Consider the following 144179-nt stretch of genomic DNA (forward strand, 5'->3'; position numbering starts at 1 on the left):
TTTGCATCTATTTTCATAAAGACTATTGGTCTGTAACTTTCTTTTCTTGTAATATCTTTATCTGGCTTTGGTGTTAGGGGGATGATGTTGGCCTCTATAATGAGTTAAGAAGTGTTCACTCACCTCTTCAATTTTATGGAAGAGTTTGAGCAAGATTGGTGTTAATTCTTCTTGGAATTTTTGGTAAAATTCACTAGTGAAGGCATCTGGTTCTGGATATTTCTTTGTTGGGGGGATTTTGATGACTGCTTAAATTTCTTTACTTGTAATTGGTCTGTTGAGATGTTCTATTTCTTCCAAATTCATCATAAGTTATTTGTGTGTTTCTAAGAATTTGTCCATTTCATCCAGGTTGTCTAACTTGTTGGTATACAGTTATTCACAGTATCCTCTTATGCTACTTTTAGTTTTGTGGGGTCAGTAGTAATCTCTCTCCTTTGGGGTTTTAATTATTGTATCTTCTCTTTCTTTGTCAGGTCAATTTTATTGACATTTTCAAAGACCAAACTTTTAATTTTGTTAATTCTATCTATTGTTTTTATTCTCTTTTGCATTTATTTCTGCTCTAATTATTATTTCCTTCCTTCTGCTCTTTGTGGGTTTGATTTGTTCTTCTTTTTCTAGTTCCTCCAGGTGTGCAGTTAGGTCTCTGACTGAAAACCTTTTTTAAAAATTCTTACTCACCAGTTCTTTTATAGCAGAGCGTTGGAGAAGGTAGGATATATTAGTAGTTTACAATTAGTTTTTGAGACTAATGGCAAAATCAGTAATTTACTAGAAGGAGAGTAGGGAAGAACTGAGGGAGGTAAGAATAAAAGGAAAGCAGCAGGGCCACATAATTTCAAGTGTATATAAATTTATCTTTCTGATGGCAATTGACAATGAGCAGGATTCATGCCAGCAAAAGAATATTGTAAATGATTGAAAGTTAAGATGGAGCTTATCAAGGTATAACAGGTTGGAGGTAACGAGGCATTTACTCAGGCCTTGTGTTTAGAAGAATCAATGTATGACATTTTCACCTAAGTGATAATTTGTTGAACAATTAAAATAAACCATAATATCTTTTATTCTCTTTTGTCAAAATTTTCTTCATTTTTAATATATCAAGACCTCTGGGAGGTTCTGTTTAGGCCACTAAACTGGAAGAAGGGGCAGATACAATGGCATGAAAATGTATAATCACTGAGGCTCCAGACAGGACATAGGAAGCAGTTCCTGACCACAGGAGGAAAAATGGCTCCCAGGAAAGACTAATGGCCCCACATTTTATCCCTTTCTTGCCATAATTTAAAGTCTGAAAGTCTTACTTCTCTCCTTTAATGAGTTTTATAGATTATGAATCTGCCTATGATTTCATTTGAAAAAATTCAACTGCTTAAAAAGAAAGGTTTAAAAATACAACAGAATAATCCTCCTTCTAAGGACAATGTAAAAACTAGATAGAATATTAATACAAATGTTCTATTAAAAGTAACAAAGAACAAACAAGATTGTAAGGCATTTTGGGACAGCATTTAGGAAAGCACAAGGACCAGAGAGATGAACCAAACGTTCAAAGTTGCTTTGCTCTGAGAGTATTTACCAATGTAAAGAAAAAGCTGTAAATCTAAACTGCAGTTGTGGTAGACTTGTGGGTAAGGCAGATAAAAATCAAAGTGCAGAGCCTAACCCAAGGTGGGTTTTCTGATAAACCACCACTTCCTTATTTGGGACCCTGAAGGTCAACCAGCCTTCCTACACATTTATAGCCTGGGTTTATGTCCCTTGGGTGGCCCAGAGAATATCAAATTTGAACATGGATATGTGTTGTCCTGCATTGCTCTTCAGCCAAATATTTGAGGAAACAATACCTCCTCTGAAGGAAGATTCCCTTATCCTACTGTCAATCTTAACCTTCTTGCTATGAGTTATTTCTACTATGCAGTGAACAAGACTAACTCATGGTGACAAAGGTCAGAATAGTGGGTAGCTTGTGGGGAGAGTGGAAATGAATGAGAAGGGGCACAAGGAAGCCTTTAGGGAATTCAGAATGTTCCATGTCTTACCCTAAGTGGTGGTTACAGGAATAAGCATTGAGCTGTGCTTTTAAGACTTGTATAATTTTATGTATATATATTATGCCTCAGATTTTTAAAAGTGTTTTTAAAGTATAATGGCCAGCATATAAGCATAGTCAAGCACATAAGAAAACAAAACTCCATGAGAGAGAGAACCATAAAAAAAATAGCAAAAAATGGAAACAAACCAGAAAGAATTCACATATTGGAACTGTCAAAAATAGACTATAAAACATCTGCTTGTTATGTATATTATATTTAATAAAATACAAACTTTAAAAATGCAGAGAATAGTAAACTATAATAAATGACATAGCAGCTTTGAAAAAAATTTAAGACCAGAAATATAATCAAAATTAAATTTAGGACAACCAACAAGATAGTGGCAGAGTAAGGCACTCCAAGAGTCAGCTCATGCTACAGGGCAGTTAGCAATCACCCAGAGTTATCTAAAGCACCTGTTTGGGGGCTCCAGGAGACCAGAAGATCCTTGAAAGAATGGAAGAAGGAGACTGCCCATTTGCAGAGAAGATTCGTAAGTAGAGAACTCCATACTGCAGAAGTCGGTGCCCATCCTCCATTGGCAGCACAAGTCACCTCTGGAGCTATTCCTTGGCTGGAATGAGACACTCCATTCCCTGAAAATGGGGAAGGAAGAGGAGATCGGGCACCAACTTCAACCGCTGAATAGCAAATTCAGTGGGCTAAAGTATAACCCTAAGAACAGCTAAAGTTTGAAACTGCCCAGATCAGGAAGAGACCGTTAGCCACCATCTTAACTCTGCCACTGGCAAGAGGGGAAGCAGTATAGACTGAAAATCACAGTGCTGGTATGGACCGGCTTCTTTCCATCCAGATCAGACTGCAACTTTAGCCTAACCCCAGCCCCACCTTCAGCAGGGAGGAAACTGGCAGGACCTACACCAGCCTTTCTGGGAAAATATAGGCCACACTACAGAGGCTAGTAATCATCCTACTCTGGTGGCACAAGCCACCTCAGGAGCTATTCTGTGGCAGGAGTTGGAAGCACCATTTTCCAAAAAGAGGGGAAGAAGAGATGGTTGGCCACCAACTTCAGCTACTGATTAGTAAATTCGGCTGGCTAAAGAAAAACTCTAAAAACTCTAAAGTTTGAACCTGTCCAAGTCAGAAACACACCAGTAGCTACCATTCTGACTCTGCCCCCAGCATGAAGGAAAGCAGGACTGATTGAAAACCACAGTGACCATAAGGACCAGCTTCTTTCCACCCAGATGAGACTGCAGCCCTAGCCTAGGCTTCAGCCCTACCTCTGACAGTGAGGAGGCTGGCAGGATCTGCACCAGCATCTCCAGGTAACTGCAGGTATATTCATCTGTTACAGACTAAATATCTGAAGTCTACAGGGGCAAATGTGGTCATTTTGGACCCACACAGCACAGATTGCTGCCCACACATGCAGTTCCATCCCTGCCCCAAGCACTGTAGTAAGGGGCATGAAGCTGCATCAGTTTCTTGGGGCAATTACAGGCAGTCTTGGCCTGCACAATTTGGATTATTACACATGGCTGTGACTCTATCCCTACCCCTGGCAAAGGAGAAAGGTAAGAGAAGCTTCATCAGTTCCTGGGACAATGCAGGCAGCTTAGCCTCCACAGCTTATAGCACCAACTACATTCTCAGCTCCTACTACACAAACAGCAAGGAAGAAAGAGCAAGAAAGAAAGCCCTAAACTGAAGAGAAAACCTGCACCCAGAATAAATACATCTAGTAAGCCAGATGCCAAGACACCAACAAAAAATTATAATCCATGCCAAGAAACAGGAAGATATGGCCCGGTTAAAGTAAAAAGATAAGCCTCCAGATGACATAAGGGAGTTGAGACAACTAATCATAGATGTTCAAACAAATCTCCTTAATAAATTCAGTGAGATGGCTAAAGAGATTAAGGATATTACGAAGACACTGGATGAGCACAAAGAAGAATTTGAAAGCATACATAGAAAAATAGCAGATCTTATGGGAATGAAAGGGGCAATAAATGAAATTAAAAACACACTGGAATCATTTAACAGCAGGTTTGAGGAGAAAGAAGAAATTATTGGTGAGCTTGAAGAAATGGCCTCTGAAAGTGAACATACAAAAGAACAGATAAAGAAAAGAATGGAAAAATTTGAACAAGTTCTCAGGGAACTAAATGACAGCAAGAGATGTGCAAACATACATGTCAAGGGTGTCCCAGAAAGAGAAGAGAAGGGAAAAGGGGCAGAAGGAAAATAATGGTAGAAAATTTCCCAACCCTGTTGAAAGACAGAGATATCTGTGTCCAGGAAGTACAATGCACTCCCATCTATATAAATCTGAATAGATCTTCTCCAATTCACATATTAATCAGAATGTCAACTGACAAAGACAAAGAGAGAATTCTGAGAGCAGCAAGAAAAAAGCAATGCATAACATATAAGGAATACCCCATTAAGTGCTGATTTCTCATCAGAAACCATGGAGGCAGGAAGATAGTGGTATGATATATTTGAGATACTGCAAGAGAAAAACTTTCAGCCAATAATCTTATATCCAGCAAGATTGTCTTTCAAAAATGAGGGTGAGTTTAGAATATTTACAGATAAACAGAAACTGAGAGTTTGTAACCAAGAGACCAATTTTGCAGGAAATATTAAAGGGTATGCTACAGTCTGAAAAGAAAAGACAGGAGAGGCTTGGAAAGGAGTCTAGAAGTGAAGATTATTTCAGTAAAAGTAACTAAAATTATAAAAGAGTGGTGAAAATAAAATATGCCAGAAAAAATCCAAAGGTCAAATGGGTGAACTTAGAACTGCCTTTATAGTAGTAACATTGAATATTAATGGATTAAACTCCCCAGTCAAAAGACACAGACTGGCAGAATGCATTCAAAAATATAAGCCACCTATATGCTGTCTGCAAGAGACACACCTTAGACCCAAGGATACCAACAGATTGAAAGTGAAAGGCTGGAAAAAGATATTCCACACATGCAGTAACAAACAAACAATCAAACACAAAAATAAAAGCCGTAGTAGTTATATTTATATCAGATGAAACAGACTTTAAAATACACTAGTAATGTGCAATCTGAGGAAGAAGTTGGGGGGAGGGAATTCCATTTACAATAGTGACTAAAAGAATCACATATTTAGGAATAAACTTAACCAACAATGTAGAGCACTTGTATTCAGAAAACTATAATGCATTGTTAAAAGAAATAAAAAAAGAAAGAAATAATTGGAAGAACATTCCATGCTCATGTATTGGAAGACTAAACAACAGTAAGATGTCAATTCTACCCAAATTGATATGCAGATTCAATACAATCCTGATAAAAATTTCACCAGCATTTTTTAAATAAATGGAAAACATGATTATCAAATTTATTTGAAAGGTAAGGGGTCCTGAATAGCCAGAAATATCTTAAAAAGGAAAAGCAGGATTGGTGGGCTCTCACTTCTAGACTTTAAATCATATTACATAGCTATAGTGCTAAAAAAAAAAAAAAAGCATGGTACTGGCATAAAGACAAACACATGGACCAAAGGAACTGAACTAATGGTTCAGAAACAGTCCCTTACATCTATGGTCAAGTGAATTTTGACAAGCCTGTCAAACCCACTCACAAAACTTATACCAAAATTAACTCAAAAGTGATCAAAAACCTAAATATAAATGTAAGAACCAAAAAAAACTCTAGAAGAAAATGTTGGAAAACATCTTCATGACCTATTAGTAGGTGGTGGATTCTTAAAGGAGATAAGGCAAAGACTGAGAGGGACTACTTATGCTTAATGTACGTAGAAGTTTTAATTAACTTTGCTATAAAAGTGTGGAAATATATAGAGTTGATGGTAACATATTATAGTTAAGTAAAAACTGGTTTATAAATGGGAATTTGGCTGGAACGGGTAGTCTAGGGATGTAAATGTCAATTGATGGAAAGCTAGAGAATAATCTATGGACTGAATAACACAGTAAACCCAGAGGTGGATGAGAACGGTGGTTGATGATATAGATGCAAGAGTATCCTTTATGAGTTGGAGTGGATTACGTCGTTATTGCAGGGTAGTGGGAATGTGGAGAAGTATGGGAAAATACAACTGGAGTGATCTGTGGAGTGTGGTTAAGGGCAATATGGTAATATTCTTGTATCTATGCCAAAGAAGTATTGTGTGTTGATAATGGGAGATTATGGAAATAGTGTGTCAATGTATGCTATGGAACATGGTTAGTGGTAATAGTCTGATGATATTATCTCATAATCTTAACATATATTCCACCACAGTGTAGTGTGTTGATAAAAGAGTGTTGTATGAGAATGCTGCACATGTGCATGATTGTTTTGTAAGTTCAAAATTTCTGTAATAAAAATATATTTTTAAGAACATTAACAGGGTGGATTGGGAAAAAATACACCAAATTTAAGATATAGACTACAGCTAATAGTAAGAGTGTGATGACATCCTTTCACAATTTGTGATAAATGTCTCACAACAATGCAAGGTGTTGGTGGTGAGTTGATATATGGGACCCCTCTATGATGTTATGCTTGTTTGCTTTGTAAAATCATTTCTACTCTACACTTATTGTTTATGTATGTTCATGTATAAATGAATATTTCATCATTAGCTAAAAATGTTTCATAACAGTGCAAGGTATTGGCGGTTGGGTGAGGTGTGGGAGCCCTATGTGGTTTTTGTTTTGTTTTGTTTTTTATGTTGCATTTGTTTTTTGTTTGTTTGGGGGTGTTTTTTTGCTTTAAACATTCATATATATTTATGAGATTTGAGAGAAAAGGATGATCTTTTACATTTTTCCCCACATTTACCAGTTCCAATATTTTCTTTCCTTCCTGAGGATCCATGTTCCATTTGGTATCATTTTATTTCAGCCTGAAGAACTTTCTTTAGCAATTCTTGTAGCGTAGGACTGATACTGATAAAATCTATCTTATTTTGTTTCACCTTTTTTTTTTCACTTTTTAAATTGAAATATATCACTAATACATAAACATATATAAACAGTAAATGTATAATAGTTGTGAACTTACAAAACAAACATATATAACATCAAACAAACGTATATAACATCTCACCCTACCACCAATAACTTGGATTGTTTTTAAAACCTTTTTAACTAATGATTAAAGAGCATTGTCAAAATATTACTATTAAACAAAGTATTTTTCCCCTAAACAATCTGATTATTATTGTCTTTATATCATTTATATATGAACATACATAAACAAGTGTATAGTAAAAGTTGTAAACTTACAAAGCAAACATGCATAACATTATACAGGTGTCCCATACATCAACCCTCCACCAACACCTTGCATTGTCATGAGACTTTTGTTGCAAACTATGAAAGAACACTGTCAAAATCTTACTACTAATCATAGTTCTTATCTTACATTTGGTGTGTTTTTCCCCCAACCTACCCTATTATTATTTTTAAATATATATTTTTTATGGCAGAAGTTGTAAACTTATAAAACAATTATGTACTTGTGCAGAATTCCCAGACAACACCCCTCCATCAACACACCACAATGTGGTGTGTCATTTGCTACAGACAAAATAATATCATCTGATTATTGCCATGTCCATAGCATACATTTGGTTCACTCTTTCCATACTGCCTCAGTATCAACATAGTACATCTTTTGCATAGATGCAAAAATATTATATTACTACTAACCACAGTCCATAGGTCATTCTAGCTGTATTTTTCCCATGCTTCTCCACATTCCCAACACCCTGCAGTAGTGATACACATTTGTTGTAGCTCACAGAGGACACTCCTGAATGTGTCACTCACTTTTGGTTTACTGTGCTATCCAGTTCCTAGATTATTCTCTAGCATTCTGGCAATTGGCATTTATATAACTAGACTACCATTTTCAGTCACATCCCCATTTATAAACTAGCTGTTATTCACTGTGTGTTACCATCCACTCTATACATTTCCACAATTTTACATAAAGCTAATTAAAGCTTCTACATACATTAAACATCAGTAGTTCACTCAGTCCTTCTCTTATCTCCTTTAAGAATCCACCACTTACCACCAGGTCTTGAAGATATTTTCCAATGATTTCTTCTAGAAGTTTTATGGTTCTTGCTTTCATTTTTAGTTTTTTGATCCATTTTGAGTTAATTTTTGGATAAGGTGTGAGATAGGGGTCCTCTTTTCTTCTTTCAGCTGTGGATGTCCAATTCTTTCAGCACCATTTATTTAATGGATTGTTCTGCCCGAGCTGTGTGAGTTTGACAGGTTAGTCAAAAATCACTTGACCATACCTGTGAGGGTCTGTTTCTGAACCATAAAGTTGGTTCCATTGGTCTATTGTGTCTGTCTTTAGGCCAGTACCATGCTGTTTTTACCACTGTAGGAAGCTATTATGATTTAAAGTCTGGAGATGAGGGTTTACTTTTCCTTTTTATGATGTTTCTGGCTATTCAGGACTCCTTACCCTTCCAAATAAATTTAGTGGTCATGTTTTCAATTTTTTCTTTAGTGCTGGTGGAATTTTTTATCAGGATTGCATTAAATCTGTATATCAATTTGAGTAGAACTGATATCATAATGATATTTAGTCTTCCAATCCATGAGCATGGAATGTTCTCCCAGTTATTTAGGGCTTTTTTGATTTGTTCTAACATTGGTTGCAGTTTTCTGAATACAAGTGCTTTACATCATTGGTTAAGTTGCCCTACGTGTTTTGTATGTTACTTTTATAATATATACAATAAATACAATTATTGTTTAGGTATGTTTATGTATGAGCGATATACTCCAAAAAAATTTTAAATAAAAAAATTAAAACATTTAATAGCACATTATATGCAGGTGAATAGAGAATTAGTAAAGTGGAAGAAGAAATTATCCAGAATATAGCACAAAGAAAGAAAAAGATTGAAAATACGGATGAAAGAGTAAGAGACATAGAAGATAAATTAGATTGTCTTACAAATGTAATTGAAGTAATGCTAAAAGAGAAGGGAAAAGGGACAATATTTAAAGAGAAATCCAATGGTCTCCAAGAAGTATTTATGAACACATCATAGTGAAATGTTAAAAAAATATAAAAGGAAATATTGTTAAAAACCAGAGGGAAAAAAAGGTAAATACACTTAAAAGAATAACTAATAGCTAATTGCTCAATAGCAACAAAGGAAGCTAAAAGAAAGTGGAATGCTTTCTTCAATATGCTAAAGAAAATAACTGCCAATTTGTATTTCTATCCCCAGCAAAAACGTAATTCAAAAACAAAACTGAAATAAAGACATTTTCAGATAAACAAAAATTTTAGGAGTTCATCATCCAACAACTCACACTAAAAGAAATTCTAAAAGTTAGGCTTTAGGCAGAGGAAATTTACCCTAGTTAGGTTTTCAAAGCCATAAGAAGGACCATGGAACAAGCAAAATATGTGGGGAAATGTAATGAAATGTATTAATTGACATTAAAGCTTTAAGAAGGTAATGTGCTTAATAGTAAACCTATTCTTAAAGTACAGAAACCAGTGTAGGAAAAAAATGAAATGTTTAAAAATAATTCATCCAAAAGAAGGAATAAGAGAGAGAAAAGGAAACAGAATACTCAGGCTAGAAAGTTCAAAACAAGATCACAGGTTTAAATCCAAATATATCAATAATTGCATTAGATGTATATGAACAAAACGTTCCTGTTGAAAATTAAAGATCTTTAAGACTGTCAAATATAAAAATAAAAACCCAACACATTTAAAAAGTAAAAATACAAAAAGATTAAAAGTAAATGGATAAAAAAATATACACACAATGCAACTACTAATCAAAATAAAGCTGATGGAGGGAAACGGACTAAATAAATAAATCTTTAAAAAAAAATAAAGCTGATGGAGTTTTGTCAAACAAAATGTACTTTGAGGAAAAAATTATTTCAAGAAAATCAATTCTCTAATAATGAAAAAGATTCAATTCACGAGGGCGATACAATAATTCTAAATTTGCATATACCTAATAATATAGTCTCAATACTTATAAAGACTAAACTGAAAACAAAACTACATGTTGAAATAGATGACTACACAATTACAATGTAAGATTTTAAATATCTTTCTCAGCAATCAATAGACTAAGCAGACAAAATATTAGTAAGAATATAGAAGATTTGAGCATAAAGGTGAACTTGACATAATGACCATAGAACCCTGAATTCCAAATTTATAAATTATGGCATTCTTTGAAGTTCACATGCAACTTTTTAAAAAGTTGGCCATATCTTGAGCTAAATGTGAGTCCTAACACATTTTGCCAAATACAAATATATGTTCTTTGACCATGTAGCAATTAGGCAAGAAATGAGTTTGGAAAGGTGAGAAAATTCCCTGTTTGGAAGCTTAAAAATACTCTTGTAAACATCCCATAGGTCAAAACAGTCATCACAATCAAATAAGACAGAAACAATACCTATGGGATTCCTGCATAAATGTGATTGTGTGATGCTTACAGTTGTAGCAGCTATCTTGCAACCATGAGGCAATAATCTTGAGGAAGAAAAAAACAATACATTGAGAATGGCAGGGCAGACAGAAAGAACCTGGGGGGAAGCGGATTTGGCCCAATGGATAGGGACTCTGCCTACCACATGGGAGGTCCAAGGTTCAAACCCAGGGCCTCCTGACCCATGTGATGAGCCGGCCCACGCACAGTGCTGATGCACACAAGGAATGCTCTGCCACACAGGGGTGTCCCTCATGTAGGGGAGCCCCACACACAAGGAGTGCACCCTGTAAGGAGAGCCACCCAGCATGAAAAAGTGCAGCCTACCCAGGAATGGCACCGAACACATGGAGAGCTGATGCAGCAAGATGATGCAACAAAAGCAAACAAATAAAATGCAACAAAAGCAAACAAATAAAACATGCATTTGGGATAAAGCTGAAGCACTACTTGGAAGGAGATTTATAGTATCAAATGCATATATTTCCTTTCATTGAATCTTAGATATCTATTGTATCACACCAATATTTTATGTAGCACTAAGAGGAAAAAATGTTTCCGATTGAACTATAACATGTCATCAGTTTTAAGATGCACCCCAGCTTAAAAAGTGTTAAATATTGGGACAACTAGATTTCATCCTCCCAAAAAGATGCAGTAAGAAGTGTATTAGGGAAGCAGACACTGCTTAACTGATAGAGCATCCATCTACCATATGGAGGGTCCAGGGTTCAATCCCCAGGGCTTCCTGACCCATGTGGTAAGCTGGCCCATGCGCAGTGCTGCCATGCGCAAGGAGTGCTGTGCCACACAGGAGCGTCCCTGTGTAGGGGTGTCCCACACGCAAGGTGTGTGCCCTGCAAGGAGAGCCATCCCACATGAAGAAAGCGCACCTGCCCAGGAGTGGTGCTGCACACACAGAGAGCTGACACAGCAAGATGACGCAACAAAAAAGAGATGCGATTTCCCAGTGTCACCTGACAATGCAAGCGGACGCAGAAGAACACACAGCAAATGGACACAGAGAGCAGACATTGGGGAAGGAGGGGAGGGGAAAGAAATAAATAAAATAAATCTTTTAAAAAAAAGAAGTGTATTACACCATCTATTAAGTTTTCTTACCAATAAATATGAACTTGATTCAAGTCTAATCAAACCATCAGTTAAACAGTATGGGGGATGGAAGAGGCAATCATCCAAATTTCAGAATATAGTATATTCTATAGGACAAATGACCCTATTTCTTTAACAAAGGGATGGCATAGAAGGAGTAAAGGGTGTTATACATTAAAAGAAACTTAAGAGACATTCCAACCAAATGAAACAGGTAGCCCTTGCTTGGATCCTGGTATGAATAAACCTAATGTTTAAAAGACATCTCTGAGACAACTGGATGAAATTTAACATGAATTGAGTCTTAGAGGACATTAAAGAGTTCATGTTATTGGGTGTTAATGAGGTGGATATAATTTTAATAAAAAGTTCAAAACAAATGAAAACAATGTCTAAATGTGGAAAATATGCATCTTATAAAACATTAAATATGATATTTTTTAAGTAGAAAGGCTTGAGATCAATGAACTAAACAATTCTCTCAAGAAGTTGAAAAAGAAACACCAGAAGAAACACAAAAATAAAATAAGGAAATTGTAAATATGAAAGCAAAAATCAATTAACTATAAAACCAATTGTTAGGGTAATGAGAAGATGGCACAGTAAGGAACAGCAAACTGTACTCTTCCTCTAGAAACCGTGAGAAGGCTATAGAACAAGTGATAAAGAGGACTCCTCACACTAGACCAAGCAAAAATAAAACCCTAAACTAGAAAGAGAAACTAACTAACCAAATAATCTCATCAAGATAAACAGATGCCTAGACATCAGCAAAGAATTACAAGCCATACTAAGAAATAGGAAGTCATGTCCCAGTATAATGAACAAACTAAAAAGCAGGAAGAGATGTGCAATATGTAACAACTAATCAAGGATGTCCAAACAAATATCCATAATCAATTCAATGAAATGAAGGAAGAGATAAAGGATATCAAGAAGACACTGGAGGAACATACAGAATAAATTGTAAATATACATAAAAAGATAACAGATTTTACAGTAATGAAAGAAAAAATGCAAGAAATTAAAAATACACTAGAAGCACAACAGATTTGGACAGAGGACAGAATTAGCAATGTAAAAGATTGGACATCCAAACCTGTAGAGATAGACCAATGAAAAAATGGGCAGAAGCAGATGTGGCTCAAGTAGTTGAGCACCTGCTTCCCACACGGGAGGCCCCAGGTTTGGTTCCCAGTGCCTCCTGAAAAAATAAACAACAAGCAAAACAAATGAAAAAACCAATTCAGGGAAGCTGATGTGGCTCAGTGGTTGAGCACCAGCTTCCCACATATGAGGTCCTGCATCAATCTCTAGCCCTGGCACCTCAAGAAAAGGTGGGGAGGGAATCAGAAGGGACTCATGTTGAATGACAACATGAAATGCAAAAACATGTATTATGAGCATCCCACAGGGAGAAGAGGAGGGAAAGGGGACAGTAAGACTGTTTGAGGAAATAATGGCCAAAAACTTCCCAATTCTAATGAGGGAAATGGATATATATGTCCAGGAATTGCAGTGTACTCCAAACATAATAAATCCTAGAAGACCTACCCTGAGACATATAGTTATCAGATTGTCAAAAGATCAAGACAAAGAAAGAATACTGAAAGCAGCAAGAGAAAAGAAATCCAGCACATATAAGGGAAGTGCAATAAGATTAAATGCTGATTTCTCTTCCAAAACAATGGAGGTGAGAAGACTATAGTATGACAGAGTTAAGGTGCTGAAAGAAAAAATTGCCAGCCAAGAAGTCTGTATCCAGCAAAGTTGTCATTCAAAAATGAGAGAGAGTTCAAAATATCCACAGATACACAGAAATTGGGAGGATTTGCAACAAGAGTCCTGCTGTTCAAGAAATCTAAAGGGAGTTCTGCAGGTTGAGAGAAAAAAAAAAAACAGGAGAGAGAGGGTTGGAGGAGAGAATAGAAAGGAAAATTATTGGTAAGAGTAACTAAAAGGATAAAAAAGAAATAAAAATAAAATATGGCATATATAAGCCTACAGAAAAAATAAACTAAGTACTGGGTTTAAAGGAATACCTTTGAATGTTAATGGATTAAACTCTCCAATCAAAAGACACAGATTTGCAAAATGGATAAGGAAATATGGCCCATCTATATGCAATATACAAAAAACCCACCTTAGGCCTAGGGACACAAACAGTTTGCAAGTGATAGGTTGGAAAACAATTTTACATGCAAACAATAACCAAAAATAGGCAGCAGTAGATATAGTAATATTGAACAAAATAGACTTTAAATGCAAAAGTCTTGTAAGAGACAAAGAAGGACACTATATATTAATAAAAGGGGTCCTTAACCAAGAAGGAAGAACAATCAAATATTTAAGCATCTAACCAGGGAGCCCCAAAATACTTGAGGCAAATCCTGGCAAAACTAAGAGGAGAAATAGATGCCTCTGCAATCATAGTTGGGAACATCAATACCCGTTATCCCCATTAGACAAAATATCTCAACAGAGGCTCAATAAAGTAACAAAGACCTTGAATAATATGTTAGAGAAGTTAGACTTAATGAATTTATACAGAACATGACACACAAAAACAGCAGGATATACATGCTTCTTGAGTGCTCATGGACAATTCTCCAATATAGACCACATGCTAGGTCATAGAACAAGTCTCAGTGAATTTAGAAAGATTGAAATTATACAAAGTACTTTCTCTGACCACAACAGAACAAAGCTAGACATCAATAAAGAACAGAGAACTAGAATAGGCACAAATAGGTGCAAGTTAAACAACACACCCTTAAACAATCCGGGCCAAGGAGGAAATTGCAAAAGAAAATAGTAACTACCTCAAAATGAATGAAAATGAAAATGCAACATATCAAAACTTATGGGACACAGCAATAGCAGTGCTGAGAGGGAAATACATAGCCATAAATGCCTACACTAAAAAAGAAGAAAGAGCTAAAATCAAAGATCTAATTGCACACTTGGAAAAACTAGAAAAAGAAAAACAAACCAATTCCAAAGCAAACTAACAAAGAAAAAAAAAAACTGGGGAAGGTGCATATAAATAAAATCAGAAATGAGAGCAATGATATCAATACTGACCTCACAGAAATAGAGGGTATCATAAAAGGATACTTTGAAAAATTGTATGCCAGTAAGATGGACAATTTAGATGAAATGGATGAATTTTTAGAAATACACTAGCAACCTACAGTGCTGAAAGAAGAAATAGAACTTGACAGACCAACCACAAGTATTGAGATTGAACTCATCAAAACTCTCACAACCAAGAAAAGCCCAGGACCTGATGGCTTCAAAGGCGAATTCTACCAATCATTCTGGAAATACCTGATACCAATTCTGTTCAAACTCTTCCAAAATATTGAAGAGGAGGGTACATTATTTAACTCATTCTATGGTGCTGTGATGGTAAGACTATTGTGTCAACTCTGCCAGGTATTTGTGCCCAGTTGTTTGTCCAAACAAGCACTGGGCTAACTAATACAAGGGCATTTATGAATTTCAGTCATCACCGACTTTACTGCAATGGTAAATCATAAATAGCTGGTTATAATTACATCAATTAGGGAAGTTGCCATCAGCAATGAGTGACACTTAACCCAATCAGTTGAGTGCATTACAAGGGGAAGTGATTCCAGCATTGATATATTTCCCAGCTCATATTTGGACAGCCAGCATTTCCCAGAACTCATCAAGAACCTTGACTGGACTTCCATTGCAGCCCTTGGTTGCAGCCTGACTGCAGAACCTGTACTTGTTCATCCCCATGGCAGCATGAGAGACTCCTATAGAATCAGATACTATTGACAGATATTTGTCGATTCTATTTCCCTAGAGAACCCTGACTAATACAGGTGCCAACATCACCTAATACCAAAGCCACATAAGATGCTATGAGAAAAAGAAAACCACAGACCAAACTCTAATGAACTTGGATGCTAAAATCCTTAACAAAATACTTGCTAATTAAATCCAACAACATAAATCAAATTATATACCATGATCAAGTGAGTTTTTTCTCAGGTATGCAAGGATGGTTCAACATAATAAAATCAATTAAGGTAATAGACCACATTAACAGATTGAAGGGGGGAAAATCACATGATCATCTCTATCAATACAGAAAAGACACTCAGCAATATACAGCATCCTCTTTTGATAAAGACTTCAAAAGATAGGATTAGAAGGAGGCTTCCTCAACATAATAAAGGACATATATGAAAAACCCAAAGCCAACATCATACTCAATGGTGAAAGGCTAAAGGCTTTCCCTCCAAAATCTGGAAAAAGACAAGAATGCCCACTGTCACCACTCTTATTTAACATTGTATTAGATGTGCTTGCTCAAACACTTAGGCAAGAAAAAGAAACCAAAGATATTTAAATTGGAAAGGAAGAAGTAAAACTCTCACTATTTGTGGATGACATGATCCTATAGGTAGAAAGTCCTGGAAAAATCTACAACAAAGCTTCTAGAGCTGATAAACAAGTTCAGTTAAGTGGAAGGATTTAAGATCAACATGCAAAAATCAGTATCACTTCTGTACACTAATAATGAGCAATCTGAGGAGTAAATCAAGAAAAAAATTCCATTTATGATAGCAACTAAAAGAATCAAATATCTAAAAATAAATGTATCTAAGAATGTAAAGGACTTGCACAGAGAAAACTACAGAACATTGCTAAAGGAAATTGAAGACCTAAATAAAGGGAAGAATATTCCATGTTCATGGGTTGAAGACTAAACATCATTAAGATGTCTACCTTACCTAAATTGGTATACAGATTCAACAAAATCCCAATAAAAGTTCTAACAGCAATTTTTACTGACTGGAAAAGCCAATTATCAAAAATTTTTGGAAGGGTAAGTGATCCTGAATAGCCAAAAACATCTTGGAAAGGCAAAACAAAATTAGAGGAATCACACTATCTGACTACATACTACATACTACAAAACTACTGTCATCAAAATTACATGGCATTGACACAAGGATTGGCATACTGACCAATGAAATAGAACTGAGAATTCAGGTATAGACCAGCACTTACTCAGCCAACTAATATTCAACAAGGCCATCAATACCACTCAACTAGGACAGAATAGTCTCTTCAACAAATGGTGCTTGGAAAACTGGATATCAATATCCAAATGAATGAAAGAGAATCACTATCTCATGCCCTACTAAAAATTAACTCAAGATGGATCAAAGACCTAAATATAGACGCCAAGACCATAAAGCTCCTAGAAGATAATGTAGGGAAGTAATTTTTGAGATTTGGTAGTACAAAAAGATTTCACAAACTTTACACCCAAAGCATGAGAAACAAAAGGAAAAATAGATAAATGGGATCTCCTCAAAATTAACAACTTTTGTGCATCAAAGGAGTTTGTCAAGAAGGTGAAAAGGTCGCCTACTCAATGGTAGAAAATATTTCGGACACACCTATCTGATAAGGGATAATATCCAGCATATATAAAGAAATCTTACATCTCAAAAATGAAAAGAAATACAGCCCATTTAAATTTGGATAGAAACTTCTCCAAGGAGGAAATACAAACGGCTAAAAAGAGCATGAAAAGATGCTCAACATCACTACCTGTTAGGGAAATGCAAATCAAAACTACAATGAGAGGGAGGGATGTAGCTCAAGTGGTTGAGTGCCTGCTCCCCCTGTATGAGGTCCCAGGTTTGATCCCCAATACCTCCTAAAAGCAATACAAACTACAAAAAAAAAAAAAAAAAAAAACTACAATGAGATATCATCTTACACCTGCTAGAATGGCTGCTACTAAAAAAAATTTTAAAAAAACAAACAGAAAACTACAAGTGTTGGAGAGGATGTGGAGGAACAGAAATACTCATCTATTACTGGTGGGATTGTAGAATAGCTCAGTCACTGTGGAGGATGAGTTGGAGGTTCCCCAGGAAACTAAGTAAGCAAGGGTTCAGGCTTCCTGGGTTCCTCTCTTTCAGGGTCTTGCTTCTCTCTGGGTTCAGGGTTCCTCTCTTCCCAGGGCTTGCTTCATAACTTAATCATGCCCAGGTACAGGCCAGATTACAAACATAATCCAATACCTGTTTTTGGAATTCATAACCATATCAAATTGCTACACAATATGATCCAGAAATTCACTACTTGAAATCGAAAGCAGAAAGTGAACAGATATATGCACAGATATATGCACACCAATGTTCACTGTGGCATTACTCACAATTTCCAAAAGTTGGAAGCAATCCATGTGTCTACCAATGGATGAATGGATAAACAAAATATGGTATGGGAAGCAGACTTGGCCCAGTGGTTTGGGCATCCGTCTACCACATGGGAGGTCCATGGTTCAAACCCTGGGCCTCCTTGACCTGTGTGGAGCTGGCCCATGTGCAGTGCTGGTGAGCACAAGGAGTGCCCTATAATGCAGGGGTGTCCCTGTATAGGGGAACCCCATGCACAAGGAGTGCACCACATAAGGAGAGCCACCCAGCATGAAAGAAAGTGCAGCCTGCCCAGGAATGGCACCGCACACATGGAGAGCTGACTCAACAAGATGATGTAACAAAAAGAAACACAGATTTCCATGCCACTGACAACAACAGAAGTGAACAAAGAAGACACGCAGCAAATAGACACCGAGAACAGACAACTGGGGAGAGAAGGGGAGAGAAATAAAAATAATAATAAAAAAAATTAAAATATGGTATATACATACAATGGAATATTACTCAGCTGTAAGAAAGAATGAAGTATTAATACATGCAACAACATGGATAAACCTCAAAGACCTTATGTTAAGTGAAGCAAGTCAGTCATTAAAGGACAAATATTGCACCTTACTGATATGAACTAAGGATATGAACAGATTCACAGAGGGGAATCTGGAAGATAGGCTACCAAGAGATAGAAAGAGAGTAGAGACTGGTGAGCCAATGATCAATCTGGATGGAATCTATGATAATGTGTGTCAGGGAAGTTTGGCAATGGATGGGGGTATGGTGGTGCAGCTATGTGAATGGAGTTGACAATGCTGGAGTGTGAGTATGAGTGGGGTTGGGGGTTGGAGTAGGGTTGGAGGTAGGGTTCAGTGGGTTGGGCTATCCACAGAGCTGAGGGGAGTGCTAAAAGAAGTGAACTCTGGGGAGATAGAGGACTGTGATTGATAATACAATTATGGGAGTGTTCTTTTGGCAACTATAGTAGGGTAGGGTCACTGGTGCAGGGTGTCAGTAGTTGGGGGATGTTTTGGGAAGGGTGCACCTGGGGCTTGCCTCTATGGAATAAGAATGTGTTCATGTGATCATAGGGTGTATCTCGGTGGGTAGAGACTCATATAACAACCAACAAGTGGGAAATGTTAAATTCCCATCCTGGGGAGTCATGCTACCTTCTCTAATATAATGGCAAGAATATCTAGACTACATAGCCAGTGCCTAATTTTAAAAAAACAAAAAAACAAAACCAATACACCAAGCCCTTGATGTTAATGCTTGCACTTACAGGAGTTACCTCCTGTAAACCTCCATGTTACTCAAATGTGGCCTTTATCTAAGCTAAACTCAGCAAATAAACTCACTACCTTCCCCCTGGTGTGGACATGACTCCCAGGGATAAGCCTCCCTGGCACTGGGGGACTAACACCAAGCGCCAACCAGTGATACATTTGGAAAAAGACCTTGACCTAAATGGGGAAACATTAAATACAAAAGAGTTTTTACACCTAAGAGATTTCAAAGTGAGTCAGGAGGTCATTGCAGAGATTATATTTATGCACATCTCAGGCAGATCTCACCAACTGCCACAGTAAACAAAGTCTCAAGCAGGGGCACTCCTGAGGACTCTAGAGACATCTGGACACTATAGGCAAGGCACTTAGCCCCATGAAATCAGAACCCCTCAGTGGGTCTGTATAGTCAGCCAAAAGGGTACTGATGCAAAATACCAGAAATCTGCTGGGCATTATAAAGAGTATTTATTTAGGGTAGGAGCTTATAGTTACAAGGCCACAAAGCACAAGTTACTTCCCTCACCAAAGTTTATTTCCATGTGTTGGAGCAAGATGCCTGCTGACATCTGTGAGGGTTCAGGCTTTCTTGGTTCCTCTGGGCTCAATCCCTCTATTTCCTCCACAAGGTCTCTAGGCTTTGCCTCACTCCACAAGGTCAGCTGTAGACTATCAGGCAAATGGGACTGTCTCTTTCTCTGGGGCTCCAGCTTAAGACTTCAGCATTAAACTCCAACATCAAAACTCCAACATCAGAAACCCTCAACTTTGTTCTTTGGCATGCCTTTTATCTGTGACTCCCCGCCCACCAAGGGATGGGGACTCAATGCCCTAATCATAACTCAGTCATGCCCAGGTACAGATCAGATTACAAACATAATCCAATATCTATTTTTGGAATTCATAACCATATCAAACTACTATAGGGCCCTAACATGGAATATATGATAACTTATTTCCCTAATGTAACAGAGTTAGATTCATTTATAATTTTCCTACACATGATTCTTCTACCCCTTTTATTTGAACCTATAGTTAGCAGTATAACCTTTAAATATGTGCCCCAGAGACTTAAATCTTCAGTCTGTTTATATGCCAGTTGAGCCCTGAATCTCAGTGGAGTTATGGCCAACAACTACTCTCTAGTTCAGTGGACTCATCCAGAACAATTAACAAAATGATGATGATGGGCAACCCCCGAACCAAAAGCAAAGAGTACCTACAACTGCAAGCAAAACATTTCTTTCCAACTGCTCCATAAAATCTAAGCCACATCTCAATCTGAAGCAGAGCAGACATCATTCCAAAATCCTCAAGATTAAGGAATGAACAAACATAAGGGGGAAATGCAACCATGGACCAAAGTAGACTTATTATTACTATAGTAATGAAGACCTTGTAACATTGATATAAAGATAGTGGTTACCGAAGTTCTGAGGAGAAAGGGAGGGAAGAACAGGTGGAGCATATAGCCATTTTAGGGCATTGGAATTGTTCTGCAAGAATTTGCCATGAAGGAAATAGGCCATTATACATTTTGTCAAAACTTACAAAATTGTATGGTCCAGAGTATAAACCATAATGTAAACTATAGACCATAGTTAATAGCAATGCTTAAATATATTGTTATCAATTGTAATGAATGTTCCACACTAATGTAAGATGTTATTAATAGGGGAAAATTTGAGAAGGGGAGGGGGTGGAAATATATAGGAATCCTCTATATTTTTTAGGTAACTTTTCTGTAATCTAAATTCTTTTAAAATAAAGTTTAAAAAAATAAAGTTAAACTTGAAAAAGAAAAAACTAATAGTCAACAGAATATCAATGAAACTAAAGCTTGGTTCTTTGAAAATTTAATAAAATGGATATGCCTCTAAAGAAATTGACAGCTAGAAAAGAGAGAAGATACAACTACATTAAGAATGGAAAAAATAGAACCTCAGTACAAATTCTACAGATAAAAAAAGATGGTAAGTTAATATAAAAAATAATTTAATGTTAATTAAAAATGTTTGCTGTATTATGAAAATTTCTTGAAAAATATAACTTACCAAAACTGACATAAAAGTAATTACACAATCTGAATATCCCATAAGCATTGAAATTGATTTGGTATTCAAAACTTCTCTCTCTCTCACACACACACATATACACACACAGCTTTGCATAAAATCTTCTAGGAAATGAGGGGAAGAAAAGATACTCTTGAACTCATTTGATGAAGCCCATGAAACAATTTAGTAAAAAAAAGGAAAATTATAGGCCAACTTCACACGTGAACACAGAAGCAAAGATCTCAAGCAGAATTCAAGCTTTGATTAAAGAAAAAATCACACGGTTATCTCATAGACAAAAACAGCACTATTCAACAAAATTTAATATCCCTTTATGATAAAAAAAAAATTTGTTTTAGCAAACTAGGTATAAAGGGAATGCCCTTAATATGAGAAAAAAAGATTTTAAAAAAACCTACATCAAAAAGTTATGCTTAATGATGAAATGTTAAAATCTTTCCTTTTGGGATTAGGAAAAACGCTATGATACTTGCTTCCACTCCTATGGATCATTGCACTGGAGGTCCTGACTAGCACAATAATGGAAAAAGAAGAATAAATAAGAGCTATAAGGTTTGGAAAGAGAAACAAAGCTGTCATTTTTGTTGAAGATATTTTAAACATAGACAATTCAAAAGAAATGACAGGTAAGTTATTAATATTAATAACAGTTTGACATGGTTGATGGATACAAAACCAATACACAAAAATCAATTGTATTATTATATTCCATCAATGAGAAGGTAGAAAATAAAATTTATGAAAAGATGCCATTTATAACAGCATCAAAAACATCAAGATCCTAAGAATAAATCTAGCAAAAGATACATGAGACTATGGGGAAAATTACAAATCTTTACTGACAGTCATTAAAGAAAGGAGAGATATCCTATGTTCATAGATGGGAAGATTTAGTATTGCAAAAATGTGAGTTCCCACATGGTTGTGATTTCAATCTAAATATAAAGAGGTTTTTTTTGTGGAGTATGACAAATCAATTTTAAAATTTATGTGGAAATACAAAGGGAAAAGAAGAACCAAGACATTCTTGAAGAAAAACAAGGGGGAGGAATTAGCCTTACTTTACATGTAGTAACTAAGACATTGTGGAAATGGCCCAAGGATAGACAAACAAAACAATAAAGCAGTAGAGGAATTAAGAAACAAATACCTGCATATAAGAGTTTGATGTTTGAGAGGTGGCAATGCAGAGTAGTGGGGAAAGGATGGCATTCAAAAGATGGCAATGGGACAATTGGATATCTAAGGAGAAGAAATGATAATGAATCCCCAACTCACACCATAAATCAAAAGCAACTCCAGGTGGATTATAGAGCTAAATGTGATTAGACAAAGCTACACAGCTTTCAGCAGAAAATCTAGGAGAAGATTTTCATGACTTTCGGCTAGTGAGTGGTTTCCTGTACAAGATGAAAAAAGTAAATCTCATATTGGAAAAGACTGCTACATTTGACTGCACTAAAATTAAGAACTTCAGTTTTTCACAAAATACCATATTGAGAATGAAAAGACAAGTCGCAGCATGGTAAAAATACCATTATAGGCGAAGCACCTATAACTCCAATATGTAAAGAACATCTACATATCCAGTTTAAAAGGACAGAAAAACAAATACAAAATGGGCAAAAAATATTTCAAAAATGAAGAAGCAGACATTTCACAAAGAATAAATCCAAATGGCCAATAAGCATGTGGGAAAGTGCTCGATATCCTTACTAATCAAGAAAATGAAAATTAAAAATCACAGTAGATATCACTGCATAAAAATCACAGTAGATACCACAGTAGATATCACAGTAGATAATCACAGTAGATGAAAGAGTAAAAGGGCTGTTAAAATCAAATGTTTGGGGACAACCACCAAGATGGTGGCAGAGTAAGGAGCTCCTTTAGTCAGCTAATGCTGCAGGGCAGTTAGTAATCACCCAGAGCTTTCTAAAGCACCTGTATGGGACTACAGGAGACCAGAAGAGCATCCTGCAACATCCTTGAAAGAATGGAAGGAAGAGACTGCCCAACTGTAGAGAAGATTCGTGAGTAGAGCACTCCACACCCCAGAGACCAGTGCTCATCCTCCACTGGTGTAAGAAGCCACCTTGGGAGTTACTCCAGGACTGGCATTGGAAGCTCTATTTCCTAAAAATGGAGAGGAAGAGACAGTTGGGCACCAACTTCAGTTACTGATTAGTAAATTCAGTGGACTAAAGTATAATCCTAAGAACAGCTAAAGTTTGAAGCTGTCCAAGTCAGAAAGAGGCCAGTAGCTGCCGTTTTAACTCTGCCCCCTGCACAAGAAGTGGGATGGACTGAAAATCACAGTGCTGGTAGGAACCAGTGTCTTTCCATCCAGATCAGATTGCAACTTTAGCATAAGCTCCAGCCCCACCTCCAGCAGGGAGGAAGCTGGGGGACCTGCACCAACCTCTCTGGGAAAATACAGGCCACGCTGTGGAGGCTAGTGATCATCCTACTCTGACAGCACAAGCCTCCTCAGGAGCTATTCTGTGGCTGGAATTGGAGGCTCCATTTCCCAAAGACAGGGGTGTAAGAGATGGTTGGCCACCGATTTCAGCTACTGATTAGTAAATTTGGCTGGCTAAAGTATTACCCTCAGAACAGCTAAAGTTTGAAACTGTCCAAGTAAGAAAGAGGTTAGTAGCTGCCATTTTAACTCTGCCTTCAGCATGAGGGTAAATAGGTTGATGGAAAATCACCAAAAATATCTACATGACTGTATGGATCAACTTCTTTCACCCAGATTGGCCTGCAGCATTAGCCTAGGCTTCAGCCCCACCTCTGGCAGGGAGAAATCTGGTGGGCCCTGCACCAGCCTATCCAGGTAACTGCAAATACATTTGGCTGGGCAGAGTTGGAAGTCTACTAGGGCAACTGCAGTCATTTTGGACCCACACCAAGAAAGAAAGAGACATGAAAACTTCATCAGTCTCTCTGGGAAACTATTGTATGACTAGTCTAGGCCTGCATGACTTGGATTATTATACAAGGCTGTGGCTCTGTCCCTACCCTGGCAAAGGAGAAAGGTGGGAGAAGTTTCATCAGTCCTTGGGTCAATGATAGCAGCTTGAGTCTCCACAGCTTACAGTACCAACTACACCCTTGGCTCCTACTATGCAAACAGCAAGGGAGAAAGCAAGAAAGCTGTAAACTACAGAGAGAAACTGCACCCAGAATAAATACATCTAGTAAGCCAGATGCCAAGGCACCAACAAAAAACTACAATCCACGCCAAAAAACAGGAAGATATGGCCCAGTTAAAGTAAAAAGATAAGCCTCCAGATGACATAAAGGAGTTGAGACAACTAATCATAGATGTTCAAACAAATCTCCTTAATAAATTCAATGAGATGGCTAAAGAGATTAAGGATATTAAGAAGACACTGGATGAGCACAAAGAAGAATTTGAAAGCATACATAGAAAAATAGCAGATCTTGTGGGAATGAAAGATGTAATAAATGAAATAAAAAATCCACTGTAATCTAGGAAGTAGATATGGTTCAAGCAATTGGGCTCCCGTCTACCATATAGAAGGCCCTGGGTTTGATTCCCAGGGTGTTCTTGTGAAGGCAAACTGGCCCATGCCCATGGAGAGCTGATGGCCTGCACCCATGGAGAGCTGGCATAGTAAGATGATGCAACAAAATGGAGACAAGCAGACACAGAAGAACACAAAGCAAACAGACACAGAGATCAGACAGCAAGCACGTGGCAAGGGGGGGGGGGATAAATAAATAAAAATAAACAAAAAAATACACTGGAATCATATAATAGCAAATTTGAGGAGGCAGAAGAAAGGATTTGTGAGCTTGAAGAAATGACCTGTGAAAGTGAACATACAAAAGAACAGATGAAGAAAAGAATGGAAAAAATGGAACAAGATCTCAGGGAACTAAATGACAGCAAGAGACATGCTAATACACATGGCATGGGTGTCCCAGAAGGAGAAGAGAAGGGAAAAGGGACAGAAGGAATATTTGAAGAAATAATGGTAGAAAAGTTCCCAATCCTATTGAAGGACATAGATAAATGTGTTCAGGAACACAATGTACTCCCATCTGAATAAATCCAAATAGACCAACTCTGAGACACATATAAATCAGAATATCAAATGCCAAAGACAAAGAGAGTATTCTGAGAGCAGCAAGAGAAAAGCAATGCATAACATATAAGGCATATCCAATAAGATTAAGTGCTGATTTCTCATCAGAAGCCATGGAGGCAAGAAAACAGTGATATGATTTTTTAAGATACTGCAAGAGAAACAATTCCAGTCAAGAATCTTATATCTGGCAAGATTGTCTTTTTAAAATAAGAGTGAGTTTATAATATTCACAGATAAACAGAAACTGAGAGTGTTTGTAACCAAGAGGCCAGTTTTCCAGGAAATACTGAAGGATATGCTACCATCTGAAAAGAAAAAAACAGGAGAGAGAGGCTTGGAAGAGAGTATAGAAATGAAGGTTACATTATTAAAAGTAACTGAAAGTGTCAAAAGAGTGGTGAAAATAAAATATGACAGTTAAAACCCAAATATTTAGGAATAAATTTAACCAATGAGGTAAAGCACTTGTATTTAGAAAAGTACAACTCGTTATTAAAAGAAATCAAAAAAGACCTAAATAATTGAAAGAACATTTCATGCTCATGGATTGGAAGACTAAATATCATTAAGATGTCAATTCTTAAGAATAAAAATTTTAAAATTTAAAAAAAGATGTTCTACTCAAATTTGATATACAGATTCAATGCAATCCTGATAAAAATTCCACCAGCATTTTTTAAATAAATGGAAAACATAACCCCCATACATGCCAAGAAATTATACAAGTAAATTAAAGATGATAAAGGACTCAGTAAACCTGGAAATCTCCACCATCAGCAAGCAGATCATCACTAAGAGAAGGCTTTAATCTTAATATTATTGTTGTTGTTCCATATCTGTTTCCCTTTATAGACTCTAAGCAACTTGCAGATCGGCATGTAGCTTGCTATTCATCTTTCATATATTCCAGGACTGAACCGCATGCTTAGGTTGTTGAATAAATTAATGAATGAGTTATGCCAGTGTCTCAATAAATTAATAAATAAAAAGAAAAGGCTTTAACATGTTAGGAGTTAAGACTGACTGATCTGATGCTTGAATCAATCCTACTAAGTACTGTCTCTCCATGCCTAAGTGAGAATCATAATATCAATCTGCTCTAACATGACAGGTGACCCCTGCAACTGTCAGTCCTGGGAGAAAGACTCACTATCCCACTGGCAGAGACAGTTTGGCTCACAGATGGTGAGAACTATATCTGATCATATACTCAGTAGTTAGGCAGGCTCTGGACACAGATCTGTAGCCTTTTGAGAGAGAGCCAAGAGAGGCAGCAGAAGTGAAGAATTTTCCATGGACTGTCACATTAAGATTTTCTTTCTCAGTAAACTGGCATATTACCTCCAAGACTTCAAATATTTAGGATTTGGGACCAGAGAACATCTTCCCTTCAGTTATGAGCAAGTATCAGATTGCCTAAGGATTGGCAATATTTAGGTTTTCAAAATACACTCATTCTGTATTATATGGAAGTTTTAAGTATTCAAGGAGTGCCATGTATGCAAACTACTCTCAAAAAAAAAAAAGATTAGATAGACAGGCAGACAGAAAGATATAACATGACAAAATGTTAAAAGCTGTAAATCTGTGTATCTGAGTAGGGGTAGATTGGAGTTTTCTGTAGTGGTTTTGTATTGTTTTGCAACTGCCCTGTAAAGTTTTAAATTATTTCAAAATTAAAAGTAAAAAAAATAAAAATAAATAAATAATAAAACATAAAATTTATTTGGAAGGGTAAGGGATCTTGAACAGCCAGAAACATCTTAAAAATGAAAAGCAAAGTTGGAGGACTCTCACTTCCAGACTTGAAATCATATTACCTAGCTACAGTGGTAAAAGCAGCATGGTACTTGCATAAATTCAGACAAATAGACCAATGGAACAGAACCGATAGTTCAAAAACAGACCCTAACATCTATGGTCCAGTGATTTTTGACTAGGCTGTCCAACCAACCTAGCTCAGGCAGAACAGTTCATTCAACAAATGGTGCTAAGAGAACTGGATATCCATAACCAAAAGAAAGAAAGAGGACCCCTAACTCATACCTTACACAAAAATTAACTCAAAATAGATCAAAAACCTAAATATAAAAACAGGAATCATAAAGAAGGAAATGTAGGAAAATATCTTCAAACCTGGTGGTAGGTGGTGGATTCTTAAAGGAGATAAGAGGAGGCCTGAGATGGACTACTGAAGTTTAAGGTATGTAGAAGTTTTAATCAACTTGACTGTAAAAGTGTGGAAATGTGTAGAGTTGAGAGTAACACATTATAGTGAGTAACAGCTGATTTATAAGTGGGAATGTGGCTGAAAAGAGTAGTCTAGGGGTGTAAATGCCAATTAACAGAAAGGTGTAGAGTAATCTAGGGACTGAATACCACAGTAAACCCAGAGGTGGATGAGAATTGTGGTTGATGGTACAGGTGCAAGAGTGTCCTTTGTGAGCTAGAGCAGATGTACATCACTATTGCCTGGGAAAAAGAGACTGGAATGACCTGTGGACTGTGGTTAACAGTAACAATGTAATAGCCATGCATCTATGCCAAAGATGTACTGTGTTGATAATGGAGGAGTATGAAATAAGTGTGCCAGATATATTCTATGGACCTGGTAATAATCTGATATTATCTCATAATCTGTAACAAATGTTCCCCCACAGTGTGGTGTGTTGATGGAGGGGTGTTGTATGGGAATTCTGCATATGTGCATGACTGTTTTGTAAGTTTACAACTTCCGTCACAAAAATATATAGGGTAGGTTAGGGGAAAATACACCAAATAAGGTCTATAGTTAGTAGTAAAATTTTGACAATATTCTTTCATAATTTGTAACAAATGTCTCATAGCAACGCAAGGTGTTTCTGGTGGGTTGATGTATGGGATTCCTGTATAATGTTATGCATGTTTGTTTTGTAAGTTCACAACTTCTACTATACACTTATTGTTTATATATGCTCATGTATGCATGATATAAAATAAATAAATAATAATAATAATAGGGTGGGTTGTGGTGAAATACACCAAGTGTAAAATACTTTGGTTAGCAGTAATATTTTGAGGATGCTCTTTAATCATTTAGTTAAAAATTTTTCACAAGCAACGCAGGGTATTAGTGGTAGGGTGAAGTATGAGAGCCCTGTAAGATGATATGTATGTTTGTTTTGTAAGTTCACAATTATTACTATATACTTATTATATGTTTATTTATAGGATATACATCAATAAATTTTTTTATTAAAAAAGAATAAAATGTTGGCCATAATATGATGGGAGTGAAAAGTGGTGCAATCACTTTGGAATATAGTTTGGCACTAAATACATATTCCCTATGATCTAGAAATTTAACTGCTGGGTTCACTAGACAAAAGAAACCCATGCACATTTACAGCAAGATGTATGTAAAAGAATGTTATGCATCATGGTTTTAATAATCAAAAAAAGGTAATCCAATTGTGCACCAACATTATAGTAGATTCATAAATGTGGTATATTACAATATTGAAAAACAAAAGAGGAATGGACATAAACACACATTATTAAAAGCTATACATAACAAAATGAATGAATCCTACAAACAAGTGGACACAAAATTTTATATATATTTACATATGCTATTTGTATAAAGAAAATGCTAGAGATGTCCACTTGGTGTAAAATTTCATAGCAGATCAAGAAGATGATTTCTTGAAAGTGAGGATAATTGTCTCTCCAGGAGGGAGGAAGGGAGTTGTGACACAGAAAGAAACAAAGGAAGCTGAATGCTGCCAATGTTCTATTTCTTGACCTGGGTGGTGAAAACTGGGTGTTTGCTTTATAATTTTCATCATATTATACATCTATTTTATATACTTTTTTATTAAAGAAAACTATTTATTTTTTATTTTTTTTATTTGTTTTCTCCCCACCCCTCTCCACCCCACTCCAGTCGTCTGTTCTCTGTGTCTATTTGCTGCGTCTTCTTTGTCCGCTTCTGTTGTCAATGGCACGGGAATCTCTGTCTCTTTTTGTTGCGTCATCTTGTGTCAGCTCTCCGTGTGTGCGGCGCCATTCCTAGGCAGGCTGCACTTTCTTTCGCGCTGGGCAGCTCTCCTTATGGGGCGCACTTCCTTGCACATGGGGTTCTCCTACGCGGGGGACACCCCTGTGTGGCACGGCACTCCTTGCGCGCATCAGCACTGCACATGGGCCAGCTCCACATGGGTCAAGGAGGCCCGGGATTTGAACTGCAGACCTCCCATGTGGTAGACAGACACCCTAACCACTGGGCCAAGTCCGCTTCCCTCTATTTTATATACTTTTATGTGTGTATTATTTCGCAATTTTATATAGATTAAAGAGGAAAAGAGAAGAAAATCACAAGAACCAATGCTCTCCAAGATCCCTTCCATCACCGAGACTTTGTTTTGTTTTGTTTACTTTTGGACTCCAAACCAAAAAGAGGTCACCAGGGTCTCCTCAGGGTCCTTTCTAATGTCCCACTGAGAGAAAACCACCTTAGCTCAGCCAGATGCCAGAGGTTCAAATGCCTTCTGCACTGCCGACCTGGTTGCTGAAGTCAACACTGAACATAGGCAGAACATCACAGAGGCCAGTGAAGTCAGCAGGCAATACCTGGTCAACTGGTTGTCACAGATGGAGGTACACCAGGGCACCTCACCAGTTCCAAGAGAAGGAGGATGATCTGCTCTCAAAACCAAGACTGGTGTGAACACAGGTAGGGAATCAACTTTTTCCACAACCTTATCTTTCTGGCCTTCATCCAGCGGACGTAAACAGTTGCTCTGCAAGACACCACCTCATGATTTCCCTGCAGTAGATTCCCATGTGTATGTTCATAGGAGGGCAGCACTCCCTCTCCATTCTGTGTCAAACAGCTTTGTGCCCAGTAAGTATGGGAAAAGGGAGTTCATGTCTGTCAGAAGAACAGGCTTTCTAGAGTCAACAGGTAAAGACACCTACCAAACACTCCCAACAAAAAGACACCATTGTAAGTCCCAAATCCCCAAGAAAAGCTGATAATTCCTGAGAAACACCTCATGACTTAATGCCCCTTCAGCTCTGGAGGGAGAAGATAAGGAATTCAGTCTTTAGGCACAAGGGTGTGTGAATCCTTTCTGGGAGTTCTATAGACCAGAGACCAGAAGCTCTTACCAGACACTAATATTAGATCAATACCTTTTATGAAAGAAAAAAAAAAAAAGTAACTTCTCAGTAACCAGAGACTTGTGCTTCCCATACTCCAGAGACTGAGTACATAGAAATTAATGTAGAGAGACCCTTCAGAAATAAACCAAGCTGGTCAAAGCAGGAGGTATAAAACCTTCAACTCCTCCAAGGGCAGATAGATACTACCTTTTTTAACTAGAGTTTAGCAAAATGCAAATGAGGTGTTTGCCAAAAACTTGGGCCCTGGCTGCAGTCCTCCCATCCTTCAGAAAGTAGAATTCCCTAGTGACATTGACTATTGATTCAATCAACAATTATTGGGAAAATGATATGAGTTAGGTACTTGGTTAAGAATTGGTGTAACAGGGAAGCAGACTTGGCCCAATGGATAGGGCATCCACCTACCACATGGGAGGTCCAAGGTTCAAACCCCAGGCCTCCTTGACCTGTGTGGAGCTGGCCCATGTGTAGTGCTGATGTACGCAAGGATTGCCATGCCATGCAGGGGTGTTCCCCGCGTAAGGGGAGCCCCAAGTGCAAGGAGTGCGCCATGTAAGGAGAGCTGCCCAGCGCAAAAGAAAGTGCAGCCTGCCCAAGAATGGCACCACACACAGAGAGCTGACACAACAAGATGACACAACAAAAATGCTGCTGATAAGGATAGAAGCAGTCACAGAAGAACACACAGCAAATGGACACAGAGAGCAGACTGTTGGGGGGGGAAGGGGAAAGAAATAAAAAAATAAATAAATCTTTAAAAAAAAAAGAAAAGAGAATTGGGTAACAGTCTTGAATAGATCCATGGATGACCCTTGAGAGGACAGCCTGCACAAATACCAGTTATTAAAATAGTAAGAGGGAAGTAGATGTGACTCAAGTGATTGAGCTCCTGCCTACCACATGGGAGGTCCTGGATTCATTTTCCAGAGCTTCCTAAAGAAGACGAGCAAGATAGCAAGTTGGTGCTCATGCAGCAACTTGAGACAACAAGTTAATGCTATTGAGGCATCAAGGAGGATTCTAAAATCCCAGTATTGAAAGCTAGGACTCAAGACCTTCATGGAAAGGAAGTTTATTACAGCCAACTGGGCCCAGCGGACTTGAGGCCAAAAACCAGTCCTGAGCCCTGAACCAGTCTTTTAGGTTGCTTTTATACAGAGAACATGGGAGGGATGGGGTTAAGAAATATTTGGCGTGAAAAGTTTAAGTTTTGGTTTCTAGGGGCTTGGGAGCTGTAGCAGTTTGACATAGTTATGAATTCCAAAAATATATATTGGATTGTTTGTAAACTGATCTGTACCTGGGCACGTTTAAGTTATGATGAGGACTTGGATTGGGCCCAAGGGGTGGGGACTCACAGATAAAAGGCATGGCAAAGGACAGAGTTGAGGGTTTTTGATGTTGGAGTTTGATGCTGAAGCCTTAAGCTGGACCCCAGGAAATAAGCCCACAGAGGAAAGACAAGCAAGACCCTGGAAGAAAGGAACCCAGGAACCCTGAACCCTCGCAGATGTCGGCAGCCATCTTGCTCCAACACATGAAAATAGATTTTGGTGAGGGAAGTAACTTATGCTTTATGTCCTGGTATCTGTAAGCTCCTACCCCAAATAAATACACTTTATAAAAACCAACCAATTTCTGGTATTTTGCATCAGCACCCCTTTGGCTGACTAATACAGAATTTGGTACGAGGAGTGGGGAAGTGCTTTTGCAATTGCTGAAATGCTGGAATGGTTTTATAAAGGGATAAATGGTATTTTTTGGAGGAATTGTGAGATGCTTGATGGAAAAGGTCTAGATCACTTTGAAGAGACTGTTGATAGCAATATGGATCCTAAAGAGATTTTTTATGATGCCTTAGAAGTAAATGATGAAACTATTATTGGAAACTAAAGGAATGGCAATCCATGTTTTAAAGTTGCAGACAACTTATCAAAATTAACTCCTGGTGTTTTATGCGAGGCAGAATTTGAAAATGGTGAGCCTGGGCATTTGACTGAAGAATTTTCCAAAGTAAACTCAGAGAATGCAGACTGGCTTCTGCTTGCCACTTATTACAAAATGCTAGATGAGTGAGATAAGCTGAGAACTGAATTGTTGGGCACAAAGAAAACAGAAACTGATTCTGAAAATTCAGGGCCTCTGGAAATCAGGCTCCCAGATGAAAGTGTCCCACTGAAGGACTTAACTAAACTTGGAATTTGTAAATCAGGATTGAAGATGCAGTTATCTCAGAAAGACTTGTGGATAGTCTTACTGTCTGAAGGCTTAGATCCTTGATAATTGCTTGCTAAACCAACAAGGTTTTTGAGAGAACTATATGAACAAAACCACTGCCAGCTTAGACTAAAAGGGACATGGAAAAGAGAGATTGAAGGAGAAACAGCTTTAAGAGGAAAACCATGAAAACAGTGATCTGGAATTAAGACATCACCTTCAGCCAAGAGAGAAACCCCACCCAGGTATACAGAGAGGGTGAGTTTGCACCAGCAGTTGAAGAAGGTGGATGTTCCCACTCAATGTTCTGGGAAAGTTTTGCCACCCCAGGGTACAGAGAGGGTGGAGCAAATTCCCCAAGGATTATAGCGATTAAGGTCAGCACCCCACAGGTCTGAGAGGTGTAGACTGTCCTCCCTTGATTAAGGAAGGCTAGGTGGTCAATTCATTGCTCTGAGTGGGTTGAGCCTGTTTGCCAAAGGTTAGGGGGAATGTTGTCTTCACATCACTGTACTAGGGGTGTTAAGACTCTAACCCAAAGATTGGGTAAGATGTGGCAATCACCCCAATGCTCTTGGAGGGTGAGGTCTGGAGCTTGGTTGACTCTCAGATGCTTGATGAGGGTAGATCCAAGAAAATAGTCATTGGGCAAGCATGTGGAAAGGGTGAGTTCCCATAAGGCACCAAAGAGAAGAAACCATCATCTTAAGAATGACTCTCAGACTGAAATCAAATGGAGGATGCCCTGCAGGTTTACTGAACTGTAGAGGACCCATGACTCATGTTTGCCTCCCAATTTCTCCTTATTGTAATGAAAATGCTTATCCTTTGTCTCACCATTTGTGTATTGGAAACAGAAAAATTGTAAGTTTCAGAGTTCTATAGCAGACAGGACCTTGCCCCAAGATGAACTGTATTTCTTTAAATTGATTGTGATATGATTTAGTACTTGCACTGTTACTGATTTACGTGTGTGTGGGTTTTTTTTAATATTGTAATGTCTTTTTGGAATTCAGAGGGTGAAGTGTAGCAGTTTGACATAGTTATGAACTCCAAAAATAGATATTGGATTATGTTTGTAAACTGATCTGAACCTGGGCATAATTAAGATATGATGAGAACTTTGATTAGGCCATGTCTTTAGGACCCCACCACCAAGGGGTGGGGACTCACAGATAAAAGGTATGGCAAAGGACAGAGTTGAGGGTTTTTGATATTGGAGTTTTGATGTTGGAGTTTGATGCTGAAGCCTTAAGCTGGAGCCCCAGGAAGTCAGCACACAGGAGAAAGAGAAGCAATACCCTGGAAGGGAGGAACCCATGAAGCCTGAACCCTTGCAGATGTTGGCAGCCATTTTGCTCCAACACATGAAAATAGACTTTGGTGAGGGAAGTAACTTATGCTTTATGGCCTGGTATCTGTAAGCTCCTACCCCAAATAAATACCCTTTATAAAAACCAACCAATTTCTGGTATTTTGCATCAGCACCCCTTTGGCTGAATAATACAGGGGCTTTCCAGGAACTAGGCAAGCTTGAAAACACACACAGCCCATATCATTCTTGAATACACATGCAGTCCATATCATTCCCACTTGATGCCTGTTTAGATTAGTTAAGCTTTGGCATCACTCTTGTTGGAGTCATGAGGTGGGCAGCTGTCTGTGTACTTAGTGCATTACTTATCAATGTGTGTACCCTAGCTATTAAGGGGAGGAAGCAGGGAAGTATGATGAGAGCATGGGCAGAGTTCTAGCTGCTCACTGCTTTGACTATTTATTTTTTTCATCAATTTCCCAGGAAGGCCCAATGATAAAGTCCTTGGGGAATATCCAGGGCTTCTCCTGGCTTCTAGAAGAAGTCTTTTACTGAGTGGCAGAATTTTGGGGACAGTCTTCCAGTAGCCATCTTGGGGGTTATTGATGTCTGCATGGATTTCTTGCAAGTTTCCTGATCTGTCTGTTGATTCCCTATCTTACTAGCCTGTTTCATTCCCCCCTCAGAGAGTTTACACCTTTAATCTTAAAGGGGTGCTGAAGGGAGATGATCTTTTTTTTTTCTTTAGCTACTTCCTACTGGTTAGGGTCAGGAGGCCCTACCTGACAAGGTGTAAAACTCTTTTGCTATTCTATCTTGGTTGGAGGAAGATGGATCTGGCATCCTGGGTGAAGTTGGATACAGTTCCCATATGGCTAACAAGACGTTGATTCTGGAAGAAGTAAACTTAATAAGAATTTTGAGAATAGATGGTTTCACTAAGCATACTGGACCACAGAATTAGAAAAGGTCAGGTGCTTGCAAAGCCTGCATTTTCCCAAAGGTGATGGGAAACAGTATTTTTCCTTGAGTTATTTTATGCTGTTGTTTAACTTTAGAAATTTTAATTGACAACAGAGTTAGGTATAAATTGCCAAGCATTTCCCTTTTCAGTTAAGTTATAGATGAAAACAGATAAGGTTTATTTTTAATGGGATGTTTGGTTCGTACTCCCCCTAGCAATAGGCGTTTGGGATAGGGTTAGAGAAACAGCTGACTTTGACATAGGCACTATTGAGCTTTGCCTCTTGAAGAGGTTATTTCAAGCTGTCCAATGACGGGTATTCATGCATTCCATCAGGTGCTTCTTTTGGTGAACTTATACTCTCTTGGGCAGCTGGCTTCAATCAGGATTAGTGCACCTAGCTGGACATTCCTTTAACTTAATAGCTGTGGGAGTGATCAGAACTACAGAGTAAAGTTCTTTACATTTTTGGCTTTAATTGAGTAACTCCTGGTAATTTTTTTGACTGTTTTTACCAGGCTTTGTCTTTTGAAAACTCATTTGGCTAAGTTGGTTAAGAGTCTCAAGGCAGGAGTGGAAGGGACCTCTCAGGATCTGACTTTGGGCCTTCTAACAGTAGTAGGGTGGCTTGGATGAGTTTGACACACCCTTACTTGCACCTCTGGGGTCTCTAGTAATTGAGCCTGGTATTTAATTAACCAGCTACCTGTAAGCCACTGATGGCCCCTGGCCTCAAGCATGTTCTTCACTTGGCATGGGGTGAAGACTGTGAGATATTGCTCCCAAGTTAATTTGGTGACTTTTTCTATTAAAAGGACTGTTGGCCCCACAACTTTCAGGCAAGGTGGCCATTTCTTATCTTATAGACATGTTCATTAACTACTCAGAAGATGAAGTTTACCAGGACTTTTAATATGTTCAGTGTCCTTCTGCATATGATCTAATAGGAATATCACCATAATTACTAGAAGATTGATAGAATAGGATACAGGTACAGAACTTAATAGTAATTAACGTACTTCTCAATGCGTAAGTTTCTTTTTGGGCGTCTATTAATAGATTTACATTTCAGATTTGCAATACCTTACATGTTATCTCTTCATGGAAGCAGGTTATAAAGCCAATTGTGTTTAAGTTCTACTCACAGCACTCTGGTATTCATTACTCCACTTGGTATGTTTTTCACAGAAGCTGCAGCCCCATTGACCCTACAGGGAAGCTAGGAAAGTAGTTTTCAGTATTCCACTGGCACAGCATCCTTTGGCACTATGAAACAGTGTCAGTTTGGAGGCAATATCCATTTAGCTGTATTGAACCATCATTGGATGCTGCAGGAGTTTGAATCTGCAACATAGTCTCTATCAGCTTCAGGAGCACAACCAGAGATGTAGTAGGTACTTTTATTGTTTTAGGGGTCAGTGACCAACCTAACCAATAACTTAAATGGAGAGGCAATCTGCAGTGTATTGAAGACCTGATTTAAATGCACGAGAGTTTGACAATGCCGAAGTTTATATCTTGATTTTTATATATACCTTTTAAACACTTTCAATGCAATGCACAACATATTAAATGAACATTTTAGTATTTTGCTTCTTATTTTAGCAGTAAAGGAAAAACTTTTTTTTAATGAAAACTAGAAAATTTCAACGGAACTAAGGTGATTTTTTCATTACCACCACTTGAATATGCACATTGAGGAGACTTTTAGACAGGTTTTATTGCTATGAATTTATTTTTTGCTGTTAACATTAATTTAGGTTTCTGGTTAATAATGGCTTCTTAGAACTAGCCATTTAAATGCTTTAGTTTAGAAGATGGTTTTACAAACTCTATAATTGACACAACCACATAGACTGGCTAATTTACCTTAGATTACAATTAGCAACCAAAGGAATTTACTTTATGCATTTAAGAGAGGGAAGATTTACATTTTCCTTTTTAGCTTAATTTCATTAAACATGAACTTACAAGGACAAATTGATTTTTAATTATTTCTGCTTAGAAGAGATTTAATCTGTTACACCTGGCCTCTCCCTCAGAGGTCTTGCAAAGAGAGGGCCCTGGGGGCTGGGTAGGTCAAAAAGCTCAGGAAAATCCTTTTCGTTTCCTCAATATTTGCTATATTTTTTAGATTTCTGTATGAACAATTTGAAAAATGCTCTTTACTAATTATTTGTCAATTTGATATTATCATCCCGATGTATGAAGATATATACTAAGCAAATAATTTGACATGGAAATACAACTTAAAGTTACTTAAAACTTTCATTTTTTACAAAACAAGTTTAACAGTAAAACAACATTTGAAAGAGCTCCTTGAAGGCTTTCCTTTGCAGGCTTCCCCAGACTAGGGGTTCTAGGTTTCCCCTTTGTGGTTTCATATAAAGGGAGGTAAAACGGTTTGCTGAGGTCCAGGAGCCCAAGGCTTGGTGTTTCCATGAGGGCTCACTTGAGAGTGTTGAAGGCTTTCCTTTAATCTGCACTGTGGCCATGCAGCTTTGCACAAGAATTTTGCTTCTTAATTAATGGCTTATAATCAAATTGTGCCCCAATGCTTTCATGCAGTTTTCTTTTGCTTTAGAACCTTATAGTTTACTTTGATTTTAGCAGACTTTTGGATGAGCAAAACTAATTATATGTATACTCACTGAGGTATTAAAGCCTCAGGGACTAGTAGGACAGGAGACAGGGATGTCTTAAGCTTGTTTTCTCTTGAGCCATAGGGGCAGAGGCTGTTAGGCTAAATTTACCCAAAATAATTTTAGTTATTCTTCTTCTGCTGTTTCATAATATAAAGGCATCTATAAATGATCTTAACTCTGAAATAACCATAAGCAAAGGCAAGGGGTGAGGTCAGATTTGAAATGACCTTAAATGAAGGTAAGGTCAGTTTAGAATTTAGTTACAGTTTCTACTAAGTTTTTACTTTAAGGTGAATTGGGTAATTTTATTAAGTAAGCCACAAGAATTTTATCAATAACAACTTTGTGAAGTTTCTCTGCTTTTTCAGCAATTAAATAAATTCTACTTGTGATTTAAGCATTAAATCTACTAGCAAGACAATATTGACATTTAAAGATTCATTTTTAAATTACCTTTCACCATTATCCAATTTCTAACAGGTGAACCCCAAATCTGATTTCCTAGGCATAAACAAACTGACAAAGTTAAATGCAGATTTCAACATTGAACACAGTGTTAAGCACAGATTAAAACAGAAGAGAGAATTGTATACCTTTAGCAATTTTAGAAACTCTTTCATTTTAATTGATGGCATATGAGCTTTCTTTATCTTGACACTATTCACACCTTTTATAGGCACAACTGAATTTAAACTGAAAAGTTTGAGGTATATTTCCTTATTTTTTAAAGGAGACAAAACATGAGGTTTCTGGGCCTCAGATTTATCTGTCCACTTTTCTTATACTGGTTTAACTGGAATTCAGTGTTTTATATAGAGGCTGTTTTTGGCTATACTGTGGCCACATGGACCAGCAGTAGGCAGAATTTCCTGATTCCTGAAAAGAGATTCCTATGGGGAGTTTGCTGGTATGCTAGAGGCTGTGCCCATTACTTTAGGAAGAATGAAGAAACACTTTTTAAGTCAACTGATCTGGCATTCCAGAGTCCTAGTCTGACTAAAGTTCACCACTCTACAAAATTTAATATTACAATCTAGGGGTATGAAAATATACACTGAACAAACAGACAAACACAAAAGAGTTAAAATCCAACAACAGAAACATAAAGTTTGCTAATTTGATTCATAATTTTTATTCTTTGGTATGGTTGTTTCTGAGGTTTCCATAATTTCACATTTTTTATTTTTATTGCTTTTAAGATCTTTGACCAGGGCTAAAGGGGACTCACACAGCATTAACTCACAACTTCTTGGTTTCTTTATTTTTCTATAATTCAAAGAAGATTTGAACATATGGGACCTTTTGTCTATTTTTTTTTTATTTTTTTATTTTTTGCTATTTACAAAACATGTTTAATTGCAATATAGTATTAAAATTCAAAAACCTATTTCTGGCCCAATTTTTCTGTCATCTAATCTATATCTAGACCAAGCTTCATTACAAAAATTAATTAATTTATTCTTCTATAACAAAGATGCCCCAAATTTAGACCAATTTTTCAGGATGCACCCTAGTGGGGAGTATTGGGGCACCAATGCCTCATTCTCCATGGCAGTGGTGAGAGAGAGAGAGAACAGCCAAAACAAAGGCACAAAAAGGCAATAGGCTTCCCCTTAAAGGGAGCGAGGGAGTGGGACTCTAACCCACAAAACCTTTCCCACTGCTGCCACACTTTCACTACCTTAGTGAAGGTAAACCCAATAGTAACTCATGGTGTTACTATTTTTATTAAATGTTTTTAAAACATTCCAAAGCATTCTTACACAAACCTGTAAAGAGAAATTCAGTGGCAAGAAGTAGGAAGGTGAAAACATGGGTAAAGCTTTTCAGTATGCAACCTAGCAGGGTCCTACTTTGTGTTGCCCATGTTCCTGTCCTGTGCCAGTCCTGTGCAACACACATTCAGCCTTTCCCTTTGTCCATCTCTGGCCACTCCTACATGGGGACCTAGAGTGCCTCTTAGCATGGCAGGACGGTATAAACCCCCCTCTCAGATGAAGGGCCCTTAACAGAGCTCCTCCACTGCCTTTCATCATATAAGGTCACCACGGAACCACGGATTAGGACTCCTCTCTCACCCCGCAAGGGTTCTTTGCATCTCACACATTCTCACTTCCCAGTCACATGCACACAACCACCCTCCTGCCCTTTCTTTCTCAGACCTGGAGAAGATGGTTTCCTCTCCTCTTGGGAGTACTCGGGTCTTCCTGGGAGGTGATCAGGCTCCCCTTCTGACTTTCAGTGTCAGGCTTTCCCTATACCCCTGGGAGAATTACCCGTCTGACACGCAGAGTTCCTTTACTTCATTCCCAGGGTTTCCTCCAGATCTTTCAGTTCCCCTGGTTCCCCAGGAGGGCCTCAGTGGATCCCACTACCTTATACTGGACTAAGAGAGTCCAGGGGCACCTTGGGCAGGGGGTTTTCTGGGCCCTCCCAGTCTCCACAGGAGATTGAGAGGGGCAAATAATGTTACCATCTCTGACTTTCTCAGTGATCCCAGATGAGCCCCCAGAAATGTTGTGACATCAAGAAGGATTCTATGATTGCAGTATTGAAAGCCAGGACTCAAGACCTTCATGGGAAGGAAGTTTATTACAGCTCGCTGGGCCCAGCAGACTTGAGTCCAAAAACCAAGCTCTGAGCCCAAGCCAGTCTTATAGGTTGCTTTTACACAGAGATCATGGGAGGGGTGGGGTTAAGAAATATTTGGCACAAAAAGTTTAAGTTTCTCAGGGCTTGGCGGCTTTCTGGGAACTAGGTAAGTTTGAATACACACACAGCCCATATCAATGCAACAAAGACACAAGGAGGAAAACACAAATGAGAGACACAACAAAGCAGGGAGCAGAGGTGGCTCAAGCGATTGGGTGCCTCCCTCCCACATGGGAAGTCCCAAGTTTGGTTCCAATGCCTCCAAAAAGAAGATGAGCATATAACAAACTGACATAGCAAGTGCAAAGAACGGGGGGGGGGGGGGGGGGGGGGGGATATATAAATAAATCTTTTTAAAAAAATACAGTAAGAAAAATCACATCTACAGGTTTTAGTGTAAAGTACAGGGGCACTACTATAGAAGGAGCAATTAAGTCAAAGAAAATGTCACTAAAGAAGTAACAAATATTGGATGATCCAGTAATGTTTGAGGATGGTATACAGGCCAGTTAATTCGATGGAAAGTTATAAACTTTTAGGAATCTGAACCTAACACCTTTAAATTCTCTGCCAAGTGCTATCAAAATTCCTATGGAGTACAAACAAAAGGGAAAAAAATTCCTATGGGCAGACTTCTCCCTCACAATGTCTATAAAAACACCAAAACCCAAAAACAATCCAACTGTTCTCAGTAGCAATGTTTGCTATTCCTGTTGTTGCTATTTTATTGAATTGACAAATAAATGAATTTGACAAGTGTATTTAAATAACAGTGGAGGCACATCTTTTCAAATGGTTAGGTTTTAAAGACTGTACATAAAGAGGAAATTTTCATATAGTCAAAAATATCCCTCAAAAATCCCTTTATCATCCATACATTATAGCATACATCATTTTTGAGTATATACAAATTTATACAATAATTCTTAGGCATAGTAAAGTATAAGAACCACTGAGCTAGACTAAAGAAGGAAAAAAAGGATGGGCACTCAAATAATTCCGACTATTATAATTATCAAATTCCTAACAGTGAATGGGAAATGACTAGAGAATTCTATAGTATTCCAGCTTGTCTGAATGGTTCATTCCTTTTGGTTTTAACCTTAGCTTTCCTAACCTTCTTTAACCTTACCATCTCTCCTTAATTATTTGTTATTGAGAGAATTAATACTTTGAGAATTTTATATTCCAAAGTTAGCATTAAGTTAAATAGTATATATGTCTCTGCTGAATATTTTCTTTATAAGTTCATGGTAAACAAGATAACAGAATCATCTCAACAATTTTTTTCATACTACATCCACTGAGATAAAGGTAGCATGGTGCTATGAGAGTACCATATCTGAAAAGACACTCCCATCCCCTGAAAGAAAAAAGTTAAAATAGTGGGGGAATTTAATATGACACCTAAATTTCCCCATTTGCTTGACTCACAGAATTATATCAACTTAGGAACTGAGGAGCATAGAAATCACCTAGTTTAACTCTCAGAGGGAGTAAAGAGGGTGGCATAGTGAAAGAGAAGTTGACAAGGAATATATACAATATTCTAGTCTGAGCTCTGCTATTGAGAAAGTCACTTTACTCTCTTATGGCCCAAATTTACCTACTTGTAAGTGGAGGCTTGAACTCTTTTTTAAAAAAATATGGTCCTATCTAACTTGGGCTTGAATGACCTTGGGCAAGTCATTCAATCTTTCTGTGCCTCAATTTTCTTATTTGTAAAATTATGATAATCGTTCCTACCTAAAGGATGTGGTAAAGGTTAAATGAGTGTGTGGATGTGTGTGTGTGTGTATTACTAGAACAATGTGTAGCACTTGGTAAGTACTCAGTAAAATTAGTGGCCATAATAATTATTATTGATGTTATTAGGCTGTGATTGATTCTTTCCTCCAATGATGAGATCCATCTCAAGAAAGCATGTCAGAAACCACATCATGGTAACTACAGATATTTCCAATTAATTCAACACCTGATGAGCTTCTGATGATCATGAATATCTGGCTAAGCCAGACCCCACTCCACACATACACACCACAATGCACCATTTTCCAAAATGGCAGGTACTCGTTTTGCCCACAGCTCAACCATTTCAACAGTCACATCTCAATGGCAGATAGGCAAACAAATAATTATGTTCAAACAACTTTCCCAATAACAGTGTATCTTATTCTAATGATACAAGAGTGCTCTGGGAAGCAACCTAATCAATAACAATTAAAATTCTACAGAGGAACAAAGAATTTTCAGCATTACCCCCAAATCTCATTATAATGAACATGGATGGAGACATAGCTGTAGCCTGGTCTATACAATGCCTTCCAAATATCTCTACGAGGGCACCAGACTAACGACCCCCAACATCCTTTCCAATCCTGGGACACTAACATCTCATTGGATAATAATATGGTCAAATGTAGGAAAGCCAAACAGAAAATAATCAACAAAGGCCCATCAGGGTGTTTACTCAAGATTGTAGTGAGGGTCAGGCCGGAGCTATGTATTTCATGAGTCATTTTATTTGCCCTGATTTGACTGCTTTCATCTAGTCTTCTTTTTAATCCTGGCTTGGACGCATTTTCCTGGGATGGTTTATTTTCCCCATTCTTAATTTACAACTTGCTCTAATGAGCCATTTTCTTGCCTCTCCAAACTAGTCTGACCAAATCTGTGTCCCCTCTTTCAGCAGAAATTACACTGTGGTTTAGCTTTGCAGAATCCCCAGCTTCCCCAGATTACAATGGCCATGTACCCGGAAACTTCTCAGTTTTAATTTCAACCTCCACTTTTAAAAGGAAAAAAAAAAGGATGATATTTAATACTTCCAATTAACATTTTGCAAGAGCAATCACTTCATGTCTCCAGTCAGTGCCAGGCTACAGGAATAATAAAGGACCACATTGCATCATGCAGTGGCTAAAAAGAAACACTTTGAACCATGCCACTGGGGACAGTCCCTGTAAAACCAGAATGTCTAGTCACTTCGACCTACAGTGAAAAGGATCAAATAACTAGGACAAGCACTAGTGCAAACAACTGATCAAGTAGTTAAACCCTAACGCAGCCTCTGGGTAAGCAGGGCCACATTGGATTTGCCAATTAAAGAAGAAGTCTGGGAAAAGAGAACAGGTCGGTGTTTCCCACCCACCCTGCCCCCTTTTCCCTCATTCTCTCTCCCTCAAAAGGACCCAAGAACGTGGATGATGAGGTGAAAAGGACTCTTGCCTTTCTGTGATCAGCAGAATTCCCTACTTACAAAATCAGAAGAATATTTTCTAAGATAGGTGAAGGCCAAGTAGCAGGCAAGGTCCTATTTTCTGCCAATGTGTTTTTGGTCTGTGAGGGAGAAAAGGATAGTATTTTTTTCAAAAGGAAAAAATTCCTAGGCAGCCATCTAACCGTCTATCAGAGCAGTTGTACTGAAGAGTAGTTGACAACTTGAGCCTCCCCCAGGTGTTCTGAGTAGATTAGATTATCCGGTGGCTGGAGGCAATGATTAAGAGTAATAATATAAGAGTTTACATCTCTGCTGCTCTGACTTTGTGGCAGTTCCTGTGCTAAGAACATGAATTTTAATAGTTTAGTAATCCTGGGAAGAGCTTCTATTAGTGTACCCATCTTTCAGACAAAGAAACTGAGGCTCAGATGGGTTAGGTAATTAGCCCAAGGTCACAGAACAAGAAAGCAGCAGTGTCTGATTAACAACACTCCTGCCCCAGTCTCCTCTTCTGCCAGATTCTAATTCCTTTATCTCCTTTCAAAACAACTGCAAAAAAAATGACTCAATGCAGGAAAGTCAAGACTCAATAATAATAGCCTACATTTATTTGAATAAAGGAATATAATTTTCAAAACATCTCATTTGACCCCTGCAACACCCTATAGGGTGGGTAAGACAGGGTTATTTATTTTGTTTTTAAATCCCTTAGAAATCATATTAGGTGACTAAGTCTTACCAACGATTAAACTTTTAGAAGTTCCCTTGCAAAACAATAATTATCAACATAGAGTAAGTTGAAAACTTTACCCATTAAGGGAAGGAAAGCAGGCAGGCCATTATGTTTGCAGCTGAGTCTGAATGTGGGCTTGGGAGCGGGAAAACCACCTTTTAGGCTGTAGCAGTTTGATATGGTTCATAAATGCCAAAAATAGATATTGGATTATGTTTGTAAACAGATCCGTACCTGGGCATGATTAAATTATGATTAGGGTTTTGATAGGACCACATCAGTAGGGTGTTGAGCCCCTGCACCTTGTTGGAGTTTTGATACTGGAGTCTTGAGCTGGAGCCCTGGGAAGTAAGCACACAGATGAGCTTGGTTGTGAGGAAAGAGAAGCAAGTCCCAGGAAGAAAGGAACACAGGAAGCCTGAACCCTGGCAGATGTCAGAAGCCAGCTTGCTCTAACATATGGCAAAAGACTTTGGTGAGGAAAGATAACTTATGCTTTATGGCCTGCTAACTGTAAGCTTCTATCCCAAATAAATACCCTTTATAAAAACCAACCAATTTCTGGTATTTTGCATCAACACTCTTTCGGCTGACTAATACACAGGCCACGATCAAATAGCCTAGGAAATACCACCAGATACAGCCTAGAGTGCAGCATTTCCCCCTAGTTAGAGTGTGCTTCCTCTCTCTGAGGGTTACAAATTCAAATGCCTCCAAGGGCTAGGTAGGAAGTGTAAGTGATACAGTATACAACAACAGGACATGGTGAGGACTAGAGCAAACTAAAGAGCACATACCCCTTCTCTTCCAAAGATAGCAGCTACTACTAAGCTCCAGCTGATCAGTGCCATGAGGCCATGCAGACCCAGAATTGTCAGATTTTCCAATTTTCAAATAAAGCTGGAAATCCAAAATTTTATATGAAATCTGTGTAAGACAAACAAAACATATCTACAGGCCTGATTTGCCTGCGGGCCATCAAATTGCAACTTCTAATTCAAACCAAGGAACTTCCCCTTCCCCTCTTCCTCTTGGACTCCAAGACTTGAAAGCCTCACTCTGAATACTGATTTTACTGCCTGTTTGCTCTATTTTCATCCATATTCTGTTTTCTATTTTTCCTAACTTTGTCAGGGAACTCCAGCCCATGCTACAAAGCTAGCTTTCTGTCAAGTCTTGATTTGGCCTTATTGGTAGTGACTAACCATGCATGATTCTTCCCAGTGGAAACAGTTCCTACCCAACCTCTTGCCCAGATTCAAGCAATGATCATCTATTATTTTCTGAAGATGTCAGCTGAATTGCCCCCTTTCAGTAAAATTACTTCCCCAAAGTAATTGCATTCATTTGCCTATCTCCCACTGCCCTCAAAAAGCTGTTGACTTTCAAATCTATAGATCCTACTTAGAGCTCTCACCTGAACTCCATATCCATAGATCCAATGAACCATTTGACATCTCCATCTGGATGTCTCACAGACACCTAAAACTCAGTAGGTCTTAAGTTTTACTCATCTTTCCACTTAAGCTGGATCTTCTTATCTCTATCTCTGTGAAAGCTACTGCCCTCTACCTCCCAATTACCCACTATGCCAGGACACTGGAGTCCTTCTGGATATGCCTTTGTCCTCTTTCACATCAAACAATTCATGGTTCAGTCCCTCAGGTTTGGCTCATTGATATCTACCACATCCATCTCCATCCCCTGTCCAGGTCTTCATCATGTCTTGTCAGGAATATCACAACAGTTTTCAAAATGAATTTTCTGTATCTGATATCTCCATTTTTTAAATTTGTTTTTTATTTTTGTAGGCTTTATATTCTCTTCTTCTTTTTTACTTTTTTTATTCTTATTTTTTTTCTTTATTTTATGTTTTAATCCTTGTTTGATTTTCTTCCATTATACTAATTGCTTCAAACCCTTGTGGCAAGGCTGACTTTCAATAGATTGTAGCAAGGGAGCTGCTCTGCTACAGACAAAACCCCACCCAGAAGCAGGTTGTCTATAAATGGTTTAGCACCAGGTTCCCCACGAACATGCGGTACACAATAAGCGAGGGTGTGGCCCCCTTTCCAGCTGCACCCCATTTTACAGGACAAGGTGTTGTCTGCACTGGACCCCATTCCAAAATGCGGCCTACCGGCGGGGATGGCAAGAAACCAGCTATCCAAAGCCAACTGAGGCTCAACAGCGCTGCCAAATCATTCTGCCTGCGGGAGCGAATCTGACTTAGAGGTGTTCAGCCATAATCCCACAGATGGTAGCTTCACGCCATTGGCTCCTCAGCCAAGCCCATACACCAAATGTCTGAACCTGCGTCTAATATCTCTAAAGACAAATCTGATCTTGTTACTCCCTCCTAAGAGTCTTCAGTGACTCCACAGTCACTGACTTCCACAGACTCCGCAGAATAAACTGCGAACTCCTTAGCATGTATATAAAGCCCCCCGTGATGTGGCCCCTGGTGAAAGTTTCTGTTTGTTCCCCTCAGACCTTCATACCAAACTATACATTTCTCTAAACATATATGCTTAGAATCACTTTACATAAATTAACTTGTTTAAGGAAGTTAAACAAATTAACTTGTTTAAGGAAGTTCCCATGAAGCAGGGAATATTATATTGCCTTCCTACTTAACAAGGAACTGGGGTAGTTTGGGTAACTAACCTGTCCAGGTCACACAGCTCAGGGGAAGCACAGCCAGAAGTGGAACCAGCTCTCAACCACAATACTAGACATCTTTGCTGCACGCTCTCTGCCCACGGTGCTGACTCGTTGGCAGATACCTACTCCCATGCCCATACTCAACTCAAGAAACACCTCTTCTATGAAACCTCTCCCAGCCTCCATCACAGAGCTGACTAATCCCAATCCCATGTCCCCTCTGTTTCTCACATGTCTGTCTAGTCTAGTACCTGTAATTCCTTACTGTATTTTAGTTTGAATGTCTCTCTCCCCTACTAGGCTGTAAACATCTTGAGGGAGGGGGGTTATGTATTATTCTCTGTATCACCAGGGCCTAGTGCAGCACCAGGCACATGATGGATATTTAGTAAGTATTTGGGGAATAAATAATTGACTGTGTTAATTACATGCCAGTAGAACAATAGGCAATATAAGAAGGGCACTACAGTGCAAGATCCTTGTTTCTACACTTTAAAAAATATATACAACTGGGAAAGATCCAATATTCTGAATTTGGAGGGTGGCGGAAAGAAAGAGGATGGTAGCATATGCATAGACTGAGGCTTCAATCCTGGGCTTATGGAGGACATGGAAAAGGTCAACAAGGATTCATACACAAAATAACAGAACAGTCAAACTCAGAACTACAACCTTGAGCTTAAAAGTTCTGCTAGGACAATAAAGTCAAGTACTGCTGTCATCAATATAGACTGTATGGATCCAAGAGCTAATTCAGGCTGTGGTAAAAACAGGCTTTCTGAAGGTATAAAATAATTCACTGACAATTGATCCAAATCCCATTTGTTTTCATAAATTCAATAAATAAGGATGGTATACTTACTAGGAGGTTCAGGACTAGAAAACAAACAAGAAAAAAATATAGCTCCTGCCCTGAAGAAGCTTATAGTTTCATGGGGAGACAGATATAAGCAATCATTTTTATAGTGCTTCTCAAACTATCTATGATAAGGAATAGCTTTTATAAATTATTATTTCCAATCTTTCACAGCCTGATGTTTTTATAAAGTATGAAACAAACTCAGAAAAATAAAATAAGATATACAAGATACAAAGTCCAAATTTTAAAATTAAAATCAACAAACAAAAATTACTTTAAAAAATTGCTATATGGGAAACGGACTTTGGCCCAGTGGTTAGGGCGTCTGTCTACCACATGGGAGGTCCGCAGTTCAAGCCCCGGGCCTCCTTGACCCGTGTGGAGCTGGCCCGTGCGCAGTGCTGATGCGCGCAAGGAGTGCCGTGCCACGCAGAGGTGTCCCCCGCGTGGGGGAGCCCCACGCGCAAGGAGTGCACCCGTAAGGAGAGCCGCCTAGCGAGAAGGAGAGAAGGAGAGAGCAGCCTGCCAAGGAATGGCGTCACCCACACTTCCCGTGCCACTGAGGACAGCAGAAGCGGACAAAGAAACAAGACGCAGCAAAAAGACACAGAAAACAGACAACCGGGGGAGGGGAGGGGAATTAAATAAATAATTTTTTTTAAAAAATTGCTATAAATGATTCTATATACCATCAATTTCTGCACTTACCTTATCATGGGTCAGTAACAAACAATTTGCAAATCGGCCATGGTCCACAGACTGTATTTTGAACAGTATTAATATGTAATATATTTTTACTTGCTTTAACAGATACAGGTGTACAATGTAGGGAGCGCACAGGATAAGAAGTTTTTAAGGAAAATCAAATTATTTGAGAACCAATCCTATCAGTTGATAAAGTTTACTCAAACCTTAAATCTCAGTAGAATAAAGGTCTATGCTTCTTTTCTTCTCCATGGTCTTTCTCAAAAATGCCACTCAGAGTGGTAACTGGCCTCTATCACCATGTTATAACAATTTCATAGCCTAGAATAGAAATGAATTGCTGTACTTTTTCATACTTTTGTTGTAATATTTACAATATGCAATATGGGATAGCTATTCATCTCTCATTTCCCATTCGATTTTTAGCTCCTGAAGGGCAAGAACCTTGTTGTATTTATTTTAACATCCTCAACAGCACATAGTAAAAATTTTAAACTGGAAAGTACTCAATAATTTTGTGTTAAATGAGTGAGAGAGAATTAATGAATGGGCAAGTGAACAAACTACCACTCAGAGTCTCCAAAGACAGATTATTGAGATGTACTACATTTTAATTTATTTGATACCAAAGTTAATGCTTCACTTTAGATTTAACCTGCTGGAATCACTTAATTGTTCTATACTGGGTCCACATGTGCAATTCCAACCAACATCAAATGGAAGTTTGATTAAACAGACCAGAAACACCATATGTGATAGATGTGGATTCCCCCCAAGGCAGGATGTGGGTCTGGGAACCAGAAGACTCGATGCTACTGAGCCAAAAGTTCTCAAAAAGAGCCCATGTCCTATGTCCAGTGAATAATGATTTGTGTTGCAGAGACCCTGAGGTATCTGGATCGAATCATAAGATCTTGAGTCTTTCTTTCCCCTGTACTTCCCACTCTTCTTCTAATGACTGTATTCACTCCTTATAATTAAAAAAAAAGAAAAAGGAGAATTCAGTGGTATTGTAAAAATATTTCTAACCTAAGGAGGCAAAAGGACAAAGCAGTTTCTGGTTCCAAGATTATTCTAGCTTCTCAGAAGCTCTTGTTGCCCTTGAAGCTGGTTTCCTGGAGCAGCTAAGATTCCTGGGATTCTGCAAGCAGCAAGAGTCATCTGGTGAATGATCAGAAGGCTCCTGGGAGGAGGCCCAGCTGGGAATCCTTCCAAACCGTGTCTGCACCACCTGTAACTCTTCACTACACATGCTTGCCGGAAGATGGTCTCAGGCCTGGAGGGGGATGTGGAGAACTGCCTTTCCAGAAAGAACCACCAGCCAACTTTGGCAGCAGAAGGGCGTCTTTGTGCACTGGGAAGGAATCAGGGCTTCCAACAAGGGCACCTCGCCAGCCCTGGTATGCAGATACTGGGATCTGCGCCCACTGAGCCTGCCACGACTTGCTCAGGAGACAGGCCAACGAAAGATGGGAAAGGTGTTCATTCCCCACCTCCTTCCAGTTCTAGCCAGTTCCAAGCTCATTTGAAGTCCTGGGTCAGGGGGCATGGTCAGTGCTGACACTGGATTTTTTCAGTGAGCCTCTGGGGTTCAGGTGCTCATTCTCTCTCTCTCTCTCTCTCTCTCTCTCTCTCTCTCTCTCTCTCTCTCTCTCTCTGAAAGGCAGACCAATGTAAATCAAAAAGCACAGGCTTTGGAGGCAGACACCCTTGATTCAAATCCTGGCTGAGCCATGTGCTAGGTTTATAAACCCGGGGAATTTATTCAACTTCTCTGAACCTTGCAGTTATTATTTGTGAAACAGTATTAATCTACCCAGAGTTTCTCAACTTTGGCACTATTAACATTTTGGACTGGATAATTTGTTGTAGTGGCTGTCCACTGCATTATAGAATATTTTGCAGTATCCCTGGCCTCGACCCACTAGATGCCAGTAGCATTCCCTCTTCCCAGCTGTGACAACCAAACACGTCTCTGGACATCGGCAAATGCCCCTAGAGAACTAAATTGCCACCATCACCACCCCAGTTGAGAATCACTGACCTAAAGTAATTGTTAGGATTGTTGTTTGATACATATTACTGCAGATATAGAGTGTCCAATTCCTACTAAGCACCCAAGAAGTATTACCGCGGTGGCAGATGCCATCACTGCCTCACCCACGTCTTCTTAGCATTCACCTCAACACACTGAAGGTTGCTTACCATGAATACTTGTGACTCTCTGGCCTTAGGAGTACATTTAGTCTGTGTACAGGGTAAATTAGAAGTTAATGCCCTGGGAAACAGGCTTAATCACTGATGGTCAAGGAGTTGGTGGATAAATACTCCAGCTTTCTAGCTCCTTAGTTAAGATGATTCTGAGATGTACTCTACACTGTCTCCCAGAAATACCCAGTGAGATGGGACCCCATTCAGAGTGGTAACTGACTGTATAACATATCCCTTCCCTATCTTGCCTTCCTACTCCCCTACAGGTATTTCCTAGGATCATTTCTCAAGCTATTTATCTTTATCTTTTATGCATTTCTATCTTTTAGAAACCTGATATATTAAAAATTGTGCCTTTTTTTTAAAAGATTTATTTATTTTTCCCCACCCCCTTGTTGTTTTTCACTTGCTATGTCTGTCTTCCTTGTTTCTTTAGGAAGCACCAGGAGCAGAACCTGGGACCTTTGATGTGGGAGGGAGGCACCCCAAGCACTTAAGCCACCTGTGCTCCCTTGTGCCTTTTCTAATATATGAAATTTAAGTATAAAAATGTCCTATCTTGCTGATTCATCAGGTTTCTCATTAGTATTAACTCAGTTCATAGTGCTTCAGAATTTTTTTAGGTACTGCAAATAAGTTACTGCTCTGTTGTGGACTGCTGAAAATAATGATTGACACATCCCAGATAGTCTTGACACAGAAAATAAAAGTCAGATTCTCACTTCTCACTAGGCCCTAAGCCCAATATATCCTCCACGTTGCTGCCACACAGTTCCTTTAAAAACGTATGTCAGATCATGCCTGACGTGAAGCCAGCCTTGCTATTGCCGTAAACCTCAGTACCTAAAACTGTGCCTGGCACATAGTAGGTGCCCACTAATATTTGTTCAATTAGTGAGTGAATGGCACTCTCCTGCTTAAAGTACTTGTATGCTTCCCCATATTATCAGTAAAGGAGAAAGATCAAACTCCTTTAAAGGTGCACAAGGCAGAAGCTTCAGGATCTGGTCTCTAATTCTCTCTCCAACTTTGTCTCTGCCCACTTATCCATTCCACCCTACCCTGCAAAACACACAAGCAACCAGTTCTTTAGCAGTTCATACTGCTTGCAGTTCCCAGAAAGGCATGTTCTTTTGCCCATGCAATTTTTATGTCTAGACTGTTCTTTTGCCCATGTTGCCCCCTCAGCTCTCGGGAGGGCTTTTCCTGGTCCTTTCCCTATTGATGCCTACAGGTTATTCAAGAGTCTGCTCAGCTCTTAATCTCCTCTGGGTGATCTTCCTTGTTCCCTGTGAGTACAGGGGCTCTCCTCTGCTGCCATTCTACTTTTATATTTTGGGGTTTGCTCATTAATCTCCCCTATAAGACAGAGAGTTCCTTGTGGCAAGGGGCCATTTCTTTGATTATAGGAATCCCAATGTCTGGTACACTTTAGGTGCTCAGAAAATAAATGCTTGTGTATTGATGAAAGGCCTTGCTTGTTGCCTTTTGTAATACTTTGAATAGGCTCAAGTATGCAATCCCCATTCCCCTATGTCAGCAACTGTCTTCTGCATAGAGAAAAAAATTTGGTAAATCCTTGACTACCAACCATTTTCAGGAATTCACTGAAGACAAACTACAGGTACATGACCCCCATTATCTCAGCTTCCTACTGCCATGGTTTGGTTGTATAAATAATGGGTTGAATCTAGGGCCTTGACCAGGGAATAATGTGGCCTCCCATTTTGCATAAACCAGGCAGGTGGCTGCCATGAGAACCCAGAAAAGCTATTTGTAGGTTGTCTCTTCATTGAGCTAAGCTCTTTCAGGCTGTAAGAACAGCTTCAAGATGGAATAGTTTCAAATTCAACACTAATTTTTTAGTCTTGGAGGTTATGCCTAGTAATTAGTAAGCTGATTTCATGGAAACAGAGGGTAATAAACTTGGGAAAAGAAGATGTACTGGTTCTACCCTACTACCCTTCCACTTTCACTCGCCCCAAACAAAGCCAATTTAGAGCCTCAGACATTTGCTTTCCAAATATCCCTGAGACTTGACTAGCACCTAATAACATGAAAAAATTTTTCAATGAACTACATAATAAGTAGATAGTTTTCATTATATTGATTTAATCATGGAACAAGCAAGCACTGACCATCTATCATATGACCAGCTCAGCACGAGGAGACAGTTATTTACTTCTGAAAAATGACAATATTTATAAGACACACATGCCCACCAAGACAAAGAACAGAAGTCAAATTGTAGACATGACATCTGAAAAGTAATAGATGTTCACATGACAGTAAATCTGAATCTCATAGCAAGGACACACTAAAGTCTCTCTTGTGAAGTCTCTTTTGCTGAGCTGAGAATCAACCAATATCCATTTTCAACAAAGTAAAGCACATATGTCTTCTACAGGATCACTTGAAACTCTTCCCCAACTTCTTCATCTTTGGGTACACTACTGATTACCTGTTTAATGCAAAAAGAGTCATTCTACCATTATATAATTATCAGCAGCTCACCAGCCTCTTCATTTGTTGCACTTTCTGTATCCCCATATGGAAACCTGAATGAAATATGAGTGATCTTTTTCCCAATCTGTTTCTAAAAATAATTTCCACTTGAAAATACATGATTACCACATGCCCTCACAACCACACTACAAGAATGTGACCTAAACAGCACAGGGGAATTCCTCAACTCAATAGGCAGTTGTTTGGGATGAGATTCTAGGAGTTGGCCCATTGAAGGCCATGAAAGTTCCATGTGAAAATAAATGTAGAGCCTGAAGCTTCCTCAGAAAGAAATCACAGAACTACCAAAAGCCCAAGGCAGGAAGAATTCCCAGAGCCCTCAAAACTGTCTTCTCACTCCACAGCTGGGGATACTTCACTGAAAGCCGGAGAAGAGATGTGAAATGCTCAAGTTCCAATAACAAGGAAGATGAGCCTTGCCAGGACTCAAGTCTTCTGTCGCCCACACCGTGCTCTTTCCACTGCACCCTATCTCTCCTTGAGCTTTCCATTACTGAATCCCTCAGTCCCCTGAACAAGCTCACCCAGAATTGGCAGCCCAAGACATTAGCAACATGTTTTATTTAATAGTTAGATAACCTAGAGGAAGAATTTAACATCATTTTCCATGCAAGTACTAAAAATCCCTTGTACTTCACTATCAGCAAACCCAGGTAGATTTAATAATGAGACACAAAAGAGGAACTTACCCAGGTCTTATAGATAATGAATGAAGTAATTAAGGACTGAGTAGAAACCAGACTCCAGTTTTCCCAACACCTGAACAGAATTATTTTCTACTCCTTTGAATTCTCCCTTGCTCCAGTGTGCTTATAGAGGGATCTTAAAAATGAAATGAAGGATTTCAACATTCATGCCTTAGACCAGTTGTTTTGAAGCCAACATGCCATATAATATCCCACCCTACATGTCTAACTAACATTAGCCAAGACAACCCTTTTAGCTGGAACCTTCCTGGTACCAACTTTTCCTGCTCAAGACAAACACAAGTGCAGCTCAAATAACTGCTACTGCTACTACAAAAATACAACATAACTCATAGGCCTCCATATAATGAAAGGTAATTCTCTTTTTTATGTGCTGTAGCAAAAAGGATGTTTAAATATCATTTTTATTTTGACAGTATTTCAGTGGAGGGCATTAATGCTGCATTCTATTTAGATATCTTTAATATACTGAAGACCAGTGGTTTTCTGTGTTTATTCTCTTGATGGAAGTAAGGCTCCAAAATGGCAGTATATAAATATATATAATCAACTATAGTTGTATCAGGGGTATAAGGGAGTATATATATTTATATGTATATGTAATCAGCTATGGTTGTATAGGGGAGTATGGGGAAGGGTAGCTTGGCAAAATTGCATCAACACTAGTGATTTAAGCTTGGTTTTACTATAACTCACAGTTCTGACTCCTTCCTTTTCCAAAAACTCAGTCCCTGACTAATAGTCTCAAATTCTATGTGTTTTTCTTGCTTTTGATATGTTATACCTAAAATATGGTGAATAGCTCAGCATTTATAAGTTTTGCAGGTGAACTTAGACAAATAGTTTGCACAGAAAGTGCCCCCTTTATCAAAAGAAAAAAAGGAAAAGATAAAATGAAGAAATGCTTCTAGATATCTTGCGCTGGTAAAGAGAGTATCAGTTAGCATAGCTTACTTAGAAAGGAAGGCAGTGAAATCAAATCAGACCAAAAGATTTTAAATCTTTTTAGTCATTCCTGGAAATAACTCTAAGAAATGTCCATTGCAATGGTAACTGAAATGTGGGACAGGCGGTTATACCCATAAGGAAATGAGGATGTCTGTTTCCATGTTAAGTAAAATAGAAAGGTTGTGGGACAGAAACTGGAAACAGCCTCAAACTTGAACAACAGAAATATAATATACTAAAACATAGTGTTACAATTTGATTAAATGTGCAGCCATTATAAAGAATTATTATGAAACATTTAGAAATACAGAAAAATACTTTGAATGAAATATTAGGGAACATAAAGTATGTTTCCATTATAATTCTTTGAAAATATGACATTCCCTGCTTTAAAACCTTCACTATCTCCCCATTGCCATCACTGAGCCCAGTTTCCTTAATATGGCTCATTATGCCCATCTTTGTCGGATCTCTACCTATCCCTCCAACCTTAACTTGTCCCACTTCCTAACCACCCTTGAGTTTCTATGTTTAGGGACCTTAGAAATTGCCCATAGAAAAAGCAGTCAGCTGAGGCATCACTGCTTTGAGAGGGCTTCCATGACCTTCCCCACTGCATGGTTCCCTATCTCAGCATGGTCACACTGCAGTGCAATTGCCCGTGCACTTGTCCGTGGCCACATGTAGACTGTGAGCTCCTTGAGAACCAAGATCTTGTCTACCCTACCTGCTGCTGTATCTAGAATCTAGCGCAGTGCCTGGCATATGGAGGAGCTCAGTGGAGGTGCCTTGGATGGATAAATAAAAGAATGATCAATAAATGAATCCGTGAATGAATCAATTAGCAAAAATCATTGCTACTAGCCTCCCTGCTCTCCTATTTGAATGAATAACTGAATGCATACATGTATGTCTACCCAATCAGTGAATGGAGATAAGGGAAGATGAAACATGAAAGATTGTTGTATGAAGGTAATGGGACGAGCTCTTCCCTTTATTCAAAATTGTCTTTAATATTGTTTTTTTTACTGGTAATAGCTCTATTGAGATTGAATGCATATATCATATAATTGACCCATTTAAGTGTACAGTTCAATGTTGTTAGAATATTCAGAGTTATGCAACCATCACCACAATTAATTTTAGAACATCTTCATCATCCCAAAAAGAAACACTGTACCTTTTCATAATCACCACCAATACCCCCCTGCCCCACCCCCGCATACACAAGTCCCTAGCAATCACCAATCTACTTTCCATTTCTGGAGATGTACCTATTCTAGACATTTCATATAAATGGAATCATATTATATGGGGTCTTCTGAGTCTGGCTTCTTTTACTTAGCATAATGCTTTCAAGGTTCATCCATGTTGTAGCATGGATCAGTACTTCATTCTTTTTTATTACCAAAAAATATTCTATTTTACGGTATACCACATGTTGTTTATCTATTCATCAATTGATGAGCATTTGGGTTGTTTCTACCTTTTGGCTATTATGAATAATGCTGCTATGAACATGAACATACAACTTTTTGTATGGACATATATTTTCATTTCTCTTGGGTATATGCCTAGGTTTGGAATTGCTGGGTCATATGGTAACTCTTTATTTAACCAGCCAGAAGACCTGCCAGAATGTTTTCCAAAGTGGCTACAACATTTTACATTCCCACCAGCAGTGCATGAGGGTTCCAGTTTCTCCATATCCTCATCAACACTTGTTAGTATATGACTTCTTTATTCTAGCCATCTAGTGGGTATAAAGTTTTATCTTATTGTGGTTTTGATTTGCAGTTTCCTGATGACTAATAAGGTGAGCTTCTTTTCATGTGCTTATTAGCCATTTGTATATTTAATATTATTTTTAAATCTTTTTTTCAATTTAGAAAAAAGTGTATAGAATAAGAAAGAGAAATAGCTTCTTTCTAATAAATATAAAGTACATGGGCGGTCACTTGGAGATAGTGATAGTCACAAAAGGAGAAAAGTGGAACAAATAAGATGCCTTAATGACCCATAGGAAGGAAAAAAAAAAAAAAGAGTTGTTGAGATAGCCAGTGGAGATGAGTGAGGATTTCCACTCAAGTCAGGTGGCCAGGTTTCAATTCTGACTGGGGAAGTTACTCAGACGCTCTGAGCTGCATTCCACAACTCTGAAGTGGAATACACACAGTGCTGGTGGGATAATTAAATAAAATGTTCATATAAAGCACCTAGCATAGTCTCTGGCACGCAGTGAACACTCAATATATGCTTGGTGCTACCATTAAGAGGAAACTAGCTTGATTAAAATCCATCAGTCATGTGTGTGTGTGTATGCTTTAACTCTAGGACTTCTAGGAGACTTTATTATGCAAAAAGCATTGTGGCACTTAAAGAGAGAATTTGTTTCCCAAATTTAATTGACCATGGAATCGTTTATTCAAAGGGCATCTGGACAGATAAGTGATCCAGGAACATACTTTGGGAAAGGCTCATCTACTCTATTCCCCATGTACAGATTGGGAGCCTGAGGCCATGAAAGAAATTTTCCAGGACATTCAGCCACTTGGTAACAAATCCAAACAGAGAGCCCAGGTTTTCCCCCACACCCCATTCTTTAGTGAGGTTCTTTCCATTAACACATCACCTTGGGAGAAGGGAAGGTGGGCGAAGTCCTCTCAGGGTGTCCTTACACTCCACCTATTCAGTCAATCAGATTCAAACACTGCCCTTCCAGGCCCAATCTTACATTTTCATGGGCTGGGACAAAAGCACAAATGGAGCCCCACATACCGTATGTCTAAATTCATAACGAACTGTTAAAAAAAAAATGCATTCCTCCTGCCTTGACAAATAAACCTTCATATGAGTCTGGAAGGCCAAGTTCAAATTTAGAACTCCTCAGCGTTTCTCAGTGTCACGTGTGGAGAAGCAGGCCCCCTGCCCAAAGTTGCAAACCATCACTTCCCACCCCTGGCTCTGTCCCGCCCTGTGGGGGACCTTGCTCATATGCATGTATACCCTTAGCCACATGGCTAAGCCTCAACCCAAGCCCCTGAAACAGCCGCCTCTGATGCCCCCGCAGGACTGGCAGAGTGATGGACTCTCAGGAAGTCACACCCAGGAGAGAGGTAGCGTATGGAGGCGGGTTCAACTGGAGATCCCAGATGCCTCGAATATGGAGAAGTGTGTGCTCTGAATGGACTCAGTCCCTTGGCCCTGCAGATCCTCACTCTGTAGGGAAAGGGGTGATGGGAGGAGACTCAGAGCAGAAATCTCTGAAGGCGGGCCCAGATTTAAGGTCTATCTTTTTCGAAAGCCACCAAGGATTGTTTCATGGAAGATGCCTGAAAAGAAACATCTGAGGAAATGAGATTGCATCTGCCCTCCCTGCACCATGGGTTTTTTAACCGAAACAGCCCTTCTGCCCCACTGGGGTTGATTATTCTGGAGATTCATGAGCAGCTGCACCAGGAAATCTTCACGTGACACCTCTAAGCATCAAGAAGGGCACACCAAGGTGACCTGTAGAACATCAACTCCCTCCAATTTGGTAAATTAGGAAAGATCAGTAAAAACTGGAAAGAGACTCAAGGCTCACATTATCTCTGCTTGGTTTGCTACATGTAAATAATAGGAACTTTTTTTTTGCAAACAGATTGTACATTATCATTAGTATGATTTCAGCCTGCTTTATGGCTCCTCAGCTAGCTGGAAACATATTTTTTAGTTCTAATATCAAAACCTGTCAGAATTTGTTTTACTAAAACTAACAGAATGATACAGGTCAGATCAATTATTATGAAAAACTCAATTAAGCAAGTGCCATATGTGGCACTACTAAAAAAAAAGTGTAATGGCACATATGGCTTGAAAGAAATGACGGCACTTTGTCCCCTGCACACACATGACACCAGCACGCCCTTCAGTCCTTCTCACTGTTGCCATGTTGGGAAGGGAAATCCCTTCCTCCTTCTCCATTCCAATATCATGCTCCCCTCTGTCCCCTAAAACCTCCTGCTCTCCTCTGCCTCAAGAACCCTGGAAGCCTGGCAACTGATTTCTTTGCATTTATCTGCAAAGGGCTTGGTTAACAGGACTTTGGCACCCCCAGGAAGTTGAATTTTTTAAACAGGAGACAAAGAGTCTGGATAGACAGTTAAAAAACAGTGTGATGAAGGGGTCCAGGTTTGATAGGATGTCCTACCTCTGGTCTGTCAGGTGAGCAGTCAGAGGTTAGGAACACCATCAGCTCTGGGATCAGATTAGCTGGGTGTAACTCTAATCTACTACTGACTCTTCCTATGAACTTGAGCAATTTAGTTCTCATATGTAAAATGGAGGGGAGGGGATAGTATTAACTCTTTCTTGTGCCTGTCAGGAGAACTAATGAGATAATGCTTGTTAAAGCACTCAGCATGGTGCCTGGTGAACAGTAAGCACTCGATGAAAAGTTGTTATGATCTTTATGTTTTTTACAGGAAACAAGGTTTGGTGGAAAAGCATAGAAATTTAAGTCAGGAAATCTGGATCTGCCACTAGCTCAAAGACTTTGGGCAAGTCAGTTCACCTTTCTGGACCTCTGTTTCCTCATCAACTAATTGGGGACAATCATGCCATTTGGAGCATTGTTTGAAGGCATGACTGAGCTTCTGCATGGGAAAAGTACTTTCAAATGATGACGTGACATGCAGGCATTATTGAATGTAATCATTTCCAAGGTAGTCCCAAGCCTCTGGAAAGTCTGGCAGATACCATCCCCATGAGTTGGTTTGAAATATGGACTGTCCAGTTGAGTAATATCCGAAAACATCAGAAGAGTATAATGACAGAAAACAAAAGTGAATCACAGAAATCTAGAAGCTCAAACTCAGAAGGGTCTGTACAGCAGAGCAGTCTTCAGAAAGAAATTGCCTGGTTGGTTGTACTCAATAGCTCAGCATCTTCCAAATAGGCTGATTATATTTTAAAATAATCATAATAAACCCAAAAGTTGATGTACAATAATGCAGCGTCCTTTCAGTCCTAGAGTCTGTCATGATTTTTGTCCCTTAAAACCATAACCCAAGAGATAAGGCACTCCCAGGGATGAGCCTCCCTGATAATGAGGGATTATTACCAAGTACCAACTAGTGATATATTTGGGAAAAGACCTTGACCCATAGAGAGAAATATTAAATACAAATGAGTGTTTATGGCTAAGAAATTTCAGAGTGAGTTAGGAGGTCATTACAGAGGTTATGCTTATGCACGTCTCATTCACTCTCACTGACTGCCACAGTAAACAGTGCCTCAAGGAGGGGTGCTCCTGAGGGTTCTAGAGACATCTGGACACTACAGGCAGAGCAGATGACCCCAGGAATTTTCACCCCCTCAGTGGGCTTCACCTTGGAGTATATGAAAACTTATCCCCCCAATGTATCAGATTTAGACTCACGTATAATTTTCCTACACATGGTTTGTATGCCCCTTTTATTTCACTGTACACTTAGCAATATACCCATTAAATATGTGTCCCAGACACTTAAATTTTCTGGCAGTTCATATGCCAGTTGAAGCCTGAATCTCAGCAGAGTAGCAGCCAACACCTATTCTCCAGTTCATTAGACTCACCCAGGACAACTAACAAAAGTATGATAGACAATGCCCATCCCAAAGAATACAGTATCTGCAACAGCAAGCAAGACAGTTCTCTCCATCTGCCCCACGGGATCTAAGACCCCTCTCAATCAGAAACAGAGTGGGCATCACCATCCCAAAATCCTCAAAATTGAGGAATGAGCAAACATAAGGAAGGAATGCAACTATGGACCAAAGTAGACCTATTATTCCAGTAATGGAAGAACTTTAGCACTAATATAAAGGTAGTGGTCACCAGAGGTTCTGAGGGGAGAGAGAGGGAAGAATAGTTGTTATCATGGGGCATTTTGGGGACTTTGGAATTGCTCTGTCTGATATTGCAATGATGGATACAGGCCATTGTACATTTTGTCAAGACCTATAAAACAGTGCAGTGCAAAGTGTAAACCATAATGTAAACTATAGACCATGGTTATTAAAAGAGCGAGAGAGAGAGATAAGGCAGTATGAGGTTGCCAAGATGCACCACAATAGCAGCCATTCTCAGGCTAGACCAACCTTCTGACCAGGCCTTGCCTTAGAGTTTGACTGATTGTGGCAGGCAGTGATCCGACCACTTGGCTGAGATCATGGAATTTTTCAAGTTTCTCATCCCCAGCTCTTGGTTAACAAATGTGCACTCCACAGGCCCTTCCAGCCTGGTCATTCTCCAAGTCAAAGTGAATCAATTATTTATACACAACTCTTCTTTCTTGGATTCTGAGACCTGGGGTGTGTTAAGCATTTTTATCCTGAATCTCTTACTTTATGAGAGCCTCTGGGTTGTTTAAAACAGGAAAATGGAAAGAGGGAATAAGTTTTGAAGAAAAATGAAGGAAGGGGGGGGGCGGACAAATGTTCTCATCTGACCCTGCTTTGCCTCTTCAGGTGAAAGAACAGGAAGGGTGGCTCATGGTTGCACCAGAGTAGTTCTGAGGAGGAAACAGTTTGGGGAAGCTGCTGCTTGCAAAGCTCAAGGGAGCTGCCCACTCCTAGCCAAGGTGGTTCCTACTGGGGGAGACTCGGTCTCAGCTGGTGGCAGGGAGATGTCTCCTGCTCCTTTGGTATTGGAGTAGGAGATACCACCCCAGGCAAGATGGACGAAGGAGGGCTGGTGTGGAGATTATGGACCCCATCCTCATCACTGAGCTCTTGTTTACCCTGGTTGCCTCTAGCTTTGGTTGAAGGAAAAAATCATGATTAAAACAAAAAACCCTCACGTGTAATTTCAATCTTTTTATTTGATAAGGGAGTGACTATAGCTTAGTAGGTGCATCCCCATTGCCTCTTTCTGTTCTCAATTTATCTCTCTCCTCAAGCTCTCCTTTCTTCCCACCTGCCCCCCTGCACACTATTTCCTTCCTTTCTTTTTTCCTTCTTCCATCCTTTTCCTGTTCCCTTTACTTCCTCCTCTTGCACCCCTTCATTCAAAATTCCTCCTTCTCTACCCCCCTCCTTTTCTGCTCCTGCCTACTTCGCTGCTTCCCCCCTTCCCCCACTCCTTCTCTCCTCCCCTCTTCTTCAGTTCCCACCTTCTCCCTTCTGCTCTCCTGGTGTACCTCTTCAAGATGCCCTGATGGTGAATTTCTGATTTCTCTGCTTCTGTCTTCTAGAACTTTAAAGGTAGTGCAAAATCTTATGAGTAGGGGAGAATAAGGGAGGGGGAATGGTAGTTCATTCAAGTCTAAACAAACAAAATAAGTCATAATAAAACAATTTTATTGTAAATTCCGTAAGACTGTAGATCACTACGCATATACTTTTGTAGAGCCTAGCACTGTGCCTAACACTTGGGAAAAAATCGGTAAAATATCAATTGACTACATGAATAAATAAAGATCAAAAACAATGTGGATTATTGATTTCATTTAAGCACACATAGCCATGCTGCCAACCGAGCCAGGGAGCAGGGATCCAAGTCCTTAGAGATTCTTGGAAATCCTCTAGTGAAGGTATATAATCATTTGTAATTTGCATAAGTATTAATAAAATGTAAATGCTGCTGCTAAGGTTTGCTCTCTTTGGTGAGCTAACATTTCCCTTGTTTATATTACTAATTTTCTTGGCAATCCCTTTTTTATAAATACAGGTAAAGTCCCAGTCCACAAGATCTTAACACAGCGCCAGCTGTCTCTGCAGACACTGAATTGCTTTACCCATCCCCTCTACATCCAAATGGTCCATCTGCTAGAATGATCTGGTTCATTTTTTCAACAATATTTAATGCTTTCTTTGTGCCAATCTTTACTTTACACATATTATGTCATTTAGTCCTCACAACACTCTGAGGAAGGTACTATTATTACCAGAACTTTTCATGTGAGGAAACTGAAGCTAAGGTTGGTCAAGTAAGGGCACCAAGGGTCGCAGTTTGCCCAGGAGTAAGGGAGTTCCCAAAGACACAGGACTTCCTACTTCCAAACTGGGACTGTTCCAAGAAGCTGACCTGGTTTGTCTGGGATGCAGGGGTTTCCTGGGAAAGTCCCAGGCAAACTGGATGAGTTGGTCACCCTATTCAGGTCACATGCCTGAGATGACAGCGCTGGTGCACAAGAGGGTTGGGATTCAAAACCACCCTGTTTTATGCCAGCGCCACACTTTTAACTATCTAGTCTTTCCCAGCCAACCTCTCTAATCCTACATTTCCAGCTGCTTCTGAGGCATCCTATTGTCATGTCACACCCCAAATACTGTTCCCCTAAAACCTTTTTTCCCCTAAAGCTAACTGTGCTAACTCCAACTCCATTGAGTGAATCATGAAAACACCCTAAGTGTCTCCAATCCCTTACTTCCTTACTGTTCCTTTTACCACCACCCTAGGATAGGTTTTCAGTCCCTGAATTCCCAGAACCAAGAAGCTCTTTTACCTCCAAGCTTCCTCCCTGTACACCACCCTCAAATTCACTCACAGTGAAGTGCTAACCTGAAAGAGAATTCACAGTATAACCTCACATTTAACATGTTCAAAAGCTAAGGTAAAGTATCCAATGGCTCAGTCAAGGTCATACCAGGGCATTCACATCTTCCTGACCTACAGACTAGTGTGTTTTCCAAAACACCTTCACTTGCCTCTCCTGGGCTTCCCCTTTGCCTTACAGAAAGTCAACACTCTGCATCTGGAGATATCAAACTCTCACTCTGCTAGGATGGTCTGGTCCATATAGCTCCAAAACCCCAGTTCATCTCCTCATCTATTCCTCTAGTCCTGCCAGCCATCCCCTTCCACTGTCACCAAAGAGGCTTTCATTGAGCACCTGCTATAGGCAAAGCCCCACTGCAGGCAATACAAATAAGAGGAAGACACAGTTCCCCAAACAATAGGCTTTCACTCTAGCTCAGTTTCCATCTCCTCATGACCACTTTTCCTCATAACTTTCCAGAATACACATTGTCTTTATCATGCCCTTTGACATTAAGCTATCCAGTCTCATTTTCTGTTTGCTCTACATAGGGCCTCAATTTCTTAATATGATTGTCAGGTCCTGAGAGTAGTAACACAGGGAAGCCTTTCTGTGTGCACCCTGCAACATATCTGTCTTGGTGCTGGACATATGAGGTACTTGAGATTTACTTGTCCAACTGAATTAAATTGGTTATAACAGATTCTCTGTCACAAACAATCCGAAGCAACATTTTTCCCCTCTGATTCCAGTTTACATAACAGTCATTCTGCCAAAGAAACACGAGAGGACACACTATTTGCATTGTCTTCTAGGAGAGAAAGAGCTGACATCAAATTGACCCATTTGCATTTCTTTGTTCCACCCTAAGGAGGAACTCACCTCCTTCCCATGCTCTTCTTCCTCCCCCAGATGTCTACATCTCAAGTAACCTAATCACCATCTTCTGAATTCTTCCTGTCACTTCCCACCCCCTCACCCAACACACACACCACCTCAAATACTGAACCACAATTCAGATTTTCAAAGCTCAAGAGCTAAAAAGAAGGAGAAATTGACTCATTTTTCCTTGATCTAAAAGGCTCACCTTTCAGTGGGTTCTGAAGCAGACTGTGGGTTCTTCCCAGCAGCCCCAAGACCCCCTTATGGGGGCCTGTTCCAGGAGCCCAGAGAGAACAAGGATATTCCTACTTCCCTAACCAAGTGAACAATGGACCATAAAATCACACTGCCTTGCAGTATAACCTTGAGCAAGTAAGTCCCTTCACTGCTCTGGTTTTAGGATTCCTCAGCTGTAGAATGAGGTGCTTCTCTACAGCATCCCCAAGAATTCTTCAGCTCACATGTTCTAGGACTCTGATTTCTTTCTTCCTCAGGGATCCCTCTACATCACAATGTACTCCAAAAACAACTCCAGCCCCAAGAAATCCACCATCTCCAACACAGTTCTTCTATTGCCAATATAGAAGGTAGAAAAATACTTCTTTTAAACTAAATTCCATACTGAGAAAACTTCATGAAAAATGCCAGTTCACCCACAAAGGAAAAATGTCCCCAGTAAAGGACAAGCAGGTCTCAGAGGCACTAAGCCACCCTATGGAGATAAAGTTATCCCAAAATCTTTGGCAGTTTGATTGCAGCAGCTCAAACTGAAGCCCAAGCATTTACTGTCTCCGAATAGAAGAGGAAGTAGATAATGAGGGGGCCTCTGAAAAGTCAACCCCAGCATTGGTATTTTGTGAGTTCCTTCTGTAGATGACACATAGGACCTCAGGTTCCTATTGGCCTATCTTTGGAGAATTCACGTGCAAAGGAGGGGGAAAGGCTGTTTAAACCACAATTGTCTCATTAATTACTCTTACTAATTATTACATGGGAAACTCATTTGATCTCCTGAGTACCTTGATGGTTTTGGATACCCAAAATGGGCCCAGAGCCAAGTTGGGAAGAGAGGCTTGGGAGAGTTGAATTGTTCTAAGAAGGAAAAATTGAAATTTTTGAAGAAAAGAGGAATGATGAAGAGAGCAATTAGGTGAGACTTGGACTCTATGTGCGGAGGAGTGGACAGTAAAAACATCCTAAGGATGGGAGTCCTGAACTTGGATATCTACTTTCAATATGAAAGTATGTACCATTGCAACAAAAATTCCTCCACATTCCTCAAATTTGCTGTAAAAACTTTTTTACCAATGTCCATGAATGAGTTGTTTGTTTGGTTGTTTCAGTAGAATGCAGGGTCGCACCTCAATTTCAGGTACAAGTCGAGGAAGAATAGAACAACAAAAAGGAGAGCTGTAACATAAGAGAGCAGGAATTAGAAGGCAGGATCAAGAAAAATATCACAGGAAAATAACCCTACAGGAATTTGGAGAAATCACTGGACATTCACAGTATTGAACCTGTGAGTTCAACCTCTGTTTTTTTCATGAAGAATGGGAAGGAAGACTCCATACACGTGTGTGTCCACTCTCATAAAGCACACGTACACATGTACACACACCCCTATGGATTAAAAAAAAAATCTGCAGAAAAGCCTGGGGAAGAACAGTTGGCTAGGGCTGGGCCTAGATATGGAGGAAACTTGGCTAACGATGAGCTGCTGCCCCCTTGAAGAAGCCGCGCAGGTGAAGTCAGCCTGCTGGGCCAGACATGAACAGCAATCATCAAGAGAGAAGGCAGCAAGGAAGGTGGATGAGTACTCCAAGTACTCTCCACACTGAAGGAAGCTGACCAGGGAAACTGGATCAGCTGGGATATGAATTTCTCTTAATGGTTCAGTGCTTTTAGATAGAATATTTGAAAATATCTAAAAACCACTGTACCTCAAAGAGGGACATTGTCTTTCCCCTATAAATACAATCCCAGAACATGTTAAAGCTATTTAAGCATGTATGAATATACATCAGGAAAAGCTGAACCAAAGAAGGGAGAGAGCATGGTTGGATGGTAGGAAAGGACCAAATTCCTGGCAACCTGAACATAATCCCAGAGAAAAACTGATGCTAGCCATGGAAACAGAATCTTTTGTAGATTGTTATCTAAAGTTTTGGTACAGAGGGAAGGAGGAGGAGTCCAACACAATCGCAGACAAACCCATCTGGGCCCTAAAACTTCTACCCTTTCATATTTTATGTCTTCAGCTTCATTCATTCATTTTACATATATTTATTGAGGACCGAATGTAAGCCAGACATTTTTCTCGATGCTAGAGATACAGAAATGAAACAAACAGGTAAGACCCTGTTCTCCTGGGCTGAACATTGACAATAAACAAGTACAAAAGTACATGAGGGAATAAGATCATTTAGCTACTATTAAGTATCTTATAAGAATAAAGCAAAGGACTGTGATGGAGAACAACTTGGGGACGGGACTGTTTAGAGAATGTGGTCAAGGAAGGCCTCTCTGAGGAAGATTCATTTGAGCTGAAATACGAGCAACAAGAAAGAGCCAGCTTTGAGAAGATACTGGAGAAAGGCATCTGGAGCAGAAGGGACCACAAATCCCAAGGCCCCGGATTGGGGCAGAAGGGGCAGTGGGACTGGAGCAATGGAGAAGCATGGCTGGAGGTGAGGGGGACAGGAGGACTTGGGGGCAGGTCCTGCAGGCCTGTGAAATCCACAGGGAAGAAAATCAAAGCAGACAGCTTGCTGGTACAATGTTGTGAGAGGAGTTCCTTTCCTGAAGTGGGGGCCGGCAGGGAGGCCATTTTTCCTTAGAAGAGAAACATCCAGTGAGCTAAACCCTCACAGAGTGGCTCCGGCAGTTGTGCTTACGGCAAACCACCACCAGGTGGCTCTGTGAGAAGACTGCCCAGTTCGCTTTCTTCTACCGTTGCTGACGCCTTTCCTTTTCTAAGGTAGAAACACACTTCTCCCCACAAAATAAAATCTTCTTTAGCAAACAGCTACTTTACTTTTTTTTTTTTTTTTTTTTTTACAAAAAGGAACAATAGTAATGAGTACAATAAGGCAGGCCAGGGGACTTACATCTTTACCACGCATACACACACAAAAGAGACAACTTCTATTAGCCAGGGGGGTCAAGGCTGCATTCCCAAGTTCCTACTTTTGCAAAGCACAGGGCTCAACCCAGTTGGCTTGGTCACCCTCCTTTCCAGATAGACAAAGTGGGGGAAAAAGGAGTTCCAGCAGCTGAGGCCTCAGGCCAAACTCCAACTCTCCAAGGATCAGACTCGCCCAGGAAGTGAGGTCTTTTGGGCTGTTCCCTCTGCACTTAAAACAACTCAGGGTGATGGCATGCGTGAGAATACAGGACTGGGGGAGCGAAAGGAGCAGAATGAAAAAAGCCTGCAGGATGTTTGCTAATTTCACCAAAATTTCCTTGCAATGGTATGCGTTTTTAAATAAAGACAAGACTTGCTCCAGACCTCATAACAAGCACTGGCCTGAGAAACAGATGTGTTTGGTGTGGAAAGAAGGGGTTTTGGTGACCAGCATGCGGCTGGCACCGTGAACAAAGGGTCTGCAGGAACTGCCAGTGAGTCAGCTGAATTCGTCCAGGAGCCACAGGGTGCAGGGCCTCCCAGGGATGCTCTTAGGAGTCCAGAGGGAAGCAGCAGTCAGCCCCTGCCTCTAGGCAGCTTGCAGTCTAAAGTTGACCTTGGAGTTTCTTTCCCTTGTGTCCCATCTGCTAGAATTAGCCTCTCCCTCGCTGAGCTCCGCACTGCTTGTACATGTTATAGCTGTGTCTGCATCTGTGCTCCTCACTAGATGGGAGCTCCCTGAGACTGGGCCCATGACCTCCCAGCACCTCCCAGAGAGCCTGGCACCTGGCCCGCCCTTCGTAAAGGCTCACTGAACTCAATTATGTCATGGAAACAGGAAGCAGGGACACAGAACCCAGGGGAGAGTCTGTGAAGCAAGGCTAGGAGTTAACTGGGTCTGCTGAGAACTCTTCCTAGTACAGTCAAGGCCTCACACAACCAGCCCTCAGGCAGCAAGGGTGTTCTTGTTCCTCTATTTTCCTCCTAGGGGGTAGAATTTGAGAAACTTAAAAAACATTTTTAAAAGGTCCCTTTACCCTGGATTCCCTCTTCTTACACTGCTATTGAGCCTGCAATCTCTAAATGACTCAAAACTAGTAGGATAGGGTGACAAAGGGTCTGTCTCAAATGTGGGTCTGGGAGGGCAACACGCTCAGCTATTAGGGTCCCCTTTGTTAAAATGAGGAAAGCAAGGCTCAAAGAAGCTATTTGCCTAATGTCACATAGCTAGTGAGTGGCTAAGCCAGGATTTAAACCTACATCCAACTCCTAAATTGCCACCACATGGGGCATGCCTTGCCTGGTGACATGGAAAAAGAGCTGATATCTATATCAGAGTCAGCCATTGTCTTCAAAATGCAGATCCTGGGTTCAGCCCAGACCCACTTAAATCAGAATCTTTGGGACTGGGGCTTGTATTTCAATAAGCTCCCCAGGTATATTTTTATATCCAGGTTTGAGAACCACTGATCTTGGGGCAAGAACTGAAAAATCTTTGGCTCTGGAAGCAGGTGGTGTGGACTCGAGGTGGACCCTGTACCATGAGTCCAAAGGATATGTTTCAGGAAGCTGTGTTCTGGTCTGAATGGCCAACATTCCCTCGACCTTTGGACATCAAGCCTGAGACCTGGCTGCCTTTGTGCCAGCCTTTACATCAAGGGTAATGTGCTTTGGGCAGTCAGTAAAACGTGCTTCAAAATTGCTGTTTTGAAATTTGTCAGCATCTGCACTAGTCACTGTTGTAGCTAAAAATGAGGGACCTGCCTCTGGGCAAGGGCAAGGATAAACAAATTAAACCACATCTACATTGCTCAACATTATCGTTCCGTACTCTGTTCTCCACCTTTCCCTGACACACGGGGACCCCCACACACTAAAGGGTACGTATGTCATGATTTGGCGATCCATTTTGACAAGTGCCCATCGGGGCAAATTAAAGGTGAAGAAGTAACCCTAGAACATGAAGCTGTATAAAGACTTCTATCTACCTGACAAAAAAAAACAGCAGCAGTGAGGAAGGGCTCACATTTAATTCCTCTCAGCAAAGAGGAGGAAGAGAGGCCCGCTATGCCAGTCCATCATCTTTTCTTAAAAGGTCACGGTGTCATATCTCCGGCCTCTGCATGCATGAAGCACGGCTGGGAGCCCCTGGAAGTACTGCCCATGACGGGATGTTCATCTTGCCCCTGTGTTGCTAGCAGTGCACAGAGTTTGGGCAAGATTGGCAGCTCAAAGAGTCATTTAAGGTGAGTTTAAGAACCACCACCAGCTAAATCTTCCTAAAGCATTTCCCAGACAAAATTTCTTTAAATGGCTCCCTATTATCTACACATTCAGTCCAAATGCATGGGCCTAGAAATCAAACTCTTTTCAGCTTGAACCTCTTCCTCTCTAACTTTCTTGGGTTCCCTCCAACCACACTGTATCCTTCATCACATGCTGAACTCACAGTCCTTTGCCCTGATCATTGTTTAACTGAATTTAAATTCAATATTGTTTAGTATCACCAGAGCTAGACTGCTGAGCCTGTGTGGGTTGAGACCCGTTCTTTTTATTCAGTTACCGGAGCAGTGGCTGGCATCAAGTAAGTACTCAGAAATATTTGTGACTCACTTAGTGAGTGACTCAGTGAGTGAACCAGCGAGTAAGCAAATGAGTGAGCGAATGAGTGAGCAATTTATTGGCCGGCTGGCTGACTGACCGACCTGATGTTCCTGTTCTAACCTACTTTTTTTTACTTCATCTCCTGATTTTCCCACACACACAGACTGAGTTCCATCGGCATTCAGTGGTTCACCATGCATTGACATTGTCTTTACTTTTATACTTCTGTGACTTTGCCCATGCTATTCCTTCCTGGATAATGAAAACTATTTCCATCCCATTTAAAGGCAATCAGAAACAGAGAAAACAGAAGGAACATTTTTTATTGAGATATAATTCATATAATATGATCTTCAGTGATTTTTAATATATTCACAAGGTTTTGAAACCATCACCACTATCTAATTCCAGAAACTTTCATGACCTCAAAAAGAAACCCAGCCCCACTAGCAACCACTCCCTTTTCCTCCCTTCCCTCAGTCCCTGGCAACCACAAATCTACTTTTTCTCCTGTGGATTTGCCTATTCTGGACATTTCCTATAAATGGTTACTTATATTGCAGCATATATCAGAACTTCATTCCTTTTTATTGCTGAATAATATTTCATTGAATGGATATACCACCTTTGATTTATCCACTCATCTATTGATAGACATTGGGTGGCTTCCAGCTTTGAACTACTATGAAAAATGCTGCTATGAATATTCATATACAAGTTTTTGTGTGAACTTATGTCTTCAATTCTCTTGAATATATACCTAGAATTACTGAGTCATACAGTAACTCTATATTTAAACTTTTTGAGGAACTACTGAGCTCTTTTTGCAAAGCATCTGAATCATTTTACATTCCCACCAGAGTGTCTAAGGGTTCCAATTTCCATACATCCTTGCCAACACTTATTATCCATTCTTTTATCATAGCCATCCTAGTGGGTGTAAGGTGGTATTTCATCGTGGAATTGATCTGCATTTCCCCGTTGACTAATGATATTAAACACCTTTTTGTGTGCTTATTTGTCATTTGTATATCTTCTTTGGAAAATGTGTATTCAAGTCTTTTGCCCATTTTTTAACTGGGTGCTTTGTTTATTGTTGAGTTGTAAGAATTATTTATTCTGTATATTAGACCCTTGTCATATCTGTGATTTGCAAATATTTTCTCCATTCTATGGATTGTCTTTTTCACTCTGTTGATGGTATCCTTTGAAGCACAAAAATTTTGAATTTTGAAGAAGTTCAATTTATCTATTTTTCCTTTGGTTGCTTGTATTTTAGATGTCAAGTCTATAAAGCTGTTCCCTAATCCAAGATATCAAAGATTTACACCTGTGTTTTCTTTTAAGCATTATAGTTTCAGCCTTTTCATTTGGGTCTTTGATCCATTTTGAGTTATTATTTTTATATGGTGTGAAGTATGGATCCAAATTCATTTGTTTGCTTGTTGTCATCCAGTTGACCCCGCACTATTTGTTGAAAAGATTATTCTTTCCCCTTTCAAATTGTCTGGGCAAGAAGAAACATCGACAACCCTGATCCAAGATCCTGGCTGTGGAAAAGACAACCACCACCACAGTCTAAGGGACAGTGACAGGAATGCAGGGACCACTGGGTCCTTTTGTTTGTTACCTACCATGTAAAATCTCCATGAGCACTATCTCAGCCCACTTCTTTCTATAAATACCATGGGTTCTAAACCTTGTTTAAGGTAAATAATCCAATGAAATCTTGAACTCTTCTATACACATAATATAATGCTTAAAATATTAGAGTTTGCAGTCACTCCCTTACCCTAGAAGTCCATCCACAGACCCTTGGTGAAGAGTCCCTGGCTCTACCCTCCTTCCCATAGTGCCTGCCAAAAAAGGCTCCAAGAGTCACCCCTCAATGCAGCTGACTCACTTTGTCTGCTTGTTTGCAGCTCTGTCCTCTCCTACATTTCCACCTAACACCTAGAGGTGTACACCTGGTCCCATGGGCATCTCAAAATCAGCTTGTTCAACTCATCATCTTCCCTTCCCCCACCCAGCTCTTACCCCAACTTCCCTTTATCTGGTCACACCACTGTTCTTCCCATCACCCAGGCGCAAATCTCAAAGTCATCTTTGCTTTTTCTTCCTCTAACCACCCCTCCCCCCAATATGCAATCAGTCTCCATGTTTATATCATTGTTTCTTCACCTGGCCACCTTATTTTCTGAGACAGGGCTGATACAGCAGATGTCACTGACCTCATTGGTTTCTTGCCTTCAGGTTCCTCACTTTCTAATTTATTAGGATGCCAATAGATTTCCCTTCTGAAAGAACAGCTCTGAGCATTTCACTCCCTAGCTTGAAATTCGCAGTGGTTTATCGTGGTCCTCCAAATTTAGTACAAACTCAATTGGTCAGGAATTTGAGACCCTTGAATTTGCAACAAGAACACACACATATGAAATATTTCAGCTATTGCAGCCTACAGTGGACTGCAAGTGTCATTTTAAGTCCTGCATTTCCATAGCAATTTTGAATTTGCAGTACTCTTACATACACCCAGTGAGGTAGGAATTTTGGCTGTCAGTTTATAGATGAAGAAACTGAGCCTCAAAGAATTTGTGTAGTTTATCCAGCTAATGATCTGCTTTGATATGAAACTTCTGGGTAGGTTCTTTAAAAGCAGATAGACAATTATTGGTGAGAAAGGAAATGGGCCACCTTTTGCCTTCTCCTCTTCTTCCTGCTTCTTGCCTGGGATTCAGACACACTGGCTAGAGTTCAAGCAGCCATTTTGTGACTTTGAATTTGGAACCCACACAAAAAAGATGAAAAAGCAGAAAAGGATAAAACACCTAGGCCACTGATATCTTAGAACAACAGAGGGCCCTGAACAGGCTACCTTTGGCTTTTTTTTTTCTTTAATGTATTCTTTAATGTATCTACATATTTAAGATACTATAGTTGGGTCTCTTGTTTCTAGTAGTTATAAACTATTCCTAGCTGCTATACAGCACTATCTACAACAGCACATACTGGTAGCAATCAACAAGAGGGACATGGTTAGTAAATGATATAACATTATTATAATTGTGCCTGAGAACGACTCTCTCCCCATTCCTAAGAAGGTCCTATTCTATCATCTCCCACTCAGGCAATAATAAAGTATACAGATGAACACTTCCAGGTCTATAATATATCTAATGACATATACACTATGACTAAAATCATGCAAAAATATCTTCGTATGAAGAAACAGAATAAAGGTTAATACACAAAAATAAAACAAGAATTTTAAGCTGACAGAAACATGGTTTGTTTGGTTTTTTTAAAAGATTTGTTTATGTATTTATTTATTTATTTATTTACTTCCCCCTGCTTGCCTCTTGCTTGCTGTCTGCTCACTGTGTCCATTCGCTGAACATTCTTCTGTGTCTCCTTGTCTCCCTTTGTTGCATCATCTTTCTTTTTTTTTTTTATTTTTTTAAACATTTATTTATTTAATTCTCACCCCTCCCCCGGTTGTCTGTTCTCTGTGTCTATTTGCTGCATCTTGTTTCTTTGTCCGCTTCTGTTGTCGTCAGCAGCACGGGAAGTGTGGGCGGCACCATTCCTGAGCAGGCTGCACTTTCTTTCGCGCTGGGCGGCTCTCCTTACGGGTGCACTCCTTGCACTTGGGGCTCCCCTACACAGGAAGGAGGCCCGGGGTTTGAACCGTGGACCTCCCATGTGGTAGACGGACGCCCTAACCACTGGGCCAAGTCCATTTCCATGTTGCATCATCTTGCTGCACCAGCTCTCTGCGGGCATGGGCTGTCAGCGTGGGCCAGCAAACTCAAGGCGTGGGCCAGCAAACTCAAGGCCTCCCATATGGTAGACAGGAGCCCAATCGGTTGAGCCACATCTGCTTCCCATGGTTGATTTTTTTTATACTATTTGAAAAATTGTCTTTAATGTTATCGTAACCATTGAATTAAAGCACTAAAGTATTTTTAAATGCTAGTTCTCAAATCATCATCTTTGCTATTTAGCTGCTGCTAAGCATATTTATATTTGCCCAGGAGACATGGTATGAAAATGAAAATGGCTACAAAAACAGCTCAGCCCAGATTTATTTCTCTCTAAAGCCCAAGACCTTCCCAGTACACCTCTGATGGCTTCACTAGTAAGCCAAGCACATAAGAAACTTTCAACAAGCTTTCTTGTTTAGATTACTAACCAGTTACACAAGGAAACATACTGTACATAGGTAAAAAAAGAAGCTGCTTAGTTCTGGGAGGCAGCACCGCACTGGAGCTGACAGATCACCTCTGACATTGATTGTCTGAGCTTGAATATACCCTGGGCCATTGTTTGAGCCTGGCAAGTTTCTTAACCTCTTTGCATCTCAGGCTCTTCCTCTGTAAATGGAGATGAGAATGTTACCACATGGCCAGGTTTGTTCTGCAGATCGAATGAGAAGGGACTTAGGACAGTACCTTCTCCAGAAGACTAGTTCTGAGATGGCCCAAAGAGTGAGGACCAGCAAGAGGAGCGGGTGGATCCTGTTGTCAAAAAAGGTTGTGAGGTGGTGGTGGTAGGGCAATGTGTGGGAATCCTGTGTGGTGTGCATGATTGTTTTAACTCACAACTTCTCAATAAAAAGAAGGAAATAAAATAAAAAGGTTGAGGAGTGTCCCATCTCTCCCACACTTTGGTGTTTACCATGCCCTGTAATGAATTAAATCCAAAGTCCTAGATTACAGAAAGAGAATTTACTTCGTTTAACCTAAACTTTCTCCAAACTTATTTGAGCATAGCACCCCATCCCACCTAAACCTTAGTGTCCTCCTTTGCAGCAGGCTTTCACACCCTGGGGAAGCCTGAATTAGGACAGGGGCATCTGGCCGTCAGCAACTCCTCCCCCACCCAAACCCGGTGGAGAAACTAAGGCCGACAAGAGAAGAATGCTCCTCTCCCGCTGTGTCTTTTTTTCTCAGCATTTCTAAAGAGCCTGGTGGATTTTTCCATTGGTAATTTGCATGTCCTTCCCACGATTAACTTAAAACTGATGAGTAATATTTATGGTGGGGAATCTTTCCACTTCTAGTTCCTCTCCCTGGTACATGATATGGGTTAATTAACCTGTCTGGGTTGAGAATTGCATTCTACCAGATGGAGAACTATGCACAAAATGCATAATTGCTACATCCATCCAAATTTGAGCCAATCGCACTTTGCTAGAAGTGTCATGCCCACCCCCACCCTTCAAAATCACAAGAATTACTTGAAAACTGAACAGTAAGACACATTTACTCACAACCAGAAACGGAAAGACAGAATAAGTTGTTCTGCCTGCATGGGAATATGTTTCCCACCATTTTCTGAATCTGGAAAATATAGTAGCCTAACAAAGTTTAGCTCAGAACCAAGAGACTATGAACGAAGGTTGCATGAATACAGGCAGAAATGAAAAGGATCTCCCTCGGTAAGAGGACATGCTTTCCACTTTATCTAGGACAGGGTCCTCAGGAGAAAACAGCAAAGTGATTTATCAGAAAAGGTTGGGCTAAGCTTAATAGTTGTGAAGCAGATTATATGGAATAGTGAAAAAAAATTCATAATTGAGTTTGCCAAAATTTTGTTTTGCCAAAGAAAAACATAAAGAAAAGCTGCTATCTATTTTCACCTTCATTCCAGTAAAGAAAAGAGACTTTACCAACATAAAAATAGGAGGGACTTAATTTCAGAATGAATAAATTTAGTGTTGCGGAAAACCTTACTGCCTGCCCTTACTTTTCTCCTTTTTTCATGCATCAGTGAAAACTCTATGCCAAACGGGTACCAGTCCAAGGAATAGTATTTGGGAATAACTGGTTTAGTGAAGAGCCTCCTTTTGGTCCATTCTTATGGCCTGGGGAAATTATTCTGCTTCTCTGAGATTTCGTTATCATCTGTAAATGCAAATCACTGCCTGGCCTATCTCATAGGCTATGGTCAAAAGAGATACAGAAACGTACACAAAATGACTCTGAAAAAGGTGAAAAATTATAAATGCCCAAGATTATTATTCTTTCTCAACTAAATTATACACTTATTCCTAAACTCCTGTAATTAGAGGATTTCAGTATAAATTGTTCGTTTCAGAGAAACAGCAAATGTAGATGCTCACACATTTTTCCCTTCAAGAAAATAAAGCATGAATTGATAATTCCCCATGGAAACTAGGAAGCTGGATCCATGTTTAAGGAACACCATCCAAAACTAGTCCACAAATGAGGGATATTTGAATCAGTCCATCCTTTGATTATGGGCAAATTCTACCTAAACCAAATCTCACAGATGAGAGTCTTTACTATTTTCAAAGATTCCTAAAGAAAGTTCAAAGACTAAATATTCAGCACCTCACATACATATTTTATTCATCTCTCTATCCACAAAGCTAAGCATTAGGCCAGGAACAGAACTAGGGTTCAGGGCAATGAATGTTAGATAAATTAAAAAACCTAGGATCTAAACCCTGAGAAAGGATGCTCTGTTTTATTGCCTTAATGTCCTTATCAATAAACTGAGACAAAAACCTCTAACCTAACTCTTATGGAGGCTACAGTTATTTTCTATTAAAAAAAAAAAAAACCAACCAACTATATTGCTGGTAGGAATGTAAAATGGTACAGCCGCCATAGAAAACAGTCTGGCAGTTCCTCAAAAAGTTAAACATAGAATTACCATATGACTCAGCAATTTCAAATCTAGATATACATTCAGGAGAATTGAAAACACAAAAACTTGTACATGAATGTTCATAGCTGTATTATTTGTAATAACCAAAAAAGTGGTAAAAACCCAGATGCCCATCAATTGTTGAATGAATAAATAAAATGTAGCATATCCGTTTTATTTGACATTAAAAAGGAAGGAAGTGCTGATACATGCTTGAATCTGAAAACAGTGAGTTAAGTGAAAGAAGCATACACAAAAGGCCATGTTGGGGAATGGCTGTGAGTAAGCAGTTGATCGACTGCTTCCCACATGGGAGATCCTGGGTTTGGTTCCAGTGCCTCCAGAAAAAACAAAAGCAAACAACAAGCAAACAAATGAAAAAGCCAACTCAGGGAAGCCAACATGGCTCAGTGGTTGAGCACTGGCTTCCCATATACAAAGTCCAGGGTTCAATCCCTGGCCACTGTAGCTAAAAAAAAAAAAAAAAAAGTCCCACATGGTACTATGCCATTTATATGAAATGTCCAGAATAGGCAAATCCATAGGTACAGAAAGCAGATTAGTGGTTGCCAGGAGCTAGAGGGAGGGAAAATTGGACTAAATGCCAGTAAGTACAGAGATTTTTTTTTGAGGTGATGGAAATGTTCTGGAATTAGATAGTGGTGATGATTGCACAACAACACAGTAAATATACTAAAAACCAGTGAAGTGTGAAAATCATGAATTTTATGGTAGGTGAATTATATCTCAATTTTAAGTGTAAAAGGCTGAAAGAAACAGGAAGTTAGGAGTGACAATCAGTGCAATTATATTTTATTGGATCTGTCTTAAAGAAATTAGTTCCCAATTATGCCTCCTCCCTTTCTGCCAGAGCTATTTAATTGAATTTGTGTCAGTAAACATTTTTTTCATGGTCCTTGGTAGCTAATATGCACTCAATAAAAATTGAATGAATGCTGCATACATATGAGAACCAATATATTCAATTTCCTACTAGGCAAGTTTGTTTCTTTTTTCAAAATACAATGATTTTAGGACATAGCAGGAAAGCCTGCCAAACTTGGTGCCCAGAAACACAAAGAATCAATAAACCCCAGCATAGTGTCCCAGCTAAAAATGAAACAGCACTGGGATCCTTAATCACGGGGTTCTCAAGATCCAAGAGCACTCTCTAGCCATCAGAGTTTTACTCAGTGAATTATTTGGATCAAGAATTCTCAAACTTTGAGATATCTTCAGTTATATGAAGGAAAATCTTGAGATCTTCTAAAAATTCTCAAAAGAAAACTAACTGGACTTCTTTAAAGGTTAAAATAAATCCATCGTTTGTAACTGTTTGGGACAGAGAAGAGCATAGTCTGAGCAGGCAAATAATGGCCTAGAATAGACACTCCATGTAGATTTGGAATAACAATATTTGGGACAATTCAACATGAGATTTGTTCGACTCAAGGGTATGGATCCAAAGGTCCCGTGAATTTTATCTTCACTGGATACCTGAGATGGACTATGGTCCCTCAGCACTTAGTAACTCCCATAAACTGAATATTTAATTTACAGAGGAGGAAACCAAGAACCAGAGACACAAAGGGACCAGTCCAAGACCACCCTGTCGATAAGGGTCAGGGCTGAGCCTAGAACCCAGACTTCTTGATTCCCGGTTGTGTGTTTCCACTGCCTCTTTAATCAGCTTTTGCCAAAATTCTATACATTATGCTGTTCTAAAACCGCATGGGATATGCTGAGAAAAGTTTGGAATTTTAATGCAGCTGAGGTGACCCTAATGGGTTTCCTCCAAATTCACAAATTTTATAAATACTGTAAGTAAAGGTTTGGTGTAAGTTCAAGAGAAAAAAACATATTTCCTACTTTCCCATAGGCTCTTCAGCCTAGCATTGATATTTGGAGCTATTTGAAAAGTCGCAATTCTTACCATAGATTTAGCTATACCCTTCAGGTGGGCAAATTCATCCTTGGACACACAACTTCAATGAATGCCACTCATTCTCTGAGTTGGTGAGGGGAAAAAAGCCAGATTGACTTCAGGCTTTGCCAAAAACAAGTCATATAATTTATAGCAGAACTAAGGAAGGTATAATCTGCAAATTGGCTGTGTATTTATTTTTCTAAGACATAAGTGAAGTGTTCTTGGGAGGTAACACCACATGGCAAAGTGTAAGGTCTTTAGAGGGAGGAGGGAAAAAAACTTCATGAGGAGAAACTGCAGAGGAAGCGTGGAGGGCAATAGTTGGTTTTGCCTGCCCAGCACTGTTCTGCCTTCTTTTGATAAAAGCACCTCAGTTTTCCCCTGGAGAACACCCACTCCTCTCAGCCCACTAAATTTGTGCAGGACTGAAATGTATCACCACCACCACGGCCATCCCCACTCAAAGGGTGGTCATGTGACTGAGGCTTACTCTGTCAGAATATTCCACTCCCCAGAAATGTGATTCCATCAAGCATGGCTATGCGGCAGAACCGGGCCAATGAGACTGTATTCCAGGACTTTTGCTGGAAATCTTAAGAAAAAGCTCTTTCCACTTCATTTGCTTCCAGGACCTACCACATGGTGAGAGTCTGACTGTAAATGAGGACAATGCAGGGTACTGCTGAGCCAAGAGATGGGGACAGACAAGGAAGAGAGCAGGGAGCTTTCTGTGTCAGCCTGGATCCTGCCCTGCCTGAAGCAAGCACTATCTCTGGACTTTAGTTACAACGACCCTTTTTGCTCAAGGCAGCTTGAATTTACTTCCTGTGACCTGAAATGGAGACAAACGGTACCAGTTAGTGGTTATGCAGACTCTGAAAACTAAGAAACTAAGTGCAACTCCCAGTCAACCACTTTCTAGTTATGAGAACTTAGTCAAGTTACATAATCTTGCCAAGTTGCAGTTTTCTCATCTGCAAAATGGGGGCAATAATATTTGTTGCTGGAGACAGAAAATAAATATTCCATCCAAAGCACTTGCTATATTTGCTGACATAGGTGAGCTATACTTTTTTTTAAGTGAACTATAATACAAAACAACTTAATGCTTGCTGTCTTAAGATTAGTTACTGCAATAGTACTGACTTAGTTACTATCTGAATTTTGCTAAACTTTACTGGGATATGAGGGGAATTTGGCCTTTAAATAGTCCTTCAGGAGGAGCATAATAATGGACCTGAATATCATATTTACCGTATTTTCTGCTGTATCTAAAAAGTTTGAAACAACTAGGGGAAAAAATGCCTGTGGTATGATATACTCAGGGAATAAATCAGGCTATAAGATGATCCATGCTCTGTTTGGTAATTACGTCCAAAACACAGCACAACACAACAAAAGTATTTAAACTTGTGCATGAAAAATCCTGAAAAGACTACAACAAAATGAGGCAATGGCAATGAATATTGCATGTTATTTCCATTTTCCTTCTTTCTCCTTTTCTCTATTTTCCAGGCAGAGTTCAATGAGTACAGAATGTACTTCTGTTTTGCAAGTCTTATTGTCAGTTTGTTCTATAACCACATCATCAGGCTTCTGGCATGTTGTTTTAAGAATTGGAGATTCATAAACTATTTTGGGTGGAAGAGGCGATAGAGACCATTTTATCCAACTGTCTTATCTTACAGAGGGGAAAAACTTGACTGAGATCAAATAATGGGACACTGGTAGCAGAAGCACAGCCTGACATTCCTACTATTTCAGAAATGGACTCTAGGGAGATACCATTGTCTGGACCACATCACCCAGGTTAATTCCAACAATTTTTAAGGACCAGTGTAATATCACCTGCTCCAAAAAAGTCTTTCCCAGGCTTCCTCTAGAAGAAATCTCCCAGCCTTCACTCTCCAAAGCACCTGGTTTTACTCTTCTAGCGCCCTTATTATTCTCCAGGTGTTCTCAAACTTCTTTATTATTTTATAAGTTCCTTGAAAGGGGATTTGTGTCTTTTTCATGTCTGTACATCTAGTACCTGTCCCAGAGCTTGATAAATAGTTGGTGAAAGACAGGCTATCATATCTCTTTAGGACCTGTTTCATCTGATTGGCTTAGTTTGGGAAAAGAACTCAATTGCATAGATGGAATGGTCATCCCTGTTTTATTCCTACCAGTTTTCCTCTCCTTCCTGGGCACAAGGAAAACAGTATTTTCTAGCCCCGTTGCAGTTGGAGGGGGACAGTTTTGACCAAACAGCTGTAAGTATATGAAACGTGTCGTTTCCAGGCTGAAGCCGTGAAAAGGCTGTATGAGACTCTCCACTTTGATCTCCCTTTACCTCACATCCAGGAAACCACATGCTGAGAAGGGGCCAAAAAGGAAGCATCACATGGAGGGGAGCTACAGTGGAGAGCCACTGAAATTGCATCAGGATTTGTGTGAGTAAGAAAATATCTTTGTTGTATTAAATTTGTTACTGCAGCATAATCTAGTCTAGCTAGACTACTACACAGACTTTATGACAGGGGTTGTTAAGGCAATCCAGTCTTCCTTTAGTCTTTATTAACAGAATGTAGGGTAAGATGCCAAGCTAAAAACTTACATTTATCAGCCTCCCAATCAGCACAAGATGGCCAATGGGATATAAGCAAAGTCAGTAATGGGTCTTTTAGGAAGTCACCCTTACTGTTTCCTTACAAGAACTTAAAGGTAATGACTGGAGCTCCAGCAACCTCTTGTACCATGAGGTCCTTGACAACAAAAATCCAAACTAAGGATGGTGGGGCAGAAAGATAGAATGACTCCAGTTCCCTGATGGCAGTGTGGAGTTGCTATACAAGGCCAAGACTGCCTTACCATTGTGCTTTACTTAAGAGAATTAAACCCTTTCTGTTTAGTGGCCATAGTTCTATCTCTGTTACTAGGAAACAAATCTAATTTCTAAATTAGACCTATGTCACTTACTCCAAAAGAGTGTTTTTGTGCCAAATAGTGAACAAGAAGGTAGCAAAGAAACACTATTTAAGACCTAACCCAAGTTTGGAAAAATAGTGTTTTATTCCACTGCCTCCAAGGAACTGAAAAAAAAAAAAATTGACCTCTTATTAACTCCAATGTCTTTTTTTAAATGCTTTTTTCTGTATTAGCGAATTCTGAAGGAGACTTAACCAAAATGGCATTTTCCCAACATAATTTTAAGTATCTTAACTGCAAAAACATGAGATGAGGCTTATTCAATGTTAAAATTTAAAAAAAAAAAACTAAAAAAGAGCAAAGCAACTTGATATTTCACATTATTAAGAAAATTCAAATATGCGAGAAAATCTACCAGGAAAATAAACTAGGAGAATTTAAACATTGGAGAGTTTAAAAACAAGTTCAGTGAAGCATTTTTGATTATTCTGAAACGACAATCCTTGTCATTGTAGTGATTCTCACAGGGAACCTGCCACCTTTAATATGAATGTCTGCTATTATTTTAATAAGAACTGACACAAAAATTATAAAGTGCCAAAGAAAAGCTGTAATATTCAGAATCACCAAAAGCAGTTTTTTTCCCTGCCTTTTATTTATTTATTTTTTTTTTTTTTTGCTGGACCACAACATTGGCTCACTTCATTTCAGCTAGTGTCTCTCGAATTTTGGATTTTTATAAAACAAAAAAGCAAAATTTTAAAATTAAGCAACCACTAATCCTATCAGGTTTGCTTATTCCAATAAAACACATTTAAAACCATGAAAACCTGTATCTCTAGGTAATGGGCACAAATTCCATCTTTCTAAATCATATGACTCCGTTCTTTATAAGACTAGGATGTGCCTCACCCCATGACCAATGGGAAATTTGAAATAGCAAGTGTTTCACAACATCAGGCATTTCAAGCAGCCTGAACTAGGGAAAATTACAAACACAGGGCAAGGAGCATGTCCCCAAAGGAAAATATGCCATTATTTGCCTTGAAAAGTAACAGACAGGACAATTCCTTTCCAGTGAGAAACTTCTCAAGAAGCTCTTCCCCCACCAGTTTATCTAGAAAACATTGTAATGCATGTGCCCTTTAAACAGTCTCATCAGTTGTCCAGAACTGCGCTTTCAGGATAGAAAGAGGTCATGACCATGCATCTGTTATTTTAAATCTTCTTTTGCTAAATATGACTAAACATCTTTTCAGCCGGGACCATGTCTTTTTTAAAATAATCGTTACTTCAATACAAAATTTTTCAGGCTATTGGTCCCAATGTTCATGTAAAACTGGAAAAGTACTAGGTGTCCTTGATATTTTTAAATCGTACCCTGCACCATGCCGAAGGGTTAAAAGTTAAGAGTAGAATCAGACATACCTGAGTTCCCCTGATAGCAGGTCCTACCAGCTATGTGAATTTGGACAAGTCACAACCAATTAGCTTCCAATTCTCCATGTGTAAAATGGGGTTAATAGTACCGACCCTACATGGTTACTGTGAAGGTTTGATGAGATAATGCTTGCAAAGCACTTAACACAGTGACCTGCATACTCAACAAACATTAACTATTGCTAAAGCACTCGTCCTTCTCTTTAGCTGACCAAACTCTGGGAAAAATCACTGAAGGACAAATGCAGAAATTCTTGGAATTGTTGCCAGACACAGATACTAAACAGTACCACTGTGGGTTTGGGCCATTCTGAGCCAGTAACATTTGGTCCAAGTGGGTAAGCCAGGCCTACAGCCTGAATATTTGGGCTCCAAGATCCATCCACAGGAATTTTTTTTAAACTTTTTTATTAAACATGTTGTAGGTTTACAGAAAAATCATTCAGAAAGTACAGATATCCCATTCACTCCCCTTCAAACACAGTTTTCCTTATTATTAACATCTTGCATTAGTGTGGCACATTTATTACAATTGATAAAACAATATTATTATAATTGTATTATTAGCTGTAGCCCATAACTTACATTAGGGTTCACCATTTGTGCTACATAATCCTATGGTTTAAAAAAAATTTTTAATAACATATGTACAATTTAAAATTTCCCCTTTTTACCACATTCAAATATATAATTCAGTGGTGTCAATTACATTCACAATATTATGCTACCATCACCAACACCCAATACCAAAACTTTCCATCATACTAAACAGAAACTCTTCCAATTAAGCATTAACTCTTCATTCCCTACCTCCACACTGGCCACTAGTAACCTGTATTCTAGTTTCTGACTCTATGAATTTGCTTATTCTGATTATTTCATATTAGTGAGATCAGACACTATTCGTCCTTTTGGGTCTGCATAATTTCACTCTGCATGCTATTTTCAAAGTTGATCAATGTTGTGGCATGTTTCAGAACTGCATTCCTTTTTATAACTGAATAATATTCCACCGTGTGTATATACCACATTTTGTTTAGCCATTCATCTGTTGATGGACACTGGGTTGCTTCCATTTTTTGGCAATTATGAATAATGCCACTATGCAAATATTTTACCCCATTTTGTAGTTTTTTTACTTTCAATGTCAAGTCCTTTCATGCACAAAAGTTTTTAATTTTGATGAAGTCCCATTTATCTATTTTTTCTTTTCTTGCTTGTGCTTTGGGTGTAAAGTCTAAGAAACCATTGGCTAACATAAAGTCCTGAAAATACTTCCCAATGTTTTCTTCTAGGAGTTTTATAGTTTTGGTTCTTATATTTAAGTTGTTGACCCATTTTGAATTAATTTTGTATTTGATGTGAGGAATGGGCCTACCTTCAATTTTTGCATATGGATATCCAGTTTTCCCAGGACCATTTCTTGAAGACCATATTTTTCCCCCACTGAGTAGACTTAGCACCCTTGTTAAAAATCAGTTGACCACGAAAGTGAGGGTTTGTTTCTGAATCCTCTATATGCCTGTCCTTATGCAAATATCATGATCTTGTATTTACTATAGCTTTGTAATAAGTTTTAAAATTGGCAAGTGTGAGTCCACCAACGTTTTTCTTTTTGTCAAGATGGTTGTGGCTCTTCAGGGTCCTTTACCCTTCCAAATAAATTTGATGATTGACTTGTCCTTATATAGAAAGAAGATGGTTGGAATTTTGATTGGAATTGTGTTGATTGTGTAAATTGCTTTAGGTAGAATTGACATTGTTACAATATTTAGTCTTCCAACCATGATCAAGGAGCATCCTTCCTTTTATTTATGTTTGAAATCTTTCAGCAATGTTTTATAGTTTTCCCCATATAAGTCCTTTACAATCATGATTAAATTTATTCCTAGATATTTGATTCTTTTAGTTGTTATTTTAAATGGATATTTTCTTGATTTTCTCTTCCTATCATTTATTACTAGTGAATAGAAACACTACAGATTTTGGGGTGTTGATCTTGTACCCCAACACTTTTCTGAAATTTTTTATTAGCTCTAATAGTTTTATTGTGGATTTTCCAGGATTTTATCAATATATGGTCACCTTCTTTGTCCCTCGTAACAAGTTTAACTTAAACCCTCTTTTATCTGATATTAGTATAGCTATCTCAGATTTCTTTTGGTCACTATATGCATGGTATATTTGTTTCCATTCTTTCACTTTCAACCTACTTGTGTCTTTGAATTTAAGATGTGTCTCCTGTAAACAGCATATATCCAGTCATGCTTTTTTTATCCATTCTGCCAATATCTGTTTTTTTACTACAGAGGTTAATCCTTTTACATTTAAAGTCACTACTGATAAGGCAGGATTTTTTTCTGCCATTTTGCTAATTGGTTTTTGTTTTTTTTGTTTGTTTGTTTTTTGTTTTTACAATATATCTACTTTTATTTTTTTTATTGATTTTGTAAAAATATTACATTAAAAAATATATATATATATATGAGGTCCCATTCAACCCCACCACCCCCACCCCACTCCCCCCCCCCCCCCCCCAGCAACACTCACTCCCCTATCATGACACATCCATTGCACCCGGCAAGTACATCTCTGGGCATCTCTGCACCTCATGGTCAATGGTCCACATCATGGCCCATACTCTCCCACATTCCATCCAGTGGGCCCTGGGAGGATTTACAATGTCCGGTGATTGCCCCTGAAGCACCATCCAGGGCAACTCCAAGTCCCAAAGGCGCCTCCACATCTCATCTCTTCCTGCCACTCCGCATATCCATCAGCCACCATGTCCACTTTTCCCACTCCAATGCCACCTTTTCTCTGTGGGCCTTGGATTGGTTGTGTCCGTTGCACCTCTATGTCAGGAGGAGGCTCAGATTCCACATGGATACTGGATGCACTCCTCCTGCTTTCAGTTGTAGGCACTCTAGGCTCCATGGTGTGGTGGTTGTCCTTCTTCAACTCCATCTTAGCTGAGTGAGGTGAGTCCAATAAATCAGATTGTAGGAGCTGGAGTCTGTTGACGCTCAGGGCCTGGCTATCATATTGTCAGTCCAGAGATTCAAATCCCCTAAATATATCTTAAACCCCAACACCAACTACAATTCCAATAAAGTAGGATGAAAGTCTTATGAAAAGAGATCCCATCTGAGTCCAGTTCCATCACGCAGAATCACCAGCTCCAAAGAAGGGCCATCTGACATGGCAGTGAACCCCATCTGCCATGACCATAGAACCCGTGGGTCTCTTTAGCCCTCAAAGGAACCAATACCTGGGGATTGTATCTACTTTATCTGTCTCTTAGACTCTGCTCAGTTGTGCATAAGGGCAATCCTTCTGACAGCCTCCAGACTCTTTTTTAGAGACTCGTAGCCATATAAATTCATTTCTGCTTTCCATTTCCCCCTTACATTAGGTCAAACAGCATTTTAAAGTTATGTTATTATATGTAGACAGGGATATTCTGCTGATCCGCATTGAACCTTTAATTCAAGGTCATTTTCTAGTTCCATCTTCAGCTGGTATTTGGTAGTGATCCCTCGGTGCCAGGGAGGCTCATCCCCGGGTGTCTTAGGAATAAATTTAACTAAAGAGGTAAAAAACTTATACACCGAGAACTATACAAGACTGTTCAAGGAAATCAAAGAAGACCTAAATAAATGGAAGAGTATTCCTTGTTCATGGATAGGAAGACTGAATATTATTAAGATGTCTATCCTACCAAAACTGATCTACACATTCAATGCAATCCCAATAAAAATCAACACAGCCTCCTTTAAGGAACTAGAAAAACTAACTATGAAATTTATTTGGAAAGGAAAGAGACCCCGAATAGCCAAAGACATACTGAAAAAGAAAAACGAAATTGGAGGAATCACAGTACCTGACTTCAAAACATACTACAAAGCTACAGTAGTGAAAACAGCATGGTATTGGCATAAGGAGAGACACACAGACCAATGGAATTGAATTGAAAGCTCAGATATAGAACCTCACATATATAGCCATATAGTATTCGATAAAGCCATCAAACCCTCTCAACTGGGAGAGAGTGGCCTATTCAACAAATGGTGCCTGGAGAACTGGATAGCCATATGTAGAAGAATGAAAGAGGATTACCATCTCACACCTTATACAAAGATCAACTCAAGATGGATCAAAGACCTAAATATAAGAGCCAAGACCTTAAAAACCTTGGAAAGGTAATTGGTTTTTGTAAGTCGTATACCTTCTTTGGCCCTTAATTCTACCATTAATGCCTACTTTCATATTTATTTGATTTTTTGTAGTGTACCATTTTGAGTCCCTTCTCATTTCTTTCTGGATATATTTTTTTTTGTATATTGTCTTTGTGGTTACCATGAGGCTAAAGTTTAACATCCTAAATCATAACATTTATGTTTGTTTTTATACCAACTGAACTTCAGTAGCATGCATATACATTGTCCCTATGCCCCTCCATCCCCCCACCTTTTAGTTGTACTTTTATAAATTATATCTTTATGGAGTGCATGTTCCAAACTATAGATTTACTATTATTTCCTATGCATTTGCACTGTAGAACCTGCAAGAAGTAAAATGTGGAATTGCATACCAAAAAGTACAATACAATAGAAGTGGCATTTATAATTACCTATGTTTTACTGTGGTGGTTTGAAACTCTCTGTACCCCAGAAAAACATGTTCTTAAATTTAATCCATTCCTGTGGGTGTGAACCCATTGTAAGTAGGGTCCTTTGATGAGGTCGTTTCAGTTAAGAAGATGTGGCCCATCTCAGTCAAGATGGATCTTAATCCTATTAATGGAGTCCTTTATAAGCTGAATAAAATTCAGACAGAGAAAGAGAAAGACACAGAGGAAGCAGCCAGAAGCTGAAATCAATGGAACCTGAAAGAGAAGAGATCAGGAGAATGCTACTGTGTGCCCTGCCATGTGACAAGCTAAGGACCAAAGATTGCAAGACCAAAGTCTGCTCCAGTAGACAATACTTCATGGAAAATGCCATCACCTTGACACTTTGACTTAGATGTTCTTTTAATACCAAAACTCTAAGCTAATAAATTCCTATTGTGTAAACCAAACCATTGCATTGGTATTCACTTGAGCAGCCCAGGAAACTAAAAGTTACTTTTACTGTAGGTCTTTATTTCTTTATGCTGCTTCAACCCACTGTCTAGTATCCTTTCCTTTCAGTCTAAAGAACTCCCTTTAGCAATGCTTGTAAGGGCAGGTCTAGTGGTGATAAACTTTCTCAATGTTTGTTTGTCTGGGAATGTTCTAAACTTTCTCTCATATTTGAGGATAGAAAAGTCTTGCCAGATATAAAAAACTTGTTTGGCAATTGTTTTCTTTTACCATTTTAAGTATTTCATCTCACTGCCTTCTTGCCTCCATGGTTTCTGGTGAGATATTCACCCTTATTCTTACTGGGATTCCCTTGGATATAACATGTTACTTTTCTTGCAGCTTTCAGTACTCTCTGCTTGTCCTTAGAATTTGACAATTTGATTACTATGTGTCTGGGCATGGTTCTTTGGACTTCTTGAATGTCTGTATTCATGTCTTTTGTTAAATTTAGGAAGCTTTCTGCCATTATTCTTTGAATATTCCTTCTGCCCCTTCCTCTCTTTCTTTTCTTTCTGGGGCCCCCATAATGTGTATATTAGTGTGCTTGATGGTGTCCCACAGGTCTCTTAGGCTCTGTTTGCTTTTTTTTTTTTAAGATTTATTTATTTACTTCATTTTTCTTTATATGTCCTCCCTTCCCCAGATGGTTCTGTCATCTGTCTGTTCATTGTTTGCTTACCTTCTCCAGGAGGCACCAGGAACCGAACCCAGAACCTCCCACATGAGAGGTGAGTGCCCAACAACCTGAGCCACATCCACTCCCCATAGGCTGAAGTGTCTGCTGGCTTGTGGTAGCTGTCATTGCAGCGGGCAAGGCATCTAGCTCATTATGGCAGGGACAGCATCTGCTCATCTTCTTTTAGAAGGCACTAGGACCTGAACCTGGGATCTCCCATGTGGTAGGCAGGCACCAAATTGGGTTGAGCCACATCCGCTTCCCTGTTTGTTTTTTTTTAATTCTTTTTGCTTTCTGCTCTTCAGCCTAAATCATTTCAAGTGCCCTGTTCTTGGGTCCACTGATTCTTTCTTCTTCCAGCTCCAATCTGCTGTTGAAACCCTCTAGGGAATTTTTCATTTCCCTTATTACAGTCTTCAACTCTAGTATATCTATTTGGTTCCTCTTTAAATTTTCTTTCTTTCTATTGATGTTCTCATACTGATAATTCATCATTTTCCTAATATCCTTTAAGTCTTGCTCTGTGTTTCCTTTTATCTCCTTGAGTATATGAGGGACATATTTCAAAAGTCTTTGTCTAGTATATCTAAAGTTTGGTCTTCCACATTGATGGTTTCTGGATTTTTATCTTGTTCCTTTGGATGACCCATCTTACCTGTTTCTTTATCTTGCAATTTTTTGTTGCACACTGTTCATTTTAATATTTCTATGTATTATCTCTGAGATTTAGTCACTGAGCTCTCTGTTCCTTAAGTGTGTATCCAGCTAGTAATATAACAGAGTTTTCCTTGAGTGCCAGGAGTTACAAAAACAAACCCAGACAGAAAAAATACTCTTTGCAGTTTTTGCCAATTGACTCTGTGTTGGCTGGTGCCCTGCCTGAGAGGTTAGCCTTTTCAAGATCATCCCTAAGCAAATGTGAGTTCAGGGTTCTCTCCTTCTTTTCTGAACTTGTGTCTTGTCCTGAGTTTGTGCTTCCTCCTGGTATTAGGAATTTCCCCATTTACAGGAATTCCAGTATCCCCTCCTAGTCTCCCCCTATCCCAAATGCTCTATTATATTTCTTAAAGCAGTTAATCCTTTGCCCTAGGCTGCTTTGACTTAATTGCTTATTACACTGCTTTAGCTATCTGCAAGCTGATTCTGCCTGCAGGGCGAATTCTGGGAGGGTGAGCCAGAGATGACTTTCCTGGTTCAGTCTTTCAGAGTGCCACCCAGTTGACTGACATCTATTTATAGGCACTCCAGTATGCACATAGGGATTACTTTGCTCCCTCCAGAACAGGGCCAGGGGCCCACAATGAGAGCACAGACTAGCTCCACACTGTGCCAGCGTAGGGACGGGAAAGGCACCACAAGAGCAACACAAGCTTCTTCTACCATTTTTTTTCAATGAATTTTTTTTTAATTAAAGAAGTTATGAGTTTACAAAACAATCATGTATACCATACACAATTTCCATACATCATCCTACCACCAACACCTTGCAGTGTTGTGGAACATTTGGGGTCTGGCTAATTGGCTAACTGAGACAGAAATAAAGACAATATGATAAGGAGCAACTGTGTGTAGAGGGGAGGAGGAGATATAGTAAATTCAGTTTAGAACATTTAATGTGATAGGAAGACAACTGTCCTGTCTACATTTCGAGATAAGTGTCTAAGAATAAGAAAATAGATTCAGGGTTCTTCTCAAGGAGGCATAATGATCCCTAACTTCAAACGCTTTTGCTTTAAGCTTTTTCTTCCTTAGATCACATCCTAAAATTATATTAAGGTCTGCACACAGTATTTGTTGATAGCCTGAGATTCAGAAAACAACCTGACATCTTTTAAGGCTGGTAGCATGTTACTACTCCATGTGAAAGCTTTCACATGGGCTGGTGTAGAGCTCTGTGTCCCAAACGTGGCTTCATCAGAATCACCTGGCTGTGGGTGTTCAACATGCTTTCCAAGTCATTCTTATATATGCTGAAGCTTAGAAAGTACTGGTAGGGAAAAGATTAGTCCCTTGGTATCTATCCCACCTACACTATCTTTCAACTCACTCCACAGGAGGCAGCCCAGGGTAAGTGGGTAAAGGTAAGAACTCGAGCCAGACTTCCAGGGTTTAAACCCCAGCTCTTACTAGCTGCCTTTGGATAAGTCATTTAATTTCCAAGTCATTTAATCTCTCCAGTATTACCTGATCTAAAAATGGGGAATGATAACAGTACTATCTCATAGGGTTCCTATGAGGATTACATTTGTTAACATAATGTTTGTTTGTTCGTTTGTTTTATTTTTTTTTATTTTTTTTTTAATGTTACGTTTAAAAAATATAAGAGGTTCCCATATACCCCCACCCCCTTCACCCCACTCCTCCCACATCATCAACCCCCACCACCACCACCGCAGCACACTTATTGCACTTGGTGAGCACACCCCGGAGCACCGCCGCACCAGTGTTAACAGTTTCTTGCCTTTGGCATGATGAACACTTGGGCCAGATAATTCTTTGTTGTAAGAGCTGTTGTGCGCAATGTGAGAAGTTCAGCAGCATCCCTAGCCTACCCACTATGTGCCAGTAGCACCCTCCCCCCGCAATCATGGCAATTAAACCTGTCTCCAGAAGTTGTCAAAGCTCCTGGGTGGGGGTGGGGGAGCAAAACTGCCGCTGTTTGAGAACCACTGACAAAGAGCAGTGCCTGGTCCTAGGTAAGCCCTAGCTGGGTATCAGCATTACCTGCTGAGCATTTGCTGGCTGTAATGTTGAACACTTGACTTTCACTGTCTCATTAATCCCCCCAACAACCCAGGGAGGTATGTATTCTTATCCCCACCTTAATAAATAAGGAAGCTGAGGTTCAGAGTGGTAAATAATTTGCCTAAAGTCATTTAGCCAGCAAACTGTGGGAGGAACCCCAATCAAGGTCAGCCTGATCCTGACTCCCGAGCCCTTTCTTCTCTGGCCCACTGCTGGATAACAGCACTCTTACCAGGTGGCCTGTTGCTCAAACTGCCCTCATCACACTTTTCTCCATGGTCCAAGAGAGAAATCACCGGCTGCTAGTACCCTTGTGGCTTGCCGTCATGGAAACATGCCATCCTCATACTCTGAATCCTGAAAGTCTGTGACCTGTGGGTTTTGCCCTATATTGCTCAGGAGGTAAACTTCAGTTCACAGAAACTAACACCTCCCACTCCCTTCCGCTCTCTGGGTTGGGGCGCTCCTCTGTACATTCTTCTGTCGCAGGAGGATTGCTCGGAATGGTACTCTTTGTGCCCTTGTCTGTGTGCCTCCCTGGGACTTGTCCTCCTACACCTCTGTTTCCACGACACAAACACAGGCCCCAGATGTGGACTGTTTGTTGAATGAATGACCCTCTTTTCCATCAGATTCTCTGAGTTGTCTGCATCTGGGTTAGACCCAGCCTCACTCTCATGTTTTGAGAACATAGTAGGCACTGCAGTCCTTCAGGGGCATCTCCAGCTGGCTTTCTAATCTTGAGCAGAACACAGAAGATGAAGAGTGGCCAGGAACAACTGGATCCTCCAAGCAGGCACCTCCACTGAGATTACTTGAGGAATGCCTGGCCATGATAGTGCTGAAAAATCAGGAAGCAACCAGAGCAAGTGATTTTAACTCCAGAGATGCCTTCCCCTTCTGCTTAACTATAACTCAATTGATCTCATCATTTATGGATTAAGAGTTCTGGTTTCAGTGTCAGAGAGAAGTGGGTTCAAATACCTATGTGATTTTGAAGCAACACATTTGAGCAATCTGAACCTCATTTCTCTAATCTGTGAAATAGAGACCAGAATAACTATATCATAGGGTTGCCATGAGGTTTAAGTGGGTTAAGATACATAAAGCCTTTAAAACAGTGTCTGACCTATGGTGAGCACTATTATTAGAATAGTATTTGTATTGTCCTTTATATAAAGGGAAAAATTTTTAATTGTAACAGGATGTTAAAATAGAAATTTGGCCAAGGCACAGTCCAAATGCAGGTCCTATATAATTTATACATAATAAGAGTTCAAAAGACTGTAGGAGTTGTTATTCACTGCCTTGACTACCAGGTCCATTACTATAAGAACATACTAGGTATGTGCTTCACAAGACACAGATAATTTGGCAAACATGAGTTGGACTGTATATAGCTCTTAGGTAGAGGGAAGAAGCCAAAAAGAGGATACTGCAGACCTATACTTCACACAGAGCCCAGACAGCCTGTGAGAAAAGATGTGAGTCGCCACCCAGTATTTTCAACATGCCCAGTAGACACAACACCCAGGATGTCCCTTCCATGTCCCAAGCAAGATGCTTCAATGACGCTGCCTGGAGCTAAAATGAGTACAAGGTGAATCCTCCCTCTTAGCTCTGGTCCCCTGAAAACTCAAGAATTAAATGACAGGCAGAGTACATCCCCTCGGAAACTGTGAAATAGAAACTTTCAAAAGATAAGCTCATGTTTAACTGCACAACCTGCGCCATTTCATAATTCTAAACTTTCATAACCTGCATTTCCCGGATGTAGCTGACATGATGAAAGTGCTTCGTAATTTGTTGAAAAAACTCCAAAGGAGGAATCTTCAAGTTTCCGGGGTAAATTAAATCAATCTTCAGAGAATACATGAGGCTTTATTTGGAATCAGGTTAAGAATGTAGGGGTTTCCTTTCCTGAATTTTCATTTTCGGAAGCAGATTTGGCTCAACGGATAGAGTGTCCACCTACCACATGGGAGGTCCAGGGTTCAAACCCAGGGCCTCCTGAACCATGTGATGAGCTGGTCCATGCGCAGTGCTGATGTGCACAAGGAATGCCATGCCACACAGGGGTATTCCCTGCATAGGGGAGCCCCATGCACAAGGAGTGCACCCCATAAGGAGAGCTGCCTAGTGCGAAAAAAGGGGTAGTGCTGCACACATGGAGAGCTGACACAGCAAGATGACACAACAAAAAGAGACACAGATTCCCAGTGCCACTGACAAGAATACAAGCAAACACAGAAGAGCACACAGTGAATGGACACAGAGAGCAGACAACTGGGGGGGAAGGTGGGCGGAGAAGAGGAGAGAAATAAATAAAAAATAAATCTTTAAAAAAGAATGTTTTTTCCTTTTCCTCTCCACTGCCTACCACCTTGCCATCTCCTCCCAGGTTCTCCTCCCACCTGTCTTTGTGGTCCCTCTTCTATTTTTCTACAGCTAGTTTCTCCATGGGAACACTTGACCACCTCTGATTTCCAATCTTCAATCAGATTCTTTCCCGATGGCCTGTAAAAAGAGCTCAGATCTCTTCTATTCTGAAAAGTAAAATTTAAAAAAAAAAAAAAAAAACTACCAAGAAGACTTCCTCAACACTATCTTCCCTATTTTTCACCTTTATCACCTACTGGAGGTTCTCAAATTCTGACCTGTAGACTAAGTCACCTGTGAAAATTTAGGTTGCTCAGTTCACCTTTGAAGATTCTGATACAGGGGGTCTGCTGTGGAGTCCAGGAATTTGTAGTTTTCAAAATCCTCCAGGTGACTAGAATGTTCAGCCAAGTTTCAAAGCCACTGGTCTATATCCCTGTATTAATTTCCTCCCATCATTCCAACACCTCCTTCTCCACACTAATGAAATTGCTTTCTCAAGAGTTACCAGTGACTTTACCTACGGCATTCAAGTGCATTCTTCTTAAGGCTCATTCTAGGCTTCTCTATGCCACTCAAAAAGGGGGCGGCCTTTCTTGACATTCTCTTTCCCTTTTCGGTTGTGAACCTTCTAGTTATGCCATTACCACAATGGCCTGTACTCCATTTCTTTTCCTCTCTTCACTTCCTCCTGCCACCCCCTAACATGTGAACATCAGCAGGACTCAAAATAGTTTTCTGCTGCTCTTTCTTTGGAGATTTCCTTCAAAGTTTTAATGAGCCTTGCAAGTGACTTCCAAATACATCTCTCCAGCCCTGACCACCCTCTTGAACTAGATAATTCTATTCATGCATATTCCCATTCCTCAATTTAGCAAGTCCCAAAGCCATCACTTCCTCCAAAACTAATCACCCTTCCAGTAACCCCACTTCAGTCATTGCCACCAATTCTCCAATAGTCTAGCCTCACAATCTTGTCTTTACTCCTTTTTTGTACTTTTTTCTTCTTTCTTTGCAACATTTACCACTATGACTTCTTGCAAATCCCTCCACTGCCAGATCCTTTGCCTAAGCCATGTCCTCTGCTCAATATTTCCTCCCCAACTCTCATCTCCATTTCCCTAAAGCCTGGGCAGCCATTAAGTCACAATGTTCTACCTCTTTCATGGAGCTTTCATTTCATGTCCTCTGTATCCCACAGTGATGCTTCTTTCCTCTGCACACAGTGGACACTGATCATCTGTTCTATGCATTTAGTACTCACTACTTGCTACCTGGTAATGCTATTTCTCTGTCACATTCTATCTCTACCACTGGATTATGAGGGGTTTTTGAGGTCAAGGACTGTCTAACACCTCTTTATAATTCCATCTGAATGTAGAGGATTGTCCCTAGCACTGGAAACCATGGTTGACTATTAGACTATCTCGATCATTATAACACTGCTTCCTATAGGAAAAGGCCCCAACATCGTAAAGTACACCCGTGGAGGTGGTTTTCCACTAAGATGTATTTGTGTTCCTGCCTACCTGATTAAATGACATTCATGCAGAGGAACCAAGCAAAGTTAGTAGCTCGGACTATGACAACAATGTAAACCAGATATCTTCAGACAATACCTATTTCTAATATTCTTGTAAGCACCATAAGAGTGTCTTTAGATGGGAGTTATCTGTTATCATATAGCCTTTTTTTGTATTTTCTGCTTTTTCTACAGTATTCATGCATAACCTATGGAATCACAATTAATAACAACAAAACGCATAATATAGCAATAATTATTCTTGTTTGGTTGGATGCTTTAATTTTGGTTTGGGAAACCGACTTACCATCTACTGCCAGGCGAGCCTGATGTCCTTGGTTCTTTAAGCCACACGTGCAAAGGAGTGAGATGTTGGGAGACCAAGGGCATAAAATGCTTGATATGTTTTCAGCAGCAAAAGTACTTCCAAACTAAAATGCTTCAAGGCAACTGTGATCCCCTCTAAGAGCAGGAAAGACATTTTAAACAAGTTGGCTATGCATGCTGGACTCATTCTCTCAATCCTAAAATGTCATTTTGTGAACGTTTTCTGTAAGTAGAGACTCTGTCTAGGGCATGTGCATGGATGCCTGCCTTTGATTCCCTAATTTAGAGAGTAGTTAGAGAGGAGTGAAATGAGTCAGGTGCATTTCTAGAGGGCTCCTCCTAATGTTAAAAACCTAAGCAAGATGAAAGAATGAAGTGGATCTCAATGTACTAGTATGAAATGAAGTGGATCTCTATGTACTAATATCTAATATGGAATTAGATATATTAAGCGAAAATCTAATGTGGACAGTGATCCCACTTTCATAAAAGAATAAAACTATAACTTTCACAAATGTAAATGAATAGAAAAAAGTCAAACATAATAGAGATTACTTCTTTCTTCGAAGGGGAGGATAATTGAGAAGTAAATGGGACTTTTCTCACTATATGAATTTTTTATAAGGAGGCTAGAAGATGCTTTACTTATATAATTTGAAACATTAAAACATTATTTAAAAGCATATAAGAAGTATTTAACCAAGGATAATAAATGAACTTTGTAGCTTCTTACCTAGACCTGAAAATGGCTAAAAGAATTTTGGGTAGAGAAACAAAGTTACTGCAGATAATTCACTTTCTTCATCCAACCCATCAGCAAATCCTATTGGCTCTTCCTCAAAATACATTAGAATCAACTGCCTCTCCCTGTCTCCCCTGCTATCACCTTGTCTAAGTTTCAGCACCACCTACATACATGATTTCATTAGCCTCCTAGGACTGTTCTCCTGCTTCCGCCCTTGTACTTGCACAGTCTGTTTTCCACGAGGCTGAAAAATGACAGTCCTCTGCTAAGAACACTCCAGTGGCTTTTCATGCCACTTGGAGTAAAAGCCAAAGGTCTTACAGTGACTGCAAGGTCACTCTCTGACCTCATCTTCTACTACACATAAATCCAGATGCACTGGCCTCTTTGCCGTTCCTTGATCACTCTGGGCGCCCTCCTGCCTCAGGACATTTGCATGTATTGTTTCTTCTGTCTGGAATGCTCTCTCCCCAGATTTCCCAATAATTTGTCCCCTCACTTTGTTCAGCTACCTTCTCAAATGCTATCTCTTGGTGGGGCTTTCCCTGACTACCCTGAACACTCCAATCTCATTTTTCTGTTTTATTTTTTGCTAACATCTGACATACCATGTATTTTGTCTTATTTTGTTTATTGTCTGTCTCCCCTTACTAGAATAAAAACTCCAATTGAACAGCATTGGTTGGTTGGCTGGTTCTAATCCATTTGATTTTTTGCTTCATTTCTGGTCCACATTAGTTGCTCAATCATGTTTTGTGGGATGAATGAACTTTGAGCAAGTCTCCTGATTTACATCCCCAATTATTGTATCAAGATAGCTTACTTTTGTGGATATGTGGTGGACATCTTCCTCTCTCCAAAAATAATTTTAGGCATTATTGGACTAGAAAGCACAACATTAGGCATCCTGGGCAGGGAAGTTTTACACAAATACACATGGCAGCTCCTGGTGCTTGGGGACCATCCCTTCCTGCTTATTGTCAGTTTTGTCTTTGCATCTTGGGGCCTAGAGCATGTATCCTGTGACAAGATAGACTGTCAGCATATCCCACCCTAGCAGAGAAGGGAGGCTGTACTGGGGGATAGAAACTGCCAAGCTGTTACATAAACTAGAGAAAGGAAGTCCAGCTCAAGTCAACAAAACAGATGAAGCAACTGCTCTGTGAAGCAGCAGTGGGGGAAAAAGTAAAGATTAAAATCTTAGAGGGAGCGGATGTGGCTCAGGCAGTTGAGTGCCTGCCTCCCACGTGGGAGGTCCTGAGTTCGGTTCCCGGTGCCGCCTAAAAAAACGAACAACAAGCAAAAGCAAAACCAAAAAAAACATCTCAGGGAGGCCAGTGTGGCTCAGTGGTTTTGAATGCCAGCTTCCCACATGCAAGATTCCAGGTTCAATCCTTGGCCCCAGGGCCTCAAAAAAAGAAAGAAAGATAGAGAGAGGGCGGAGAAAAAATGGAACTATGCCACAGCATTTGGGAAAGACTCATGCTGAAGAGACCAGTTTGAGAGTCACTCCAAAAATCTCAGTAAATACCAAATATCAAAAACTGCTTCTGACCCTTGGCTTCTGACCCAGAAGTGAGCGGCGTTACCCCTACCTAAGCCCATGTCTGTTGTTCCTCAGGATTTAAGTTGGGATGGATTCATCTGGCCTCTACTCATCAGAAGGAGTGTGATGATGCAGACACATCAGGATTTGAAGTCAGATATCAGTTCAAATCCTGACTCTGCTCTTACTAGCAAGCTCACTCTGGACAATTATTTAATCTTTCTGAAACTCCATTTCCTTGTGTATAAATAGCAATAGTAATATCTATCTTGCAGGCAGGGCTGTTTTGTGAATAAGAACTAATATATATAAACCAACTGGCAAAGAATAGGCCCTCAACACAGAGTAGCAGTGGAACCACTGGTCCTAACCCTAGCAGACACAATTTGAATTTGACCTAGAATACTGAAGGTTTTGTTTGTTGTGCTTTTGTTTTGTTTTTTCATTCCTTGTGTTGACTTTATTAATGAGCTTTTTCTTTCTCAGAAAGTTCTAGGGACTGTTGCCAGTGATTAGGACATGGAATGAAGGTATCATTTACTTCTAATAGCATTTTCTTCTGGGGCTGAGTTTAAGGTGACAATTGCAAGGAAGGTGTGTGGCCACATGCCAGCTTGTAAAACTCAAAAGGGGAACCCAAAGCTAATCGAGTCATTCCTCTTCTTAAAACTCTTTGGTTACCTTCCAATTTTCTTAGGGCAAAAGCTAAAATTCTTGGAGACTTCCAGGCACTTCAGATCTGACCCTTAACCCATCTCTCCATTCTTCCCTGGCTTACCATATTACCACATCCCAGCCACCCTGATCTTCTTTCAGTTTTTGAACATGCTGTCTTCTCTGCCTAGAATGGGCTCTTATCCCTGCCCTTCACTGGCTAACCCCTTCTGGTTAAGGAAGATTTGTTGAAACTCCAGACTGAATCAGGTTCCCTAATCATATGGTCTCATGGAGACATATTCTTTTCCTTTGTAGATATCATACTGCTATTATTTCATTGTTTGTATGATTCCATTTAATGCCTGTACTTAGATGTTAAGATTCATGGGGGCAGTGAACCTCTCATCCTTTCTCATGCCTGACAAAAGTCCAATAGCTTAGTGGGGCAAGGCATAGATCATTGCTTCATAAATATTTGTTGAATCATTGAGAGGCATAATGGGTGGATAGAGGCTGTTTTAATCTAGTGGCACCCAGTTTGCAAGATCCCTCTGGGGAGTATGAGCTGTTCCGAGGAACAGAAGGGCCATAAACAGCAAAAGCTAGAGGAGCAGAGGGCAAATTAATGTGTAATGTTAGAGGGAAGGCCTTCTCATCACATTCACTGTCAGCTCTAAGGCAACTCCATCAACACAGGACACAGATAAACTGTCAGAGGTGGGGGTGGGAGTAGGATTGCTGCAATCCAATGACATCGGCAGCTCTCACCCTAGAGTCTAGCCCAGAACTGTCCAGTGTGGTAGCTACCAGCCATATATGGCTATCAAGTCCTTGAAATGTGGCTAGTGCAAGCAAAGGAACCAATTTTTACTTTTTTTTTCATTTTGATAATCAACTTTTAGGTTTAAAAACTGATACTCAATTTACTTTTTGGGAAAAAAAATTTAATCTGATTTGAACAACTTGGACCTGTGCATCTACCTTTTCACTGTAAACTTTTAGAAGGCAGATTATGTATTTCTGTTGAAAATCTAGGATCCCATTTGAAATGTGCTATTAGGTATAACATAAATAGCAGAGAGTCAGAACAAAAAAAAAAAGCCAAAAGTCTCATTCAAAAATGTTTATACATATCATATACTGAAAAGACATTTTAGAAATATTAGGTCAGAGGTTCTCAAGAAGGAGTCCATGAGCTTGAATTGAAACTCAAAAACCATTTTTCCTGTGGGGACATGTTGGTGCGGGTGTGATATATTTATTAAATAATACACGGTATAGTGTGGACTTAGTAAGGGGTCCGTGGTTTTCACCTGACTGGCAAAGGAGTCTGTGGAACATAAAAGGTTAATCGATCCTGCATTAGGTTAAATAAAATATATAATTAAATTAATTTCAACGGATTCTTTTTAACAGCAAATTTTAAATCACCTATGTGGCCCACATTGTATTTCCACTGGACAGGGCTATTCTAGACAGCTGATTTAAAGAGGAGGAGAAAACATATTCCTTTCTACCCAGAGCCTATGTATTTTAAACAGACATCACAGTAGCCCATATTTGGAAGGAGGAGACAATTAAAATCCTTCCTTACATGAAAAAACTATCATATTAAAACTTGAAACGGGAGACGCCTGAGTAATAGCAATACTTGGGCAAAAGCAGCACAATTTATCTTGCAGCAGATAACTAATGTTCCTCACTGCAGTACCTTCAGCCATGAGGGAGTTGTAGATTGTGGAGACTGCTTCTTTTAGACTGCGTTGCCTGCCATATCAGCTAAACTGGTAATGAAATGATGATGACTATAAATTACTTGATTCTTCCAAAGTACCTTTACTCCATAGATCTTACAAGCTTTCACACACACTAATTAAGTCCTTCACAGCCTACAAGGTCAAAACTCACCTCCATTTGAAAGACAATGGTGCTTTGCCTAAAGCCACAGTGTAGCCCAACAAAACACTAAAAAGAGCAGGTGCGTCTCTGAAGATGCCAGGCAGTTAATCACAAAATTATGTTTGCCTCCCAGAATGCCAGCCCCCACCACCCTTTAAAGATCCTCATGTCCCAGGGGAGTGACAGTCTTTGCTAAGGGTCAAAAAACCTGATTTTACCAAGTACTTCTTCAATGGAGAGCAGATGGTTGAAGCAATGTTTGGGTTGATAATTATGGCTGTTTATTTGCAGAGGATACTGTTTGAAAGCCTAGCTGCTTAAAATGCAGTCCACTGACCAGCAGCATTGAGTTCACCTGGGACTTTGTTAAAATTTCAGAATTTCAGGTCTCACTCCAAACCTACTGAATCATAATCTACATTTTCACAAGACCCCCAGGATTCATGTACACGTGAAAGTTTGAGAAGCATTGATTGGAGGACTTGAGTGGTAGGTACAGCCAGCTTCTTCTTCACTATGCGTGATTGAAAAAAATCACCTACACTCTTCTGAACATGTGTATCCTCTTCTCTCTCTCTTGCTTTCACGCACACACATACACATACACTTTTTTTTAATCTCTGCAGATTTGTTTCATTGCAAGGTTTTTGGTTCTCTTTGCCCAGGGACACCAGCTTGCACATGGATATAGGTTGACATGGTGCCAATTTATCCTCAACTTTAGCACTTCACTGGCCAAACCATTTTACTGGAGGGCATTGCAAATTCAAATGCTTACAGAAACCAGGCAAATAGCATGGGTGGATGAAGAGATCCAGGTTTGTTTCAGAAAGGAATCTCAATTTATATTCTTTCAATACAGACACACTTGGTTTGCTAATTATAAGGCCCTGGAAATGTCTTTACTTTCAGAAAGTAACAAATTCACTCCCAATTTTCATAAAACCTGATCTTCTTCTGTTTCCCCACTCTTTTGATAGGTACAAGAAATATTTCAGGTTTCCTATCACTCTCCTTGAAGCAAACTAACAGCACAAACACAGCCACCATTAGGCTTCATGTAGGGGAATGGTAGGAATTGTGCAGGCAGAGAGCACACACTGGTGTAGAGGCAGCAATGGATCTTAGCTTTAGCCCTTGCCTCCATAAAGGAATTTGGGTCCATTTTTACCAGATCTTCCCATTTCTTAAAGGGAAGCCAGAAATGTGAATTTTTATGTGAAATCTCCCATTTTTTAATGTTGGCAACTAACTTGATTTTTTAAACACTATGTAGGCCAAGTAAAACACATCTGCAAGCCAAAATCTGCACCCTCTGGACTGTAGTTTCTGTGTCTCCTAGAGCAAAATATCAAAAGAGAGGACCTTACTCTTTCAGTTTGGGCCAGGTGTCCATTCCTGTCTTATCAAGTGGTGTCAGAATTGGAATCTCCTGGAGAAATCACAGCCTAAGCCCACCCTTCCAGAAGGAACCAGAAGTGGGGGCTGTTTCCAAAGAAGTGGGCATGAATTGGGTGGCCACCTCAAGTACACATGATACATTAAAAATAGAAAAATGGGAGATTCTGGAGGACAAAGAACCACGCTTTTTAAAAGTTGGCTTTATTGGGATATCAATTCACCCTTTTTAGTGCATGGTTCTGTGAATTTTGAGGTATGTATACAGTTGTATAATCACAACCACAGTCAAGGTATCAAACAGTTCCATCACACCCAAAATTTCTCTCATGCCCCTTTGTAGATAATCCCTACCTCTTGCCCCTGGCAACCACTTATCTGTCCTTTGTCTCTATAGATGTGTCTTTTTGCAGAATGCCATATGCAATGAAACAATACAGTTAATAATCTTTGAGTCTGGTATCTTTCACTTAGCATAATGCATTTAAGACTCAACCAAGGGGTTATATATATCAGCAGTTCATTTCCTTTTATTGCTAAGTAACTTTCCATTGTATGGATGTACCACAGTTTATCCATCCACCAATTAAAGGATATTTGGTGTATAGCTGATTGGATTATATACCCTACTTTAGACATGTTCTTGGTCTTGATCTCCACTGGGTGTGAACCCATTGTAAATAGGATCTCTTGAAGATGTTATTTTAGCTAAGGTGTGGTCCAACTGAATGAGGTTGCTCTTTCATCCAGATTGCTACAATGGTTTATAAGCAGAAGAAATTGAGACAGAGAGAGAGAGAAGTCCAGGAAGGAGATAGGGCTGGAAGTCGGCAGGAGAAAGGAGAGAACATCATCGTTTGATGGGAAAACCAAGGAACCTAAGGACTGCAGGCTAGCCAGAATGCTACTGCTTCCAGGAGTAGCCAATGCCTTGATGTGGACTTCTGATTTCTGAAATTATAAGTCAATGAATTCCTATTGTTAAAGCTACCCCATTATGTGATATTTGTCATAGCAGCCTGACAAACTAATACATGGTGATTGTGAAAAAAGCTGTTATAAACTCTTCCCTACCATTTAATTCCATTTTGAAGTTGTCCTGTGGTTTTTTTCTCACTACAGCAATATAAAGGTGTCCAGCAATACAAAGGAGCCCAATTCTGAAAGAATGAAAATAATAAAAGTATGAAAGTTTGAAAAAAATATTACTCTAAAAATAAGAGCTGTGAGAGAGTGTATCAGTAACCACAATTCTTCACTCCTCCTTATATCCATGTCTTTTGCCATGTGACTTTTTGTGTAAACATACATTTTACTTTCACTTGAGTAAATACCTAAGAGTAGAATTCTTGGGTCACATGACAAGTACAAGCTTAACTTGAGAAATAGCAAAACTTTTTTCCAAAGTGGCTGAACCATTTGGCATTCCCAACAGCAATATATGAGAGTTCTCATTCTGCATCCTTTTAGAACTTGTTATTGTTGGATATTTGTTTCTAATTTGTTCTCTTCTTGTTTTTTAAGCCCACACCCATTTTTGATGAATTGTGCCGAATGTGTAAAAGATCATCCTCTAAAACTAAAGTCTCAGAATAATTAAATTTTATTAATGATGTAATTCCTTATCCTTGCAAAGATCGACCTATCCATCTTCAGTACATTCACATGGGTAATAAGGTAAGTGATTTTTAATTCCACCAGGTTAAAATCCCCCTGACATGACTAATTGCTATTCTGCTACTGAGCCTTGAGAGATTATGGGTAAGTGCCAAGAAAAAACATGACTTTGAACTGTTCTTTCACCAGTTAAAAATAATACTGAAACCAAATGTAAACATAATAGAAGTAGTCAGATTTGGGTTACATATTAACGGCGTTTAGTCAGGCTGGAGCAGAGGCACAGCTGCAGAGAACACCTTTCTCTTACCACTGTTTCCAAACGCCCTATACCTGGACTAGACCAGACTGGATTTACAAGAGACCTTTTGAAAAGATGCAGAGAAGGCAAGCAGCACACATTTCCTGGCCATAAATTTAAAGGTTGCTAAAACATTCCCGAAATTTTCACTCAACATTCCTCTGGCCAACACATCTGCAGTCTGCCAATGCTTCAAAATCAATGTTTTATCATCATAATCTTACAAACATCTTTGAAAATGCCTTTCCTTCTGCTTCCATGTCAGGTAAATCCAGCTTTTTTCATTTTTAAAGCCACATAAATGTATGAGGATTAATTCTTACAAGATTGAGCTAACTGGAGTTAAAATCAATTTTCGGATAGGTTTGTTTTGTTCACTCTCTCCTACCACACGATCCCATTTTTTATGTGATCCTGTGATTTTATCCTCTCATTACAGAGGTGTCCAGCAATATAAAGGTATGCATTTCTGAAATGATGTAAAAGTAAAAATATTACTCTAAAAATAAGAGCTGTGTTAGATTGTGTCATTACTCCAATTTTCACCCTTCCTTATATCCATGTCTTTTGCCATGAGAATTTGTAGTTCCTCCAACTAAAGGGGCAGGGTAGGTTTTCCCTCTCATTGACTTCAGTTGGCTTCAGCCACATGATTTGTTTTGGCCAATAAAATGAAGCAGAGGTGATGCTAGTGTTCTAGTTCCCAGCCTAGGCCTTGTCATCTTGTCCTCCTGTATCTCTGCCGTCACCATGAGAGGAGCACATCCCAAGGAAACCTCTGGTCCCAGAATGGAGAGAAGCACATAGAGCAGAGTCACGACAGCTTCCACAGCCCAAGCTGACACCCAGACCTACACAGAGAAGCAAGGTCGCCCCACCCCAGCCAACCCAATGTGTGTGCAACAACAAATGTCTTTTTAGTCACCTAGTTTTGGACTTAAGTAGCAAACAATATCTAACCCATACTAGCACATTCCTGAAATATTAGTTTTACTTGAAGAAAAATCATACCATTTACTAAGTATTTTAGAATTCTAAAACTTTATAGTGTTTTAACCCCATATGGGGCTAATTCTTAAGCCAAAGAGGTAACCAAAACATGTAAAAGGAGATACTTAGGAGAGGTTCCAGGGTCAGCTGGGAGGAAATCCTTCAGCAGCTCACTGTTGTCCTATTCATCAAGTGTGTCAAACTTGATCCTCATCCCTGCTGCAATGGATGGGGTCAGGTGCTAAAGTCACCATGGTGCTATATTCTGTTCCATCTCCAACTCTTCCTCTTGCATCCTTTTTCTGTGGTAGTGGTTCTCAATCAGGAGATTTTGCTCCCCAAGGAACATCTGAAAACATTTTTGGTTGTCACAAAATGGTTGTGGGGGATGGAGGCGCTACTGGTTTCTTGTGGGTAGAGGACAGGGGTGCTGCTAAGCATCCTACATGCACAGAACAAGCCCCCATGACAATGAATTATCGGACCCAAAACGTCAACAGTGCCAAGTCTGGGAAACCCTGTTCTATGGTTTACATTGAAATTATTTATTTTCTTCCCCATTTTAAGAGTGTAAGGTTGATTTTGAGGAACTGTCTTGCAAATGCTTATTAAATACATGAAAATTATTATTTCTAATCTAAGCCTACTTTTCTGCATACTATGTGCAATATAAATAAGTGCTTACTTTATTCATACTTTCTTCAAGACATCATGTACATGAATGTCTTTTTTCCATAAATCTTAACAGGAACTAGTTGATTGAAGAATGAACATCTTTAAATATTTCTGTTTATCTAGAAATAATTACTAGTACCCCAAATTCGCTGTCAGAGAGATCCTGCTTCATTGCAAATATTTTTGAATAAGCAAACAAAGACGCAAAGGCATCCATTCCAGATGAGACCTCCCCGAGACCTCAAGCTTCACAATACAGGAATCACACCAGTCTGGGACATAAGGCCATTTTGAGCGAAATTGCCATATTATGACAATATCCTTTGGTGTTGCAGCAACTAAAGCTTCTTAATGACATCCTAGGGAGACCAGCCTGAATACTGAATTCTAACCTCAATGTATTGAATGTGTTCCAAGAAAAATAACCTGATCCCCAGAATCACTGAGAATTGATGGCAGTCATTAGGCTGGTGAGTCAACTATGGTTTAAATGTAGGTGTGGAATAGCACATCTGTTGCTATTTCAAATGGTAAGACTGTATTTGGAGAAGATGGATAAAATAACAGACCAGGCAAAGCTGGAAGAGACTCTGAGATTCAGTGAATGAAAGTTATCTAATGCATTGTTAAATATGGCAGTTCTGTAGAGGGATTTTTTAGGTACAGGGAATTTTTAAATAGTCTTATAATTCAACAAAAGAGGAAACCCAAGATAGTCTGCTCAAGATTTGAGAGAATGAAGAGAAAATGAGTCTGCTGGAATAATATTTCAAATAACAGACAAATGGCAGTAAGGAGGAACCGCAAAGCTAGAACTGGGCTATAGGACCCAGGAAGGGGACAGATGTGATCAGGAAATGACCATGACCAGGGACCAGGAGACCTGTGGTTGGTAAAATAGGCCCTTGGTACAGTTGTTGCATTCCAGTTTAGTGGGGAGGACATCAAAGTAAGCAAGCAAAACTTGATTGGTTTGAAGAATCAAGGCCACGGGATTAATCTAATTTGGAATTGAGGCCTGAGACAATATTTTTTAAGAGCCTGATTTCATTAACTTGTGCCAAGCTTAAGCAAATACTGTTTTGCTAACCTAACTTTACTAGGGAACAAGAGTATTCACTATAAGTGTTGTATTAATAGCAACACTTTAAACTGATGGTAACATATGATCTGGCAGTGGATTTTAATCTATGCTCCACAAAGCCATTAGATTCAGGAAAGACCCACACCAGCCAGAAGGAAAAAGAGGAGAGAGAGGCCAAATGTGGGGGTATCTGAGCTCCCAGCACCCACTTCAACCAGAAAAGCTCCACTTTTATCTGTTTTAAACATTGGAGCTCTGCCTAACTTTTCATATGGAAAAAAAAAAAAAAAATTCTGCTACTGGGAAAAGTTTGAAATACAATGTGCTAAGAGGAAGCGGTCCTTGACTGGGCTGGGATATTGTGGGAGAAATTTAAAAAGTCTGAGCATGACCCCAGAGCCAGTAGTCTTTTAGATAGCAGCTTTGGAAATTTTTCTAAGCAAAGGGGCAGTGTGAAAGTTAAGTAGCCCTGTCAGTTAGAAGCTCCTTCTTGATTTCATTTAAGTTGGGGTGCCCATGTAATTTATTATCCAACTTGGACACTTTTGAAAAGGAAGAGAAGTAGTATGAAGATTTATTGGTTAGGACAATAGGCATAAACTATGTCTGCCCGTAGCGAACCAGGATGTTTGATCACCTCAATTAGAGTAGATACTGGCCATGTTGGCACAGGCCTTAAGTGTGAAAGACAGATACATTTCAAGCTTCTTAATCACTGAGAATTGCTGTTACATTGACTAAAGTAGGTAGTTCAGATAGGAAAATTAATTTATTCAACTGGATTAACCCTAACAAGGCCTATTTTGACCACTAAATGGGAAAGGACAGAGAAAATCTTCTTAAAGTTTCAATAATACCAGTGTCATGATTTTACTTTATAGGCCTTCTCCTCCCTTAAAGTTGAAAGCAGAGAGATTGGATTACTGGGGACTGTCAAGAAGACACTAAAATGAGCAGGGAAGCTAAGTTTGTGCACAATTACACAAGCATGCTTGAGTACCCAGGAATAGATTCGGTTATACCATCAACCATTCTCCAAACCCACAAAACGCTGCTCTGATTCGTGGCTCTGCACATTTGTACCCCTCCTCCTTACCACTGTCAGCCACCGTCGCACCCCCAACCCCCAAGCTGTTCAGATTCTGTTTGGGTGATAGTTAACACATCTAACCATTTTACCAAAAGACCAACAAGAGGAAACCACCAGTGAGAGAGAAAGTGAACTTACTACAAGTTCTGGCCACCTCACACCTTGTGTTTGTTCACTGAGTTTACCAGAAAATTCCCTTCTGACAGCCTAATTTACAACTTTCCTTAAGCTGCCAAATCATCGCCCAGTAGACTTCTCCTATTACTCCTTCTCTGCTACCCATCGATGGCCTTCTTGTGGAGCATTAAACCAAAAAAAAACCAAAACGCTCAAGCCGAGCAAAAGTGTGACCCACACCAGGCACAAATCATCTACCTGTCACTCACTGGCCACACTTGGCAATTGGCGACGATAATGTAGGCAGCCAAGTAATTATAGCAGGGAAGTTGGAAGAAGAAATTTATGAGTTTAAATCTAAATGCTTGGCATGCTGTATCCCTAGAAAACTGATCTCCTAAAAGTCAGGAACAGAATTGTAAAAAGTGTGTAGATTTAAGGGTTCTAAGTTACATATCAGGAGTCTCATCACTGTCCAAGAATATTTTATTTACTAGACATTCACAGATCCTTGCCCTCACATGGTGTCTGGTTACCTCCCTGAGGGATCTACAGACAGAGGAGGAATAATAAAAACTAACAAGTCACCTGCATCAGAACCAGACTCCGGTGCAAATTTTACCAGCAATAACTAACACTGGGGCCGTCTCCGTGCAAGAGAATTAAGGTGGTTTTTATTTTCTTCCTGCTGGTTTTCTGTATATTCTAAATTTTTTCTATGAACCCATATGTCTTTTATAAGTAGAAAAAATACCAAGGCTAATTGAAAAAAGTCATGGAGTCAGGATTCAAATGCAGGTCTGTCTGATGACCATGCCCCTGCCCTTTCCACCACTCCTCACTGCCTCTAACCCATGTATTTCTTTTACATCATTATTTATTTTGTTTTTATTTAATAAAAAAGTAGAGTATTTCAATCTAAATGCTCGGCATGCTGTAGCCCTAGAAAAGTTAGTTGTAAATATACTAACATTTAAACCTCACATCAACCAGGTAATGTGGGCACTGTTAATATTCCCATTTTACAGATAAGGAAACTGAGGCACAGAAGGTTAGGTAGAAAATTCACCCAAGGCTGATGAGCAGGAAAGCTGGATTTTCCCCCCAGGCAATCTGACTCCAGAGTCTGTGCTCTTAATTGTTCTGGAAAACTACCTTAACCTTCCACCACAAATGGATCCTCTCTGGTCCTCACACTCTTTTCCAACCTGGCAAGGCCCCCATTGCCTGCATTAGTGCCAGACTGGGGCAGGCAGGCCAAAGAGTATTTTTAACAAGCACGTGATACAGATGGATTACTTGAATGCATTATCAGCTCTAGCCTCAAAGCTTCAGGATGAAAAGGTTCAGGCAAAATCAACTCCAGTCAGTGTTCATGACAATGAGGAATAAAAAGACATGAAGGATCCCGCTGCCAAAAAAAATAACTACGGAATCAATTTCTCATCTCACCTAGCACACATTTAAATTAAGTTCAGTGTATTAGTTTCCCAGGACTGCCATAACAAGGTTCCAATCACTGGATGGCTAAAACAATAGAAATTTATTTTTGCACAGGTCTAGAGGTTAGAAATCTGATATCAAGTTCACGCTCCTTCTCCAAAGGGTCTAGGAAGGGTCCTTCTTTGCTTCTTCCTAGCTTCTCGTGGCTCCCAGCAATTCTTGGTGTTCTTTGACTCCTAGCTGCAATATCTGCCTCTGTCTTCACCTGGCTGCCTTCGCTGTGTGTCCTCTCCTCTGAGAAGAACACCACCCATTGGCCTTAGGGCTCACTCTCAACAAGTATGCCCTCATCTTGGTTGTATCTCAAAGGCCGTATTTCCAAATAATGTCACATTCGCAAGTACCAGGGAGTCAACCTGTCTTTCGGGGGAAAAATTCAACCCACAACAAGTTCCTTGAAAATATTTTTACCTGCTCGATTTGTCCTTGTTTTCCCATTTTTGTTAAAATTTACCTTGTCAGCTGATCTCTCCCCTATCACACATATGCTGTCAATGTCCTCTGTCTATAAAGGGACTGGTTGACACTGAGCCAGGCTCTTGTCCTCCCTGGACCTCAGATTTCATCTGTAAAATCAAGAGTCTGAACAGAGGACTTCAAATAATGATGTTACTTGGTGTTTTTATAGCAGTTTGCAGTTTGTAAGATACTTCTCTATCCAGTTCATTATAGTTTCTCAGTGACTCTGGAAAGTGGACACAGTAGGTATGGCCAGGTGAGCATAACAAAGTTCCTTCTGTTACAGAGTGGAAACCCCATATCTACTGATTGGAAGCCAGGAGCTCCTTCAAGCATTTCTAAAGACCCTTCCCTGTGATTCTGAGCCTGCCCCCTAGAACCTTGAACCCCCTAAGAGCAGAGCTCTTTGCAAAGCTGAAACTTGCTGCTGCAACATCCTAGCTTCCAGAGACATTTGGGAGGCTTTCTTGGTACCTGAGGACTGCAGTGATGAAAGTTTTCCCTTTAATTGCCATCTTCATGAGGAATATGTGAGCCAGCCATTGCTACCACAAACAGATGTCACATTGGCCTGAGTTTTCTGGGAGTAGAATCCGATTGGCCTTTCTCCAGCCTGTTACTTCTCTCCACAGCTGGTTGTCATGGAGGCTACAGGCCTGTGGGGGAGGGAGTTGGGAGGGGTCTGCAGGATTTTCTGGATGTAGAATTGATTCACCCTTCTCGCTTTCATGTGCCTCTTTATGTACATCTGCAATGTTATTTACAGGTATGGTTGTGCCATGAATCTCTAACTTTCCTTCCAGAAGGATCTTGCCAACATATTGAGAGTCATTGGCTGAAGATGGAAAGAAGAACTGACATGATCTGAAATGCAGAGAAGCTGGGTGAGTATGAAGGCTTATAACCTGCACAGAGCTTGGGGCCTGATTATGGGTAGATTATATCCCATTTGCCCAAAAAATCCTAATTGACACCTGCTATCCAGGAGCAATTTTTAATAGTACCCCCTTTCAATCCCCCAAAGTTTCCTAGTTTGGAGAATAAATTATATGAATACCCTATCTATGATGTGAGATCAAAGACTACCAGATTACAGAGTCTCTACACTGAAAGGCACGTCAGAGACCTTTAAGCTCAGCCTCCCTTCTAGTGCTTGGAACCCTCCTCTAAGTGTCACGACAGAACTTGAACTCTGTTTAGCAGCACATTTGGACTCACCACTTAATAAAGATTTTTAAGTCACTCCATCTATGTCTGTTTTGTCTCAGTACCGCACAGTATTGGAAGACATCCTAAACATTAACGAAGGAGAAGACGATGCCAGAATAACTTGATCACACATGATATAGAGATATTTCACAGAAAGGGGAAGGAAGCTAATATTTCTGAGTAGCCTATTACATGCCAAACACTATGATAAGATGCTTTCCTTCCAATGTATCCTTGTTGGGAGCACTGTCAGGAAACAAGGTATTATTTTCACTTCTCACAAGTAAGAAAACTGAAGCAAGGAAAGGTTAAATAAATTGCTCAATCTCCTATGAGCTAACATTGATGGGGCTGGGATTTGAATTTCACTCTTTTATCTCAAAATCCACGAGTGTTGTTCCCATTTATAGTCCATGGCTTCACACCTTGCCTTCCCATACCTGTTTCCCTTCTCCGTTGGTTTTTGAGATGGGAAAAAGAAGGTGACACAGATATCTCTTACCTCTTCAGCCAGATAAACTCACCCACAGTCTGTCAAATTCCTGGAGAACACACTTCCTCAATGAGAATGCTCCGCGGAAGGAATTCTGTTAGAAACAACCTCCTTCCTAGAAACATCTGCCTTTGTCCAGTCTGGATCTAATGTGAAGTGAGGCTGAATGGTGAACAGAGTTGTTAAAAAATTTTTAGTGTTCTCTTTCCTTTTGAAGGAGAAGGCAGGGACTGAGAGAAAGGGAACCTGGAGCTGCTCTATTGCCCTTTCGCGATGCCGCCAGGGTCCCATTTCCTGCTGTCATATCACTTCAGAGCAATTGCTTTCTTCTGTGAAGATACTTCAGAGATTCCCGAAGTCAGATGTTCTTGTGATTGGCCACAGCAAATATCAAAAGACCTGGGAAGAATTATGAAGCATTTCTGGTTCCCAGTATATTAGAAAGCGCTTCGCAGCCGTGTGGCAAATGTGAGTGGGCAGAGCAGCAAGGGAGCTGCACCAGACGAGGGAGGAGAGGAAGAAAAAGCCAGGGGCTGGTTGGTGGGCCCCCACAGGGCAGCTGCAGAGGCAGTTTGCTAGGGTTCACAGCGAAGCCAAAAGCGGGGGGTAATGAAACCTACAGTATCCCATCCAATACAGCCTGGGGAAGATGTGAGGAAGAAAGTCAAGGGTGAACCAAAACTATCCGAGCCCCCAGCTTTTTTTTTTTTAAAGCCTGTTAGCATTTAATGAACTTCCCCCCATATGGCTTCAAGCCACCAGCATGCAGGCTTCCCTCACAGCCTTAATCTTCTCCTCGGCTCTTCTGCTGAAGAATTTGGCCTTCATGATCACAGACTGCTTGGGAGTTTTCTCTTCCCCAGAAATTTTAATCGCCATTTAAGGAGCTGGGTTGACATGTTTCTGATTAGGGTACTAGTGGGGGCACTGATCACCCCCTGCCACTGAATCAAGATCAGCAGATTCTCTCCGAGGACTCCTAGCACACCAGGGTAAGAGCTGTGTCGGAATGTGACTCTAGTCTCAGGTGAGCCACTAACTTTTGATTCAAATGTGCTTGTGTAAGGTTGTTTGTGTACACATGTACTTGTATGTTCATATTCTACATTGATTCAACAAATAATTACAGAATGCCTACTCTGTGCAGGTGATGTACAGATGGGAGTGAGCAAGACAGGCTTGGTTCCTGTCCTGTCAGACTGAGCAGTATCATGTATTCTGCTTCTAGGTTCTGTATTTTGAGTCAGTATGATCTAGTGAGAAGGGACAGACCAGCTGAGTGGCCTTGTTTAAACCCTTCCACCTCTCAAGCGGGGTCTGAGGCAGGGTTTTCCCAAGTATAGTCCTTATAGTGTGGCATGCTGAAAGTGTTTGACTTGAATTGTTTTGTGTTTATTTAACGTTGCAGTATTGTGATGGATTTTATGGCTTAAGACAAGGCTAAGTAAAAACAGTGAGTCAATTCACAAAACATGAAGTAAATAACGGAGGTGGTACAAAGAAACAGCAAATATGAAAAGGCAACTCAAACAGCGGAGTTTTGTGAATCAGAGAGAGAATGCGTGTGGAAATAAAAGGTGCATGTGGCCTAGCTCTAAAGAGCTATAGAAATAGAAGAGCTTCTAATTACTCCGTGTGGGCATTTGCTCCCTCGTGCCCCCAACAATGATGTCTTCAGCAATGACTGTGTAAACAGCACTGCTCTGACCACCCAGATCCATGCCAACTCAGCATCATTCATAGGGCTCTGAATATGTGCCTGCACCATGTGGGACCTAGTCCCTGATCTAAAGAGAGTATAATTTAGTGGGAAAGAAAAGACGAGCACACAAATCACTGTAAAATAGGATAAGCCCCAGAGAGGAGGTACAAAGTCCTATGGAAGGGGCTCAGTGGAGGGATAAATCACACCAACTGGGTGAGGTCAAGAAAGACTTCACGGAGATTTAAGATGGCATTTGAGATAAGCCAGGAAAGACGGACAGAATTTCAACAATCCAAAAAGGGGAAAATGAGAGGCATTCCAAAGAGGAAGAAATGCTCAAGCAATGGTACAAAGACCAAGTGGGATGGGGTGTAAGGAAAGAAAGTCCTTTCTGACAACTTAGTGGAGATGAATTCAAGTCAGATGGATGACGAGGCACTGCTATAGAATAACTGACCTTGAAAAGCCAATGAAAGATATTCCTCTTAAAGTAGTGAAAAATGGCAGGGACTGGGGTTGGAGGTGGAGATTTTGAAACATGATTGGAACAGCACAGGAGGAAACTAAACTTGTAAAGTGGGAAGAGGTAGGATGTGACTGGACGGAGAGGTTTTTTATCACTTTAGTCCTGGTCCTGGTTGTCATCATTGCTGAGGGGAGGCATAAGAAAGTTGTGATTTTGGAGGATCAAAATTATTTCTTAAGGGAGAGAATCTCCAAGACCTGGGTATTGATTAAAAGAGGGGAAGGATAGGGAAAATCTAAGGATATCTAGATCCTTTCTGTACGGGGTGTGGGGAGGTAGAGGGGGAGGGTAACCTTAAGTCATAAGGCAAAGTGAAGGCTTGTAAGAAATATGATGCAAATGCCTGATCCCACATCAGCCCAAGAAGGAAATGTGGTCAGGAGGGGTGAAAAGAACAGAAGATTAAGAGGATGACCCCTCTCTTGGAAAAGGAAATAGGTGACTTGAAAGTTTAAGCTCATGGCAATTTAGGTATAGAAAAACATCATGACAAAATATACCAAATGCCAATGATTGATTTTTCATTTTTTCTACATACAATGAGTGTGTTCTTTTCAATAAAGAACTTAAATTACTTTTATTATCAGCAAAAACAACAAAACTAGAGAAGTTTTAGGTTTTTGTAGGGTTTTTTTAAGAACATTAGGTATCATAGCCTGGAAAATGACCTCCAAAAGATATCTGGTCCTAATCCCTGGAAGGGATTATACATATAAATGTACTTCCTTTGGAAAAAGAGTCTTTGCAGATGTGGTTAAAATAAGGATCTTGAGATGAGTAACCCTGGATTATTCTGGTGGCCCTGAATGCCATCACATGTGTCCTTTAGAAGAGAAAGATTTGACACAGACAGAAGACAAGACATACAGAGGAGAAGGTCATGTGAAGACAGAGCAGAGAGCGATTTGTAGATGCTGGCCTTGAAAACTAGAGCGATACAGAAATAGCTAAGGAATGCTGACATCCCCCAGAAGCTGGGAGCGGCAAGAATGGTTGCTCCCCTGGAGTTGCTGAGGGGAGTACAGGCCTGCTGACTCCTGGGTTTCAGCTCCATGAAACTGATTTCAGTCTTCTAGCCTCCAGAACTATGAGAGAATAAGTTTCTGTTGTTTTAAATCACCAGATTTGTGGTAATTTGTGACAGCAGCCCTAGGAAATGAAGACAAGTATGAAGTGAGAATTCCTAGTTTTCAACCGAAATATCACATGAAGCAGCTCTCTAACATCAGGTGTGCTAAATAATCTCTTAGCACATTTCCTTGTCCATAAAATGAGTTGACACTATCTGTCTTGCAGAGTTGTTTTAAGGGTATGAATATAAATATACTTTGTAAATGTCAAATTCTGTAAAACTATAAGGAATTAGCCTACATATTTGGGCATCCCCACCACCCAAGGCACAGGGCCAGGCCCATGAATGGTTCACCATCAAATATATGATTGGTTGGAGATAGAATGAAGGTGTTGGCAATTGCTGCTTAACCTTGGCCAAAAAATGAAATAATAGTCTTGCCTATTGCATAGAGTTGTTATTTTTAAATGAAATATGGCATGGAAAGTACATAATAATTGTGCTGGGCAGAATAATGTCCCCCATCCCGCCCCCGCCCACCTCCCCCAAGATATCCACACACTAGTCCCTGGAACCCGTGAATATGTTACCTTATATGGCAACAGGGATTTGGCAGATGGGATTAAGGTTATGAACCATGAACTAGGGAGAGTGTTCTGGAGCATCCAGGTGGGCCTAATCTAACCACATGAATCCTTAAAAGTTGAGAACCTTTCCTAGCCAGGGCCAGAGAGAGACACTGATATTGGAAGAAGGGTCATAGAGATGTGATCTTTGCTGCTTTGAAGATGGAGGAAGGGAGTCACCAGCCAAGGAATGTGGGTGGCATCTAGAAGTTGGGAAAGGCAAGGAAACAGATTCTTCCCCCAGAGCCTCCAGAAGGGAGGCAGCCAGAAGGCATTCAAACCTATCTTACCTACCTCCTCTATCTATGAGTTGTATGGCTAATGGCCTGAGGAAGTCACTAAAACTCACTGGACCTCCTCGGCCTCAACTAGAGGGAGGGTGATACATTGCCATGGAGGGTTGAGGGGCCTCATTAAATCTCAAATCTATTACCCCTTGCTTCTTAGGGACAGGCCAGTCAGTAGGAGATGGCAACACTTCTGCAAGCGTAGTTAATTCAACATTACTTTATCAGATCAAGTCCCTTCTCTGCTCAGAACCTTCCAGAGGATGCCAATCTCACTCACAGAACAACCAAAAGGACTTCCTCTGTTCTCAAGGCCCTATGACACAATCTGACCCCATTTCCTCTCTATCACCTTCCACTCTCCTCCTTGCTCACTGTGCTCAGCCACACTGGCCATCTTGCTGGTTGTGGGCATGCCAGGCAGCTTCTAGCCTCAGGCATTTGCACTTGCTGTTTTCTCTGGAAAAAGACAACAGTCTGGACCCCTCTTCCCCCCTATGCACATGGCTTTCCCTCTCAACCTCTTCAGGTCTTCACTCATATGCTACCTTCTTCCTGAGGACTTCCCAATATACCCAATTTAACATGATAATACTGCACCAGCCAAACACTTCTCATTCCCTTCCTCCACATTAGCTTCCTCCATAGTGATTTCACCTTCCAACACACTGCACATTTTAAAAATTGTGTTTACTTTGTTTCCCCCATTGGAGCACATGAGGGCTTCTCATGGAGGACAAATCATAGGTGTTTGATAACTATTTGTTGAGTGAATATATCAGTGTGTATATAAATCTAAATGAGGAAATAAATTTCAACACTGTCTTCCACAAACAACATAGCCTTTCAGGTACAGAGGGAAAGTGAAGCCAAAAGAACAGTAATTGACTTGTCAATCAATGAAGGTACTGTGAAGATTAAGTCCTGACTGACCTTGCTGAGCCCAACCAGATCAAAGAAGGGGTGGGAACATAGTCAAGGGTCCTGAAAAACAGCTCTTGTCTCCTAAGCAGAGAGAACCAGAGAAAGCTGGCCTTCTGATTTTCCATCCTTCCTAGTTTCGGCCAGCCTCAGAAAACCATAAGAACAATTTGTCTCAGTCTTTCAGTACTTCCGCTTCCAGACACAGGAAAGGGCAGGAAATGCAGGGGCGTGTGAAAATTGAGAGAAAAGAAGAATCAAACCCACTGCAGTAAAGGGCTCAAAGACTTCCTCCATAGCCTGTCACAGCAGATGAGTTTCAATGTGCCTTTCACCTTGAGCCTAGGGGGACCATTCTCAGGCAGGAGACAAAGACAGAAATGCAAGTGCTGGAACTCACTCATCCAGCCCAGATTTATTCAAGACAATGGTGTGCCAGGCAGAAGACAGATGTGGTACCTAACTTTAACAACTTATGTTTCATAGCAGTGTAAACTTAAAAGGATAATCCCAGGGTAGGAGTCTACCTACCCAAGATCCATATTGAGCAGTCTGCATTTGCAAGAATGTCACTACAGAGAATTTTAGATGACAAGGAATTGTATTGGGTCATTCTTAGGTCAGGCTCAAGAATCAGGCAGGTTGAGGCTCCGGTCTTACTATGCCATACTTATTAGCCAAATAAGTACTGTGTTTATTTTATTTACCACTGTGTCCACTTAGTCCAGTGCCCAACACTCTTAATAAATACTCATTGCATTAAAAAAAAAAATTCAAACTCTCAGAGCTTCAGATTCCTCTTTTATAAAATGGGATTCTAAAATTTACCTCATAAAATTGTGATAGGATTACATGAGCTCAAGCACATGAAGTGCTAACACAGTGTGCCTGGGCCACAAGAAACATCATTTCATGTGAACTGTCATTCTGTTGACAATGGTGGTGATTAGATGGTGGTGGAGGTGGTTGTTAGCTCTCCCTATCCCTAATGATTTGTTCAACATGGAACTTTGGGCTGGGGCTAACTTGAGGATTTGGACCTCAGAGTGAACCCATTTCTCTTGGAAAAGCCCTTTTCAGCCTGAGCCAGAAACTCTGGAAAGGGGAAGGTTGTGTTTTGCATCCCAGCTATTGGGGTGACTGGCAGCAGAACTGAAACAACATGACTAAGCACAGCCCATCTCTTCAATTGGAGGGGGGAAGGGTATCCAGTTTCAATGCATCTAATGGAGCAAGGGCAGGCAATTCGAACACTTTCCCCATCTTTCCTCTGTTAGGTTCTCAATGCTAAAAAAAATAAAATACTAAATTGAATTGTTGCTTACTGGTCTCCTTGGACCAATGCACGCAGCTTACATGCAAAATGGTCAAACCACTCATTTCCCGAATCTCTAGGCTGATGATTCTGGTTAAAAACAGAGGAGGACGTTTGTATCTTTCCCACATACAAAAATTCAAAAATGCAACTTCCTGCCTTTATAAGAGTGTTACTTAAATATAAAAAAAATAAAATAAAATATTAAATGTCTTTTCTCCTAACTATATATCATCACGTGAAGCCCAGCTAAATTTTCCTTGGAGTTCACAAGCCTATTGCTTCAGTAGGTCTGCAAGAGCCACCTGCCAATGTGCAGTGTTAAATAAGGATCTGTTATCTTTTCTGGAAGCTGAAAAGCCTAGGAATCACTCAATACTATGGATCTTCAGCTCAGAATCTACCTGGTTAAGAGGCATGGCTCTTACAGCTTCAAGCCATGATATACTTTTTGGAATACTGTGCTTTTTCTATTAATTCTCACTATGGTAATAATATAAATATCTTCCAGAAATAAAGGCAAAGATCTTCAAGCTCAGTGCTAAAGATGTTTGTGAAAGAGTTCTACAAGAATAGGATACTAACAGGCTTATTTGTGATAATCTTCAGAAGCAATTGCTGATGTGGGTTTGTCATCAGCAATAGCTGTGGAAATAGACACTGTCATCTCAAAGAAACAGAAAATGCAATGACTAGAATGATTTCAAGCAATTGCCACTAATAGTGTATTAATCATTTATGCTACCTTTTTCTTTTTTCTAGACACCAGCTATAGCATTTTGATATTATTGAAGAATTCCAAAAAGAAATATTGGATGATGTTTGTAAACTGATCTTTTCCTCTGGGCATATTACATTATATTGGATTCAGAGGTTTACTTAACTAAGTAATTATGTAATCCTCTTGTGCCAGTAGGGCATAAGGCATGGCAAAGGACAGAGTTAAGGGGTTTCGATGGTGGAGTTTTGATGTTGGAGTTTGATGCTGAAGCCTTAAGCTGGAGCCTCAGGAAGAGAGGAACCCTAAGCCTGGAAAGAAGCAAGCCCTGGGAAGAGAGGAACCCAGGAAGCCTGAACCCTCACAGACATCAGCAGCCATTTCATTCCAACACGTGAAAATAGACTTTGATGAGGGAAGTAACTTATGCTTTATGGCCCGGTATCTGTAAGCTCCTACCCCAAATAAATACCCTTTATAAAAACCAACCAATTTCTGGTATTTTGCATCAGCACCCCATTGGCTGACTAATACGCCACCTTTAAATTAACCCACTCCAATAAACAGCAGCCATTTGGTTAGTAATGGGTTCCTCTGATTTGTGTGTGTGTGTGTGTGTATGTGTGTGTATAAAGGAGGCTCCTGAGTTCCACTTCTCGAAACAATCAGCTATTCTCATTGTCTTCCCTAAAGCCCTCATGAGGGGGAGGTGAGTCACTTCAGGAGCAGCTCAGAATAATATATCCATTTAAAAACTTCTCATGAGGCAAGCAGCATCCTTCCTTCATTCATTCTTTAACTGAGAATGTGCTATGTACCAGTCACTCTGCTCAGCACTGGGACTGCAGGGGTGTATGAGAAATGGTCCCCAGTCCCTGAGGAGCTCAGGGTAAAAGACCCCTCTGTGTATGCAGATAAATGCAATAAAATGTGATACTGCCACAGCTGAAGCATGATGCGCTTCATCAATGAGGACGGGAAAACCAACCAAGTCAGAAGAGTCAGGGAAGACTTCCTGGAAGGTAACATTTTGTCTGCTGCATATTAAAGGTTGAGAAGGAATCTGCCTTTCAGAAAAAATTATGGAGCAGCAGGCCAGGTTCACGGGCTTAGGCTTATTTTTGGCTTTAATTAAGAAAATCTGCCTGCCTTGATATTGATGATTATGCTTATGAGCCTTTTCTTTTAAAATTGAAACTTAGCCTTGTTTTATATGTTGCCTAAGAGTTACCTCCTGAGGTCCTCCTTGTTGCTCAAATGTGACCTCTCTCTAAGCCAAAATCTGCTTATAAATGCACTACCTTCCTTCCAGCATGGGACATGACTCCTGGGAATGAGCTTCTCTAGCACCAAGGGATCACTACCAAGTGCCAACTAGCAATGCACCTGGAAAAAGACCTTGACCATAAGGGGGGAATGGTAAATACAAATGCGTTTTTATGGCTAAGAGATTTCAAAGTAAGTCTGGAGGTCATTCCAGAGGTTAGTTTAGCAAGTCTCAGCAGGATCTCATCGACTGCCACAGTAAACAATGCCTCAAATAGCAGGGCTCCTGAGGGCTCTAGAGCCATCTAGACACTATAGGCAGGGCAGACAGCTCAGGAGTTTGGCACCCTGCTGGTGAACCTTACCTTGGAATTTATGCTCCCCAGTATGATAGAGTTGAACTCATTTGTGGTTTCCCTACATGTGGATCTTCTTCCTCTTCTATTTGAACCTATAGATAATACTATACTTGATAAGTGTATGTCCAAGAGACTTAAATCTTTGGTCCATCCATGTGGCAGTTGGGCTGTGAATCTCAGCAGAGTTGCAACACCTACTCTTCAGTTCATTGAACTCACCTAGGATAACTAACAAGGAGATGATGATAGACAACACCCATCCCAAGGAACAGAGAGAGTCTACAATTGCAAGCAAGAGAGTTCCATCCATCTGCCCACGGGATCTAAGTCCCCTCTCAATTAGAGTCAGAGTGGGTACCACCATCCCAAAATCCTCAAGATTGGGGAATGAACAATGGACTAAAGTAGACTTACTATTATTCTACCATAGACTTATTGTTATTCTAGCTATGGAAGAACTTTTATCATTGATGTGGAGGCAATGGCCACAGGAGGTTCTGAGGGGAGGGAGAGGAAAAAATATGTGTAAAATGGAGGCATTTTTGGAACATTGGAATTGTCCTGCATGACACTGCAATGACGGATACAGGCCATTATATATTTTGTCATAACTTACAAAATTGTGTGGGACAGAGTGTAACTATAATGTAAACTACAGTCCATGGTTAGTAGCAATGCTTCAATATGTGTTCATCAATTGTAACAAATGTACCACACTAATGAAGGATGTTGTTAATGTGGGCAAGTGTGAGAGGGTAAATGGGGCATATGGCAATCCACTATATTTTTTTTTGAAGATTTATTTTCTTTCTCCACCTCACTCACTGTCTGCTCTCTGTGTCTTTTCATTATGTTCTTATCTTCTTCTTTTTTTTTTTAAGGAGGCCCCAGGAACCGAACCCAGGACCTCCCATGTAGAAGGGAGGTGCTCAATGACTTGAGCCATCTCCATTCTCTCCTCTATAATTTTATGCAGCATTTATGTAATCTAAAGTTCCTTTAAAATAAGTAAATTTTTTAAAAAAGAAAGAAAACATGTCTGGACCACTTATGAACAACTACGGTTGACTTTAAAAGGGTCGAATGAGACACATTCTCTGGAGGTCTTTACCAGTTACTTCTGGAGCTACTGATATTTTTTCTCTGATGTCTCCTAGGTAAAATTTCCAGTCAGCTGCTTCTGAGGCCATCAGTGTTGCTGCAATTTCAGTGATAGAAAGGAGGGTATGAACTTGCAGCAGCCTTGCTGTAAGCGAGGTGACTTCACCTTCTAACCCCACCTTAAGTTTGAAATTGAGAAACCCAGAGATGACCACAGCCCTAGACCACTATGTGCAAAAAATAGGAAATGCCACTCACCAGGTCCTCCTCTGAGTTTAACCAGAATCATCAGCCTATAGATTCGGGAACCAAGTGGCTTGACCATTTTGCACGTAAGTCGCATGCATTGGTCCAAAGGAGACCAGTGAGCAACAATTCAATTTAGAGTTCACTGAACCCTCTGGTTTGGGAAGGAAATTGCTGCTAATCAATTGCAGCAAGCACACAGGCTCAGGGCCAGGAAGAGAAAAAAATCACTTTAATGGGCAAAGCAGATGTTGCTAAATTCATTGCAAAAGTGAGATGGGCACAGAGCCAGGCCTTGCATGAAAGATGCTGATCTGGTCTCCCAAATGAAGAAAACAGAGACACTTCAAAAGGGGGCTTCTAAGAGAGAAGGCTGAGGTCTGTGTCCACATTAGGTAGAAGAGAAGAAAATGTACCAAGGTGTTCAGGTCTCCTATTCCACCACAGTCCCTAAAGCAGTTAACGTCTAAGAATTTTCTTCTAAGTAAAAATGAATCCAGAGTACTTGCCATTCTGTATATGTGTATGTGGATTCTTGCTTCCATTCTAAGAAGAGCTCATGGTAGAGTGGATAGATCATGGACTTGGACATCAGACCCATTTCTTCCATTGATTTGTTGGTTCTACAAGCAAGTTGGATGACTTTGAGCAGAGTTCTAAGCTTAATCCCCTCCTCTGTGAGTTGGAGGTAATAATAGTCCCTGTCTCTTAGGGTGTGGATTACGTGAGATCAATCATATAAAGTCCTTAGATCACAATGTTAGCTGAGTAGCAAGTCAGTCTCCTAGAAGTTCTATCTCTGAGGAGCTAACCCAATCCTAAAACATAAAAGGGCAGATTACATCCACATCCTCTGGGATTTCCAAACCTCAGGGCATTTCCATTGAGTGGGCACTCTCCCAAAAACTTTCTTTATGGACCTACTTCCCATTGAAAGCGTGTTTCCAAGCGCCATCAGCTTTAGGATGTTCCCGATCAGTAAGCAAAATTGCCGCAGGACTAGGGCGGTGATTTCTGGAGGCTGGTGAAAGGAGGATGTTTACCAAAGCGCAAAGGCCAGGTCCCAAGCAGAGAACATTTTGGCCCAGATAGATCCCAGAGAAGGCATTTTTGCCAAGCACAGACTCCATTCTCAGGTCCTGAAGTCAGTGTTAGAAACTAAACAAATCTTCCCGGGTTCACATTTGTTTACTTTTGGCAAAATGCAACTTCCCGTTTGAAAGGAAAGGGGCAGTAAAGCTTTCTAAAGCCCTCTTGGACATAAAGTCTCTCCTTAAAACAATTGATTTGTTAAGCAAAAATGAATCAAACATACACAATGGAGATCTCTTTCTTCCCCTTAAAATGTTCACGTTTTAATAGGGAAAGTTCGCAACAAAACCAAAACAAATATTTTTTCAACTGTTGGCTCATGAGGATTGTTTAGGCCATTTCATCTCCTGAGAGCAAGAAAAACAGACATCAGGAGGGAGCCAAGTTACATGTGCTATGTCAGAGAAGTCACTTTGACACACTTGGGGGCTGAGATATTGGTTACACAGAAAGTCAGTAAGTTTAAGTTCCCACAGCCACTCAAACCACATTCCCCAGCACAAATACAGAACAACTGGGTCTTTCATTATATGACTATGTCCTCAAATACGTGCCCAACCACACCCTTCTGCATCCTGAAGTTCTTTGGGATGGTCCCATGCTCTGTACACAGGTTTGAAAATTGACTGAAAACCCCTCACAAATCCACTATAAGCCTTTTACATGGATCCTTGACAACTTAACACTGTATGTATGCAGGGAGGGGGAAGAGGAAGTTTTAAAAGCATCTAGCAAAGTTAGCATAAAATGTAGAACTTAACTTTGCATTTATTTATAAATCAATTGGTCTCTATAAATCTTAGATCTTTATGTCATAAAATCCTTTTAAAGTACCTCAGAAATCATCCAGTCAACCCCTTCCCATTCATATACATACATACACACACATAATAAAGAAAAGGAATATAGAGGTCTGGAGAAGTTTCCTCCCTAGATTGTAAACTTGTTGCTCCTTAGGGCAAGAACTACTTTGTTATCCTCACACTCCCTAATACAGTACCATGAACTCAATAAGGACTCAGGAAGAAAGTACTGAACAAATAAGTTACATAAACATGCTAGGTTGCAAAGTCAGAGTCAGCACACAAGAATCCTAACTTTCTGTCCCTCGTGCTCCCAGTATTACTACATCTTGTGTCTCCACTGGATTGTAAGCTCCTAGAGAGCTGAGGAAATAACTTCTAGTTCTTTTTTATCATTATACATTGAGAACTGATCTTTGCAAGCATCCAATAAAAATATTTTGAATGAGTAAAGGAATTAATAGATGAGTAAATGAAAACAAATACATGAATAAAATAACTAAATATCTTTCTTGAGCAATTTCAATATGACCTTGCCTTAAAATTCTTTCCAGCTCTAGGACTCTGGGTTTAAGGAGAGACACTTTGGCCCTTCCATTTTGGTGTCTAATTGGGAAATAATAAAATGACATGCAATACTCTCCGCATCTTCACCCCTAGTGCTGCCAGATCTCTTTCTAAAAACCAAAGTTAGCTAAGTCAATCACCTACTTTAACTTTTAATGAAAGAGAGTCCATCTTGGTCCATGGCCTTCCATCTGTTTCTAACTTACCTTCCCACCTTATCTACAGCCTCGTTACCAAGTGAATTTCTCAGTTTTTGGACAAAGAGGGGTCTTTCATGACTCCATGCTCATGGGCATGCTGTGCCTCTGTCTGGAATATATGTCACTATCACCATAATTACCATTACTACTACCATCACCACAGCCACCTCCACCACTACTGCTATCAACACTGTCACCACCACAATCACCATTCAAGACCAACATCCCCATCTCACCATGGCCACCTCCTTCCACCAGCATAACCACCCCTACTACCACCACCATCACGACTTCTACCCCACCATCACCATTATCATCACCTCACCACCACCCCTTCAACCTCAAAAAACTCTTCTTCTTCTCTTAAGAGCCAGCTCAAGTGGAACTTCCTAAATTCCTCCAGAGTTTGGTGCTCCAGCCACTCCCTGAGATCCAAAAGTCACTTGTCTCCAACAATGTAATTGTACCTAGCATATTGCATTATAGTTCATTCAACTGTATATCCTTTCAAATAGCTCATATCCTCTGTTGGACCCTGAATCCCTGACTGAAAGGAAGTCTTTAGGGAGAGTCTGACTACAGATCTCAGAACAGTGAAGGTCAAGAGGAAGAGAATGTGTGAAGATTGGGAGCATGGAAAGCAAGGGATGCTTCTCTTCAAGCCAAGGTCAGAAGGTTTCAAGAGCTAGTGATCTTGCTTCTCCCAAAGCTTGGTACGGCTGCTTTTATAGCATGCCTCTTCCATCTTTCTAGGTTGAAAAAGAAAAATATTCGATGGTGAGGAAACAGATCTTTTCATTTTTTGAACACCCCAAGCTTATTCCCACCCCACCTTTTGCACTTTCAGTTCCTTTGCTGTTCTCACATCTTTAAAAGGCTGGCTTCTTGTCATTCAGGGATCAGCTCAGATGACACCTCCACAGAGAAACTTCCCATAACTAATCAACCTAAAGGATCCCGCTTCTCAAACACTCTAACACAGTACTTCTCAAACACTAGCATGCATGAGAATCATGGGATGGGGATCTTATTAAAATGCAGGTTCTGATTCAGTAGGTCTGGAGAGTCTCCTGAGAATCTGCATTTTTAACACCAAGCACATGGATGCTGCCAGTCAAGATTCACGCTAAATATATCACTTGACTGGTTTTCTTCTTCATTCTTCTCACTATACAAAATTATCTAGTTGGAATTTTTTCCAGTTACTATCCTTAAATATACAACGTAACCCCACTATAATACGAGTTGTATGAATGCAGGGATTTTTTTTTTTTTTTGTCTTTTGTACTACTGCATCCCAGACATTGGCAGATAATAATGGCATATCAAATATGAAAAAAATGGATGAATGATGAGGAGTCTGGCCTTCTAGCCCAGGATTACACTTCTCTCCCACACCCTCTCCACAGGAGGACATCAGAACCACAAGCCAAAGTCTACTGTAAGAAATCCTGAGAATCAAGCTTTGCCATGAGTATGGACCAGCACACAGACAGGGTTTCACAGGTCCTTCCTCTTTTTCACCCCAGCAGCTATCATGAGTTCATCTTGGCCCTGGGAATATTCTGTTCTACTGTAAGCCTTTGGTATTTCTGTTCAAAGCTATCTGCTCCACCTGAACCCTGGATAAATGGAATTCTTGAATCTATACTATCTTTTCTTTCATCTTTCTGGCTTTCCTTAGACCCCACAACCTACAGCCAATCCATGCTCTTAAAAAATCTTTGGTAAAAAGACTTCCCTGAGGTCAAACAGTGTATCTCATTCTGCTGCTTAATAAGACTTCTTGACCTAGGACAGAGCATACTTTTCAATTTTCCATTTTTTAAAAACCAGCTTCCTTTTACTAAACTTGCTCTTTTTTCTCCCTGACCCCCGTGGTTCAAGATGCTCACCGCCAAGCATTTTTGCAGTATCACCTTAAGGAGAAATGCTATTCCTGGGATGAGGAATTCCAAAGGACAGACATGATCCCAGTCCCAAGAAATCAAAAATCTCATTACAGAAGAAGGGCCTACACACAAGAAGAGAAATAACATCCCAAGGCAGGATATATGAAGTGCCAAGTGGATGGTATGGAGCACAAATGTGCTGTGCCAGAGAGGGCTGAGCCCAGGAAGCTGGAAACTGTTTTCCTGACACCATTTCCCTCTCCCGACTCTCCCCACTGACTATTCCCTCTTAGTCTCTTTTACATCTCTTTCTCCTCTCCTGCTTCTAAATGTTGACATGCTCAGGGATTAGCCATGGGCCTTTTCTCTTCCATCTCTATACTCTACTGTTCTGGGAGATCTCAAGCATCTACATGACTTTGAACACCATCTCTATACTGATAACTGCCAGATTTCTATCTCTATTCCAGACTCCTCTTTGAATGACAGGCTCATATAACCATCAGTTTGGAGAGCATCACCACTTTAGATGTTTTACAGACATAAAAAGCTTAACATATCCAAATCTAAAGTCTTGGATTCCATCTCTCACTCCCTCTTTCTCTGTCTCTCTCCTTTTCTCTTCCATTCTCTCTCCCTCTCTCTCTGTCTCTCCCTGTCTTTCATGCACATGCATACACAAACACATCCACAAATTACATAAATAATCCTCCCTTAAAAACCTGTTTCTTGGGAAACGGACTTTGGCCCAGTGGTTAGGGCGTCCGTCTACCATATGGGAGGTCCGCGGTTCAAGCCCCGGGCCTCCTTGACCCGTGTGGAGCTGGCCATGCTCAGTGTTGATGCGCGCAAGGAGTGCCGTGCCACGCAAGGGTGTCCCCCGCGTGGGGGAGCCCCACGCGCAAGGAGTGCACCCGTAAGGAGAGCCGCCTAGCGAGAAGGAGAGAAGGAGAGAGCAGCCTGCCAAGGAATGGCGTCACCCACACTTCCCGTGCCACTGAGGACAACAGAAGCGGACAAAGAAACAAGACGCAGCAAATAGACACCAAGAACAGACAACCAGGGTGGGGGGGGAATTAAATAAATAAATAAATCTTTAAAAAAAAAAAAAAAAAACCTGTTTCTTACTCTGTCTTTAATTTAAATGGTTTTCATTTGAATAGGGAAAAAAACTCAGGCTCATCTCTGATTCCTCTCTCTTGTTTCACCCACATCCAATATGATCAGAATAATTTTGGTGGCATATAAACAAAATTCAATATGTAGTAATTTTTTTTTTTAGGTACCAGGCCAGGGATTGAACCCAGGGCCTCATATGTGGGAAACCAGTGCTCAACCACTGAGCCACATCTGCTCCCTCAACATGTAGTAATTTAATCAAATAGGAGTTTGGGTTTTCATCTCACTAAAAGTTCAAAGTGAGGCAGTCCAGAATGGGATGGCAGGTCTGGGCTGTCATCAGAGATCGGGCTCTTCTCTTTCTCCTTCTTTAGTGGGTGCCTTCGTCATCACACTTGTCACCTCTTTCTCTGGGGGAGGCTGTTCTACCCCAGCATCTAAGATTCAGGCAAGAGGAAGGGAAAGAGCAGAGTGAAGGGGGAAACATTTGGCAGTTGAATACATTTCTTTTTAAAGAGTTCTCCAGAAGCCCCACCCAGCATTTCCCTTTTACATCTCATTGGCAGAACTATATCATACGGTCGGTCACCTTTACTTGCAAGAGAAGCAAGGAAGTCCAGGTGTTTGTTTTTCATTAAGTAAGGCACATTGCCACCCCCCAAACAATAGTATATTAGTAAAGAAGAAGGGGACCAATCTGGAGTGTTTACCACAAAGTCCAACAGCAAGGCAATTATTCCTACCTCCAAAAATCCATTTCTCTCCATCTACACTGCCACCAGCTCCGTGACCCCTCCTACCAAGTGATTGCCATAACCCTGTAAGTTAAATCGATTCCCTAATTGCTAACCTCCTGTCCCTTCTCCACTTCCCAGTCGAAGTGATCTTTTAAGAGTACACATCAGATCATGTAGTTCTTCCGTGGAAATTCCTGTTGTAGCATGAACAATACCATGAGCAAAACAAATTATACTTGTAACCTAGCAAGCACCTTAGAATAGACAGTTTCTATAGAAAAGCACATAGTCCTGTCAAGATTACTATCAACCAGACTTTTTACTTCTCTTTCTTTGTAAAGAAAATGTATGGCATATCCTTGTAATGCTTCACTTATTCCCTAGTCTTAGCACCATGAAACTTAGAAGCACAAGGCACAATATGTATCTTACATGTTAACCAGAGCAGAAAAATTAGGAAAGCTCCCCAAACCCCTTCCTAAAGATGACTAGTCTATGATAAATTCTCTTTGTTTGAAAACTGTATAAAAGCTGTAAAAAAGAAAAGAAAAGAAAAAAACCTTGATGGAAGACAGACGTGATATTGGTTAACGCTCCTGTCCTCCCCTGGCTAATAAGCTCTTTTTCGTTTCCAGCCTAGTTCAGTCTGTCTACTCTGCCGTGCTGAGCAATAGGCCCATGAACCCTTCTGGTCTCCTTTGGTTTGATTGCTCAGTGGATTCCTGGACCCCCAAGATAGGACAATTGTGGCTCCAGCTCTGTGGCCACAGGAGTGTTTTACTCCAAGAGTAGGAATGGGAGTGTCTCGCCCTAGGCATCTAGGATCCTTAAGGCAGTGAGTTGCAAAGTAAAACAGGTTCTCTTCTGTGTGTCATGCATGCTAATTGTATTATCTTTCTTCTTAGCAGCATAATAACTCCTGCCAAAGCTGTAAGCAGCAAAGTTACGCTTGATTTTTAGCTTGGATCAGGGAAGGGAGCAGCCCCTGGCATAAGGAGGTATTGCTGAGATTGACAGCCTTGGCCTTGGTTCTTGGTACTTGTTTGATTAATTTTAACTAAAATGGAAAATAACCAGAGTTCAGAGGGAAAGTGCAACCCCCTAGGCTGAGTTATTAAGCACTAGGAACAATTTGGATATGAACTTATGACTAAAAAGAGAATGATCTGCCTTGTAAGGAAGTCTGGCCTCAATATGCATTAGAGAATATTTTAAAAATGGCCAACCCAACGTCCTTAGAGTATAATACTATTCTACAAGTGTATTGGTTCTGTAGGAGATTAAGGAAATGGGATGACATTCCTTATATTCAATGTTTTATGTCACTAGCCCAAAATGAAAAACTTCAGAGGGAATGTTTCAGGCACAGTATATTGCCGGTTAGGCTGGCCCCACACCCCCAATGTTTAAAACCAGAGATGAAAAGGTCTGTTAGTATTGGTTACTCAACCCTCTACTTTAAAGCAAGAGTTAAATAATTGTAAAAATGAGGAAAGCAAAAATCAGAAAAACCTCTTCCTGAGTCTAACCCCACTGACGCCGATAAAGTTTCAGATGCCATCGTTCCTTCAAATACTTCCAGGCCTGGAATTGCCACAGCCCTAATACCTCCTCCACCCCCACATCGGGGAATGGAAACAAACCTGGATTACTGTTAGATGCCCAGGAAATGGCCTCCCCATCCCACACCTGAAGTGATGCATCTTTGGCCAAGGTGCCTCTGCTTCAGGAGGGCAAGGCCAGGGTCAACTTCCCCTCTGACTAGTACCTGTAGGAATAGATGAGCAAGGACAGCCAAGGGGCTAGCTGTACGTGCATGTTCCATTTTCAACATCAGATCTTTGTAACTGGAAAGACCAGATCCCTAGCTACAGAGAGAGCCCCAGAAGGATAGAAAATCTTTTCAAATCTGTATTTGGAACTATATTGGACAGACATTTAGTCTTTACTGAATACACTTTTAACCTCAGAGGAAAAGCAGATTGTACTAGAAAAGGCTCAAGATCATGCTGATTTTCTAGCCAACAGTAATCCTAACAACCCCATTCATGTCCCGGCAAGCCAAGCAGTACCAGTAACTGACCCCAATCGGAACCCAACTGAACAAGGGGACCAAACTAAACCAGATTATTACAAAGCTTGCATAATAGTAGGATTCAGGAATGGATTTCCTAAAGAGAAAATTTTAAGCAAAATCCAAGAAATGTCCAGAAAGCAGATGAAAAGCTGCCTGTATTCCTCAAGAGACTCCTTGAGGCTTATGGCCAGTTCACCGACCTAGACCCAGAAGACACGGTGAATCGGTGCAATGATGACCAGTCTTTTATCTGCCAAAGTGCTCCTGACATCCGTCGTAAATTACAAAAAGTAGCAGGACAGCTAGGACTGCCAATTTCAGCTCTAGCAGGAATTGCTTTCAAGGTATATTACAATTGGAAAGCAGCCCAAGACAAGCATCATAAGAAAACAATCACACCTAAGGCTCATTTAATGCTAACCTTTTAGGAGCAGTCCTGAGCAACACCCTCCAGCAGCAGAGGGGGCCATGAAAGGCAAGAACTCTGGGGCCCCTATAAAACCCTTGGGCCCCCAGCAGTGTGCTTGTTGCAAAGAAGGTCATTGGAAGCGAGACTCTCCCAGTCTTACAAAGAAGGGAGCACAAAGCCTCCGGCCCCTTGGCCCAAAACCCACAGCTGATGGACAAGGCAGGGATATGGAGTGACGTGGCCTGGGGGCACTTTCCACCAGTCAGGAAGCAGTCCTGATCACCCACAAGGAATTTCATGTCTCTCTCCAAGTGGGTAAGAAATCAGTAAATTTTCTGGTGGATACAGGAGCAACTTTTTCAGTTCTAAATAAAAAACTCACTCAAGACAGATAAGTCTGTCCTAATTACTGGAGTTTCAGGAATCACCAATGACGGGTTTTCCTACCACCCCTCCCAGTGTCAGGTCAGAGACATCCAACTAAGGCACAAGTTCCTCCATGTGCCTGAATGCCCTCTCTCCTCAGTCAGGACTTGCTTTCAAAACTACCAGCCTCACTCTCCTTCTCACCCAGTGAGATCAACATACAGTTCCAGAGGTGCATCCTGTATTCTCCAAGCAGCCCTGCTAGGTCTGACAGAATGCCCCTAGAAATTTGGAGTACAAGAAGAAATAAAACAGGTACCAGCTGAAGTATGGGCACCGGGGGCCTCCAGGACAAGAAAGGGATGTGCAAGAAGTGAAGGTAAGGCTGTGACCCACCAGCACACCTCCCACTTAAAACAATACCTACTCAGGTGTGAAGCAAAAATAGGCACTGCACTGCTGATCTAAAAATTCCTCAGTTGGGGCCTAATCAGACCCTGCCAGTCAGACTTCAACATACCCATCTTACCGGTCCTAAAACCTAGCACACAAGAATACCGTTTTGTACAAGATTTAAGAGCCATTAATCAAGTAGTAGATGACATCCGTCCAATAGTGCCTAATCTGTATACTCCCTTTAGCAACGCTTCAGGTGTTTATGCCTGGTTCACTGTTTTAGATTACAAAGAAGCTTTTCATTGCAAACCCCTAGAAAAAGAATCACAAAAACTGTTTGCCTTTGAATGGAAAGATCTTGAAATAGGAAAAAAGCAACAATATTGTTGGACTGTATTGCCGCAAGGATTTAAAAAATGCCCCAGCTCTTTTTGGGCAAGCACTCTAATGAATTACATGGAATACAACTCCAAGAAGGACTTTTCTTTCAATATGTTTATGATATACTCATAGCCAGTAAAATCTAAGAAACTTCAAATCAAAACACCATAACAATGCTAAAAAGGCTAGCAGAAAAAGGATATAAAGTATCTGGGAAAAAAACCCAAATAACACAGAACCCTGTTAAATAACTTGGGTTCAAACTGTCAGAGGGACAATGACCCTTAGCAGAAAGGAAACTTCAATGGCAAGTATCAGAACCTAGAAACAAAAGGAACTTAGAGTATTTCTAGGCATGACTCACTATTGCAGGCTTTGGATACCAAATTTTGGACTTATTGCTAACCCCTATATGAAACCCTAAAGAGCAAAGAAAAAGATCCTTTAGAATGGTCCCCAGAATGATCTCTAGCATTTTAAAAACTTAAAGATGAACTTCCTTTGGCCCCAGCTCCAGGACTCCCTGACCTAATGAAAGAATTTGAACTCTTTGTACATGATCTGCAAGGCATTGCACTAGGAGTGTTAGTATAAGAATTTGGAGGAAACCTCTGGCCAGTTGCATACTTATCAAAACAACTCAACTCGGATGCCAGAGGCTGGCCAGTCTGCTTACAAGCAGTAGCTGCCACCAGTGCTCTTCTCCAGAAAGCATAAGAGTTCACATTGGGCTTTCAAAACCACCTGAGTTCCTCACAATGCATTATGTCCTTACATTACTAGAACAAAAGTGGGGGGTGTCACTGGTTAACTATGGGCCATCTAAGCAAATATCAAGCCATCTTACTAAACAACCCAAATGTTACTTTAAAAACTATAGATACTTTGGGGAAGGTTTAAGATACAGAAGGGTCACAGCAGTGGCAGGGGAGGATCACTGGTATTGGGTGTCAGTGATGTAGGGACATATGGAAAGTGTTCACTGGGGCATGCCTCTAAGACATGATTATGTTCAAGTGTTCATGGGGCATTGTCTCGGTGGGTGGAGATCCAAAAAAGAATATTGAATTCCTATCCTGGGAAGTTCTGCTACATTCTCTAACAGGACAGCAAGAATCCCCCAAGTGCAAGGGCAATGTCTAATGAAAGAAGACAGACCTTTATGCCAGGCCCTTGTCATAGATGATTGTACTTATGAAACTTTTCTTATGAAATTGAAACTTGGACTAATATTATATACTGCCTGAGAGTTACCTCCTGAAAGGCTCCTTGTTGCTCAAATGTAGCCGCTCTCTAAGCCAAATTCTGCATATAAACACACTACCTCCCCTCCCCTCCCCCCCCCATGGCACATGATTCCCAGGGATGAGCCGCCCTGGCACCAAGGGATTATTACCAAAAGGGGAAAATGATAAATACAAATGTGTTTTTATGGCTAAGAGAATTCAAAATGAGTCAGGAGGTCACTCCAGATGCTATGCTTGTGCATGTTTCATCAGCATCTCATTGACTGCCACAGTTAAACAGTGCCTCAAGCAGAGGTACTCTGGAGGGCTCTAGAGACATCTAGATACTATAAGCATGGCAGACAAGTTCAGGAATTCGACCCCTGTCAGAGGGCCTTACTTTGGAATTTATGCTTCCCAGTGTAACAGAGTTAGACTCATTTATAGTTTCCCTACACATGGCTCTTCTGCCTCTTTTTTTTTGAACCTATAATTAGCACTATACTTGTTAAATATATGCCCCAGAGACTTAAATCTCTGGTGTCTTCATGTGCTGATTGAGCCCTGAATCTCTGCAGAGTTGCAATACTTACTCTGCGGTTCACTGGACTCACCCAGGACAACTGACAAGAAGATGATGGACAACGCCCATCCCAAGGAATAGAGAGTGCCTGCAACTGCAAGCAAGACAGTTCCATCCATCTGCCCCAGGGGATCTAAGCCTCCTCTCCATTAGAAACAGAGTGGGCTTCACCATCCCCAAACCCTCAAGATTGGGAAATGAACAATGGACTAAAGTAGACTTATTATTATTCTCCTATAGACTTATTATTATTCTAGCAATGGAAGAACACTTCCATTGATGTAAAGGCAGTGGCCACCAGAGGTTCTGAGGAATGGGAGAGTGAAGAATAGGTGTAATATTGGTGCAATTTGGGGAAATTGGATTTGTCCTACATGACATTGCAGTGATGGATACAGGCCATTGTATATTTGTCATAACTTACAAAATTGTGCAGGGCAAGGTATAGACTATAATGTAAGCTGTAGTCCATGGTTAGTAGCAATGCTTCAATATGGGTTCATCAATTGTAAAAAATGTACCACACTAATGAAGGATGTTGTTATTGTGGGAAAGTGTGGGAAGGGGAGAGAGTGGGGCATATGGGAATCCCTTATATTTTTTATGTAACATTTATGTAATCTAAATCTTCTTTAAAAATAAAAAAATTAATTATTGATAAGCTCAATCTGGCTACTTTATTGCCTGAATTTAATGAAAGACCAGAATGGAAAACTTCCAGGCATGATTGTGTTCAACTCCCTGATGATGTATACTTTAGCCACCCAGGATGAGCAAACACCCATTACCAGACCCAGACCTAGAATTATTTACAGGTGGAAGCAGCTATATGGACCACAGAAAACGAAGTGCAGGCTACTCAGTAGTCACTCCCTCTGAAATATTAGAAGCAAAGCCTTTGCCCACAGCACAAAGAGCCGAATTAATTGCTCTCTTAAGGGCCCTGCGATATACAGACTCTAGATAAACTTTTGCCAACCTACATGCACATGGAGCCATTTGGAAAGAACGTGGTTTATTAACCACTGGCAATAAAAATATTAAACATGTCGACCTGATCTTAGAGTTGTTAAATACAGTTTTACAATTAAAAGAATTGGCAGATATTCATTGTAAAGAACATCAAGCTACTAATCTCAAAGAAGCTAAAGGCAATAAATTGACACATAAAGCAGCCAGAGAAGCAGCAAAAAGGGAAGTCCCCACCACCACCCTTGCTTTGTTTTACCCAAACCACCCACTATTACCTCATGGTGAGTGAAGACCTGAACTAGAGATATCTGGAAAACCTCAGTATTCAGAAAAAGACTTAGCAAGGACAAAAGAATGGGGATTTACAAGTCTAACTAAACAGGGATGGTTGCAAAATGAATGCATTTTGCATGAATGAATAAGTAAAATTCTTGTCCCAGAAAACCTCCTCAAACCCATCATCACACACTTTTACCAAATTACGCACTGTGGATGAGAAATCCTTTACCAATGGCTCAGTCAGTTTCTAGACACACCTAACCTACACCCAACTATTCAAGCTGGACCTGATCAATGTGTAATATACACTCGAGACAGTCCATGGCCCTGCTAAAAGTACCAGCTTTAACAACAGGAGTACAATATTGGGGATTAGGCGGAGGAGAAGATTAGCAAACTGATTTTACTGTAACGCCTACAGTCCCTGGAAATTTCAAATATCTACTAGCATTTGTTGACACTTTTACTGGATAGGTATAAACTTTCTCTTACAGAACTCAGAAAACCCATGAGGTTGTTAAATTTTGCTAAAAGAAGTTATTCCCAGGTTTGGACTTGCTCTATTCATTCAAAGCAACAATGGTGCTGCTGTCATCTCTAAAGTATCGAAGATGTTTCTGGCTTATTGAGTATTGATTAGCAACTTCACTCTTCTTATAGACCTCAATCCACAGGAAAAACAGGACAAATGAACTGAACATTAAAAGAATATCAAGCATGAGAGGTGGAGGCGTCTTCGGGACATGGAGCTGCCCTGGATGGTGCTTCAGAGGTAATCACCGGACATTGTAAATCCTCACAGGGCCTACATGATGGAATAGAGGAGAGTATGGGCCATGATGTGAACCAATGTATATGAGGTGCAGAGGTGCCCAAAGATGTACTTACCAAATCCAATGGATGTGTCATGATGATGGGAATGAGTGTTGTTGGGGGGGCGGAGAGGGGGGGTGGGGGGGTGGGGTTGAATGGGACCTCACATATATATTTTTAATGTAATATTATTACAAAGTCAATAAAAAATAAAAAAATTAATAAAAAATAAAAATAAAAATAAAAAAAAGAATATCAAGCAAAAATTTCCTTAGAAACACAGTTAAAATGGGATAAAGTCCTGCCCATTGTACTCCTGCAATTAAGAGTAGCACCCCAAAGCAGACTAGGTTTAAGTCCTTATGAAATGACATATGGAAGGCCATTCCTAAAAGTTGAATATGGCCGAAATATGCATCCTATTCTGAATTAGCCACTATTCCCTATATAAAATCCCTGGAACTTTAAAATCAATAATGATGCTTCCAACTATCTTAAGTTCTCCACAGATTCCTTAACACAACTACCAACCTGGAGATTGGGTATGGTTAAGGACATGGGAAAACTTACCCCCAGGTACAACTAAGTCCCGTATGAGTAGGACTACACCTGGTATTACCTGTCACTGACTCGTCTCTTAAGTTACAGGGCATCAGACCATGGATCTATCATACTAGAGTCAAGTTACAACCAATTCTATATGTGGTGACTCTCCACCACTCAGCTGAAAAGCAACTGTTCCCATCAACCATCTCAAGACCCTGAAAATGAATATAGCTGTGAACCTCTAAATGGACCCAAATATTTGTTTAAAAGGAAAAATCCTTCATAAGTAACTGGTGGTTATAGTATTTGCTGTTAATTGACTTTTTCTTCATTTTCCTAGCAGTATGAATCCTGGTGAATTTAATTATTTTATTCATTGAAAATTAACTCATAATTAATATGATTATTTTTCTTTATACTTCCTTTCCTACCTTTAATTATAAATCACAAGATAATAAACTGTTCCTTCCGTGGACTCAGTCTTACGCTAACTCTACAAACCAATCTAATTGTTGGATTTGTGGACAGTTGCCAACCTCAAGCATTTCTGGACTACCCTGGTTACTATCTCCTTCACAAGATACTAATTGGAAAGCTTTAAAATATCTCATAAAAGAAATGCAAAAACATCAAGGAACATTAAATACCATAGACATAACCAGAGCCAACCCCAACTATTGGCCAGTAAACTTAACAAAACCTGGTCATCGGCTCTGATTCTCAAATGATGTTACTACTAAAACTGCTTTACAATATTCTTTTCAGTTAGGTGATCAAGTTGAAAAATTAATTGTAAGAGAAAAAGATGGATATTTCCAACTTTGGAATGGAAAGTTTGGCTCACCCCATGTTACAGCAAACTAAATCAAGGAGCACCCCTATTTTGGTAACAATGCAATCACTCCTGGCAACATAACTCTTTTCTCAGTCATAAATTAGGACACTTATTAACAGAAAATGGTCAACGATCAGCCTACAAGCAAGTGATTGGTTTGGCACTGACTGGGAAAATAGACCTAGAATTTACTGGATAGACCCAAAAGATACCAATGAATCTGTGGAATAATTTTTGGCCATGGCTCCCACCAGTCTGGCTAGGAAGATGTAGCCATGGGGTACCCATGGGCCCAAGGAATTGTTCATACCACCCTCCCATTTGTTGCAACTAACCAACCTACCCCGGTTACAGGGTAGATGGACTTGTTCCATCTTTCATAGGTATGATCATCTAACTGCAACTTTTGTTCCTTCCACAGCAATTGGGGATATTATAGCAAGAATAGAAGTTCTAAACAACTTTCTCTCTGAAGTCTTAAATTATAGGCACCATAGTATAACTCTTATTAATATGGAAATGACTCTAATGCACAAGACTGTTCTCCAAAATTGAATGGCATTGGACATTTTAACACCTTCTCAAGGAGGTACATGTGCTATAATAAAAGCTGAGTGCTGTATTTACATCCCTGATGAATCTAACAATATATCCATTGTTCTGATTCATATGAATAAACAAATTCCGGCAATGTCAACCCCATCTACTCTGTTCACATTCTTTGATTTATTTATTTGGCTTCTATCTGATATTGGATCCTGACTATGCACTATTCTCCAAACTGGCCTCACAATTTTTTAATAATTATAAGCCTTATGATTCTAAAATGTACGATCGCCTTATGTACTCAATTAATTGTTAAACCTTTTTCTTCACTTAGAGCTACTTCCAAGACTCACCACCCTAATCCCTTGAACAAAAATCAGTACTACTTACATACCATGGATCAACATTTCCACCAAGAAATTCCATAACTACTACATCCCATCTCAGCAGGAAGCAGTCAGATCGAACAAAGACCAAATCCCCAAAAATTAATTCCATGATTGGAAGTAAAAATATAATCAGTAGGAATTTGTAGCATGAACAGTAGCATGAGCAAAACAAATTATACTTGTAACCTAGCAAGCACCTTGGTAATAGATGTAGAGTTTCTATAGAAAAGCACATAGTCCTGTCAAGTTCAATATCATTTAGACCTTTTACATTTCTTTCTTTGTAAAGAAAATGTATCCTTGTAATGCTTCACTTATATCCTAGTCTTACCACTGTGAAACTTAGAGGCACGAGGCATAATACGTATCTTAACTGTTAACCAAAGCAGAAAAATTAGAAAAGCTCCCCAAACCCATTCCCAAGGATGAGTCCATGATTAATTTTCTTTGTTTCAAACCATGTCCATGATTAATTCTCTTTGTTTCAAACCTGTATTAAAGCTGTAAAAAAAAAATTTTTTTTAAACCCTTTACAGGGGGCAGATTTGAGATTGATTAGATCTCCTGTCCTCTGAAAGCTAATAAAGCCCCTTTTCCTTCCCAGGCTAGTTCAGAGTATCTGTCTATTCTGCCATGCTGAACAACAAGCCCATGGACTGTCATTCCAGTCTCCTTCACTGTTACTTCTCATTTCTATTCCCATGAAGAAAAAAATCAAGCACCTATCACAATCCATGGATCTTACCCCTGAATGATCTTACCCCTGCCTACCCTTCCAGTCCCCTTTCATTTCATTTTTCATTCACACATGCCTTTATTCACTCAAAAATATTTATTGAGTGCCTACTATGTCCAAAGCATGTTTTTAGGAGTGGGGGGAAAAATCAGTCAAAAACTCTTTCCTTCATGAAGTTTGCATTCTAGTGGAAATGGATGGATAATTTATTATTTAAGTAAAATAATTAGAATGTTGGAGGATCATTAGTCATTCACTCTGCTCCAGTCTCATTTGGCTTCTTGCAGTTACTCCAACTTTTCTAACTTCTCTGACTAAAATGCTCTTCCCTCACCATTCCCACAACCTTCCAATTATATCCTGGTGTCAGCTTAAAGGTCACTTTTCCAGAGAGACCTTCCCTGACTTTGCATTCTAAAATAGCAGCACCTCAGTATTCTCTTTCACAGCACTTGTCACATTTGGGAATTAGATATATAGAATCATAATAGATTAGAGAGATAGATACATACATACATACATACATACGTATCGATAGATAAGGTGCATGAATTCATGAGTACTTATTTAATATCAATCTCTCTCACTGAAGTGTTCCCTCTGTTAGTGTAGGTATCACTTCTATTTTGTTCACTTATGCTACCCCCCAGAGCCTAGTACAGTCCATGCCTGGCATATAGAGACACATAAGTATTTGTTGAAGGATGAATCTGTGAATTAATTAAGTGGATGTAAAATTGGTCTTTGAAAGACAATATTAGTACTTTTATAAGCCGAGAGAGATGAGAAAGGATTTCTTAGGCCGGGGGAACTGTGTGGGCCAAAACAGAGGTGGGTGTTGACTTGGCATGATCAGCAGGCTATTAGCCATTCTTTGACTAAAGTCATTAGTGATGATAATTAAGGGTGGATTGGGGACCAATGAAGAAAGGTCTCCAAAGCAGGAACTTAGTTTGGATAGCAGTAAAAATAAGCAAATAGAAAGCAAGTACAGCTTCACAGAGCAGCACTGTATCCCCTTGGAACAATCCCAGACCCAAAGTCGTTTCAACAAGTCACTCAGAAATCACAAAGATAAGTAAGGTCTGTGCCCTTGGGGTCAATACATTTGGCATACAAGTCACCTCCTCCCTCTTAACCAATTTAATATTTTTAAATAATTTTTTCTGATAGTAAAAGTAATACATGTTTACTTTAGAAAGTTTAGAAAGCACAGGCAATTGTAAAGGAGAAATTAAGTAACAGTACTGTGAAGATTAATACAGGCTTTTTGCCAACAAGGGAGCACTGTGTCTCACGACTCTGCATGGTATATTCAAAGTTAATTATAACTTTGTTTTTAGCCCTGATGAGTCCCTGGTGTGACCTTGGAATGCCACTTGACTCCTCTATCCTTGCTTTCCACAGCAGTGAAAGACAGGATTTTCTAATGAGTGGTTTTCAAAGTATGTTCCTTGGCGCTCTTGGAGCCATGTTGGAGAAGGTGGGGACAAAGGCTTTAAATCTCCCATCTTTCCTCCAGGCTGAACAGATCCACAATTACTGACTTTTCATATTGGGTTCTGGTTTAAGTTTTTGGTTTTTGTATGTTTTTTTATTATTATTTAGTTTGGTTTTTTTTAACAGCAGATGGGAAGACTAACCCAAGATTGCAATTTATTTTTCTAGATACTCAATAAAAATACTTCCAAGTCTAACTTTTGATGATGACTCTAACTCCCCCTGGTAAAAATGTGTATCTTCCTGAGTTGTGTGTAATGAAAACTCCTTTTCCTTATGGGCCTACCAGGAACTTGCCCAGCAGTTCTAAAAGTATCCAGGCATCCTAAATGGAAACTGCTGGTGATAAGTACCATAATTTGATAATCGTTACTTCAGTTAGGGATGCAAGATTTCACCTGGGTGAAATCCACAGCATATGACACTTAGGAGCAGACAGCTTGGATTCATATCCCTCTCATTAGACAAGTTATGAAGTCTCTCTTTGTTTCTGTTTCCTCAGAATAAGATTGAGATAATTACAGCATCTGCCTTAAAAAGCTGTCATGAAGAATAAATGATATAACAACCTTTTATGGTGCTGGGCACACAGTAAACCCTCAATAAATGTCAGCTTTGGAGAAGTTTTCAATCTAAGTGCAAAGAGAGCCTTTATAGACAAAGTAGCATGCAAAATGTCTCCTACTTGTCTAGACAGTTTCAGCTTAACCTGGAAAAAGATTATGATAAAGGACATGATGAGATGTCACTCCATTCAAATTTCAGCAAGATCAGCTCTTGTAATGAAACAAGAAGTGACACCTTGAGCCATGGGAAAACCCATGAGTTTTACTGATCAGTCATTTTCACTATATGAAACTTTACAGGACTCTTGTGTGGTTTTGTTGTTTTTTTTTTTCCAGAAAATAAAAACAGTACTTATTATTTACAACAATATTACAAAATTTAACTTTTACAAGTTTCTCTTTCTTTTGAATTACTAACACAACTGGGTCACTTTGTATGTTATTTCTCTGAAGAAAAAAAAAACATAAAATGTGATTTCATCCTGGAAAATTGAGATTTGGAGGAGTACTTACTCTCCCAGAACTCTAAGTTATTTGTTCTCTTAAAGTCATTCATTGCCCTAATAGGAGTGACACACAAATTTTTTAACACACTTTACTTTTAGAGACATTTTAGATTACAGAAAAGTTACATCAAAAGTATAGGGGATTCCCACATATCCCACCCTTTTCCCCTCCCACGTTTTCCCATATTAATAACATCTCACAATAATGTAGTACATTTGTTACAATTGATGAACCAATATTAAAGCCCTATTGCTAGCCAAGGTCTATAGTTTACATTATGGTTTACACTTTGCACTGACAGTTGTATAGGTTTTCCCAAAATGCATAATGACCTGTATCCACCATTGCAATATCATGCAGGGCAATTCTGATGCCCTAAAAATGCCCCATGTTCCGCTTATTCTTCCCTCCCCTCCCCTCAGAACTTCTGGTAATCACTATCTTTATATCAGTGTTAGAAGTTCTTCTACTACAATACTAATAGGTCTACTTTGGTTTATGTTGCATTCCCCCCTTATATTTTTCATTCCTCAGTCTTGAGTCTTTTGAGATGCCCACTCTGCTCAGATTAGGTGAGGGCTTACATATTATGGGGCAGGTGAAAGGAACTGTTTTGCTTGTGGTTGTAGATACTCTCTTTTTTTGGGATGGGGGTTATCCATCATCATCATTTTGTTAGTTGTGCTGGGTGAGTCCAGTGAACTATGGCATAGGTATTGGCCACAACTCTACTGAGATTCAGGGTACAACTGGCATATGATAGACAGAAGATTTAAGTCTCTGGGCCATATATTTAATGGATATAGTGCTAATTATAGGTTCAAATAAGAGGGGTAGAAAAATCATGAATAGGGAAGTTATAAATGAGTCTAACTCTGTTACATTGGGAAATAGATTATCATCTATTCCAGCATAAGGCCTAACAATGGGGTGCTAATTTCATGAGATTGTGTGCCTTGCCTATAGTGTCCAGTCATTTCTAGAACCCTCAGAAGCAACCCTGTACAAGGTTTTGTTTACTGTGGCAGTTAGTGGGATCTGCCTGAGACATGTATAAACATAACCTCTGGAATGACCTCCTGAATCACTCTGAAATCTCTTAGCCATAAAAGCTCTTTTGTATTTAATGTTTCCCTCTTTTAGTCAAGTTCTTTTTTCAAATGCATCATTGGGTTAGCCCTTGGTAATAATCTATTGGTGCCAGGAAGGTTTATCCACAGGAGTCATGTCCAATGCTGGGGTGGGGAAGAAAGTGAGTTTATTTGCTGAGTTTGGCTTAGAGAGAGGCCACATTTGAGTAATAAGGAGGTTTTCAGGAGGTAACTCCTAAGCATTAGCTGTTATTAGGCTAAGTTTCAATTTTACTAGAATAAGTTTCCTAAATGCAAGCATTAATATAGAAGGCTTGGCATATTGGTCTATTTTCTTTTATTTGGCACTGCCTACATACTCCAGAGATTTTAGCCAATCTATTTGAGAAAGTAGAAGGACTCCCCAGGATGAGTTTAATATCTTGTTGGTAATTGTGTGGGTCTTCACCCACCGAGAAAACACCCTATGACACGTAAACATATTTATTTTCCATAGCAGCATGCCCTAGGTGCATCCCTCCTCACACATCCCCCTACCACTGATCCGCTGCACCAGTGACACTACCCTATCATAGATCCCACAGGAACATTCCCACACTTTTCAGGATTCTTAATCCTCTGTACTTCCTTTCAGCCAGAATATTTGCTCAAGGATGGCAAAGTATGACAATAACAGCTCAGGAATGGTCCTTGCCCTGTATCCCTTCTCTCAGTTAATAGGCAGAAAATAGGTAGTGTTTCAGAGAATGTTTGAGACAGACCTGGGAGTGTTGTATGGAGACAATGAAATCTAAGTGGATTCTTGACAAGAATGTCCTTTACGGAATTGACTGAAAGAGTCCAGCATCTAACCTCCACACTCATACAAATGTTCTGGATATGGTTGTACATGCAGTGCTCATGTGAGAACTACCTTTATGAATCCAACATCACCACAAAAGGGAAGTTTCTACAGGTATATAGTCACACTTATACCAATTCATTTATTGCAGTATTTATGTCTTTGAACAAATCATTTAACCTCCCTATCCCTCAATCTCCTGACCTGTGTGGTGAGCTGGCCCACTCGCAGTGCTGATGCATGGAAGGAGTGCCGTACCACACAGGGGTGTCCCCCACGTAGGGGAGCCCCACATGCAAGGAGTGCTTCCGTAAAGAGCCGCCCTGCACAAAGAAAGTGCAGCCTGCCCAGGTGTGGCACCGCACACGGAGAGCTGACACAGCAAGATGACATAAAAAAAAGAGACACAGATTCCAGGTGTTGCTGACAAGAATCCAAGTAGACACAGAAGAACACAGTGAATGGACACAGAGAGCAGACAACAGGATGGGGGGAGAGAAATAAATAAAAAATAAATAAAATGAAACTCATAAAATAAAAGTTAACATGGATTTTCTCATTTAATCCTCAGGTCTATCCAATGAGGCAAGCACTACTTTTACAGATTAGTAAACTGAGGACATTGCATTGACAGCCTATGCAACTAACTGATCCTCCTGAAAAGATGGACTAAGAATTAACCTCTAAAATGAGAACTTTAAGTGGGAAAGCATTAAATTGGGATTTCCAGCACAAAAAGTGTAATGATCTGCCAGTCATCCAAGACTCCTTCCCCTCTACCACTATATCCAATCAATTACATGTCCTGCAATCTCACTTCCTGAAAATTTTCTAACTCATTCTTTTCTTTTCTTCCCCCTTGACTACTTTAGTTCAGGCCCTTTTGCCTCTCACTGGTCTCCCACCATGACCTCTCTCTTAACCCACTCTACACTGCACTGCCCCCACTAAAATCCCTTCAGTGACTCCCCTATCACCTACAGAATAAGGTCAAAGCTCCTACCCTCCATCCCATCTTGCTTCAGTAGCTAATTATTC

At 40.0% G+C, this 144179-nt stretch overlaps 1 long non-coding RNA gene and 1 other non-coding gene across 2 annotated transcripts; one reads left to right on the forward strand and one right to left on the reverse strand.

Moving 5' to 3' along the window:
* The first annotated feature begins 30027 nt into the window (after nucleotides 1-30027).
* LOC131278980 (uncharacterized) lies at nucleotides 30028-101068 on the forward strand. The gene is made up of 3 exons (XR_009186327.2): nucleotides 30028-30086; nucleotides 80967-81055; nucleotides 100973-101068. It is a non-coding gene; the product is annotated as an uncharacterized lncRNA (long non-coding RNA).
* Nucleotides 101069-112425: 11357 nt separating this feature from the next.
* On the reverse strand, nucleotides 112426-112558 carry LOC111765606 (small nucleolar RNA SNORA3/SNORA45 family). The gene has a single exon (XR_002797899.1). It is a non-coding gene; the product is annotated as a small nucleolar RNA SNORA3/SNORA45 family (small nucleolar RNA).
* Between the last annotated feature and the right edge of the window lie 31621 nt (nucleotides 112559-144179).

Source organism: Dasypus novemcinctus, chromosome 6 (assembly GCF_030445035.2).
Source record: "Dasypus novemcinctus isolate mDasNov1 chromosome 6, mDasNov1.1.hap2, whole genome shotgun sequence".
NCBI classification, from domain to species: domain Eukaryota; kingdom Metazoa; phylum Chordata; class Mammalia; order Cingulata; family Dasypodidae; genus Dasypus; species Dasypus novemcinctus.